Source organism: Sceloporus occidentalis, unplaced genomic scaffold, assembly GCF_023333645.1.
Source record: "Sceloporus occidentalis isolate IW3139 unplaced genomic scaffold, rSceOcc1.0.p SCAF_4, whole genome shotgun sequence".
NCBI classification, from domain to species: Eukaryota; Metazoa; Chordata; class Lepidosauria; order Squamata; family Phrynosomatidae; genus Sceloporus; species Sceloporus occidentalis.
This window is the reverse complement of record NW_028316984.1, coordinates 9,327,221-9,471,399: the sequence shown is the minus strand read 5'-3', so window position 1 is coordinate 9,471,399 and position 144,179 is coordinate 9,327,221. Positions and strand designations below refer to the sequence as shown.

The window sequence follows — 144,179 nt, the reverse complement described above, 5'->3', positions numbered from 1 at the left end:
CTCATATGGCTCAAATTGTCAACAGTCTCCTTTTAGTAATGTTACCTGTGAGGGTCAGAACCATCATTTCCAACCTGCCATCGAGCTCAGCATTGTGGAATTGCTCTCTACATTTTCTTTCTCTCCATCTCCAAAACCCCTGTCCTATGATCTTCACTTCTGACTCTCCAAGGTCAAATGCCGTCAAGAATCTGCCCAGCATTAAATGTGCTGTATCCAGCTCCAGCAACTTCGTGCTAATTACTGTGGTCACACTTCCTAGTCCAACAAGCACCAAACGACTTTGTAGCCTCTCAAGTGGAAGAGGTCATCTAGCTGTGTGATATAGGTCATCATGTTGGCAGTTGCTGCTTGACAGAAGACAGCTTTAGAAGGTAACTGTTTGAACATGAAGGGCAATCTATCATAATTAACTGATACACCCAGTATGATTCATGCGATAGCACTAAATGGGAGGGGGGAGCAAATAGAAGACATTAATCCAAGTTTATGATTTACCATTTTAACACTCATATTGTTTTCTGCTTAGTCTGTATGGAGTTTGCTGTTTTAAAATTTGCCTTGGGATAGCATAGTATATCAAAGTAAGTTATGCCACTAAATACTTAGCATGACTTTTATATAGCTAGTTATGAAGGTGCCTTGCCCCGTCCCTCCCTTTTGTTCACACCTAGTAAATTTTAAACCTTTTAGGTAGTGGGGACATTATTTTGGGGTTCCCCTACAGGCCCAAACTTACAACTATCCCAGGTTATTCAGAGTAGTGGAGAACTGTAAACTCTGACACAGTCAGTTACAGGACAAGTTAGGCAGAGTGAGACCAATGTCTCAAGCAGCAGATGAAGGGAGATGACTCCATATTGGGGGATAAAATTGTACATGTTGTGTGGCTTCTTCTGAACAGGCCTGCTGCGCTTAGGTACAATTGAAGTATGCTAAACCATCACCAGAACTGTCAAAAGGTTCGCCTGGCCATGCTTTTGTGCATGGAATGGTAAAACAGAACACCATCATGACTTTTGCTACAAGCAGGAAAAGATCCTGAAAAGGCCATCTTGCTGCTCAGTAATCTACCCTAGCCGTTCTTGTGAAAGAGTTTGTTTATCTATTATGGTTTATTCAATGATTTTCTAACAACTGGTCAAAATGGACAAATATAGCTGTCTAACACTGTGTGTGTAACTAGAACAGAAACATTGACTGGGAAATAACAAGAGAGAAATAATGTAATTGGCCTGAATCTGATTGCTGGTTGGCCTACATACCCTGAAGGCACCAGGTCCCATCTAATCTTGGAAGGTAAGCAGAGTCAGGCCTACTTGGATGAGGGTCCACCAAAGAATACCAGGTGCCATGGGCTATATTTCAGAGGAAGGCAATGTCAAATCTCTTCTGAGTATCACATACCTAAGAAATCATATATATACACACACAAATCTAATTGCTAGTCTTCCCTAGAGCTGTGTTGAATTCATTGCCAAACAGTAAGCCAACATCAAGCAGCCTCTACATCCAGAACAGGCCAAATCAATGGGTGAATTCTAAGGGGAAAAGAAAAGAAAAGAAGGAAGATATCTGGTATCAGCCTTGCCTGTAGTGATTGTTGTTTGGGCCAGCCCTTAGAGCAGTGATGGCGAACCTATGGCACGCGTGCCAGAGGTAGCACTCAGAGCCCTCTCTGTGGGCACATGTGCCATTGCCCCAACACAGAGTTTGCCTGAGTTTGTTACTAGAAAGCCAGAGGGACATGGCACTTTGCAATAAATAAGTGGGTTTTGGATTACACTTTGGGCACTCGGCCTCTAAACGCTTCACCATCACTGCCTTAGAGGCTTCTAAATCAAGAGGCTTTGAAAACTGAGTATATATTTAATAGAACTTTTTTGGATTGAAACTCCAGAATCCCCTGGCCAGGATGATGACCATGCTGCCTGGAGAATTCTAGGAGATATAATGCAAAAGCATACCATTTCCAAGATTTAAGCACTGCAATTATCCACATTGCTTCAGCAACTGGACAGTATTCCACTTATAGACTCCATCTGCAAAAAAAGAAACACCTTACTGCTCAATCACCTAACCTAGCTGTCCTTGTTGACTGACCTTATTCTGCCCTACCTAACACTTTTCTGGTTAATATTTACATCGTGTCTCCACTTCTAAGAGGAGGTGGGTTGAGTTACTCCACATAATGTGACATGGCAAAATGCCAAAATAGTAGAGTCTGGATAAACATTTTCAAAGGCACGTGCAAACGAATGGCTGTGCCAGTCCCTACAGCTTCACAGACACTTTGCCTATTCATCACAGGCTTTATCAGAGAGAAAGCAATCCCAGTGTTTCAGCAACAACTTTCAGATACATCCTGCTGCCTTCTAGGCATAAACTCAATGTATAATCCAGCCATCTCTCATCAGATTATTTAAAGCCAGTAAAAATATGAGGGAGAAAAAGCTGAAATTGTGGTTTGTAGAAGTCCCCTGACTAGAATGGTTCACTCTGGTTTCAGACCAAATGAACAAGATTATCAAAGGAAGAATGGGCTAAACTAAATTGTAGTAGGTTTTCTGTCACTGGACTCTGTGCAAACAACCAACTGATTCTTTTTGTCATATTGTTGTTGGTGGCTACTTTCTGAAAAGGGCTATGCACTCTCTCTTCTCTTCTGATCTTTATGGGAGGCTTGGGAATTCTGCCTTTTTGAAAGTCAAGTACTGCAGCAAATGAATATTTGTTCATAAGTGCAGAACAAATCTATATCATCCCTTGATTTTCTTTAGATTTAGAACTACCAAGGCTGGGGTAAACACCATTTTCAGCAAACATACTTTATGCCTGAAATCTCAATCATATAATTAATTTAATTCAGCTTCATTATAATGAGTATAATGTGGTAGGTAAATTAGCTTGAGGACTCTAAACAATGGATTATAAATAGAGCTGAAAGGAGCTTCAGGGTTTTTAACTAAGTCCTATCTTGTTCATTTTAAAAAAAGATATTGAGAAGTGTAATTATCCAAGCTTGATGAACTGGCAAAACAGGAATCCATGGCCCTTGTGCTTAGAAAATCATTAGAAAGTCTTTTACAGTAGGGGGGGGGGCATTCTTGTTAAGAAAGCTCCAAGACCAAGATACCATAATGGCCTGAAGGAGAACATGGCTTAGGTCTATGTACACACAGACAACATCTTTACCACTATTGTCCACATGCAGCAGCAGGAAACAGCAACCAACTGTAGCTCCCTGCACCAGGGCCAGCCAAGACATTTTGATACCCAAAGCAACAGACAAAATGGTGCCATCTCTCAGGTCCATATACAGAAGCCAAATGGACTGGCACCTTGAATTCTGCTTCAGTACTGAAACCAGTATAGGATCTCTCATCACCACACCTAAAAGCAGACTGCTCATTTAAGATGTGCAGAGCATTTGGGGTTGGGTGGCAAATGGTCAGGAAAATGGGTTGGAAGACTGCTGCCTGCTAGCATTTGCTGCCAGTTGGCTCACATTTATTTTCCCGAGTTCTGAATCAAGCTGAGAGCCTCTCGGCACAAAGCCTCTGTCCACATGAGGAAAACAATAGAAACCTATGAGGGCTGTGGCTAAAGAGATCTGACTCTTCCTATGTTTACTCAATAACATCTGGATAAGTTTGTGTTGCACAGAAGTATGTGGCTACTTCTAATGAAGTATTTCCTGGACCACTGGGCAGATTTGGATGTAGGATTTGCCTCTACAAAATAGGACATGGAAATTATGGACAACATAGCAAGTTTCCCTTCCTCATGTATTTATTCAGTAATGCCCAAAGAAGGCTATAGAAGCATCAAAATGGTCATTGGTCAATACTCATTATTAAGGGGCCATCTGTGGTTTAAGAGAATGATGTAGTGATGTGAGTGTTGGACTATGACTATGGAGACCAGGGATGGAATCCTTGCTTGGTCATGGAAACCCTACTTGGACAAAATCACATTCTCTCAGCCTCAGAAGAAGGTAAAGGCAAAACTCCTAAACAAATCTTTCCAAGAAAGCCCCATGATAGGGTCACCTTAGGGTTGCCATAAGTCAGAAAAAACTTGAGGGCACACAATAGCTATGGCTTTAACTATATTCTTACTACACATAAAATCCAATTATACTAATCAGAGACATGCTAAATTATATATAAAAATATGCACAAAATTTAAGACAACTGTTTTAGTTGAACCCTCCCAAGAATATAAAAGACTGTATGTGGTCCATCACATGTATATTTTCTTGGGAGTAAGCTCATGGAGAGGACTTCCAAGTACACATTTTGCTTGTAAGAATTTTGATATTGAAGGATGACTAAAGAGCAATGGATGGCAGAATTTGCCCTCCCGCTGACTGTACCCTCAAGCAGTATGGTTGCTGTTGTGATAGCCTGACTAAAGCATCCTGATCACAGCAGATGGTAGAACATCTTGCCCTCAATAGCCCAAGGAAGCAGTTTTTCTCTCTTTCATAGCTATTTCACTGAGTTTAAGATGGGCTTACCTCCTAGATTAAGAAAATGGGGCAGTGGAACATGGAGCAGGTGTTTTTACTTTCTGTGTTAGAGAAAATCTGAAATAAACAAGAACTCAGAAACATCCTTGGAGTGAGCAGCATCCACAGGGTTTATCCCCTTTTTATTTGTTTGTACAGTGATCCATCCACATTCACTGCAGGAAAATCCCAGATGACTTCTGGTGGCTGTCATGGAAGAACACCAGAATTACCAAGAGAACTGCTGTATGTTCATTCTCCATCTTTGGGCATTCTGTTATATTATTAATGCGTTTATTTTAATAAAAGGTATAGTATAATCCCATTAAGGATTGATGCCCAGTGAAACCATGTGCTTCAGAAGAGGTTTAAAGAGTAATGATAGAAAATTTTAAAAAGTAGTGTATAAAAGCAGAAACAAACAACTATTGGTTCATGAGAAAAGTTGTTCTAAAATATGGTGGGAGTGGCATGGTGTGTGTTCATCTTCCGGATCTGGTCAAGATTTGTGGGGTGGTTGCATAGTAGCATCACCACATATTTGCACACTAGAATTGTGTGATTGTACTTCATGGGTTTTATTTTAAAAAACAAAACAAAAAACACCAGTCATGGTGGAGCAAACAAAATGCTGCAAAAGGCATAGTTATATTTCAAGTGCAAGAAGGCAAATGTAGGAACTAAGTGAAAATGCAGTGATGATGTGAAGGAGTGTGCTTCCATTCAGCTACCTTTCCGAGTACAGAAAAAGAAGTTTTCAAAAAGAACAACCTAAATCAAATTATTTTTGTGATAAGCACCTAATTCACAGAGTTGGAAGGAATCCCCATTGTCATATTTTATACCAAGACAGGAATCCAAAGTTAGGCATGTATGAGAGGTGGCCATCCAGCCTCTGAACTTTCCCAGAAAGAAGAGCCCACCACTTTCCAAGGCAGTCTTCTGTCGGTGGCATCACTAGGGGGTGAAGGACTGTGGCCCACACTGGGTGACACTCCAGAAGAGACTGATACCCAATCAGGTCCTCCTCCTCCTGCTGAAGGGTGAGGGGGCAAGTGTACCCCTCCTGGTTTCACCATGGGAGTTGCAGCCTCCTCCACACTCAGCCAGTAGCAGCCAGCCAGTTCTCTATGGAAAACCTACTAGCAAAACTTGACAGCAACTGGACCCTCTATCTTGCACTCACCAGCAACTGCTACATAGACACATACTGCATCTGATATGGGAGGTGACATATATAACCATTCTGACTAATAGCCATTGATGGGTCTATCCACTCTGAATTTATTTTTAGTGCCCTTTCAAAGCCCTCCAAGGCTGCATCTGCACTGCAGAAATAATGCACTTTGACACTGTTTTAACTGCCATGATTCAATGGAGATTATCACACTGGCAAAAAAGATGGGAGCATAGCAGTATGTTCCTGCCAATATCATGTAATAATACGAAGATTATCACACAATGTCCAGTGATGCCGCAATTATCCCATGAACCTACTGCTTTTTAAGTAGAGAAGGTTCCTGGTTCAAGTCTCCCCAGTTTAAAAAAACAGATAATAAGAAAATCTTCTCCTTCTCTGTTCTCTCTCTCTCTCTCTCTCTCTCTCTCTCTCTCTCAGATCCTGAAAGGTTATTGCAAACCAAAGCAGACAATACTGGTGTAGATGGACAGATTGTCTATAATAAGGCACTTTACTATATTCCATGTATGCTTAACAATGTGCTAGTCTTTGTGGTATTCAGAATCTCTTGAAAGCCAAGATAACAAAGATGAGACTGTCATACTTTTGACATATCATGAGAAGACATGACTCACTAGAACGACAAAAGTGCTTGGTAAGGTTGAAAGCAGCAGGAAAAGAGAAAGGCTGCACTGCAGATGATAGACTCAATCAAGGAAGCCACAGTCATGAGTTTGCGAGACCTGAGCAGGGCTTTTGATGATAGGATGACCTTAGGATCTGTCATTCACAGGGTTGCCATAAGTCAAAGTTGACTTGATGGCAGTTAACAACAACAAAAATTAGAATCTCTTTCTGACATAGGGACTGGTCATCTTTGAGTTTTAGGGTGATAGACAGTACTAAATATTATTCAGATCTAGGCTGAGTAAATCCCACTACAACAAAGATCTTTGAGGAAACCAAGGTGAAGATGCATCTGAATTAATTATTGCTTCTAAAGTCACCTGCATCATGGGTGAGGAACATTTGGTCCTTCAAATGCCAATAAACAAGAACACACATAATCACTGATCTCTAATTTATTCTGCCTATGGATTATAGGAACCAGAGCCAAATAACATCTGGAGAGGGTCCCCCATTTCTTGCCTGTGTTTCCCCAAATAATTTTCTATAATGACTTGGATAATTAGAGTATTATCTATGCAGAAGAGTATCATTTTACCAGAAGACATTTTTCCACATTACCTCAGCATTTATTTTAAATGGCTATGGTCCTGAAGGTACATGAATTTCTGAATTGTTTTCTGTCATTTAATCCATACTTCATTTTGAATCTCCTTTTAAATAAAATATTCTCCTGTCAGTAATGCAGTCTTATAGTTTATCACCACATGGTAAGGATTAACATTCTTCTCAACCTGCAGTCAATATGATACAGAGGAAAGCAAGATAAATCTATTAGAATTCAGTGTAAAATAAATGATTTTTATGCTGAAATTTAATACATTTATCTCACTTTTGTATGTATCATGTCAAAATATGATGTTTCCTATCAAGCAACATGGTTATCGATCATGTTTAATAGCAGCCATCAATATTATCAAAACTTAGAATAAGCTTTTAACCTAAATCTTTTTGGAGATATCAAAATCAATTCTTATTTTAAAAAGTATATTTTATCCCACAAAATTTAAAGGATAATAGAAGTATCTGAGATGCACATAATTCATAATACACATATTCATATTTAATAGCTTCATAGCAGTTGACAATATTACAGTGAATTGTAACTCAAGAAATAATGCGATGTTTTCAACAATGAAAGTCACAAAAAGAAAGAGACTCACCAATAGATCTAGTTTCTCTGTTTGTTTTGCATCCATTTGTTGGCATCTATCATCATCAGGATAGAGGTTTGGAAAAGTTTGAACTTTCTTGGCAAGTTCTAGCTCTGGGTTGTATGACTTTGACACTGATAATTACAGCAGCGGAATATGCAGCCCTCCAAGTTTGAGAATATGACCCAGCAGCCCTAGCCATCACAGCCAATAGTGAGAAAGGCTGGAGGTAATCCAACAACATCTAGCAGGCCACAAGATTCCCATCCATGAAGCAATCTTTACATGCCACAGTAACCAATCTTCACATCAGTAGCAGATAGTATAGTATAGTACCGGACAATTACAGAAGTGATAATTAAACATGTAAATTGGCTTATTTTCGAATTGGGTCTACTTTCCCTTTCCTTTGGGATGGAGGTACATTTCCCTCGTGTGATTATGGCCATGGTCAAGGTAGCTTCCACTTTCCATCTCAAAAAAGCTAGTCAGTTCCCTCATCTGAGCAGCAAAATCTTCAGTCAAAGGGTCAATACCCCTCCCCCCATCCATGTTCTTTTGCACGTTCTTAACCCTGTGTTCAACCAGGCAGACTGCCAGAGGAAGCATGGCTGTGTGGCTGGGTTTGCCACTATCTGCCAAAGAAAGCATTGTGAGATGCAGGACCACACATAGCAATAAACCAAAAGCAAAGAAGTACATTGCTGGTGTAATATAGGGGAAACGTGGCAGGCTCTTGGGAAGGGGAGGATGGGGATTTGAAGGTGGTGTTCATGCCCAGGTGCTCCCCCACATGACCATGTACCCCCCGTGCAATGCAGCTTGGGAAGTATAGTGCAAAATTGGGAAGGATAAATTCCCAAAGGCCACCAGGGTGCTCTGAGGAGTCTAGGTCTAGTTCATGCACACAAAGAGAAATTTTTGAACCACACTATCCCTCCAAAGATGTAGCTGTTACTGAGCATTTCCTGCAAAGTTAAGTAGATGTGGAATCACAAGATCCAATCCAATCCCCTGCCATGCAGCTATGCAATATCAAATCAGATATGTATTGGATTAATGAACCAAAGCAAGCAGAAATATTTGAGTGAAAGAGAAAAACCTTTAGCATGCATAATAGAATTGTCCCAGTATTGTGTGAATTCTGACATTTGAAAGGAGAGGGGTCTTACTTAGCTCATTTTCTCTGATCTAGATGTCCCCACAAACACACTCCCAACATTAGAGGTTGCAGCCTCCCCATCAGTTGCTCCACCTGAAAAAGAGATCCCTGAGGGGAGGTTATGTGATGTGTAGTATCATGTAAGGAAGAGGAAGAGGAAGGGTCCAGCCCAGCACATAATGCTATATTAGGGTACTGAGCCACCCTAGTGATGAAAGTGGTATCAAGGTCCTAGGCATCATATAGTTCAGCATCACCTATAGATTGAAAACAAACAAAATAAGCACCCACCCAATGGCCATGATGGTTTGCTGGGTCCCAAGGAATGTGTTCCTAATTACTAAGAGGGTAACAGAAATACCTACCAGAGGCTCCATCATCCATTATTTCTTTCAACCCCCTCTCATGCACGCTATCAAGGGTGCCAGAGAAAAGTTCCTCAGAGCCTTCTGCTGGGGGTGGGGGAAGATGCATAAACTTGCTGCACACTAGGAGCCCCTAGGAATAAACAGTTGACCGTCTTAGAGCACATGGAGTTTGCCCACTTACTGAAGCTAGGACTAAAACAATTTCTAAGGTAAGTGAGATGGTTCAGATTGGTGTATATAGTTTCCCTCATTTAAGGGTCTTGGACCATAAATTTTTATAGAATGTGGAACTCAAGATCGGATGTATACCAATAATTAGAAAAGTGGGGAGAAGTTGTCCACCAAATATCACACTGCCAAAAATACTAGGCATAAATTACATCACAACATAATTATTTTGTACATCACTTTGAGACCTCACTCCCTCTAATTCTCTCATTGTTTCCAAACCCAATGCATACATATATATGTCAAACCACTGGCAGCCTGTCATGACCTAGTCCTTATATTCATGATAGTTTCAAAAGTCTGGATAGCATTTCTGGGACCCAGATTTTTCATTTTATGGATTAATCCCAAGAGAAGATTTCCTAAACAGTGTGTGGATTTTCTTTCCTTAGCTGCAATTAGATTTCTATACCCACTAAGTTCCCCTGTACTCATAACTGCTCTCCATGCTACACACTGCTAGCTCATAGCTGTAAGTGAGGAGTTACCAACTGCACAAAGAGAGCTTAAAGGTATTAATTATCTCATATGATTTATTAAGTATCTATTCAGAGTAGTGGCAGACCGCAATCAAGTTTTGTGAATCTTGAATATTGCTAATGATATTTCAAGTGTATTCAGGTAGACGGAAATCTGGAGTTTAACATTTATATTATGAACTGAAGTTCATATGGACATGCTAGGGCAAGCTACTTCTATAGTGAATCCTATAACCCCTGATTATATTGCCCCCAGATGCTTTCCTAAATCTATTCAGGCTTGCTAGACCCAGCCCTATATTAGGCAGAGCAAGGGCACAACCGCAGGCAGTAGATACTGAGGGCAGGCAATGAAAGTAGCATTCTGGCTGTTCCTTGCAAATGAATCAGTTGTTCTTCTATGTGCAAAGAAAGAGTTGTTCATGCAACACAACCTCCCAGAACTGGCCTAAATACCTGTTCCATCATATGGGTCAAAATATACTACCTGAAGACCAAAACTAAAGTCATCGTCCATACTTGAACTAAGAAGCAGAATGCATCTTGTTCTTTGCTTCAGGCACCAAAATCTCTTGGATCATCCTTGCGGCTTGCTCTCGTATTTTAGATTAACATGTCTTTTGCTAACAGGGATTTAGGGTACAATTCAGAAAAAGTGAACCCCTGTGGAAAGGAGCAAAAGTTGGATAAATTCGTGAGTCCCATTCATTTCAATGCAAGTCAACATTCTTAATTTTCTTCATTTGCACCCTACAGCTACAGCAAAATGTATTGTTTCATTTAAACAGATTCTGGATGCAGCTAAGAAACATTTCCATCTATTATTTGTAAACACATGCATAAAACATAAATGTCATTAAGGCTGCAGTTTTTAACACCCCAGAAGAGTCCCCTGGAAGCCAAGAGGGTTTATTTCTACGTAGATGTATATAGGATGACACTTCCAAGAACCTGCTTCGCAAAGATGCCCAAAGATGATGGGCTTCAGTCAAATTTCCACAATGTTAAATGTTCACAGTAAAATAGTTTACAGGCCTATGCGGTCAGTGTGAGGTACAAACCCTAGTAACTTGGGAGAAGTCAAACATAGGAATGTACAACACATACGAGCACTGCAAAGAGCATTCTAAGATGGGAAATCCAGAGCTTGGAAATGTTACTTTCTTGGCTAAACTTCCCAGAGTCTCCAAGCCATCATGTCCAAGTTCCAGAGAGATCACACTGATACCCTCTGAATGTCACTCATACACTCTGCAACATATGTAATCCCCTTCTCTACACGCAGCATAAACAAGATGCTGCCAAAATTTGCCCCCCAGACCAAATACTGGTGATCTTAGGGCCAGGATAGGGTGGGTGTTTATCACACAGCCCCCAGCTACCCATTCATAGCACATTTCTTGTGTTCCTGGTGCCATAGAGGCCTCCTTCACACCAGGGTGGTAAGCCAATGCCTGCACAATAAAACTTCAGGCTCCAGATGTGTATTCACATGACTGAGTGCTCTAGTATAAACTTGCCACCCACCAACATTTCTGCATGTAGAAAACTAGTATATTAATGAGGAGCCTAATTGTAAAACCTGCACCCTGGTGGCTATCCTTCCACATGGAGATGCTATTCTTGTCAGAGCATGAATATACAGTTTTTAATACATTTTAATATGTTTGACATGTAGTGTAATGTGTAGAGCTAGACTCAGAAAAAGGAGGAATGAAGAAAGGATATATAAATAAATAATGATAATGATGATAATAATAATAATAATAATAATAATAATAATAATAGGAAGGAACATCAGCAACCTAAGAAATGTGGATAACACAATAATATTGGCAGAAGACATCACAGACTTAAAGCAGTTATTGAAGAAGGTCAAAAGTGAAAGTACAAAGGCGGGATTAATGCAGCACATAAAGAAAACAAAAATAATGACCACAGGAGAAATACATAAATTCAATCTGGACATTGACGAAAATCAAACAGTCAAAGAATTCCTGTATTTTGGATCAAACATTGACCAGACTGGAGGCTGCAGTCAAGAAATAAGAAGAAGACTAGGAATGGATAGGGCAGCTATGAAAGAACTAGAAAAGATCATGAAGAGCAAAGATATACAACTGAGCACTAAAGTCAGAATCATCCAGGCAATTCTATTCCCCATTGCCATGTAAGGATGCTAGAGCTGGACAGTAAAGGAAGCAGAAAGAAAGAAAATCAGTTCATTTGAGATGTGGTGCAGGAGAAGAGTGCTTAGGATACTGCAAACAGCTGAAAAAAAATCAAACAAATGGGTCCATGAACAGATCATTGGAAGTCAAGATGATCAAATTAAGGCTGTCATACTTTGGCCACATAATGAGAAAGCATGGATCACTAGAAAAAACAATGATGCTAGGAAAGTTAGAGGGTAGAAGAAGGAGGGGAAGACAGCATGCCAGATGAATGGACTCATACCGCATTACACTCTTATAGCGCTGGTATTCCACTTTAACTGCCCTGGCTGCCTCCTGTTGCATTCTGAAGCTTGTAATCCAGTGAAGCCTAAGAGCTCTTGGGCAGAGAATTCTAAATGCCCCTCCTTAAATTGCAAATTCCAGAATGCAACAGGAGGCAGCCAGAGCAGTTAAAGTGGAATTGTAGCACTATAAGAGTGTAGTGCAGTAAACCACTCAATCAGGAGGGTCTCAGGCATGGGTTTGCAGGGATTGAGCAGAGCAGTGGAGGATGGGCAATCTTGGAGGTGTCTCATCCACAGGATTACCATGGGTGGGGGCCAACTTGAGGGCAGCTAACAACAGCAAAGTGTTTTTAACTTTTTAAATTGTTTGTTTTTTAAACTTTATATCTACATCTTAATGTTTTTGTATTATCTTTAACTTGTACTGTTTTAAATTTGCTGTTAGGTACCTTGAGTCCCTACATCGGGAGAAAGGCAGAATAATAATAACAACAACAACAACATTTATAAACTGGCTTGAAATTATGAGAGGGGGGAACCAGGGAATCAATCTCCAAATAAGAGTTCTGCTTCCCATACAATTTTCCACCTGTCCCATTACTAGCCATGCAGAGAATGAGACGTTAAAAGTGGTCAACACTTACAACTTTTAATATTTACTGCATTCACTTTCCCCTGGGGAACTTTGTCTGCCCCTTTTCTTTGGATGACGAAACTATATTTCTAAATGCTCAACAGAGGTTTTCAGTTCTTCCAATGCTAGAAATGTGGGAACTGAAGGAAAATTTCATTGTGGAAGGCAGAATTCTTTGAGACAGCAATGCTCTCTTACCCCACTAATAGGGGAAGAGGGACCCTCTTTAGTCTGAGATGGTACAAGTCCAGCCAGTTTTACCATTTGAAAGGGAGAAGAAGGCCCAGTTCCTTCTGTGGGAGAAAGCACGCTCTTTCTCCAGCTCTTTAGCTCTCTCTTGCAGTGTGCCCACGCCGCCTAGGGGACAAGGTGGTAAATACACTAGAACTACCAGATCAGAGGACAAAAGGCTATGAAAGAAGTGGCTGTGATGAGCAGGATAATAGTCTCTTTTATGAATGGAGTGTCTTAATGAATTGAACTTTACTTCTGAAAAAGCTTCCATCACAAAACCATTGTGGCAATAGGACACAAATAAATGTAGTCTTGCTTCCCAAGGATGTTTTGCGCTGCATTTAGTACTACATGAAATCAGCCTTCTGTTCAGCACTTTTCAGATGTGTTTGACTATATCTCCTATCATCCCTAATAATCTTGTGCTGGACTGCAACTTTCATCATTCCACAGTTCATGGTCAATGACCACACTGGAAGAGGGTGATGGGAATGGTGGCCCAATGCACCTGGAGGGCACAAGGCCATTGTAGAAGGTCGATTTGATCCATGGATCTGTACTCAGTAGTCCAAATCAATACTCACCTGATTTTATGCTAACAGTTGGGTCCTCACCACTTTTCCCATCAACAGTTTGTAAAATGGAAGATCTCCAGAAGTATAAACATATAAAATAGCCTGACCAATTCTCTTTCTCCTCTTTAACTGCCCTCGAGTCAGTGTCAACCCTGGGCAACTCTGTGAGTTAGAGATCTCGAAGATTCCCTATCCTTTACTGTGCTGCTCAATTCCTGCAATTTCACACCCATGACCTCTTTAACAGAGTCCATCCATCTAGCATGTGGCCTTCCTCTCCTTCTACTTCCCTCCACCTTTCCTAGCATTATTGTTTTATCCAATGAATTATGCTTTTTGATGATGTGTCCAAAACACGACAGCCTCAGTCGTGTCATCTTGGCTTCCAAGGAGATTTCTGGCTTGATCTGTTCAAAGTCCCATTTGTTTGTCTTTTTGGCTGTCCACAGAATCCTTAGCACTCTTATCCAGCACAACATTTCAAAGGAATTGATTTTCTTTCTGTCTGCTTTCTTTACTGTCCAGCTCTCACATTGATACATAGTGATGGGGAATACAATGGCTTCTATGATTCTAACTTTTGTACTCAGTTGTATATCTTTACATTGCCCTCCCCATTCTTAGTCTTCTTATGTTCTCTCGACTGCAGTCTCGCTCTGTTTAATGTTTGGTCCCAGATATGAGAAACTCTTTTACTATTCCTATTTCCTTATTGTCTTGGCTGAATTTGTATAGATTCTCCATGGTCATTATTTTTATTTTCTTTATGTTCTGTAATAAGCCTGCCTTTGCACTTTCTTCCTTGATCTTCCTTAGTAGTTGTTTTAGGTATGTGATGTTTTCTGCTAGTAGTTTGTTGTAGTTTTCTGCTAGTAGTTAGATTGTTAATTTTCCTTCCTCCTATTTTCACTCCTCCTTCTTCTGTGTCTGAGCCTGCTTTTCGTATAATATGTTGAACAGATAGGGTGAAAGGATGCAGCTTTTTTGCCTGACCTCTATGCCAACTAGGAACTATTCTCTTTCTCCATGCTCTGTTCTAACAGTAGCCTGATTTCTCATCAGGACTATTAGATGTGTTGGGACTCCCACGTCTTTAAGGACATTCTAAAGCCTTTCATGATCTATGCAAAAGCTTTGCTGTAGTCTATAAAGCATGTGCTAATTTTCTTTTGGAATTTCTTGGTGCGCTCCATTAGCCATTGTATGTTTGCAGTGTGATCCTGAACCCTGCTTGCACCTCTGGGATTTCTCTCTCCATGTATGGTTGGACTTTATGTTGCAGAATTTTAAGCATAATTTTGCTTGCATGAGGGAGTGGAGCATGGTCCTGTAGTTGCTGCAGTCTTTTGTGTCTCCTTTTTTGTGGCTAAGGATGTATATTGAGCATCTCCAATCTGTTGGCCATTGTTTTGTTTTCCATATCTGTTGGCTAATATTGGTTAGCACTGGAATTGATTCTGTCAATGTGTATTGAAGCAGTTCAATTGGAATGCCATCTGTTCCTGATTATTTATTTTTTCCCATTTCTCTTATTGCAGCTTCCACCTCACTTTTTAGAATGTGGGGTACATCTTCATATGGTTCTTCATTCCATGTGTCCTTTCTCCTCCAGCAGATATAATTTACAGCCTACAGTTAAATACAGATCAAAGACTGAGGTGGGTACATGGGACTCTCATCAGCCATAGCTTTCTAGCATTAAAAATTTTTCTCTCACACACATGTGAATGGTACCATTCCTCTAGGTCAGGGGTGCCGATGAGGCATCCTTCTAGATGTTATTGGTTTGCAGTTCCTAGCATTCCTTACCATTGACTGTGCTGACTAGAGCTGCTGGGAGGTGCAGCCTGACAACATCTGTAGGACTACATGGTTCCCATCCCTTCTATCAAAGAAACAAAAAGCAAGAAGTGACTGTCTTTTACTATAGCTAGTCTTCAGCCTAAATGATTTATTTATGGAGCAGATAAGTGTACATCTTCAGCAACTTCATAGTCAGATCCACCTACTTTAAGTTACAAATCATAGATGTGGAAATGTGAAAGCCATATAGTTCTAGATATATGAAAAGTCACCTTGGGTCCCTTGGCGCAGTAAATGTATCAATTAAATAAATAAATGGAATGGAGAAAAATAAGAAGTAACAAGGTTAAAATACATGCATCTCATAAATACCATCATAAATATTATGAAAAATCCTGAAAGTTTTAATCAAGACGAAGCATTTTATTGAGCATCTCTTGCACTGGCAATAATAATGATGGAATAACCAAATATCAGCCTGTGGTAAGAAGCATGGCAGTTGTTTTGCAAACCTTTCAGATGTTTGATATACAGAAGGATGTGAACATTCAGCAATCTTGTACTTGTTGCTTTTCTCAATATCCCACTGGAATCCTTGTTCCATCGTTGTTTATTTTGCAATAAAAAAGTCATGCACTTTTTCAAATGTATGGATAGTTTTGTGTGAACCCTTTGTGCAAAGTGCAGTGTATGTGTTTGTGCCTTCAAGTCACCCCTTGACTTGTGGCAACCCCGTCAATCTCATGAATATAGATCATTGAGGCAAGATGCTTGCAGTTCTGTAATTAGTCTTAGAAGGTGCAAAATGCAAATTTCCACAAGCAAATGTGAACCAAAGCAATTCCTTTCCCATCCTTAGAGTTTAAATGCTCAAGTAATATGGGTGTTTCTTTCCCTGCATAATCATTGTAAATGCAATGTCAAAGGCAAAACAGGGGGATCGTGCCTTTGTAAAATAACTAAGTATCAAACATTTCTGTCATGACTATACATAAAACAAAAAAGACAAGTTTTTGGAAAATAATATAAACACACTGTAGTGCCAAAAAAAACCCATAAAGGGGGTTGCATAACATACACACAAAGTTTATATTACATTATATCCTGATCATTTATAAATAAAAACTGGTAGTATATAAATATAAATAAGTATATGCTGATCATTTATATATAAAAAGTGGTGGTATATAAATGTAAATGAATAATAACTGCAATCTTTATTATTCATTTATATTTATATTGCAGTGTGTGTGTGTGTATTCACATTACATTATGTCCTTATCAATTATGCAATCTCCCTTTTTTCAGGAGGAGGATTGGCACTATAGATTTTTTTAGCATCACAGGAAAATCCTATGAAATTCATGGGGCTGCCATAAATTGACATGAAGGCACAAACATCCACATACACAGAGAGATAGTGTGTGTGTTTAGTGTGCTATTTGTATCATTATATAAGCCATTTTAAGTAATCATATGCAGCTAACAGAATGACCACAAGGTGTCATAATCATCCCAGTCTTGAATAGTGAGTTGACACCTTCTCTTCCTCCTCCTCCATTCAGCATTGAATAGGAAACTGGCACTATATTTTTATGAAAAGAAAATGAAAAAATACTATGTTATTTTGTGTTGACTTATATCAGGACTGGAGCAAGATTCTTGAGCATTCTTGTCTAACATGGAGTCCTCACTCTATATATTGCATTACAACATCCATCAATATGACCAATGGTTAGGGAAAATGGGAGTTGTGGTGCAACAAATTTGGCCAACTGTTAGTTGATGCACAAATCTCTGAGCAGAGCCACTTAAAACCAAGCTCCATATTGATGCATTTACTGTGCCAAGGGACCCAAGGTGACTTTTCATGTATCTATAACTATATGGCTTTCACATTTCCACACCTATGACTTGTCACTTAAAATATGTGGATCTGACTATGAAGTTGCTGAAGATGTAAAATTATCTGCTCCATAAATACATTATTTAGGCTGAAGACTAGCTATAGTAAAAGACAGTCACTTCTTGCTTTTTGTTCCTTTGATAGAAGGGATGGGAACCATGTAGTCCTACAGATGTTGTTGGACTGCTCCTCCCAACAGCTCTAGTCAGCACAGTCAGTGGTAAGGAATGCTGGGAACTGCAATCCACTAACATTACCGTGAGTGAAGTTAGATTTGCTGGTTTAATGTTTGTGTACCTCTTAGTTAAAGACTGGGCTGCATACAAAAAGCTAAATACTGCCTCATAGGTGTTGTAGACTATGTTCCAAGACACTCATCTGGGGCATCATGTGAAACAGAGGCATTTCAAAGCATGTACAAGAGTTGAATTTTTCCCTTCCAGCATAGGGTCACAGAATCAGAATTGTAGTGGATGCATTCCATGAAGGGCTTTATTCTCTGCTCTGTAGCATTTCCCCAGCTGACCTGGTTGGTTCTAATAGCTGAAGAGATAATGAAATCTTTATTCCTTGCCCAAACAACCCAGTCAACTTTTCCTCTGCTCTAAAACAAGTTGCAAGTAGGTTGGAGGAGTTTATTTACAATTTTTTTTCCTTATGGGGAGCTTTTTGTTTAAAAAAAATGGCTCTGTTCAGTCCACAGAGGAAAGACACTATAGGAGGGTGGCTTAAGAACTCATCTATGCCATCTCAACTCATCCCTCTCATAGTGCCTTAACTATGAGAACTGGCTAGAGCCAGGCAATTAAAAAACCAGGTAGCTCTTGATACAGCTGATCTCTGCTGGAAAGCATTTATTTCTCTGTTGCCAGCATGTAAGGGCAGCCAGTGGTTGAGACTGCCCATCTGCCACCATTCATAATTGCAGCAACCTTTGCTACTCACACCAGGAAGTTTTGGATACACCCCTGGTGAGCACTGAGAATGTCAGACACATAGAATGCCATAGGCTGTCAGACAAAAGTAATGTCAGAAGCAGGATCAATATAATTTGCAGGCTGCGGCCAGAAATGTTTTCAAATTACTTTTAAATGTTATAGCTTAAATTGCATTTGGAACAGAATGTTTCAAGACTGTTTATTTTTTTATTAAAATATTTATAACCCACCCTATATCAAAAGTTCTCAGGATGATTTACTTGTTTGTGTAGAGTATTTATACCTCCCTCTTCAACCACAAAGGCTCTTGGAGAGGCTAGTTGTTGCTGCTGTGTGCCTTCAAGTCATTTCCAACTTATGGCAACCCTAAGGCGAACCTCTCATGGGGTTTTCTTGGTCAGAGGAGGTTTGCCATGGCCTTCCCCTGAGACTAAAAGAGTGTGACTTACCTAAGGTCACCCAGGGGATTCTGTGACTGAGCTGGGAATTGAACCCTAGTCTCCAGAGTCATTGTCGAACACTTGAACCACTATGCCATGCTGATTCTCTTTCAGAGCACCTTACAAATTCTTAATTTGACGGTTCCCTGCCCTCACACTTACAGTTTAAATAAGACATAGTACACAAGGAAAAGGGAATGACAGTGGAGGAGAGAAGTAAGCCCAGAAGATACTGCCTCATCTTCTCTTCCTTCAGGGCCAGAGCAGTGGCTGTTGGGATAGAGGGAAGGGCTTTTATCTGCTGCTATGCCTTTGCAAGGTGGAACTGTGTTTACAAATAACATTAAAACAGTTTTAAACAGTAAAATAATTTAAATAAGCCAAAATATGTTAAACAAGATTTAAGAAAGTCAAAAGATTCTATGTATGACAGTATTTGGGTTGAATTAATGAGGTCCTTGTTGAATACGTGAATTCAGACTAGAAATGTACTAGCAGCCAATGCAATTCTTTTATGATAGTGGCATAACATGTTGTGTAAATTGTATTCAGTCAGCGGCTGAACCACTGCATTGTGCACTAGTTGTGGCTTCTAAGGAGTTTATCACATGGGAGGGAAGCACCTGCATCCCGTGAATAAATGGGGTTAAATGCCATGAATATCTACAAGAGGGAGATTGTTTTCAGACGATGTCACATGACATCACCATTATCCCAGCATTAATAAAGCGGCCAAATTACACTGCTTTTTATTTTGGGGGAAATCCCCAAAATAAAAAGCAGCATGATTTGGCTTCTTTATTCATGGGTTAATGCTAGGATTATGGCGAATTTGCGCAACGTTGTCTAAAAACAATCCCACTGTTGCAGGATATTCATGGATTTAATACCCATTTATTCATTGGATGAAGGAGTTTTCCCATGTCATAAACTCCTAAGTATTCTTCAAGGGCAGTTCCACATAGAGCACATTACAGTAGTCTATTACAGAAGGTTAATCTAAGCATGGACTACTGTGGATAGGTTATCTCTGTCCATGAAAGGCTGTATCTGGTGCACCTGTCAAAGCTGGCACCAAGTATTCCAAATCCACTTGGGCCCTTGGTAACAGGTATGGCTTCCCCAAGCTATATACCTGCTACTTCAGGGGGAATGGAACCCCATCCATGACAGGCTGTTTCCCTAATTCCTGGATCTAAAATCACAAATCCACAGAGCTTCCATTTTATCAGGATTCAGCTTCAGTTTATTGGCCCTCATCCATCCTATTACAGCATCCAGGTCCAGCACCTGCACAGCCTCAGCTGACTCCAATGACAAGGAGCAATAAAGCTATCATCAGCATACCGATAGCACTATACTACAAATTCTCTTATGACTTCTCCCCAGCAGCTTCATGTAGATATTGAACAGCATGAGGAATAAGATGGAACCCTGTAACACCCCACATGCCATGGGGCTGAACAGGAATCTCCCAGTGCTAATGTCAGGAACTGACCCTCCAAGTAAGAGTAGAATGACTGTAGAATGTTTCCTCCTACTCCCATATCACAGAGGTGGTCCAGTAAGATACCATGATGAATAGTATCAAAAACCTTTGAGAGATCCAGGAAGATCAACAAGGTAGCAACACACACACACACACACATCCCTACATCTTTCTCCTAGAATAGCTCATCAATCAAAGCAATTAAGTCATTTTTTAATATTCCATTTTACTTAAAAAATCATTTGGAACTTTCAGAGGGATTAAACAAGTTTGGGGAAAATATTTATAAATAAATATAGAAAATAATGTTTGGGCTTCCATGTGGACTAAATTCCATTCAAATTTGTATTTTCTATTCTTTGTCAACAATCATTTACAAACATTCACAGATGGCATCTGTGTGTCCTACGTATATGTACAGTGGGCCCTTGTTATACACTGGTGTTTGGTTCCAAGGTCCCCCACGTATAACAAAATCCATGGATGCTCAAGTCCCATTAAATATAATGACATAGCAAAATGGTGTCCCTTATAAAAAATGGAAAATCAAGGTTTGATATTTGAAATTTATACATTTTTTAAATATTTTCAAACCGTAGATGCTTGAGTCCATGTATAAAAAAATCAGTGTATAAGAAGGGCCAACTGTATATGGAATCTTACCCATATACATTTAAGGTACATTGATCCTAATTTGAAGGGCGCCTGTGGGCAAGGGTGCAGAGAGAGGTTGGTACATATATTCATTTTTGGTACAAATGCCTAACTATAGCAAAGTTTTGGTCAGATGTATTCTCTGAAATCAGTAAAATCATAGGCCAGACAATTCCAGTGTAACTATAAAGTGCTTTTTTATCTCTTTCCCAAACATCATAAACAACTATTACACAAAGATCTTACTATTTTCCTATGTCTAGCAGCACGTTTAAAAATCATCTCTGAATGGAATGATCTTAAATGACATATCTGGAATATTGCATTTATGGAAAAACTAACAACACAAGTAAAAGTTCTTTAAAATGTAAATTTATTATTTTCTATGCTATTTGGTTTCCATATTTTGACTTTGCTAGCAATAATCCTGATGTTGTTTGTTCTCCAAGCTCTCATGCAAACTTGTGGAGTGGTGTACTATCTATCTCCATATGCAAAAAGCAGGACATATTGTGACTTTTACCTTTGTTATAGTCGATTTTTAGAAAACTATTAATCTTAAGACTACGTGTATTTTGCTTCTCTTTTATTTAATTATATAATTGCTATTGTCAGATTTGTTTTAATAATATTTTTTTAAAAAATAAACCCACTTTAGTGCCTGAAACCAGACTGAAATGGGTCTAGATGATCTGTTTCCTCCAGTACCACACACACTCAAGCACTTATCTCCAAAAGGGGGTGTTTGCAATAGGTAGGTAGTAGTTCTCATATATTTCTGAGTTCAAGAGGTCCTCTTTAGGAAAGGACACACCTCTGCCTCCTTCAAGACAGCAGGCAGTGAGGCATTTACAACTACCTGGACAAACCTGATTTCATGACATTCTCTTATCAGTTTTAAGATTTGTACCATTGCATGTCAAACTACAGAGATTATTGCACCAGCAAATCAGCCAGCCTGAGCCCTGGATGAGGATGGGCTGAAATTTGTGAAAAATGTGCTATGATCGGGTGTTATTGTAGTACCTTGGAATCCATTCGATTTATCAATGTGTTGTCCCACCAAATGATGTAGCAGCTCCCATATGGTCCTTTTACCCCATGCCACGATGAAGCAGCACTACAAATCTAAAGACTTTGGAAATTATTCCATGGGGTAAAGGAGGGATCACTCCCATCTTACCCTGTCCTTATCGTGCCATGCTTATCCCATCCTTCTCCCATTAGTGGCCCTGTCATTGTATTAATGGAGTTTTCTGTTAATACACAGTGATGAGATCATTCCACTTCAGTGACAGGAGAAGATGGGATAAGCGTGATGTCATCTGATAATCTTATTATGATCATGAGATAAGAATAGCAGAAGGATGGGATAAGGATAGACGTCGTATGATAATCTTTCCACAATGGCGCCTTAAGGATGTTTTAAGGACAGGGTCCTTTACCCAATGTGATAATCTCCTATGTGCCCCTATTGGGGAGTTTCCATCTTAAGCTTTATCCCCTGTCCCATAAGAACAAAAAAGCAAGACAAAGTGGTAGCTTAACATGGAAGGGTTGCAAATGGAAGATAAAGCCAACTCAGTTGCATATCTGTGAAATTCCATGTTTGAGACTGGGCTACAATTGCAGGATAACAGCACACATTTAGGACACACAGTTAAATTCCAAACACACACTGTACCACACTAACATTCAACAACCTTCTGACAAAAACACAAGGAAGTAGGGGCCTTGTATTCTCTATTTTTTCTAGAGTTTGGAAAATTACTTTTTGGACTACAGCTCCCAGAATCCCCCAGAATGCAGGCCACTGACAATGCGGAGGAATCAGGGGTTGAAAAGCATATTTCCATGCTTGGTTTTTATATCAGTTTGAGCAGTCCACTCCCATTCCTTTTTCCTTGGTGAGTTGAGATTCCATTTGATTTAGTATTTAGATCCCATTAAAGAGGTGCAACTATCCCCCTTCTCTTTACATCATTTCCTGAGAGGGCAGAAGTGGCTGAGGTTATTTTCGAAGTAAAAGGCCCTGCAGCCCTTCCTGCAAGAAGCAGCTTGTTTCTTATTTAGTTACTGGTTTTATGGTGCTCTTAGAAGCCTAACAAAAGTTATGTAACTTAACTGAGGAGTAAAGAGAGATGGAAATAAGTGGTAACAATGAAACCAGGCTTCCCCCCCCCCCCTTCTCTTCATACTACTGGCTTCACTGCAAGTCCACTAAGTGACAGCTAACAACTCTGTTACTGTAATTACAAGTTTGGAGTAAGGCACTGATACCACTGGAGGACACAAAATGCATCATGTCAAGAGAAGCAATCTCTTTTCCATACAAAATGCTGAGATTTCTCAGAGGAGTGATATGATCTCTCCCTAGCATGTTGTTGTTGTCATTAGTTTTGTAGTGCTGCTCTTTTATAAATCACTAGGAATGCACAGTTTTCCTAACAGAGTTAGGAACCCTTTGTTTTCTCTCCAGATAACCTATCTTCTTTGTTTCTTTTTTATGTAACACTTCTACCATCTGTTATATATATTTCAGATTGCAATCAAGTTATTGTGACTTCTGAATCTTTCTGAGCTTTTGTCGCTTGCTCCTTATCTCTTTTCTTCCGTTCCCTTTTTCTCCAGTACACATAGTCATGCATGCACAAAACATCAATGACTAAAAAACGTCTTGACTACGATGATAAGTATTATCTCCATCTCCCACAACCTTATGCCTTCCTCAAATATCATTGGGGTACCATGAGAATCAGCCACAGAGGAGTAGTTCCAACATTAATGCAGCATTAGTGTATGACCCAAGTTTAAGGACATCTCATTGCAATCGCACTAGTTTAAAAAAAAAGCAGAAACATACTGGTTTGGGAGCCTTCAATTATCACACGTCTGTGAAATAGCATGAAGGTGCTGTTTCTGCCATCTATGGTCCCTCGCAACCTCTTCCACGTTCCTCCTTAATCCCGCCTGCCTGCCCTATGCCCTACCCAGCATGCTTTTGGGTTTTTATTTTTAACACAATTCCAGAGTTATGCTAATACAGGGGGTCTTTTTTGAAAAGAAAAGAAAATAAATGATGGGAGAGGAAAACAGCCTATTTGGGAAAAGCAATGGAGACAGAAGAACAGGAGAAGACATTGACACCATGTAACTGCCAATACAGTAGACCAGTGATGGAGAACCTTTTTAAGGTTGCGTGCCAGGGGCAGGGCTTCTACCCCCAGGATGGGGGCTGGGTGCTGGGGCGGGGCTCCTGCCCCCTTTTCAGAGGGAGGGAGCCTCTGGCTCCTCCCCCGGTGCTTGCCAGCCCCGCAGAGCCCTTTCCCGGCGAGCGAAGACAAGCCAGGAGGAGGAGGCGGCGGCTGGGCACGCGTCCCAGCCCCCTCCTCCTTGGCCTTGGCTCGCCAGGAAAGGGCCCCGCGGAGCCCTTTCCCGGCGAGCGAAGGCAAGCCGGGAGGAGGAGGAGGCGGCTGGGCACGCGTCCCAGCCCCCTCATCCTCAGCCTTGGCTCACCAGGAAAGGGCCCCACGGAGCCCTTTCCCGGAGAGCCAAGGCAAGCCGGGAGGAGGAGAAGGCGGTGGCTGGGCACGCGTCCCAGCCGCCTCCTCCTCGGCCTTCGCTTTGCACAAAAAGGCTCCATGGAGCCCTTTTGTGCGGAGTGAAAGGAAGCCGGGAGGCAAGAGGGCTGGGAGGAGGAGGCAGACGCGCACGCGCCTCTGTCTCCTCCTCCCAGGCGCCATTTTCTGGCTTCCCGCTGTCTCTCTGAGCAGGGAGGAGGCAGGGAGGAGGCAGAATGGGCACACGCCCTTTCCGCCTTCTCCCTTGCCCCCCATGCCTGGCGAAACCGCACCGCATGCCACACGTGGCATGCGTGCCACGGGTTCGCCATCACGGCAATAGACCCTTCTTATACACAGATTTTTTATACACGGATTCAAGCATCCACGGTTTGAAAATATTCAAAAACGATATAAATTTCAAATATCAAACCTTGATTTTCCATTTTTATAAGGGACACCATTTTGCTATGTCATTATATTTAATGGGACTTGAGCATCCATGGATTTTGTTATACACAGGGGATCTTGGAACCAAACCCCAGCGGATAACAAGGATCCACTGTACCATGAGTGCTGTGAAAACAACATCTCAAACCTGTGGAGTAATGGAGCAGCAGTGCAGTTGGGAGCTTATTGCTGTGTTTTCCCCATCAGTTAAAAGGGATGCTCTAACAACGCTTCACAAGCACAGCAGTGATGACATTGTGTAACAAGTATTTTCAAAGGGACTATTCTCCAATTTTAATTACAGTTTAAAAGCCTCATGTGATAATGTCATAAGAGTCCCTTTGGTGGAAAAAAAATCTCTCCTTTCTTAATAATCAGAGGGAAATTGCTTCCATTAGTACATACACAATTTCACAGTTGTTTCAAAACACAAGTTTACTTTCCAAAGCAGTAGGAAATTCAAAAGACAGGCATCATAGAACTCAATTCTTTGTGGTGAGAGAGCTGGAGCACTTTTATGACATGCATATATGTGAAGAAAGTAGTCAAGTCAAGTCTTTGAGATACTATCAGTATCCCAGAAGCAATCATATGCTCACAAGTATGTCAAACATACAAGACTTCTATTCCTACCACTGGGTGCATTCCAGCTGTGCCAAATTGTCTCTTGCGGCCCCATCCAAGCAAGCTAGAAAGAGAGGCAGAAAATGGAATGTTAGTAGTTAATGGCCACCAACTATCACTGCTCATTTAAGCAAGCATCCCTTGTTATTTCATTTTATTTAATCTATTTATTTATTTTATCTTTTGCCATAATATAGAAGAAGATTTCTTCTATATTAAAAAACTGAACCGATAGTAAAGGAGAGGAAAGGTATAGGGCGGAAAACAAACAAAAATATGCATAGAATTAACTAGAAGCAGACAGTCTAAAATATAAAACCAGTAGTGTATTGTCTCAATCACTCTCTAGCTAGTATAGTGATGCTGATTAACATTCTGTACTTTTTCCTCCTGTTAAATATGCCCACACATCCCCATGGCACAGGCAGGTGAGACATGTATGCAGCAATTCTGCTTACTGTCATATTAAATAAATAGTAGCCTTGAATGTAATGGGCCTTACTATTCATCTTGTCATTAATGTATGTCAGTTGTCCAGAAGCTGAAAAGCAGTTAACGCGCTTTCAACCAAGTCTAGAGAATGTTTCCCCCCTCTCTCTGATATGTTGTATTTTAATTCCCAGATGCCTAGTCAACAAAGGGATTATGGGAATCATAAGAGCTGAGCAGACCACCCCTAAGAGGTGGACTGCAGCTGCCTCTTTCTTTGCCAGATCGGGGCCACAGCAACTGCACATCGCAGCCCCAATCTGGCTTTTCCACGGCACAAAAAGGAGCCGCAAAAATCAGCTTCTTTTTGCACTGCAGAAAGGATGCAATAGATGCCGGTGTCATGGCTTTTCAGTGCTCCTTTGGCACTGCATCATCTGGATGCAGCACCAGAGCAGCGTTGTGACACCATCTGCCATGCGATGAATTGCACGGCATCACACCAGCATGGAGGCACATTCGGGGTATGCATTGTGTGAATGCCATGCCCCCACTCGGTCCCAATGCCAGCCTTTGATGCCGGTCTGTACAGTCTCATAATCTAAAACATCAGGAAGACCAAAGGTTTTCTCACTCCCATTGTAAATCTTCCATTTATATTCGGCTTTCTAAAACTTTCTGAAGTGTATTTCACTATTTTTACTTATCCTCCAGTCAACATCGGGAACTCTGATTTTGTGAGCATTATTTTAGATACAACCCTATAACCACTTGTTTGAAAATTAGGCCCATTGAATTCATTTAGGGTTTACTTCTGAACAGACATGCATGGGATTGCATTTTGTACCTTTAGATTTCCCAGCGTCCGTTGATTGAGAGCCAACACTATTTCAGAAGGTTTTTAACTAACTTAGATTTGTAGTGCAAACATGTCCAAACAGAGTTTCCCCTGACAGAAAAAGCTCCAGGGAATAAATGAATGTGAAGGGGCTTTTTTGTTTTGTTTTGTATTTTAAAGTGAAATAGCAGCAGCAGCAACAGTGTTCGGTGGAGAGGCCAAAATGTATTTACAATTGGCACACCAGTTCCCTTTTGCTGGCAGAGGTGCGGTGCGGGGTGGGGGGTGGGGGGGACAACATAGTGAAACAAACACTTTGTCATACATTCCTCAGCAACCAAGGAGATCACAACTGCACATTTATCCTGGTTGCAGCCCTTCAGCCAGCTGCAGAGTACAGTGGCAAGTGAACCTTTCAGGGGCAAACAGTAGTGCCCCTCTTCATATTGGTGAGCAAACCAACCTCAAACCTGTTCTGATTGGCATTCTTTGCGAGTATACTGTACTAGCAAGTAAAGCCTACACAGTACAGAGATAAAAACAGAACAAGAAGAAGAACAAAAAGATTAAATGCTGCTAGGAGATTGCTAATGACAATGAGAGGCTGGTTGCAGCCTGCACAAACCTGAAAGGAAAGTGGAGAGTTCCAAGAGTTGGGAGGCATTGCTATGGTAACAAGGCAAGCATCAACCAAAAAGAATTTTTTTAAAAGCAAGTCAGCTCTCCATATCCACAGATTATTTATCCACAGATTCAAGCATCCATGACTTGTAATGTGATACATACACACACACACACACACACTAACTAACTAAGGGGAGGGGGGACACATATTCTCTAAGTAACAAATAACACTTTATTTAGTTTGATTTAGGTTAGAAGCTCTAGCCTCACTATCATCAATTAGTTACAATACATTAACCATAACTGCAATTGCAAGATACAATACATGGCATCCCCCTTCTTTTCTTTAAAGTGACTAAGAGGCAAAGCAGATGGGGCAAAAGGAGAGATAAGAGGCTCCTACCCCAATTGCCGCAGAACCACCATGGGACCGCAGCAAGTACATACCGTGGTTCTGAGGACGGCTGCTGCCGTGGTACCAAATGGGTCATGAAAAGAGTGGTAAGAAACCACTCCTTTTGCTGCTGGGTTTGGGCCATGTTAGGCAGCCCCAGTGCAGCCACCGCACAATCCGGGGGAGTGTGTCATGTGCACATCCTGCCACCATATGTTTGAGGCCAAACTCTCAGATTTAAACTCGTTTAACTTGTTATACGATTATTCCAAATATTTGTTTTTAGGTTCCTCTCATGTAGAATATGTAACTTGCAAGTCTGCATCTGTTGTCTTGTTGACCTGTCATTGATGTTCAATAGATATTGCCTGCACATCTTTTCCTTTTGCTGTGAGCCACTTGTTCCATTCCTAGCTTCTCTAGGTGTGACAGAGTTGCAGAGTGGTGAAGGGTCTGGAAACTATGTCTTATGAGGAACGACTTAGGGAGCTGGGGATGTTTAGCCTGGAGAAAAGAAGGTTAAGAGGTGACATGATAGCCCTGTTTAAATATTTGAAGGGATGTCATATTGAGGAGGGAGCAAGCTTGTTTTCTGATACTCCAGAGAGCAGGACCCGCAATAATGGATGCAAGCTACAGGAAAAGAGATTCCACCTCATATTAGGAGGAACTTCCTGACAGTAAGGGCTGTTAGACAGTGGAACACACTCCCTCAGAGTGTGCTGGAGTCTTCTTCCTTAGAGGTCTTTAAGCAGAGGCTGGATGGTCATCTGTCCGGGATGCTTTGATTGAGATTTTCTGCATGGCAGGGGGTTGGACTGGGTGGCCCTTGTGGTCTCTTCCAACTCTATGATTCTATGATTTTATGATTCTATGATTTTGGAGGAAAAACATGCGATCAGGGCAAATGTAATGGGAACCATGCTCTGCTGTCGAATCAATCCACTGATTCAGATCACACATCGATTTATCTGTAAGTGGGAATGGGGCCAAGATTCTCTCTTTTGTTTTATAATCTGCATCATGAAACAAAGTCTATTGCTATTAGATGTAGCTATGTCGTCACCTGTTCAGCTTCTCTCTGCTATCTTTCATTTAAAAAAACCTTCCTTTGCATGGAGACACTTTTGTGTGGGATGCAATAATCCTCAAGCCCTGTAAACATATTTCTGGTTTCTTTTCATCCTCAGGGGATAGCTGGCCAATTTGCGGCCCATGATCTGCAATTATCCCTATCTTCTGGCAGATAAAGTTTAGGAATTACGAAGCTTTTTGTTCCTCAGTTCACCTGCCTATCTCATGGCCAGCAAAAACCAGTTCCTTAACTTCTCTTCCTTGTGACCAATTTTCTGCTGCATTCCCAGCATCAAAATCCAAGGCTTGCACATGCTGAGAGAACGAAGCTCTTCTTTCTTGTGGTTCTGTTAAGTGTTTATCTTTATTCTGATTCCACATAATATTTTGCTGTAAGCACTGGGTGACACAAAGTTCACACACACACATACAAATTACTAAATAAAGTTTACTGTAGATCACAGCTTCTTAAACTATCTGATGTGGTGGACTAGTATGTTTTTTCCTAATGTGCCAGGGACAGATAGCATATTTGTGCCATATTATTATCATATTCACATAGTTTACTAGAAATTTGTTGTGGTCTGGCAGCTAATTACTTGTGGCTCAACACAGACCGGCACTTTGAGTAGCACTGGTTTAGGTTATATGATTCTGGTTTCACTAACACCACGTTCAGTTATTTTGTTGTTGTTGTGTGCCTTCAAGTAGTTTCTGACATAGGGTGACCCTAAGGCAAACCAATCACAGAGTTTTCTTGGCAGGTTTCTTTATGGGGGTTTTTCATTGCCATCCTTCTGAGGCTGAGAGATTGTGACTTCCCCAGTGGGCTTACATGATTTAGCTGGGATTTGAACCCTGGTCTCCAGAGTCATAGTCCAACACTCAAACCACTACACCATTCTGACCTACCTAAGGACACCTAAACCACACTCAGATCATGGCCACTGACCACCCATTGACCAACCAAAATCAGCATTGAAGTGGAATTAAACTAGTACACTAGAAAGCATAACAAAACAATAGCGGGAAATGAGGCCATTAATGAATTTTTGTATTAATAAAAAGAAACATTTTCAAATGGTCTCCCATTAGGAGAACAACAACAGTGGAAGATGATACAATGTGGCTTTCAGCTACCAAATACTACACCTATGTTGAGTGTGTGCATACTATACACCCAACATAGGAGGTACAGTTACATCTCCGTTTGCACAGATTTCAGATCCACGATCCTCGCTTAATCACACGGAGCAAATGGAGAAGGTTAAAATGGGGCAAGTGCCCTCAGAACCTGCAATGTGTCTTTGCTCCAGTGCTCAGAGCTAGCTCTCTGGAAATGGAAACCAAACTCCTACAGCTCTCAGCTAGGCCATGTAGCTGCAGTCTTTCTCTGCAGGCTTCACAATCCTCATTTTAAAATGTGAGTGTGTTCTAAAAGCTACTATCCTCACATTGAGGGCATATGGGTTTATGCTGTGTTCATTTATTATATCCTGTTATTATAAACAAACAAGCTCTCTCTATACCAGCGTACCTTTCTGGCTCCTCTCCTACCTTTTGCTAACTGACTAGCTGGCTGTGGAGGCAACCTGCAAAGAATGCTTGCCTCCCCTTTCTCCTCATTGCCTTCTTGACCAGATAGGTGACCATTGGAGAAGTTGCAGCAAGAGCAGTCAGCAGAAAACTTTGAACCTTGCCTGCCCTTTCACTATGGAGGGAAATTGAATGCTTCTCTCTTCCCCTTCTAAAAGTATATATCTAGTCAGCTCTAATAAATTGCTTTTTTAAAATGTAAATCTGAAGCTTTTCTGCATTTGTATGCAGTTTCTAGAACAAGTAAGAAGCACATCATATATATATGATATCTTCTCCCTCTTTGTTCACTCCTCCCTCTCTGCTTCATTTTCCCTACCATCCTTTCCTCTATCCTTTATTACTGACCCTTTCTTCTATTTCTGCCCACCTCAATTGGGGTGATTTTTCCTGGATTGAATGTGTGATTTGCTTCTAAGTAGACATCCAGACAGCTGGTATGGAAAGATGCTTATGCAAAGGAGTGGGTTGTGAATACCAGTAGAATTTCCTGCTGGGTTCCAAAGACTGCTTTTCCTGAATGACTGAGATATTATTCTCTTTACCATTACTGCAGCTGATGTTGCTTCTGTTACTCCTCCTCCACAGAGGTAGGAAAATTAATGGGAAAGGGTTAACGCATTTAGCTAATAATTTATATACTTAAAAATCTAATTCATAGAATCATAGAGCTGGAAGAGACCACAAGGGCCATTCAGTCCAACCCCCTCTGCCAGGTAGAACTCCATTATCAAAGCACCCCCAACAGATACGTTGTATGCAGAAACTGTTGTTTTATGTCTTTATTAGACTGAACTCCTATACACACATACAGTAGGTGGGCATAGGGTCCATTTAACTTAAGCAAAATTACTTTGGAGTAGGGCTGCATAGAATCATAGAGTTGGAAGAGACCACACAGGCCATCTAGTCCAACTCCCTGTCATGCAAGAACTCACAAAGCATCCTCTACAGATGACCATCCAGCCTCTGCTTAAAGACCTCCAAAGAAGGAGACTCCACCACACTCTGAGGGAGTGCATTCCACTGTCAAACAGCCCTTACTATCAGGAAGTTCTTCCTAATGTTGAGGTGGAATCTCTTTTCCTGTAGCTTGCTAGCCTTGTTCCATATTCTAGTCTCTGGAGCAGCAGAAAACAAGCTTGCTCCATCCTCAATATGACATCCCTTCAAATATTAAACAGGGCTATCATATCACCTCTTAACCTTCTCTTCTCCAGGCTAAATATCCCCAACTCCATAAGTCATTCTTCATAGGGCATGGTTTACAGACCCTTCACCATTCTAGTTGCCCTCATTTGGACACAGTATTCCAGGTGAGGCCTAACCAAAGCAGAATAGAGTTGCACTATGACATCCCTTGATCTAGATACTATACCTCTCTTGAGGCAGCTTAAAATATCATTGGCCTGTTTAACTGCCACATCACACTGTTGACTCATGTTCAACTAGGTCTACTAGGACTTCTACATCCCTTCACATGTATTGTTGTCAAACCAAGTGTCCCCCATCCTATATCTATTCTTTTGATATATATTTTTCTGCCTAAGTGCAGTACCTTACATTATTCCCTGTTGAATTCAGTAATCTTTGCACTGGAAGAGGGAAATGTTAACTATTAAGTTTAAGTTAAACTGCCATCATTATCTAAATTAGTGCAATAAAGCTTTACTAGATATAAACTGGAAAATGCTGTCCATTATTTTTTACTCTGTCCTCCCCTTTCACTGTCTTGAACTTTAGAAAGATGGAAACAGCTGCATTAATTTTTTTAAAACCTCATTTCTCATTTAGTCTGCCTTCACTTTCCCTTTCTCCCTTGTTGTAACCTCATTGCCTGCCTTATCTTTTCTGCAGTCTTCTGGGTTATATAAAGAAATATCTGGGCTCAGTAATATGAATCCTTTATTTTTAGAACTGTGGTGGGGTTATGTTGGACAATATTGACATTCTGATTTAATCAAATTCTTTAAAATTTAATTAAACAAACCATTTCAGCTTTTTTTAAAAAAAAAAAAACTTCCCTCTTACTTGATAAGCAACTGATTTTAACTAGTTAGTTCTAATAACTGCTATTACTATTGTTGTAATTCTTACTGTAAGCATCGCCACCCTCCTCCTAAACCCTACATACACAAGGGAAAACAAACTCAGTTTGAATCCAGAGAAAACGGAAGTACTGGTGATAGGTTCCCCAGGCCCGGGGAAGGAAATTTGTCCACCGGTCCTGAATGGGGTCACACTTCCCCTGAAGGACGAAGTTCGCAGTTTAGGAGTACTTCTGGACTCGTCCCTGCAATTGACATCTCAAGTAGATGCAATGGTCAGAAGTGCTTGCTATCAACTTCGGTTGATATGCCAACTGCGACCCTACCTGGGCCAAAGGGACCTTGAAACAGTGGTACATGCTCTGGTAACTCTGGTACAAGCCCGGAAGCTTCAGTTAGTACAAAATATGGCGGCCAGATTGGTCACCAGTGCGTCCAGGTTTGACCATATAACACCTATTCTGAAAGATCTGCACTGGCTGCCTATTCGCTTCCGAGCACAATACAAGGTGTTGGTTATTACCTATAAAGCCCTACATGGCTTGGGCCCGAGTTACTTGAGGAACCGCATCTCCCTATATAATCCGCCCCACACACTCAGAACAACCGGGAAGAACTTGCTGGAAATTCCACCTTCTAAATATGTTATTACTTCCCAAATGGTCTTCTCAGTAGCGGCCCCACAAATCTGGAATAGTCTTCCCAATGAGCTCCATCTTATCACCCCCCTGGAAACATTTAAAAGAGGCTTAAAACCTTCCTCTTCTGTCAAGCCTTCCCCCCTGGAAAATGAAGTTGTGTACTCTGATCCCACTGACTCTCTACCTCACCCTATTGATTGATTGAATGGTTGTGTTTAGATTTGTATATTGTATTTAGTGCTCTTGGTTTTATCTATTTTATGATGTGTTTTGTAATTGGTTTTAAACTCTATGTAAACCGTTTTGATCTTTTGGAAAAGCGGTATATAAATAAAATTTATTATTATTATTATTATTATTATTATACACAGCTTTGCAGACATGTTGTTGCAAGCGAGGATCCCACATTGGAGCACAGCTCCACATGTGCAGTTCTGCATCCTCCCACTGCCTAGCAGCTGTCATGCCCCGTGAGGATGGAGAAAAGAAAGAGGCATTCACATAATGGAGAAGCAGCTAGTTTCAGCGCATTTTGGCACACAAGTGGACAGGTAGTGGAGGGGAGAGATAAGAGAAGCATTCTTTGATACTCAGTCCCTCTCTCCTTTGAACAGAAGTTCCAAAGCTATGCATAGGAAATTGCTTCTTTAGACTTCAGGGTGCTGGTGTGATCTTAATTACCCATCTCCATCTGATAATGGGCTCATGTCTATAAGCATCATTTTGGCAACAATAAAGTAAAGAGGTACTGCTATCACCCACTATCTAGATAAACATCAGTTCCTGTGTTTGCATTTGAACAGCAAAACCTGTGTATTGGGAAGACCAAAGAAACAAAGTCATCAAAGTTTCCACAATTATAGATTGCAGTTTATTCCCAGGATGGAATGTAAGGTATGGGGCTTCCCCCTTTTCCTTTTCTGTTCTCTTAAGAATCATAGGAGTGATTTAGTAGTATCTTTTGCTACTTTTATTAAAATGAGTGGCTTCTGATGACACATGAATGACTTTCATTTTGAGCAGAGTTTGGATATGATACATTTTGGGCTACAACTCCCAGAATCTCCCAACCACCATACAAGTACTTCTCTCCCACTATCAAATGTTGCAGTTCCAGAAAAATACCCCAAACAGCAGGTTAACACAGACCCTGCCAGTCTGAGACACATGGTTCACAGGCTGTGTTGATTTGTCAAACACTGTGTAGGCTTAACTTGCATGAATGATTGTGTCCTCAAGTAATTATTATGATCCATTTATGCATTGAATCAATCAGCTTATTGCATATGGACATCATTCCAGAAAATATTAATTAATCCTGAATGTAATAATAACAATAACAATAACAATAACAATAACACTAATATATATATTTTTATCTCGCCCCTCTGTGCAATGCAACTGGGGCGGCTTACAGCATTAAAATGTACCTTTTGTATCTCCCATCCCCTCCCGCTTAAAATACAATTAAACAATTAACAATTAAAAACATACTTAAAATGATAAATAACAACACAAACAGTGGATTGCAGCAGAAATCAGGGTCAATAAATTGGGCATTCCAATCAGTATTAGTAAGATGGGTAAGTATCTTATCGGTGGTGATTCCCACCTTACGGAATTTGCTCTGGAGAAAGACTTTTAAAATATATTTATTTATTTGCAGTATTTATACCCCACCTATATATATGTATATATAATATTCCTATAGTAGCGCTGGACAAAGTGCACAGGACACCATTTGACTTCTACATGATGAGATGGAAATGCCACTAACAGGGCAGTCATATGGCTGGTTACTTGGAAGCCAACTCCACTGAATTCAGTGGAGCTCACTTCCAAGTCAGCATGGCTCTGTGTGTGTGTGTGTGTGTGTACCTGCGCATGCATGTATACATCCTTAATCTTCCTGAATCTCCTTATATCATCTATGGCCAATACTAACATAAAACAATAGTTAATAGCAAAGTGAATGCTATGACTAAAGTAGAAAGATCTTAAACTTAAAAGAGCAGCTATAAAATAAAAGCTAACTGCTTTAGAAAGTTTACAAGGATAACTTCCTGATTTACTTTTAAGATGAATGAACAGAACAGTATGTTCTAATAATTTGTTGTGGGTTTTTCATGCTATGTGGCCATTGTCTAGAAGAGTTTATTCCTGACGTTTCACCAGCATCTGTGGCTGGCATCTTTAGAGATGCCAGCATTCTGTGAAGATGCCAGCCACAGATGCTGTCAAAACATCAGGAATAAACTCTTCTAGAACATGGCCACATAGCCCGAAAAACCCACAAAAAACTATGCATGCTGGCCATGAAAGCCTTCGACTGCACAGTATGTTCTAACTTGAGAAAGTTAGTGAAAAGCCCCCCACTCCCCAATAGGACAGCCTTGGACTAGTGTCTAAAAGGCATGAGTGATGGTATCAGGCAAACTTTTCTAGAGGTCCAAAAAAGCTAGGGTACAAGAGGAAAGGCTTTCCCCCCAATCAGCTGTACAGACACACGCACAAAGAATCACTTGCTTCATAAGTGTAAGGTTGTTGCTGTTATTATTCTGACATGTTTCATTTGTATGGTGAAAGTTATTAGCACTAATATACCCGTTTTCTGAACATCATGACTGAGGACTGACAGTTTTGAAATGCGAATGACTACATTACTTGAAAAATAATTTAAAATCTTTGTTGAGAACCCTACCAAATATCAACTACCTTGCTGTTTAAATAACAAAAGACAGATTGTTTCATAGCAAGGGAAAATTATGAAAACGTTCAGAATCTATCCTAACCATTTTAAGCATTTGTTCCTATTGAGCCTTTCCAACAGGAGCCAAGGGTGGGGGGAAAAACACAGTCCTAGGGACTGCTTATGTATAGCTCATGGGTTGCTGAAAGTCACTTATTTTTTTTCTGGTGACAGGGTCTCCCGCTGTATTATGTCAAATTAATTGTATACTCAGCAGCTCAATATGTAGCAAGGCCTAATTTGGGATCAACACATGAGCATTGGCGTCATAACATCTGTAGGTCATCCACTGCATCATTTATGCAGTGCATGAAAAGTCAGTTGTCATTTGTATTTAGGGTCTTTGCAGGCATAGAAAACAAAAATTGATTTTCCCACCACAATGCTGTATTTGCCACAGCCCTGCAATGGTTCCATATTCCATCTCCTGGAAGGGAAGCAACTTTGTTGCACTGTGCTAGTCCTGATCCTGTTATACAATTTAAAAAAGGGCACACACTGAGCTCAACAAGTGCAACAAACAAGTAACAGTTAATATAGTTATTGTTCTAAAAAGAAATTATTTTGGAGAGGCCCTTTGGCCATAAAACAGGTTTTGTTGCAGTTTTATGGTTGGCTTAGTGTCAAAGTGATAAAACTTGCCCAAGTTCTAGAGCCACGTTTGTCTGGTAAAAGTGGAATCTTCTTGCAGGACTAACACAGACATTGCAGGCATAGTCAGGGATGGGAGAGGGGGTCTGGGCTTTTTATTTGCTTCTACAAAACTCAAAAAGACAACAATATCTTGTGGGAGCTTCATAGAGAAAAAGACAGACAAAAACCTGGGTGCACAAGCATGACAGAACATATTCTGTGTTATTGTTGCGCTAGTATATTTTCCATCTCCTCCCCCTATCTAGGAAAGGTTCACATTTATCTGTAAATTATAGCCTCTAAATCAGAGGCTTTTTACACTAAGTGGCTGCTACCTGTGATCAGAAACAAAAGAAGTAAAAGGAAGAATTGCCAAGCACTAAGCACAGCAATACACATAAAAGAAATCTACTTCCTGCTCTTTTAAGCACAGCAGATGCCAGTGTTTAGTAACAGTATTTACAAAAAAAGGTATAAGTGGCAATGGGACACAGTAGCTCAGTGGTTAAGAATGCTGACTCTGGCAATTGCAAGATCAGCAAATCAACAGTTTGAGGCCCAAGTGCCACGTGACAGAGTGGGCTCCCGTCACTAGTCCCAGCTTCTGCCAACCTAGCCGTTCGGAAGCAGATAAAAAGTGCAAGTAGATAATAGGTACCGCTTCGGTGGGAAGGTAACAGCATTCTGTGCAGTCATGCTGGCCACATGATCACCGAGTCGTCTTTGACAAGGTTGGCTCTTCAGCTTTGTAACGGAGATTAGCACTGACCCTTATAGTCAGACATGGCTTGACAACCTTGTCAAATGAGAAACCTTTACCCTTTTACCTTTTATTGGTGGTAATTGGAGTTATCTTTCCAGTTGTAGTCTGCAAGCAAACTCTTTAGTGAATTGCACAAGGGCTGGAGAGCATACAGCCCTCCAAATGTTACGCTAGCATCAGCATAGCCAGCATAGCTAGTATGCTGAGAGCTGATGAGAGCTGAATGAGAACTACTTCATTGGTTGTGACTTAACTTCCTGAACCCAGAGATAAGATCTGAAGAAAAAGATCTGAAGCAAAGGCTTCCAGAATGTCAGTCACAGTGCTATTGTAATAGAACCATACTGGGAAATCAATTGTGCATGTCAAAGCAGTCACACTTCTTGGTTCAGAATGTCCGCTTCATCATATTCTATAAATGCATGCCATGTTTCCCATTCACACTAGTAGGCATTGCTACTAAATCCTATGGAGCTACTCACAGTTGGCACCACTGTACATCCATGTGAGGTTTTGCAGAATTGCCCATTAGGTATTATACGATAATTGGTATGCATGCTGTGCACTTAAAATACACAGCAATCATGACTTATTGCCCTGCATGGGATTCTGTTTACAGCATGCCTTTGGGGGTGGCACTTTATATAAGTGAGCCATAAAGTGACTTATGAAAACAAGCCACAGAACAAGAAATAAAGAGAGGCTGCAAACAGAAATGTCTCTGTCTTGTTGGAGATGGTAACAAAATCCTGGAGATGGTAACAAAATCCTGGAGATGGTAACAAATTTAAAAAATAGGTTATTGTGAAACATTCTTTAGCACTGTGCGCTAGGGGTTATACACTTTTCTTTTATTATGAAGGCACTTCTTTAGCCTCACTACCACACCAGTTGCAATCTGCATCCATTATCATCAATGGCAAAATTCCTGTAGACCTTAATGGACTAGAATGCACAAATTGCAAGGTGTATTGCTTTTAAAAAAAACTTGCTAATCTATGACAGAGCATGCTTTTGGTTTAGGCAGCTTCCAGTTGAGTGTTTTTAAAAATCATTCATTCATGCATCTTCATTCAATAAATTATGGGAGAGGAGGATTCCAGGTTTTGCTGTTTTCCTCTTGTAACCCTCCCATGTTTTCTGATTACTTCTGCTTTGGTGGAAAAAATGGAATACCTGCACCATGTTTTTGGATGGTTATACTTTTTAGCACCTTTAATTCATAGTGACAGCATAGACAGTGTGTTGTATTGCTTTAGAATTCAGACCTTCAGCTGGCCATTGTTGTTTTTCTCACCTCTAGCCCCAGATGTCTTCAGTATCTTGCCTTGTTCTGCCTTCAGTCCATGCAGCTGATGAAATAGACTCAAGAGCTCAACAGACCACCCCCTTTCACGCCAGATTGGGGCCATGACAACTGTACATTGCAGCCCTAATCTGGCCTTTCCAAGGCATGAAAAGCTGCAAAAAGTCTGGAAAGGGCACCACATCCGCATTGCTACAGCTTGACAGCGCTCCTTCGGCACTGTGTCTTATTGATGCAGCGCCAGAAGAGCGCCGTGACACCGCACGCCATGCAGAGTGGCACATGGCATCATGGTGCCCTGGGGGTGGAGTCAGGATGTGCATCATGTGGACATGACACACTGACTCTGCCCCCCCCCCCCCCGGCTAGCCTTTCAGGCTGGTCTGAACAGCCCCCAAGTCTACAAAAGCTTATGCTACAAACTTCTTTCTCTCAATTACCCTTAAAGATGATATAATATCCCTTTGCATTGCCTTCATCAACTCCTTCCAGAGTTAATACCAGTTCATTCCTATTATTTTATTTCCTCTTAGAGATACTTAGTTTACATGATTTCATGTTGAGACACATGAGAATATGAGGACGAAAAACTGGGAGTAAAAGGCATACTCCCAGCACAATTGCGTGATTGTGCTGAGTTGCCCTCATCTAGGACAGATGCCTATACAGACCGGCCATTAAGACCAGCCTGGGGGTGGAGTGGGGGTGTGGTGTCCATAAGATGCACACCCTGACTCTGCCCCAAGGCAGCTTGACACCGTGCACTGCTCCACACAGCCACAGCATCACAGAACTCCTCTGACACTGCATCCGCATAACACAGTGCCAAAGGAGCGCCTGAAAGCTTTTTGTGGCTTTTTTTGCCCAGGAAAGGTCAGACTGGGGCTGTGGCATGAAGTTGCCACGGCCCTGATCTGGCGCAGCTGGAGTTGGCTGCAGGCTGGGCGGTCTGCACAGCCTGTTATCCCATGAAGATCCAGGAATGCTCCAGCAACAAACCATTCATGGGGAAGTCCTGGGAATGGTTTAGTTGCAGGAGCATTCCTGGATCTTCACGGGATGTCCTGGATGAGCACAATGTGTCTAAAAATTTTCAGTGCAATCGAGCAATTACCTTCCCCCCATCTGATAATCTCCACAGTGTTTCACTAGGGTATCTTGGAGGGAGGGATCCCTCCACCATCAGAATTTCAGAAAGGTACAATCATATCCACATTGCATTCAGGAGATAACCACAACACATGTCTATTATCCAGAGCCATTAGAAGTGCTGGCTTGGAAGAAAATGACAATGGAGACAAGGCCAGGCATAGACAATGTGTGTAACTGCCTGTGGAACAGCAATACACAAGTTATTATGCTGTTTGGGTCAGGAAAGAAAAAGTCCAGCACTACACTTTGTTCTTGTCAATTGCTGTCAAGCCAGTTATGAGTTATGTTTCAGCCTCCAAGACACCTTGTTCTAAACAGTCCTGTTAAGATCTTACTAACTCACTGTCTTGACTTCCACCTGCAATAACACCTCCCTCTTTTCCTCCAGCCTTCCACTTTACCAAGGATTATAGTCTTTTCTAATGAATCACACCGTCCCATGATTTGTCCAAAGGATGACAGCTTCCATTTTGTCATTTTGGCTTCTAGTGAGAATTCAGGCTAGGGCCCATTCATTTGTCTTTTTGGCAGTCCAGGGTGCCTGTATAACTCTCCTCCAGCACCATGTTTCAAATGAGTTGATTCTCTTCCTTTAGCTGTGCAATTCTCATCATTCTCACTCAGTATGCTGGGAGCTTTAGCCCAACAAACCTGTAGAGTTAGGCGGGGTGGTCACTGATCTACTCCAGAGATGAACAACTGTGGTCCTTATTATTATTGTTGTACTGCAACTCCCATAATCCCTCTCCATGGGCTACAATGTTTAGAGATGATGAGAACTATAGGCCAAAAACATCCAGAGGGCCACAGTTGCCCACCCCATCTACTGGAACACAAGAAGCTGCCAGAAGTTGAGTCAATTAAACAGGCCTCCAAATAATGAGACCATCAGCAGACTATTGTCTGCTGCACTGACTAGGGCCAGCTCTCCATGGTCTAGAGCAGTTTGTCTTCCAGATGTTTTGGACTTCAGCTCCCAGAATTCCCAACTGTTGTCAAGCCAGCTGGGACTTCTGGGAAATGAAGTCCACAACAATTGGAGGATCAAAGTTTGGGAACCACTGGCCTGGAGGCAGGGGGCAAACATGAGTTTCAGGCTGGCTGCGGGTCCTGGGTGTGCTTGCCTATGTGCTTCTGTCCACCTGAGATCAAATCGAGTCATCTAAGCCAGTGTGGGGTAGTGGTTTCAGTGCTGGACTATGACTCTGGAGATCAGGGTTCAATCTTCAGCTCAGCCATAAAAGCCGCTGGGTGACCTTGGGCAAGTCATACATTCTCAGCCTCAGGGGAAGGCAAAGGCAATCCCCCTCTGAACAAATCTTGCCAAGAAAACCCCATGATAGGTTTGCCTTAGGGTTGCCTTAAGTTGGAGACTTGAAGACAACAACAAGTTGGCAGAGAGGAGGGAAGGAAGGCCTTTCCGGTTCTTAAGTGTCTTTGTCCTTCTGTCTGATAGTGTCTCCTGCCTCTTTGATTTATTTTTTTCCAGCACCTTCGGTTCAGGAAAGCGTGAGGAATTTCAGGGAGGAGGAGAGGGAAAGATCACTCTTGTGTTTAGCCTTTACTCTGCAAGGTTCATGCTCTGCTTGGCATCAGGCCTCCTTGGTTTCCTCAGGATGAACTCTACACATGCTCAGAAGCTGCCTTCTCCTCCTTCTCCTCCAGCCTGAAAGATAGTTGGGGCCTAAGTCTTACAAATGTAGTACACACCAATGCGGGGTGAGCAGATGTCCTTCTGCAAAGGAAGGCACCACAAAAAATGCAGGACAGATTAGAAAAAAAATAAAAGCTAAAAAATCATCCACATAAGTATCAGTGCATGCTTCTTAGTCCTGCTCAGAATGGAAGACCTTTTGGAATCCCTCCTAGACAGAAGGTTGAAATGGAGGATGTGTCCTGAAAAAGGAGGATGGCTGGTCACTCTGCTTGAAGGCCGGAGGGCAGGGCTTTCCCTTTTGCTTGCCTGCCTGGTAAAGGGAGGTCTTATAACCTCAGCAGGCACCCCAAAATGCAGCCCATTCCAGAAAAAGGGAGGACATTTCCAAACAAAAGCTCAAGACACTCATGCTTCCTAGCCATACTCAAAATGGAGAACCGTTTGGAATCCCTCCTGGAGAGAAGGCTGGAATGGAGGCCAGGTCCTTGAAAAGGAGGACACCCGGTCCCCCTGAGCTCAAAACACTGATATAAGTGTAAAGCCATGCTTCTGCATATTGCTCAAAATGGAGGGAGTTTTGAAATTCCTCCTGGGCAGAAGGTGGAAATGGAGGGCACAGGTCCTGGAAAAGGAAGATGCCTGGTCAACCTGAACTAAAAACACTCCTAAGAATGTTAATCCATGCTTCTTAGTGGTGTTCAAAATGGAGGACATTTTGGAATCCCTCCTGGAGAGAAGGCTGAAATGGAGGCGAGGTCGTAGAAAAGGAGGATGCCTGGCCACTCTGAGCTAAAAACACTGATATAAGTGTAAAGTCATACTTCTGCATATTGCTCAAAATGGAGGGAATCTTGAAATTCCTCCTGGGCAGAAGGTGGAAATGGAAGACAAGTCCAAGAAAAGGAGGATGCCTGGCCATCCTGAGTTAAAGACACTGTCAACCCATGCTCCTGCTCAAAATGGAGGGAGTGTTCAAGTTCCTCCTGGGCAGAAGGTGTAAATGGAGGGCCCAAGTCCTGCAAAAGGAGGACACCTGGTCATCCTGAGCTAAAGACACTGTCAATCTATGCTCCTGCTCAAAATGGAGGGAGTGTTGAAGTTCCTCCAGTGCAGAAGGTGGAAATGGAAGACCTTTTGGAATCCCTCCTGGAGAGAAGGCAAGATCATGGAACAGGAGGACACTCATGATGGAAAAGAAGGACACCCAGGTGTCAATCCATGCTTCTGCCTCCTGCTCAAAATGGAGGGAGTGTTGAAGTTCCTCCTGGGCAGAGGGCCCAGGTCCTGGGGAGAGGAGGAGGCCCGGTCATTCAGGAGGAGCAGGGCCAACAGGCAGCCCAGGGAGCTTGGGATCGTGTTCCCCAAAGGAAGCATTCCCTGGGGCCATGGAGATTGGGAAGAGGAGGAGGAGAAGGAGGAGGAGGAGGAGGGAAAGGAGACGCCTTTGCAAAACCAGACCTCCTCCTTCTCCTTCTTTTTCTCTTTCTGCTGCTGCTTGGCTGCCTGGCTCTCGACCATCTTGAGTCCCAGGCAGGGAGGGGAAGGAGACTGGCTGGCTCCTGGCCTGCCTCTCTCCCTCTCAGTCTCTCTCAATCCCCCCCCCCACACACACACACACTTTTGCCCAAAGCAGCTGGGCTGCTTGGATAACGTCATCGCTTCCGCCCAGCTTCCTCCTCCTCTGCTCCTCTTGGCTGCTGCAAGAATCCAACATGGAGTAAAGGCAGCGATGGGGCTCGGAAGGGGCCTCCAGCTGCTGCTGGCCAAAGCAGAGGCACCCCCCCAGGTGCCTTCCTGCCCGCTGAGCCCCCTCTGGGCAGCCTCCCCACTGCAAACCCCTTGATCCCCATCCCTCCCTCTTTCCTTCCTTCCCTATACAACTGCAGCCAAGGAGGCCTTAGCAGACCCCCAGCTCCAAGGCTTCCCTCCCCATCCCTTCCCAAGAAGGAGAAGCAGAAGGAGCAGCCCAAGGAGGCCTCCAGCCCAGCCACCCACTCCCCACTTTTCTTTAGGGGGTGGGCTTGGGGCTCTGGCTTTCTCCCCGCCATGTAAAGCTCCAGGGAAAAATGAAGAGGCGCAGGCCGGCTGCCCGCGGCGGGGGATGAGCTGCCAGGAGGAGAAAATGAGCGAAGAAAACCACCACCCAGACGAGTAAGTCCTCCTTGGCCAGGACGCTTGGCTTTGCAGCCTCTGGGAGAGCCCCCCAGCAGCACCTCCTCCATCGGGGAGCAGTGGCCCAGGAGCAGGAGGCTCCAGGAGGAGAGAGAGAGTGTTTGGCTTTTCTTTGGGGGGGGGGATTTCCTCCAATTTGATATTTTTATTTCCCTACTGGAGTGTCCTCCATTGTGGTTAGATGGTCCTCCTTTCTGGTGAAGGCTTTGAGAGGAAGGGAGGAAGGGAGGGAAAGAAAGTGGGAAGGAAGGAGGGAGGGAGGAAAGGAAGGAAGGAAAGGAAGGAAGGAAGGAAAGGAGAGAAGGAAGGAAAGGAGAAGGAAGGAAGGGAGAGAAGGAAGGAAGGAAAAAAGAGAAGGAAGAGAGAAAAGGAAGGAAGGAAAGGAGAAAAGGAAAAGAGGGAAGGAAGGAAGGAAGGAAGGAAGGAGTGAGGAGGGGGGGACTTGGAGGGAATGGATGCCAAACATCTGGTTGGGGGGAAACTCTGGAGAGGGAAAGATATGTGTTGTTGGTGTTTTTTTTTGGGGGGGGGTTGGCTCCCGATGCCCCCCAACCCAGGACTCGTGAGGGGTGCCAACCTTTGCAAGGCAGTGGCACTGCAACTCCCATCATCCCCCCTCCACACACGCTGGGTCTTGCCATTCTTATTTACAGTATTACATTGCAAAGCCCTCGCTTTTCCAGGCCGAGGAGGAGGGGGGGATATGTTTTAAATTATATAAAAAACAACTCTCTTCGGTTGGGGGGGGGACCCCTAAAAACCCCAACTCTTTGGGGCTCTTTCCTCCTCCTCCTCAACTCCACGACGCCTCCTTTTCCCCTCCTTTCTCTCTCTCTTTGCCTCTCTGTGTGTTTTCTTCGCCGCCTTTGCATCCGCCATTTCTATGCTGGCCCTCCTTTTTTTTTTGCTTCTCTTTCCCTCCCTCTCTCTTTCTCTCTCTCTCTCTTTTTTTCATGAATCGGTCTCATTTGCATACCACATTTCCATTCATAAAAAAAGAAAAAGAAAGAAAGACACAGAGAGAGAGAAGGAGGAGGAGGAGGAAGAAAAAAGACGCCCTCTCAGGCCAAGAGAGGCTGTTATGGCCGCAGGACTTGGTTCATGGTTGTGTGTGGAACAAGAAGAAGGCGAAGAAGAAGAAAGTTGGAGAGGAAGAAGGAGCCTTGGTTGTTGGGGGAGCCTTGGCTGAAGCAACTGGGGGGAAAGGCCCCAGGTCCATGCATAGGCTTTGCCATGGCTGAAATTGGCACTTAGGAGGAAAAAGGTGAGGTGAAATGCACCCCTGGGTTCTTCCTCCTCTTGCCATTCCCTTCCTCAGGCGCTGAACTTCTTCAAATGCCCGCGAAACGCCTGAGGAAGGGAATGGCAGGGGGAGGAAGAGCCCAGGGGTGCATTTCACCTCACCTTCTCCCCTCAAGAGTCCTCAAACATCTTTCTCGGGGTGCCCAAAAGTGGCCCCTTCAGTGTCATCTTTCTCGGGGTGCCCAACAGTGGCCCCTTCAGTGTCATCTTTCTCGGGGTGTCCAAAAGTGGCCCCTTCAGTGTCATCTTTCTCGGGGTGTCCAACAGTGGCCCCTTCAGTGTCATCTTTCTCGGGGTGCCCAAAAGTGGCCCCTTCAGTGTCATCTTTCTCGGGGTGTCCAAAAGTGGCCCCTTCAGTGTCATCTTTCTCGGAGTGTCCAACAGTGGCCCTTCAGTGTCATCTTTCTCGGGGTGTCCAAAAGTGGCCCCTTCAGTGTCATGTTTCTCGGGGTGCCCAAAAGTGGCCCCTTCAGTGTCATCTTTCTCGGGGTGCCCAAAAGTGGCCCCTTCAGTGTCATCTTTCTCGGGGTGCCCAAAAGTGGCCCCTTCAGTGTCATCTTTCTCGGGGTGTCCAACAGTGGCCCGTTCAGTGTCATCTTTCTCAGGGTGCCCAAAAGTGGCCCCTTCAGTGTCATCTTTCTTGGGGTGTCCAACAGTGGCCCCTTCAGTGTCATCTTTCTCGGGGTGTCCAACAGTGGCCCCTTCAGTGTCATCTTTCTCGGGGTGTCCAACAGTGGCCCCTTCAGTGTCATCTTTCTCGGGGTGTCCAAAAGTGGCCCCTTCAGTGTCATCTTTCTCGGGGTGTCCAACAGTGGCCCGTTCAGTGTCATCTTTCTCGGGGTGCCCAAAAGTGCCCCCATTCCTTGCCATGGCCCTTCCTCAGAAACCTCCCTTTGGGCTCCTCAGTATGTCCAAAGCCTCTTTTTTCAATTAATATTATTTTTCCTTCTTCACTTTGGAGCACTGCTCTTCATGCTTGACATTCATAAATCCAGTCACATTCAGGCTTGCTTCATTCACAGATTTGCTGGCCCTTCCTTCCCTCCTTCCTTCCACACTTTTTAAAGAGTTAAGGAAGTGCCTGTGTTGGGTCCAAAAGCACCATGCAGAAGCTGCTCTGAGGTCCAAAACACACTACAGAAATAATCCAGTTTGAGACCACTTTAACTGCCCCGGCTCAGTGCTAGGGACAGCTGGGGAATTTGTAGTTTGTTGTGGCTCCAGAGCTCTCTCTCAACAGAGAAGGCTCAATGTCTTACAATGGCATTGAGCCAAAGCATTGAATGCAGTCTCAAAATGGATTATTATGTGTTTTGGACCTGAGTCCCAGTTCTAGGGAAAGAGTGGGATACCAATAAATATAATAATAATAATCCAGTTTGAGACTGCTTTAACCGCCCTGGCTCAATTGTCATTTTGGTTGAGACGTGGAGTCTTCTCTGTTGTGGCCATAACAAACTACAATTCCCAGGATTTCCTAGCCAAGGCAGTTAAAGCGGTCTCAAACAAGGTTGCTTCAGGTCCAAACCATGCTGCAGAAACCATCGTTTCTGCAGCATGGTTTGGACCTGAAGCAACCTTGTCAAATTAGGAACGCGGGTTTTCTTTAAATAGTCTTTCTTGGGATAGCGTGGGTATGGGTCATGTAAATGGGTGAGGGTGAGGGCAGGAGATCAATTTTAAAAAACAAAGTATTTATGTATTAGCAGGTACTCTGTTTTCTTGTTTTCTGTGTATGCTTTTTTAAAAATTAATTTAAAAATAAATATATAGTCCTTGGCAAAAGGAAGGCCTCTCTTCCATGCTGGAAATTGGAAGTGAATCACTTTTTTTCCTCTTCTTTTTTTGGTCTTCCCTCCCTCTTTCCCTTTTTTCCCCCTTTTCATGCAACTGGGTGATTGTTGGAGGTCTGAAGCAGACATCTGTGGAGAGGATGTTGGCTGCTGTTCCTGCAGCTTTCTGGAAATGGGGGAGAGAAAAATAGAGCAGCAGGCCGTCCTTACAAAAGTGCCTGCCCTTGGCCATTTGTATCTGAACATGAGAGAGGTTCCAGAATATTTAAGATCTTTCCCTGCATGCACTGCTGCATGTTCATCAGTTGCTTGACTGTGACTCCCATCAGCCCCAGCCATCTGTTATTGTGGGTGTACTGTTGCCCAGCATGCTCTTGGAGGGCCATAGCTAGTTCACCTTCGATGAATCAGGATTTGTAAAAAATAAAAACAAGGCTACACAGTTGCCCCCTTGCAGCAAAAAATGAGATTTTGGCCACAAAAGATGGAAGGTGGCTGCTCCTGTCTTGCTTGCTTTGTGTTCAAGAGGTGATTTGGTGTGATTTGGATTTATCCCCAGTTCGATAATCAAAAGTCCTATGGAAAGTTGCTAACCCACCAGGGTAGCAGGTTAGTACCATAGAGATGGGAAAGGACTAGACTGAGTAACCACTTTCAGGCTGGGTTCAAGCGGCCATAAAAGCCTACTGGGTGACCTTGGGCAAGTCTCACTCTCTCAGCCTCAGAGGATGGCAAACCCCCTCAAATGAAACTTGCCAAGAAAACCCCATGAGAGGTCCACCTTAGGTTCGCCATAAGTTGGAAATTACCTGAGGGTACAGAATAACTGATTTGAATGTGTGACTATGACTCTGAAGACAACAAAAGATTTGGCAGTTGTCACAGGGGTACAGAATATCTAGAACACTTAGAAGCATCCTTTTGTGGGACCAACATCAGCTAGAAAGGTACTCTTTCCCTTTGGATACAAATGTATTTGAGATGGATACACTGTAGTGGATGTTATAAAAGGCAGCTCAGTTATTTTCACTTAGAATACTTATTGTTATAGTTTGGACAGCAGGAAGACTGAGGACAGCATTTGTCTGCTATAAGCAACATTTTTGTAGTAAATGTTTATAACCTAAAAGAGAAGTAGGAATTATGTGCCCCCCCTCAAATGTTGCTGGACAGCAGGTTCCAGCAGTCTTAGCATAGTAAAAATGCTTGGAGATACAGGAGCCAACATGGTGTAGTGGTTTGACCATTGTAAAAAGACTCTGCAGACCAGGATTTGAATTCTGGGTTGGCCATGAAACCTGCTGGTTGACCTTGGGCATGTCACATACTCACAGTCTCAGAGGATGACAATGACAACCGTCCACTGAAGACACTTGCAAAGAAAACCCCATGATAGGGTTATCATAAGTCAGAAATGACTTGAAGGCACATAACGAAAACAATCCAAAACATCTGGAGGGCCACATATTTCTCACACTTGCTGTAGTGAAAATAGTTCTTTCTACTCCTAGACATGGTAAACATTTATTAATTCTGAATCGGGATAGCCAGCCATTCAGTCCAGTATGTATGTGCCCTCAAGTCACCTATTGCCTTGTGGCAACTCTATGGATTTCATAGGCAAGGAATACTCAGAGGTGGTTTTGCCAGTTTCATTCTCTGAAATATAGCCTACAGGACATGGTATTCATTGGCAGTCTTTCATCCAAGTATTAAACAAAACCGACCTGCTTAGCTTCCAAGATCAGAGGGGATCTGATGTCTTTAGGGTGTTTAGGCCATAACTTCCCAGGACAGTATTATGTGAATATTATTTCTATAGTAAATGCCACACATCCCCGCCCCCTCCAATATTTGCATTTTAATATTAGTATCCACAAATTTAGTAATTTATGTTAGGTTCAAAATTTAAAAACAGTGGAGTTTAATATTCTTGCCTTTGTTTCTTGTCTTTAGCCCTTTTTTGGCATCACTTCTCAAACCTTAGCTATTGGGAGTCTGTGGCGACCTCCCAGCTCTGGGGATTTCTGGATGAGACGGATTATCTAGATCCATTTCAATCTGGCTTCCGGCCTGGTTATGGGACAGAAACAGCTTTGGTCACTATGCAGGGAACTACATGAGGGAGAGAGCCCCTATTGGTTCTTCTGGACCTCTGAGTGGCCTTCAATACCACTGATCATGGTATTCTTCTGGACCGCCTTACTGGATTCCAACTTGGAGACATAGTTTTACAATGGTTCTGTTTCTTCCTGCAGGGGTTGAACCTGAAAGGTAATGCTGGGGGACTCAGCAGGAGGCTGGATTGAGTAGCCTAATTCTGTGATTCTATTATTTTGTCCTGTTCAACCCCTGTGGCCGTTGGCCTATAGGAGTCGTCGTGGTTGTGGTTCTGTCGTGCCCCCAATATATACATGAAACTGCTGGGAGAGGTTGTCTGGGGTTTTGGGTGCAGTCATCAATATGTGGGTGACTCAACTCTATTACTCTTTTCCACTCCAATCCAAGGAGGATTTTCTGGTCCCAAACCAATGTCTATCATCAGTGGTGGATTGGATGAGGGAACACAAATTGAAACTTAATCCAGATAAGACTCAAGTGATCCCGGTCAGTTGGGAGGCAATTTAGAGAATAGGGACTCCTAGACTCAGCTTTGAACCTGTAGGCCCAGGTTTCTGCAGTGACCAGGAGTACTTTTGGACATACTGTGCCTGTTCCTTGAGACACTGGATCTGGCCACAGTGGTACATGCCTTAGTTACATCTTGTTTGGACTGCTGTAACATACAGTACTTGGGCCTAACTTTGAAGAGTGCTTGGAAACTTTAGTTCAGAGAGCTGCAGTCAACTGGGCCAGGTTAAAGAGCACACAATGCCCCTCTTGAAATAACTCTACTGGCTGCCAGTTTGTTTCTGGGCATAATTCAAAGTACTGGTTATAAAGCCGTATATGGCTCATGACCAAGCTATTTGACAGACCATATCGCCCTATATGAGCCCTATATGAGCTATTTAAATAGCCTTTTACCTTTGTAATTGTATTTTATTCTTTTAACTTAAGTATAGGTTGTTTTAATATCAGTCAGTCATAATTTATTTCGGCCCAGTTTTGTAAGAAGTTTAATTATATTTTAGTGCACTCTTTGTATGTTTCTAGTGGTATTGTCCTTTTAAGTTGTGAGCTGCTTTGAGTCCCAATTTTGGAAAAAAGCAGGATATAAATATCCTCACCATCATCTCTGGGAGATAGGTACTGGTTTCCAAAATGCTTTGGGATTTGTGTCTTCACCTGAGCTACAGTATAGATGAGTGGCTACTTCTTTGGCTTTTTAGAAGCCAAATGTTGACTATTCAGTACATCCCATTTTCATGTGACTTGTCACAATGAAATGAAAAATTTATTACCACAGCTGAAGACTCTTTTCTTAACAGTATTTGCACACTCAGTGTTACTCAGTATTATTGCTGCTAATAGTTTAAATACCGTTGCCCAATTGCACATCTCTGACTTCAATATTTGTTACTGGATTCCATGTGCTTAAATACTAACCTGTGTAACTTCCTGTATCCTGTTACATTAATCAACAATGAAGTAAGCAAGACAGTTCCCTTTGGAGGATTAAGTTAACCAAGGTTGAATGGGAATTGGAGCATTAAGTCTTCAGCACACAGCCTTCTGTTACCAATGCACCACTTAAATACTAGTAGAGTAGGAAAAAACTGAGGTTCTCAAATGATTTTAATGTACTTGCTTATAAGTACTGAATTAACTCATTGCTGCTGTGCACAGTAACATACAAAATCCACAACACAGCAATATCTTTACTGGGTCAACCAAAATGCACAAAATACGTGAAGCAAGCTTTCAAAGGTCCTCTGGATATGTTAACTCATTGCTGGTAGCATTACATTTTGTTTCCTCTTTAGAAACAGTTAGTGACAGTCTTCAAAAGTAAATTATGCCATGAAGATTACCAGCCTTAAGGGCTTTGCCAGATATGAAGATCTTTTGAATCATCATGTAAGTGCCTAGGAAAGAATATAACACTTGTGTCACTACTGTGTCACTGGTGACATAGTCAGTTAGGTTGGCTAACGTGTGTATGCAGGTCGGCTGTAAAATGTGTCAGAAGATTGTTTGATATTCTCAGAATAACTACAGATGGGTGAACATGACCTAAAAGATGAGTTATAGAAGTCCATGTAGGTAATACAGTAGAAGCAATTCTTGAGCTACACCATAATTAACAGTGCAGTCTCTATATATCTGCTTAGAAGTAAGGAGAAATAGGAACTAACTAGTTGAAATAAATCATGTTGGAAATTTTATAATGGAAGGCTCAACTTAATTAAACTTAATTTAATTACTTAACTTGGAATTATTTATTTGTTTGTTTTAATGAATTAATACAAATGACAACTTTTTTTTGTTAGTCCCCCCTGAAGAACTGATTGTGTTTAACTCACAAGATCGAAATCACTTATTTTAGTTTTATGGTTAGAATATGATTGTTTCGTTAAATTGAAGGTTAATAGATTCCAAGTCAAGACCTACTAAGGACAATTTAGTAGGCGGTGGTTTTGTTTGTATCCACATGATCTACCAAGCACCCCCCAGAATCACCTCATCTGTCACAGGAAATTGGAATTTCAAGAACTTATGTTTCAGGACTTTTTTCTGGGATTCATGCGGGACTCAATAAGATAAACTGGGAAGAAGGGGCACATGAGATTATAAGGAAGGAAGAAAACAAAAGCAAAAGGAGAGGTTATGGTGAACTAAATGAGGAATGGTTTTTTCAAAAATAATAATAATAATGAAGCTGTTTCCTTTACCCCAGACCAAAACAGGGATAAATGCGGTGAAGAGAGTGTAACCCAAATGGCTTCCCTTCCCCCCTCCTCAGTTTCACTCTGGTAAAGTTTTTAGTGTTGGCATTTAACTAAAATTTAAATGGCCTTTTAACATAAACTTAATAGTTAAGTGATTTGCCTTTTTTATGTAAATGCAATTAGGGGTTTTCTTAAGCTTAATGATTAACTGAATTTATTAACCCTTTTCTGTTGACTGGAAGTATATCCCATTGTATTCAGTAGGGCTTACTCTCTGTTAAGTGTGTATAAGGTTACATATTATCCTGAGTAAATAAAGACACCATGAATATGCCTGAGATGCATTCTTAGGTAGATGCTGGTCAATTGCATCTCTTAATATTTGGCTTCTTTATTTGTTGTTGTTGTCTGCTCCCACCTCATTTTTGACTTATGGCAACCCTAAAATGAACCTATCACAGGTTTTTCTTGGCAAGATTTGGTAAGGGGGTTTTGTCATTCCCTTTTTCTGAGGCTGAGAGTGTGTGACTTGTTCAAGGTCATCTATTGGGTTCCAACCCTCATATCAAATCCTGTTAAGGTGAATGGTTCAGTCCTGGTCAGCATGCATTTCTTACTAAACTTATTGGTTTGCAAGGATAAAAATCTTTATTTCTGTAAAGGATGTGCAGAGAAGAGGGAAACTCCTTTGAGAATTAAACATGCAGCTGTGATTTTTTAAAAAAATGCATTCAAAGAACAGTGGGGGTGATTGAAAACCTGTCATTGGGCCTTTAAGAAGATGATAGGTAATGGTAGGGAGCATCTTGAAAGAGGAACTTGATGCTCCTAGCACTGCTTACAGTAACACTGGTGGTTCATTTTTGATGGTGGCCTTGCCAGTTCCTTGCATAAATGGTGTGTAAACGGTAGAATACGCCTTGGAACCCTCTCTCTTTGGCCACCAAATTGATATGGAAAAAGAAAAATAGAAATGTTACATGCATAATGCTCTGAACTATAACTTTTTCCTTGGTGGTTCAGCCTTCTACCCTTTCCATCACTCTACTGTTACTCTTCAACAGATATGCACCCGTCCCTCCACATTTGCAGCTTTCACTTTTACGGATTTGATTATTCGCTGGTTTTATTAATATGTTCTCTCTAGGAATGTCTAGGCCCTCCAGCCAACCCTGTGGTCAACTTTAACCAAAAGTTGTACTGAAGGACCTAGTGATTCCTAGAGAGAACACTCCACTAGGCCTTTGTAGCTCCTCCAGCACAATTCTGTGGTCAATGTCTGGCAAATTTTGATCACAGAGTTGCATGGAAGGACCTAGAGATTCTTAGAGAGGTGTTCTCTCAGGTAAAAACATCATGTTTTTGTTATTTGTGGGTTTTCCACATTCATGAGGATCCTGTGTCCCAACCCAACGAATATGGAGGGACAGGTGTACATGCAGCAAATCTTTTCCACTTTTAAATAGTGCTAGTGGTTTTCATCTGGCCTCTAATTTTGTAGTTTCATTAATTTTGTTCACCATGCCTTTTCTGCACTCATCATTTCTATTTGCAAGATGAAGTGTCCAATTGTAGTCCCAATTCTGGGTATTTCACCACAGGTCATTGCCTCCCGGCAGAGCAGGTAATCTGAGTTCATAGGAAACATACCCCAGGAGTACCAGTGCTGGTCATATAACAAAATATAACAACATCCAAAATCCACAAAACAGTAAAATTGTGCTAACCAAAAATGCACAAAATACATCATGCAAGCTTTCAAAGCTCCACTGGCTTCTTTGTCAGACAAAGCTATTTAAAATCCTACAGTAGAAGGGGAGCAAATGACAATTTTGGAGTCACAGGCGTACATGTCAAGATGTTGCTTTTCTTGTTGCCCAGATGTTAAGATGGTCTAGATTAGAATGATATCAGCAGAGGTCACTCCTATATTTGGCCATGTGGGCTCTGGGAAACAAAGAGTCATAAAATCCAAGCAATAAAATTTCAACTCCAGTAGTAACAGAAGAAGTAACTTTCCTTGAGATCCCTGCTGTTTCTGTCCTGCGTGAGACTGCCTACCTCTTTCTTAGGCAGAAAACATTTAATTTCTCAAGTCTCTGTGTTACTACATCTGAAAAAACCTTCAGGTGCTGTATAGACAAATCCACCAAATATAGTCCCAATGAAAAAGTCTTACCTTTGCTGTGAAATGTAGGCCTGTGAACTGCTTTTTAAATCTTCGCCTCTATGATTTTAACACCTTTGCCTGATCAAGAATCCAGTGGAGCTTTGAAAGGTTGCATGATGTATTTTGTACATTTTGGTTGAAGTGAGTGTCAGTTTAGGTTTTGTGGAGTACAAAGTTCAATAGGAATATGATAAGGTTGTTAACTAATGTTTTAGTAATTTTTTTAAAATTTTTGGATTGTGGGCTTATGCTACAACTGATTTGTCTGATGGACACATTCTCACTTTTGTGGAAAGGAAGAATGCAAATATTAGTAATTAGTCAATGGTAAAAGGTTTTTTGAAGTAGCAATGTTGGATTATACATTGGCTGAGAACAGTGAATTGTGTTTGTGGCAAGTAGGTTATTGGCCAAGAGAATTTCCTGTCTGATGTGAAATAGGTATGGGAAGATTTACTACGTCTGCTTTGGTGGCTGAATTTTGTCACATTCCATCTTGAAACTGCCTGGATTCTCATCCAGGCAGTTTCAAGATGGACTATTTGAGAACCATCTCCACACACACACACACGCACACACACACTTATATGCATGCCTCTTGGAGCTTATTGAAAGAAGAGCAGGGTGTATTTGTGACAAAAAAAATGTCAGGGTGGGGGTAAAAATCCAAATCCTGACTTGGTGTTAAAGGATTTTTGCCACTCTCTCATCAATGCAAGATACCTTAAGACTTCTGTTGTTCTCTGAGAGAATTTGTCTTTTTTTTGGGGGGGGGGCAACATTTTGCACATTTCTGAGCAGCATAAGAAAATGTAATAAGTGTTGCTTTTTGCATGAACTACTAAAAGCATAGTATTTGGGTGGCTTTTGTGTCTTTTGAGCAGTCGGGTTGTTCTGTTGTCCTTAGTGTGTGTTTATGTGTATTTGGTGTCTCAAAGAGGAAAGTCACTGGTTTTGCATAGAGACAAGAGTTCTGTTTCTGTATTTTGTGCAAATTGTGAAAACCATGACAGAAAATAAACAGTCAATGCTTGTAATGCACTCGTGTCATTCCAAGGTAACAAGATGCGTGCAAATCCTAGCAGCAATGAGATCTTTTTCTTCCCATATATTTTGTGTATACATGCATCACGATGATGAGATAATGATGGCTGATGCCAATGGCTTATAGAAGAAGGGCTTCTGTTTACAGGGAAACTTGGATTTGAAGCCTGATGTCCTTCACTCTTTTTTTTGTGTGTGTGTTTTGTTTTAGTTTTGTATAGACCAACCTATTTGGTATTTTAAATTGTTAATTCTGAATGTAGATCTTTATTATGTGATACTTTTAGGTTAATATACATTTGATTCTGTTATGATCAAATGTATAAAGAAAATCATGAGTGCTTGTGTAAAGGAAACCTGTGCAGAGCTAGGAGATGGCAAGTATCAGGAACCCTTATTGCCAAATACTTACTGAGCTGGTTCCACGTCCTGTCTCTTATTCTGATCACATTGAGTATTTCAAGTATTCAAGACCACCATGTTGTGCTGATGCAGGTCCCTTTCAACACTACTGTTGCAAGACTGCTAATAATCATGAAATGTTTCTCAAGTAGCAACTGAAGAAATCTCGTAGTTTGCTTAAATGCCTGTTATAACCTTCCTCCATAATATTTTTAAGGTTCTTTTCTGAGTGGCTGCCTAAAGTTGCAATTATGGCTGATTCAATTTTCATTAGTGGAACAGCCTGAATTGCATTTGTTTGTCAAAAAAGCCTCTTTTGCTAAGACTTGTGTGTTCAAGCCTGTGGCATCATCATAAACCATTTATAATATATAAATGGGGATTGCTGCCTGTCAGAGCCATAGTTCCAAGAACACAAGACCTAATTCTCTGAAACTGGGTATGTATACTGAGAAAACCTCAGACTTGTGTGCCTAGGGTTTTTAATGCATTAATTTTAATGCTTCCATGTGTTTGGATCCTGCAGTACCATCTTCCCCAACAAGTGCATAGCCAGGGGGAAGCCAGAGATACAGGGCTGATTCTTCTCTCCTGCTGTTGGCAGCTTAGGTCATGAAGTTTCATACCCCTCCCTCAGCAATGTAGGGATGCACTGTGGTGACATGTATCCCTAGGGATTCCAGAAATGGTGACTTCATGTAGGCAGGATAGGTATAATTCTGACAGCTGCATAACTTCTCTTGAAACCCTTTGTATATTAAACTGTGCAAGGCTAGCTGCATTTACTAGTGAATATAGTGAAAGTGCTGGTGGTTTAAAATTGATACTGTCCCAGTGTAGACATAGTACTGATTACCAATGAACTGTGGTTTTCAGCTTGGGAGCAAGCCTCATAAATAAAAATTTCTGTCTCTTCCTTTGTCTCAGGTACATTTCCCACCTTCTGAATTACCTTCTTTGCCTTAGCTATGATTTAGCATTACCTATGCACAAATGTAAACCACAGCTAACACAATCAAGTTTCCTTTTAACCACAACTTGCCAACTCTGCCTTCAACCCAGGCTTAAGAGGAAATCTCTGGTTTGTATGCAATGGTTAATGCCAGGAAGGAAGTTACTTTGAAGAGATGAGAAGGGATCAGATAGTAACAAGGCTGGCTTCAGATTTGCAGCTTGTAGTGCCAAGGGAGGCCCATGCTGAATCAACAGAATCATATTATACAAATACTGGAACTATATTCTCCAATAGCTAGTCAATCTAGGTGAGCAAATTTGTCTTCAGAACTGAAGTAAATTCCTCACTGATTTTATGTTTATTTGAGGGGGGGTGCCATCTTTGACCACACAATTTTCAGGAAATAAATGAAGAGAAAAGGCTTTGGCAGGACAACGGGTGCAAGACACATATCATGATGCTGTCTGGCTGAAATGCAATTTCTCTACATTTGGTGAAGTTAACTTTTTTGAGCTAAAGTTCCCAGAATCTCGCAGACAGTATGGTGCCTTTTCCAAGACCTGCAGATGTTGAGCTCTGAGTGTAATACGATTCTTCTGGATCCAAATAGTCACCAAAAGTAGTCTGTTATTCTTGATCCTTGTGAGAGGTCTGTTCCATTTCAAATGCAAGTGTGCACTTAGTGTGCCAGTGTTATGGCTAGAGACATGTATCACACAGATGTACCTGCTAGAGCGTCTAAATCAGTCATTGGCCTGTTACAGACTGCCAAAATAAAGTTGCTTCAGGTCTCTTTGGAGGTATGCTGTTTAAATGATGCATGCATCCTAAGAATCCGGAAGCTGCACCAAAGCTGCACTCCAGTGCTTAGGAATGGAGAGTGGCTTTGGCGCGACCTCCGGACTCTTAGGACCCATGCATCATTTAAATAGCATACCTCCAAAGAGACCCCAAGCAGCTTTATTTTGGCAGTCTGTAACAGGCCATTGTTTCTTATAGACTGTACCAGAAAAGCAAGTGTAGGTTGTTTACTACTGCACAGTGTGTGAAAAGGTCTCATGTTTTTTTTTTATAGCTTTATGGATTCTGTCACTGCATTTTGTGTTGGTGGTTTTACTGCACTGCTTTTCATTATATGCGTGTTGGCTGCTTTGTTTTCTACTGAAAGAAAATGAAGCTAGACTTATTAGAATGAAATAAATAGAGCTGAAATGGTTATGTAATGCCAGTATGCTTGTCTGTTACGTAGAACCCTCCTATGATATGCTTAGGTGAAAGGGCATGATGAAACTTTGACTGTAGGCTCATCCATTCCATCTTGGTGTTTTCATTTTCCTGTAGGCTAGTTTGCAATAACCACCATTTGCTCTGATATGGAAAGTGTGTGTGTGTGTGTGTGTGTGTGTGTTGTGTATGGATTTCTTCATGAATACTATGCTGTTTATTAATCAGTAAAAACAACTACTTGCTTTTGTAATTTGTACATAAGTTACAAAAGCATTAAAGTATGTAGTTATGGTTTTTATGAGTGGTAGATATTCTGCTTGGTTAAGTCTAAAATAAATATGATGTTTTTCCTTGTTATAGTGGAGAAAAAGCTGTAGAATTGAATGTGTGTGTCTATATTTTAATTAAAAACTTTCTACTCAAGATCTGGTAGAGAAATTTACTTTGAATATTTTAGATTCTTATGGTGACTATAGAAATATAAAAAGCTACAAGTATTAATTAAACAGAAAGAAATAGGAAAAAAAAGAAGGGACCATAAAGTTCTGTGATCCTATAAACTCCCTACCCCATCCTGAGCTTGCATACTCCCCCATTACTGTGCCTAAAAGCTTTCATTTTCATTTCATTTTAACTGCAGTCTAGTGTATCACCTGAATACTGGTTAATTTTAACTGTGGTTAATGAATGTGAGCTAGCATAATAAACTGGTTTGTTCTAAATGAAGCAGCAAGGGGGGGGGGGAAGACTCCATCTAATTCCCTCCCAGCCACGTGAGTCCATCTCAGCCCTGGCACAGACCATCTCAGCTTACCCCGCCACCTTCCAGAGGGAGGAGAGGAAAAAATGGAAATGACAGACAAGGAAAATCAAACAAGAGCCAGAAGACAGATGACATACTAAAATAAAGAAGGACATGAGGGTGTAGGGAAAAGAAGTGAAAAGGGTAGGGAATGATCAATTCAACAATAATGGGGGGAGGGAGAATGACATAGGAAAACAATTACTGGGCAGCTGCAGTGTAGTGGTGGGTGTCTCTAAAGTAACGAACAGCAGTGACATCATAGCTAACACTTGTCAGCATTGTACACAGGGAGGTGTAGGTGGTTCTCCTTGTGTAACTCCCCACCACCACCACCACCTAGAAAACCCTATGAGGAGATGTCAAAAGTGTCACACAGGCAGGACATGAGCACTAACAGAGAGAGAGAGAGAGATAGAAACTAAAGGAAAACACATTTGCAAGTGCAACTAAGAACTGCAAAAAACAATACTCCAGGAACAGATGATAATCCAGTAGAACTGTTGCAAACTACATTCATAGAGTCAACTCTAGTGCTAACCAACATATGTCAACAGATATGGAAAACAAAATGATGGTCTACAGACTGGAAGCTATCAATATACATCCCAGTCCACACAAAAAAGGGACACAAGAGACTGCAGCAACTATAGAACCATAGTACTAATGCCCCATGCATGCAAAATCATGCTCAAAATTTTGCAACATAGGCTCCAACCATACATGGACAGAGAAATCCCAGAGGCCCAAGCAGGATTCAGGAAAGGAAGAGGCACCATGGATCACACTGCAAATAAACTATGGCTAATGGAGTGTAGCAATGAGTTTAAAAAGAAAATCAGCATGTGCTTTATAGACTATAGCAAAGCCTTTGAGTGCATAGATCATGAAAGTTATGGAACACCCTTAAAGACATGGGAGTACCAACACATCTGATAGTCTCCAATGAGGAATCTTTACTCAGGACAAAAGGCTACTTTCTCCAGAACATGGAGAAACAGAACGGTTCCCAATTGGCAAAGGAGTCAAACAAGGCTGCATCCTATTACCCTTCCTATTCAACTTATATGCAGAACATATTGTAAGGAAAGCAGGCTTGGACATGGAAGAGGCAGGAGTGAAAATAGGAGAAAGAAATATCAACAGTCTAAGATATGCTGATGACACCACAATACTAGCAGAGAACTTCACAGACCTGGAAGATCAAAGATGAAAGTGCAAAGGCAGGCTTACTGTTGAACATAAAGAAAGTAAAAAATAATGACCACAGAGAACTTACACACATTCAAACTAGACAATAAGGAAATAGAAATAGTAAAAGTGTTATCATATCTGGGATCAAACATTGATTGGAATGGGGACTGCAGCCAGGAAATCAAAAGAAGATTAAGAATTGGGAGGGCAGCTATGAAAGAACTAGAAAAGATCCTGAAATGCAAAGACATACAACTCAGCACAAAAGTCAGAATCATACAAGCCATTATATTTCCTGTTACTATGTGTGGATGTGAGAGCTGGGCAATCAAGAAAGAAGATGCATGAATTGTTAGAAAAGACAATAATGTTAGGAAAGGTGGAGGAAAGTAGAAAGAGAGGACGACCACAGGCTAGATGGATGGACATAATTAAAGACCATGAATATGAGTTTGCAGGAGCTGGACAGAGCAGTATAGGACCAGGGGGCCTGGAGATGTCTCATCCATAGGGTCGCCATGGGTCAAGATCGAGGCAAAGGCAGTTAACAACAAACATTATGCTTAGTCACAATTTATTCATATTTCAATGGGAGAGCAAGCTGCAGGTAATTAAAGAAATGGAAGAAAGCGCCTTCCAAGCGCCTCATGGCCATGGATGTGTAAAAGACAAGCATTCTCATTCCAGGAACCATGTGAGTTGTGGCTTCAGGACTCAGATGACTCCCAGTCTCAATAGTTCAGTGCTTCTTCCAGTTTCACTGATCTTCTCTATGTTGTTTGCTAATCAAATCTCAAAAAAAATGAGCTGTGGAAACTTCAGCTGAAATAATTTGATTAGCCATAAAGATACCATGAGATTGCTTTTTCCCTTCTTCCACCCTTCTTTTCTCAATGTGCTATCTCAGTAATCCTGAAACAGTCTAGGCCCATTATCATTATCATCTTGAGAACCTAAGGATTAACTCACTTGCTTAAAACCACCCAAGGGAGTTCTGGGCTGAAGTAAGATTTAAATGGGGGAATCCACTTTTTCTTTGGCCATTATGCTGTTATACCAGCTCTTCTGCAGTGCTTTAAAACCAAGCACTGATGTATCTTTGATGCACATGAATGTACTGTTAGGTGGGTGGAAGGACATGCGCTTTCGGAATTGCTTCTCAAAGAGTGTTTTTCTTAATATATATATTTTTTATTCCCTGAGCAAGAGAACATTTAATGAGCTGCTTTGTACTTTGGTTCCAGTGCTCATCCATGTATAGCAATGAGAACAAGCGCAACAAATCCAAATACATTATTTTGTGCCATATGGTTCTCAAAGATTGCTCTGCAACATCAGTTTTATCTCCTTTTCACAGACAGTTCTTTCTTATGAAATATTATCAATGACTTCAGAGTAGCAATAACTACCCGACTGTATTTGTCATCACTAGTGCTGGCTGTGCAGATGGACTCCTGCTGTGTTCTTCTGTCATGACACCAATTTGTGCTTTTAAGGCAGGAAATGTAGTCCTGGGAAACATAAGCATGGCAATTGATCTAGTGCCTTGTATGAAAAATAAAAAGTAAATCCAGCACAGTTCAGCTTAAACTGTGAGCAGTATGCAGTCACAGGATTCAGTTTCTGCATAGCACTGAACTTGATTTTTCTTTTGCTTCTGTTTAAATAATGGAATTCTTATTTGTAAGGCTAAAAGTGAGTTTTTTCATAAAGAACTTGTAATGTGTATTTCTGCCTATGTTGCTATTGCAGTATTGTAGTGATCCATAAGTCACTGCCCTGCCCTGCATGTTAATCGTGCTTGTATGTCTAATTTAAAGCTAGCCATGGTTAAAATTATTTTCAGCAAAAATGTGGTGTTATACTGTGCCTAATGCTGAAAAGGGAAGAAATCATATACTGACGAGAGAAGGAGAGTAATGCTTGTCCTGAATCATACTCCACTCTGATGAAAAACCTAAAGCTAGTTAAAAGTTTTGTTGAACCAGAATGATTGCATCTGGAAACATGAAGTACTAGAACAGAAGGGAAATATTGGAGCCCGCAGAAACAAAAACCTGATACAGTTGCATAAAAGTATTTTGATGTAAGCATGATTTTGGGAGACTCAACCATAGTAGTTCTATTTATTTAAATTAACTTGACTGTTAGGCCATATTTAGTGAATAAGCACAAGTTGTTAGGAATAGTCATAAAACTAAACTAAAATATTTATTGACATAGAACTACAGATTAATACATATGGAGGAAATCCTTGAATGCAAGCTAGATTTACAGAGTACACTGTATACAACAGTCTAGTACTGTTTTAAAATATTTATGAATATCTTTGTACTCATTTGTATGACAACCTTGATTTTCCATTAGTTCATTGATTTTGAAAATATTTTTGAATATGCTAAATAATCCTTTTCTTAACAATTAAGTCCAAGAACATAATTTTAAAGAGGTTGGCATTCTCATTGCCCAGTTTTGGGTTTGCTGGTTGATTAACTGAAGTAGTATATTTGAGATCATGTTTGCACCAAGTATATGAAATAGCATCATATGAAAGAGGAAGGTTTACATAACATTTGAAGATACAATGGGACCTTGCCATCCATGGATTTGAGCATCCATAGACAGTGAGCCATTATCCCAAATGGTGGCACATACACACGGTTGCACTAGTGGCCTTGGGAGGGTCGTGTCACCATTAGGGACAATTGTACTTGAGGTCCCACATTTTTTTTTTGTAATTATGGGAATGGGGTCCAAAATGGATCCCACGCAGATATGAAAGTCTGACTGTACTTGACATGTGACAGAAACTGGCTGTGCACTGATGTAACAAAAGGGTACTTCTCACTTCCATGAAGACAGCATCTTAGCTTGCAATTTCATCACTGATATTGCCAGCAAAGTCTACTTTGCTGCTTTAGACTTCAACTGCTACATGCTCAATGTGAGCTAAATAATGGAATATGCACTACCCAGATCTGGTCTGGTAGAGGAACATTGGGCTATTCAAACAATAAGGGAGACTTTTTCTGAGGAAAGGCGGTTCAGGGTAGCTTATCTATCAGTGGGAACTGAGCGAAGCCCAGGGTGTTTGTGGGGCTATTGCTAGTTTAGGGATGCACTCCTTATCTGCACTGGCAGATATGAGTATATAGTGAGGATCATATTTTCTGACCAAGGTTTTTGCAAATTCTCCCCTACCCCTCCAGATCTTGAGATGACCACTGTCAAGCATACCAGGATAGCCAATTCTGAGATCCTGACAGATTAGATGGACAAGGACGGTGGGTTAGTCTGAGACTAAAATAAAGATGGTTAGCAGGACATGTCAAATTAGCACTTTCAATTAAAGATTTTCAGACCAGGGGAATTCCTTTCTCTCCTTTCTTCCCTTCCAACCATCCTATTTTAGAATGTTCACAGGAATGTTCATCCCAAGGCAAGGCTATATAGTTAAACCCACTTTCAGCCTATTTTTCCCACAAACATGTATTAACAATGTAATTTTAGAGTTGTTAGGGAGGCCAGCAGTGGGGGATAGGGGAAGATTCACTGCTTATATTTTAACACTTAATAAAATAATCTGCTTGTTTATGTAGGCACTTTGAGTACAAAGTTATACCCCAGAGCTGATCTAGAGTTATTCAAGTTGGAACATAAAAAGGAATACTGTGCATATGAATATTAAGTTCAGTCAAAACACCTAAGGTATGAAAATATTAACATTCAACTACTAGATTGCAGGGTGGGCACCCAGCATGCCCTGACTCTTGACCTGATATTGGGTGTAGTAATGAAACAAGCCCCCAAATTCTGCCTTCAGTCCCCTGGCGACTTACAGTACTCGGAGGTGGTTTTGTCAGCTCCTTCCTCTGAAATACATATAGCCTACAGCGCCTGGCATTTGTTGGTAATCCCCATCCAGGTATTAATCAGGGCTGACCCTGCTTAGCTTCCAAGATCAGATGGTATCTGGTGCCTTTCAAAGCCAACGGAAGGTGAATCATAAAATTGAGAAATTGTGTCTTATCTTGCCTAACATTATTATTATTATTATTATTAACCTTTATTTATGAAGCGCTGTAAATTTACACAGCGCTGTACATACAATCTTTTAGTTAGACGATTCCCTGCCCTCGGGCTTACAATCTAAAAAGACATGACACAGAAGGAGAAGGGAGTGGTGGAGGGAAAGGGTAAGAGGTCCAGCAGTTCCTCTCTACCTCCAAGGCCTGGACCAAGGCAGATGGACTGAAGGGAGGGCGAGGCTTCATAATGGATGGTTAATCATAACATTGGAAGTCTAGATGGTATTTTAATGCAGTTTTTGGAATCCTTGCTTTAATTAGATGGGGTCTGAGAGGGGACAAAAACTGCATTGTCCTTCTCATTTAAAATCTATACAGTTGGCCCTTCCCATCCGTGAGGGAGCTGAATGAGTGCCATTGGGTGATGATATGCATGTGCCCTTGTCAGCTTTTCCATGGGTGCTCATTGCCATTAACTAATATGGGGCAGGGCGGTCTCCAGGGATACCACAACAAGGATGGTTAACTTGCCAATACAGTGTGCTCATTGTACAGTATATGCTTCTGCATTCATTTTCTCCAAGAGTGAGAGTTTCAGTCAACTACATCTTTAATCACAAGTGGTAACTTACCTCTCTTAATTATTCAGTGGAGCTAAAATTGAAAGCTATGCTGAGAGACAAGTGGGGTGCTGGCTATCTCAGCAATTAAAACTGAGAGTGGAGGATAGAGTTTAATGGCTTTCCTCTTGATTTGTAATCTCTTCTTAAAGCAGATATTGTGCATTTCAGAGTACACCCATTACAGTTCCCCTTCCAGCAACAGGAAGCACATGAATGTATGGAAATCAATGGCAGTACTTCCTTTTAAATGTGGGTATAGTGCAGTATTGATGGGGTTCTGATTTATTAAATATAAAAACCATTTTTATGTGTGTCTGGATATAATATCGGAACAAGCAGTATCCTCTCTACTAGATAGATAAAAAGGCCTCCCTAGTATTACCCACACTTTTCAAACACAACTATGTTTATCCCTTCCATTCTGTAGCACTACACTGTGGAGAGAAATACGTATCAGAGTGGCTTACATTGTTTTAAATTAGACATATCTCTGCCACCACCAAAATTTGGTGGCAAATGTTGGAATCCCTCTTTTCTGATGCAGAAAACAATTATTTCTGCTTGCTTGCTGCTGAAATTTGGCAACAAGTTTTTATGTAAGGGCAAGCATGCAGGAGGCTGCATAAATGGCCTCAAGGGGCCATGTGTTGCCTATCAGTGCTTTAACCCCCAGTATGGCTGCTTTGACTAGCAAGCATACAATGATACTAAAAAAAAAAACCCACTACCATGTGTGCACAGGTAGTAGCAAATAAAGCTGTGTTTCTGGACAAAGTACTGGTATCCTGTCTAGGCTATGCCAGTGCTCTTGCAGACCAATTGAGGCAATGCTTCATCTCCAGGATTCTGCACCAGGGGATATCTGAAACTGGGCCTTGGGTTGATATTCCCATGACTCTCCACTGCACTTCATAAGAGCAGAATATTTAAACAAGATGGACCTTGTGGTTATGTAGTAGAACCATGGTGTTTCTTCCTCAGCATTGGAAAAATAGCCTATATTTATATCTGTTAGGCCAATCCCAGGATTGTCACAAGGCTGGTGCAGTTAATGCTATGTGCAAAAAGGTAGAGTCTACTACATAACCCCTAACACCTTTAAAAAACAAAAATATACAAAGGGGCCCTCCTCTGTATTTCACTAGAGGGAACAATCCATTGTGTGCAGGCGTGGGAGAGGGTCTTTTTCACTGAGGCATTCCAGTCCTTCCCTTGGAGTCTTCATTTGTGCTGATATTGGTCTCATTCTGGGGCCAAGTTAAGTTTCATCCTTGTTTGTATGTGGACAAGGTTTTAGATGGTTTAACTTTTAAAAATTATTTACCTTTTAAATTATTCAACTGTTTAACGTGGTTGTTAGAATGTTTACCATATTAAATTGCTTAAACTGATTTTATTGTAAGCTGATGAGCAATCTTATTATATAAGGCAGGATAGAGGTGTATATGTGTGTGTGTTAAACACTTCTAAAAGTAGGAAATGTTGAAAGGGGGTTGGCTTGCCATTGAACTCACCTTAAAGAGAACTCAAATTTGAAAGGCTTCTTGAATATTCCAATGTAAACTTTGGAAACTAAACAACTGAATGTGAGATTTTGTATGTCACATTTGTATGTCTTAAAGAAGCAATATTTTAGTGCTGCCTGCTGTAGTATTTCTGTGTGGGAATTTACAGTGGAAATTTTATCTTATAGGATTTATAGTCTGGCCTATATAATTCAGTTTGAAGTTTGGTAAACGTAATCCCAGTGAAGCTGCAACCCCCACTTCACAATATTATTTACACATATAAAACACACATTTAAATTTCTTTTGGAATGAAGGAGGAGGAGGAAAGGATGTAAACCTAGTCATACACTAGAAGTATTACTATAAACATCCCTTTTGTGACTATGTTTTCACTGTTATTATTTTTCCCAAACTATTACTGAAAACTTAACACCTCCCTGTGTCTATCCCAGAACTAGCAAACCGAAAAGGTTAGGAAATTACCATATATACTTGTGTACAAGTTTTAAAAATGATTAAAAATTGACCCCCCAAAAACTGGGTCAATGATTCACAGGTCATTGTGGTACCTTCTGGCCTTTTGTCATGATTGCTCAAAAAAATGGTGGAGACATTTCTTTTGGGGCTTCCCTGTTATGGCAGGGATAGCAAATAGGATGGGTTGGGTATTTCTTTCAGGCTCTCTAGGGAAGAATTAAGCTATGAGAGTCTGAGAGCTTAGACCTGAAAGAAAAAACAACTACTCCCTTTTTGCTCTTCAGCATCTTTTTTGTGGCTTTACTCGCCGAGCAGAGCGACTAAATGAGGGGAGTGCTTTTTTCAGTGTCTCTTGACATGGACAAAGCTGCAAGAGTTTAGTCCTTGCTGGGTGAGCCAGAAAGAAACAACAACAGCACCTCTTCTCTCTTTTTTCTTTGGGATGGGTGGGCTGGTAGTGAAGAGGAGCTAGAGAAGGCATGTAAAAGCCAAGAAACCAACTGATCCTCCAAGACATAGTGGAAGGGGTGACTGAAGAAACAGCAGTGATGACAAGGAAGACTTGGTGTGTTCTTCACCTGCCCTCACTTGTCCACAGTTGACCTGCTTGTCTTCACAGAGAAGAAGGGAGGGAGGAAGAAGAGGAGACAACAAATGGGCTGGTTGCAGACACACCAAATCTTCCCCGTCACTGCTGATGTTTCATCATTCACTGCTTCTGCTGGATCTGTCCACCATGCCTGGAGCAGCGGCTGGGTTCTCATCTTTTGCCTGCCTTCTCTGAGCCAGTTGAAGGCAAAATGGAGCAAGTGGTTAGTACTGGGTCCTGTATTGCCAGGCAATGTCTGCCCCCCTCTCCGCGTCCCTTGGAAGCAGGGAGGGAGTGATGGTGACAAGGAAAATTTGTGGGTTTCCTCACCAGCCCATTTGTCTTTTCAAAGAAGGTGGATAGCAGGAGGATGAGACAAGCCGGCCAACTGTGAACAACTGAGGGTGGTCAGGCAGGCAGCAAAGAGTCCATCTGCGGAGGGCCTACTTTAAAAGAAACATCAATTACCTCTGCTGTCCCCACCAAGGCAGGCACATGCTAAAGAGCCGCCACTGCCATTTTCCTATCTGGGCATTCAAAAAGGCCAGAAGCAGCAGCACAGTGGTGGAAGTAGAGGGAGTTGGTGCTTCTTTAAGGTTCTCCTGGGACAGACTAAGCTTTCACCTTTCACCACTCTACTTAGAGACCGGGATGGATCCTTTTTTTGATAAAAGTTAATACTGTACCTTAACCTTTATCAGAAAAGGAATTACCCTCTTCTCTGAGTTGAATGGTGAAAGGCTTTTTGAATGTCAGGGTAGCTGGCCCTCTGAGGTGGCATTGGTGCTTTCACCTCTGCGGAAAGAATCCAAGGAGCCCTGTACTGAGCCCCAAAGTCAACTTATCCAGAAGTCAGATCAAAATTCATAATTTTGGCCCCAGGACCTGCCCTCGACTTACACATGAGGTTGATTTATACACAAGTATATACACCATCCATATATGCTTGTATATTATGTATAATACTTAAATATTGTATACTGAAGTAACAATAACTTAAAATTAATCAGTACAGATCCAAATAACAATAACTTTACAGTAGCCTAAGGGAACAAACAACCAGTTCACAACTGGGACGGTGTTCATTGCAATTTCATAAATCAGAAGCTTACAGGACTTTTTAAGGGCAGGTAGGTAAAAATTGCAATTCATATTGATAGATAAATATACAAAGATTTATTGATAGTTTCCTGACCTTTTTTGGTTTGCTGGTTATAATTTTTGAATCACTTTTTTTTGTCCTTTTATCTCTTTCCATCCCAGAACTAAGCTATCATAATTTGAAAACTTCTCAACAGATGTTAAAAGGGACACACACACACACAAGCTGAGATCATATAATAGGAATATTTTACTACAAATGCCTGTATGACTTTGAAAGCACATGCCTCCAGTCATAATGGCTGTGAGAGGCTAAGAAGAAAGGTGGCTCCAGTAGAAGTAGATGTATGTGCCTAGCAATGCCATTGGCCATTCTGTTTCATCACTGTTTCATCAAGATGATATGCTAGCCTTCCACATTTGGAGGGCCTTGGGTTATAGCAGGCTGTCCGGGTGGCTGCATGAGAAACACAAAGTCAAGATTCACGACAGCCATGATTTCACTTAGTAGTCTTAGGGCCAAAGCACACTGCAGAAATAATCCAGTTTGACACTGCTTTAACTGCCCAGGCTATGTGCTGGCTAATCCTGGGAACTGTAGTTTATTGTGGCATCATAGCTCTCTGACAGAGAAGGCTAAATGCCTCACAAAACCACAGTTCCCAGAATTACCTAGCATTTAGCCAGGGCAGTTAAAGTGGTGTGAAATTGGATTATTTCTGCAGTGTGTTTTGGCCCTTAGCTAAACTGATGTTACTTGAGGCTCAGTCTCTCATCTACGAAGCTAGGCAGGCATACTGGCCTGGTCACCAGGGCTTCTGGAATGATTACTGGAATAAAGTCTATGACGTTCTTTGATCAATTGAAAGGCAGTACATACATGTTTGGTACTTTAGGCTTGGGAACATCAAGGTTTAATTATCCAAAAATTTGGCCTTCATAAAAAGATTTGCAGAGAAAGGGATGCTTTATCATTTCCCCTTTTCCAAGGAGGCTGCATCGAGATAGGTAGAATGTAAATTGCGGTCTGTTGGTGGACTGCTGGACAGTTTCTGATGGACCGCCTACAACCGACAGTTTTGCAAGTCATACTGAACTAGGTTGACTTTGGTCTTGCAAATATGTACTTGAGATCAGTGCATGTGGTTTATTATACATCTAGATTGCTGTGCCTTCATTGTTGAGGACCAGAATATGTGCACTTGTCTGCACTTTTCCACAAGTAAAACACATGAATGAAAGGTTACCATGAGATTAGGTTTTTAATCAATGAGTAAACTATACAGTACTAAACATCTGGAACCAAAGTCCTTCAGAAGTATCTGACATAAACTTTCAAATTGTTTCATAGTTAGTGTAGAAAATTTAATTAGTTTAGAGATCGTGGAAAGGGATTTTTTTTCCACTTCAGTTGCTGCTATTGCATATAGACTTGACCATCCACAGTGTATGTTTCTTCTCACTCACCCACCCACCCACCCTTTGCAAGGAGATAGGGATTTTCTGTGTGAGCTGATATCTACCAGATCAGGAGATTCATTCATAGGATTGGAGATGGTAGTCAAGTGCCGTTGTGAATGGCACTCCAGTACGTTTTAGTGGCTGCAGAGCAGCAGAGCATTTCTCTGTAATTACCGAAGCTGTCCCTGCGAAACGCTTGGCAGTCAGAGAGCTATGTTTGCTGAGGACAATCTTAACATACAGCAGAGGCGTTGCACAAAAGGTCCCTGCGAAGGCTGTGTGCATGCTAATGACAGAGTTGTTCTGTGTTTCACTTATAAATCAAGGATGTGAGGTTTCAAGCGAAGTATTCCAAAAAGGTGAAGTCAGCTGTCACAACATACTGAAGGTTGGTTTGTCTGGAAATGAAACATCCATAGAATGCATTTCTTGTCTTGAGAAATCTCAGTGTGCCTTGAAATGGTATAGTTTGGTTGGTGCCTGAACCTGTGTTGCCTCTGCTTTTTCTGCACTATGAAACTCACAAATATTGGAGCCTAGTCTTTCATTCCTTATCTACAAAAGACTTTCTCTCTCTTTCTCTTTTTCTCTTCCCCCCTCCCCTCACCCAGCCTTTCCACCCACCAACCATGTGCCACTAGAGCGGGCAGTAACCATGGCAATGTATTGTTGCCATGGCACAGTGCTGCTAATGTGGCTGATTTTGTGGTTCATTTTATTAATTCTGTACTTAAATCCAGAAGCCAGAGCAGGAATGAAAACTGACATACCTCAAAGCTTTGATGGTCAGGAGAGACATAGCTTACTTGGTAGGCAGCCAGAGGCAGGCAAAGGGTTGGTTTTCTATTTTTCTGTGAGCCTCAAGCAGTTTATCAATCTGTATGGACAGACAGGTGAATCACAGGTTCTGTGGCTCTTGCAGCCTTTTCATGTGGAAGATTTGACAGACTTAAATTTGGGCTAGGATTAATCCCTGACACTCATTGTCAAGGCACAACTCTGTGGCCTGAGGTTGAAATGGAGATACCTAACCATATGTTGTGTGTGTTTCCTTCAAAATTAAAATAATCACAACCAGACTGCATGTTTTTGTTCTAGACTTGTCATATTTCCTTAACAGATCTCCCAGTCATGTGTCTCTAACATCATTTTGATCTGCAGATATTAGCAGATGATGCTATTTTACACTCCAGTCTATGCAACTCAGCGTGTTCCTGGTCAGCTGGCAAAGTGTCCACATCAGAAGTTTTGATCTGTACGTGGTAAATTGCTTAAGACCTCATTCCTCTCATCTTTAAGCACATAAGATCAAGTGAGCTTTTCTCAAGCGGGGGCTACACCTTCCTTCCCATCCCTCTAATGGATGAAGGAGCTAATTGCAGTGCCAATAATTACTGAAGGACAAGGCTTCAAGCTTCTCTCACAGATGTGTATATTTTCAGAATTGCTTTCCAAACACCTGTTGTGCCTAGACTTCCAACAGCTTCTTCAGAGCCATTAATCAAACTGATTCATGTTTTTGCAAGTTCTTGACATGCTTCTGTGCAATTTTCATCTTGCTGAATTTTCACCGAGGTTCCAAAGGTCAGCACTTTTCTATAGATACTCCCAACACTATTTAAATAACATTGTAATTCAGCTGAAGAACAGCTCCAGTAAATGAATGTTGACCTCTTTGTGCATGTGCAGTCGTGGGCAGAAGCATGTAGATAGAGTTGTTGTTGTTGTTGTGTGCCTTCAAATTGTTTCTGACTTATGACGACCCTAAGGTGAACCTAACCAAGGGTTTTCTTGGCACATTTCTTCAGAGAGGGTTTGTCATTACCATCCTCTGAGGCTGAGAGAGAGTAAGTTGGCCAAGGTCACCCAGCAGGTTTCATACTAATCTGAATTGTACATCCTTTTATGGAGTGTATTTCTGGATCCTTATGGTCTGGATCTTTAAAAAAATATATTTTAATGTGGTTTATGATTAAAAATATATTCTCACTGGGAATCTGAAATGAAGTTCAGTCCCATGCAAAGGTTGCATGAAGGAATTTTTGACATTTTCTTTTGCTTAGCTCTAGATAGCTTACTATCATATACTTTCTGTTGTTCTGGTGTGTGTGTGTGTAAATGTATTTTTTTAAAAAAATATTCATTTGAACAGTGCAGAAAAATATAAATACATTGAATGAACGGGGAGTGGAGTTTACCTAAGGTTACATTTACAGATAGGAAAGCATGTGGGTAACTTTAGACTAAGTGGTTGTATCCTAAGAATCTGACCTGCAGTCTAAGATGTCTTAGTGAGATGACATGACCAACAGGGGTTACAGACTGTTGTGATAACCCTGAAATCCAAAGGCAGTACTATATGTGATCAGGCTTTACACTTGTATCTGGACTAAGGTTGCCATGCTAAATATTTCTGTTGTTTTTCTCTCAAAACTGAATCAAGGCATGTGCATTTACATACTCACACCTATAGCAATAGCCAGTACATTTCTGTACCGTTTATCAGTGAACTTAAGAACTCCCTAAGCGGTTTACAATGTATTAATTGCCCCCAACAAGCTGGGTACACGTTTTAGTGACCTTGTAAAGATGCCAGACTGAATCAACCCTGGAGCCCCTGGCTGGTATTGAACTTGCAACCTTGTGACTGTGAGTGAGTGAGTGGCTGCAGTACTAGCATTTACTGCCAGATAACCCCCCAACACAAATAACTAGAAATTGTAGAGTCTACTTTGGTTTTGCAAAGCAGGCCTTTTAAATGATACTGTAAATTGCCTTTCTTATGATGAGGGGTTTTTATTTTTGTCCCAGAAAAGAAAAGGTGAGCCTGGGAGTCTGGAAAAGCTGAGAGCCATGATGATAATGATAAGATTTATTTATATGCCGCCCAATCACTGGGAATCCGGCGGCTTACAACAGAGGGGATAATAGACGGTTCCCTGCCCTCAGGCTTACAATCTAAAAAGACCAAGGCAGATGGACTGGAGGGAGGGCTCTTCTTCTTCAGCCATGCCACAATGGCATTTTATATGCTTGGTTTCCCCCTTTTACTGTGTACGTTAAAAGAGGAAGAGTTGATATGCTGCAAATACAGTGCTCCTGGAAACTGTGAGAAATCTGTTACCATACAAAATTATTTTGTTTCCAGGAGTGAGACATTTGTGCTGCAAGTGATAATTCGTATTGGAAACAGCTGGTTCTGGGATGGACCAGCCATGTATGTTTGAAACCAAAGATAAACACCTATCCCTAATTTTCAAAGGATAGCACTTGCATGTAAGACATTATCACAGGAGTTAATGCCAGATCTGGTCCAGAGTTTGCTTATAACTGTAGTTCTCTCCATTGTATATTAATGTCTTACTATGAATCACTTTATTGTGAGTCATTTGGGGTTATAATTTCTCTAATTTTATTCTTCCAGATGGATGTGCAGTCAGTGAAATAGTAATACTGATCATTTTTCATCATTCATGAACATGGAAATATACTGACATTTCCTGAATCTGTGGATTTCTTCTAAATACAAGTGTTTAAAATAAAAGTTAGAATATGTAATATGCCACTGATGTTTCAGAATAGATGTCATATTGATGAAATAGACAAAGAGGCATCAATCTGGGATACTGGCATATGTATGCAGAACATAGGCTTGCATAATATATGTCTTGCAACCTGTGCATTCTGCTACTGAATGATGTTGGTGCATATGATTAATTATTTATTATTCATTCATTTTATTTCCCAGTGAAACGAATATAAATCCACATGGCTGTGTGGCCTCAGTCTTTTAGTTTCAATTTTTATCCCACAATAAATATTAGGTTTGGCCCTCCACAAGCTGGTACAAATGGAGTAAGTCACACTGAACCATGGAGCACTTGGGTAGAGGTTGAAGGGGATAATCTCTCCTGTTCGTCACAATCATGAGGCTTAGGTTTGGATGCTCCATGTCATGTTGACAGTTTCAGAAGGGATCTCTTGCTAGTTGTACATGGTGTAAAATGGATAGCATCTACTTTTTTGGAATGGTTTAAATTTCTTTAAAGAAGATGGGACAAAAGTTGCACACATTTTGAAAAATCAGATTAAGTGGAACATGAATATTGGTTTTCTTTATCCCTTTATAACTATCAGAGTTGTCACTTTCTTAAGTCATTATATTGCTTTACTCTGCCTCATTCTGAATTGAGTGGGTGTGAGCCATTTCATGCTACTCTTAAAACACACATTTGGACAGTTCTAATCTGCAAATATCCATTATCAGGACCCAGAGATCCTTTTCCCTTTGATCTCTCTTTTTTCTTTTCGTTTTTTAAACTATGACCCTTGGTTCTGAATGTCCACACCAAAAACTACTGTTCGTATAACAAAGCACACAGACTTCAGTGTGAAGAGAGCTGGGGGCTGCGAAGTGAAGAGTTACAGTAGGCCTGGAAATGCCCTGAGGTGCCCTGGGCATAGGGTTGCCATAGCTGAGGACCTCCAAACCGGGACAAATGTAGGATAAGGTTAAAAAATGTAGGACTTTTTTTTTTTTTAATTTCCTGGCCAGGAAATTAAAAAAAAAGGTCCCACATTTTTGAACCTTGTCCTCCTTCTCCTTCCCGGCTTAGGAGGAAGCCTTGGACTGCTCCCAGGCCGGGAAGGAGCGTGGGCCTTGGAGGACCCCACAGCCGGAGCTCCAACCGCGGAGCCGCTTCCAGGGCCTCCAAAGGGGCCTGGGGAGAGCTTCTCCCAAGCCCCAGAGGCCTTGGAGGAGTGCTCCGCGATCGCGGAGCCGCTTCCAAGGCCTCCCTGGGGCCTGGGGACAGCTTCTCCCAAGCCCCAGCCTCCAGGCCCCCGCTGGGAGGGGGGTGTCCCGGGGGCGGGGCGGGACCGTGTGGACCCGCCCCAAACTGGGAAAGTCCCGCCCCCAGGCGGGATATGGCTAGCCTACCTGGGCAGGTGGTTGAGGTGGCACAGCAGCAGATGCAGACCTTTGGGGCTAAAAGGTAGTGGCAGCGGCATCCCCAAGAAGCTGTCCTGCCCCCCCCCCCGGTCCCCACCCTGCCTGGCCATGGGAGCCCAGCAGAGTGCGGATGCTGAGAACTGGTCTCAAGTGGGAAAGTGTTAAATGCCTCCGCTGCCATTCTCTGGCTACCTGTAAGCAAGTTGCCAGGGCAAAGGCTACTCGTGGCCACCTTTTTTGTTCCCGTGGCCGTCATCCCTTCCTCCTTCTTTTCAACTCTCCTCCTCCTCCTCTGCTGCTCCCCCCCCCCCCCCCACGGGCTTGCCATCCACAGAAGTTGAAATCTGCAGATGTCAAGGCCACAGATACAGAGGGCCTATTGTATGTTCCTCTTATATTATTAGTTCTAATACATAAATCTAAGACACCTATATATACACAGCCCTTTTAGAGTGTGGCTTATGGGAATAAGGGCATATATCTGTCAAAGAAGCGCCTTCTTACAAAGTCTTTTTACACATGCCAGACCTCTCCTTTTCATTCTCGTCTTCTGTTAGCTGGGTGTTTTAGCAGCATTGGCATTGGGAACACTGGTGAAGGTGGACTGTAGAAACACATTTTTTCCAGTGCTGAGTTGCAGCAGTGTATCTATCTGCAGTAAACAATGCAATAAAGCTTAAGGTAAGAAAGAATGAGAATCTACTTTAGCTGATCCTGCTGTAGCTGTATGAATCTGCCTACAGTGGGCAAAGTAAAGAGCAGTACCCCAGAACACCTTACATGAGCAGGAAAACAGAGAGAAGAGAGGAAAGCCGGTAAGCCTGCCACATCTATTCTGAGAGCCTTAGAAAAGCACAGGTTTATAAGTCTGGCCACCAAAATCAGAAGAAAATGAAACAAAATTATCCCTGGAAACATTTTGGAAGAAACATTCAGGCTGTTTCTAGAAGGTTCAAGATGTTTTTGTTTACCAACTTTTCTGTCAAAGAAGTAATACTCAGGAACACCTTTGCTCCATTAATTGAAGTATACATGTGTTGCTGAATGGTTTCAAGACTGTGCTTTGTTTCACCTAATGACTTTTCTTGGTTTTATTATCCAGCATTTTGCCTTGTTGTAACCTGATCTGATTGGATCCTATTTCATTGTAATGGCCTTTGGCTATGTAGTATAAAGAGGTCATGTCCTTCTGAAACTAGTATACTGCCAGTACACCAGGGTTTTCTCTGGGATTCCATTTCATTGGCAATATTATGGATTCTGTGCACAATTGGTGTTTTTATTTTTATAAAATGTGACTTCCAAAAGTTAGGCTACATATTATTGGATGGGTTGGGACTATTGGGTGCAGATTTAGTGGGGTTTAACCATGTTGGAGGCCTGGAACACAACCCCTTTTGACCCTGCTTTAGGAGATTGGGATGAATTGGTTTTTGTGAGGCAGCTCTGGGGAAGTGTGGGGAATCTGAGCAAGGAAAGAAACTGGGGAGACCAGAGGAGGGAAGAGTGAATAAAAACCACCAACTAAAGAAAACAGTGGGGAAGAGAAGAGCATCAAAATTTTCTGGCAGTGCCCTTGCTTGAGCTTGGTCCAAGCCTGGTCTCCAACCCAAATGCACCAGAGTACAGCACACGGTTGGCCAGGCCATGAATATTGCAGGCAATCTTTGGGGACAAAGCCAGCCTGAAGTGCAGAGGCTGAGATCAACCCAAAAAGGCAGCCCAACTGTTATGCCTGATCCAAAAGAAGATGTGATGTTGTGAAGCCAAGGGACTAGCATGGTATCAGGAAAAAAAGTTAGGTTGTAGTTAGGGAAATGGGGAATTAGCTGTAAGTAACTGCTTTAAATTGTATAAATTAATGTTTTAGTACACCACACTGAGATTCTTTTATATAAGTTGGGATAAAAATATTCTGGAAAAATTAAAATTGATTGTTATTATGTTTAATATGTTGCTTCCCAAATTTGTTAAACAGTGACAAATTGTCTCCTGTTCATGTGTAAAAAAGGGACAGAGGTGTACTTTCAGAAGTCGAAATTCTTCTTGAAAGAAGAATTCCCCAGTGTATTGTTTATGTTTAAAGAAGTGATAATTTAGCTGCCACTGTGAAATCAAACTCACAGAAAGCACGGTTTCATTTTAAAAATGTGGATGACTAGAATTTGACAGGTGGTAAGAAAGTGTTGTGGAATTTGAACCATAATGAGATAACCTTAACTTTGGTTATAAAAGCTCAGGGATTTCCCAGATTGTTATGCAGCAGCCAGAACAAAACTAGAATTATTATTTTGGGGGGGGGGGGGGTTGCAAGAAGTACAGCTTGCTTTCATAATAAAGGAGTGTTTTATTGTAGGTTGTGTTGGTACAGAGTAGCAGCTGTCAGAACATGATATTTTCTAGCATCCAAAGATCTGTGTATATATGCTTCATTTTAAACTGTGTTGAGGCATGTAATGCATTTCTGAATGACAATAACATCCCTCCAGGGCATGAATCAGAAATCCAAAGGATATAAACAGTGCCAAGAGTAAGAGTAGTCTGCAAGCTGTTTTGTTTTTGATTTTTTTTGTTGTTGATTCTGTGTCCTGTTGATACCCTTAGAAATTCTTGAAATACAATACATTTGATGGCTCCCTGAGCCTCTTGTCTAATTTCCTAGGTTTGACTCTGGCATTAACTTTGTTTCTAACACCCATGGTATGTTTGCATTTGCCTACGCACCTAACTTTTCAATGACCATCTAAGCCTCAGTTCCGTTCTTGATTGCATTTGGGTGGTACCTTACTGAGCAAATACTAACAAGCAAGTCACAGAATTCCTCACCTGCAAAGATACTACAGTAAGTAAAGATTGCAACATGTGAGTAACTGACTTCGTACTAGATCAAGCCCAAAGTCTCAGTGCTCTCATCTTTGCCAGCAGGTCTGGTATGGATAGCATTTTATTTGTTTTATTATTATTTCTTCTGGTTTATTCTCAGGGTACATAAGGTGACTTAGATATATGGAAAAAAGCATAACATTAAACAGTCTTAAAAAAAAGCTTCCAAAGCAATTAAAACAACAGGTGAAATCACTATAAAGTTAGGGTTCTTCTGAAATGGCCTGTCTTTTCCCAGTCTCCCCCACTCCCCTCAACTGCGGATAGATATGGAAGAAAGAGGACAAGAGGCACTTGACCCTTCAGCCCATCTCACACTTCCCGCAGGGAAGTTGGATTTTGTTGGTTAGGATTCAACAGGTACCTTCAAGAGATGGATGCCAGGCAGTGTAGATCAAGTGAAACTGTCCATACCAAACTATTTCCAGGGTCCCTGGTGCTGTATCAGTGCCAGTAAATTCAGAAAAATGCATGGAAGAACTTTTGTCTGAAAGGTATTAACAATAGTGGATGGCAAGTCTAATCCGCAAGCCAGCTGTTTTTAGAAAGAAGCACTGAACAATCGAGAGGCAGATGTTGAGCATTCAGCTTGTGGGCCAAGGAAAAAGGCCTTCATGCTTTAGTACATGAAAGCTGAAACAATGGAGCTGGCTATGTGTGAACAATAGCTCATCTTTTTTTCTTGGACATAGGCCATTGCCCCCCCCCCCCTCTCAATCTCTGCCCTATCTGTGAAGGAGTTTAGAAATAATTTGATCATTGGACTATGACTCTGGAGATCAGGGTGTCACACACTCTCAGCCCCAGAAAAACCCCATGATATATTCTCTTTAGGGTTGCCATACATTGGAAATGACTTGAAGGCACACAACAACAACTTCTTAAAAACTTTAACAGTGATTTAAACCACTAAATATCAGTTGTATGAATGAGTTGAAAAAATATAAACCTTTTCACATAGTTTTAATTTGTTGCTTTTGGGGTGGTAATTTTAGGGTTGGTTAGTTATTTTTAGTAATTTTAACCGATATCTTTAAAAAATAAAAATAAATAATGATTTGATCATTATCAGTTATCTGTTATAGAGTTAGTTTTTTAAAAAAAGATAATTAAAACAATTCATATTAAAGAGTTAGAATCATAGAGCTGGAAGAGACCACAAGGGCAATCCAGTCCACCACCACCCCTTCTGCAATGGTGGAATAGACAATCAAAGCACCCCCAATAAATGGCTGTCCAGCCTCCAAAGAAGAGGACTCCACCACTTTCCAAGGAAGCGTGTTCCACTGTTGAACAGCTGTTACTGTCAGGAAGTTTCTCCTAATGTTTAAGTGGAATTTCTTTTCCTGTAGCTTGCATTCATTGTTCTGTGTCCTATTCTCCAGAGCAGCAGAAAACAAGCTTGCTCCATCCTCAATATGACATCCCTTCAAATATTTAAACAAGACTATTATATCACCTCTTAACCTTCTCTTCTTCAGGCTAAACATGCCTAGCTCCCTAAGTATCTCTTAAATATGCTCTAAGTAGAACATGGTTTCCATTTGTTAATGTTAGCTTAGTGTTCCTTTTTTCTCTCTGCTATTTGCTGCTTTTTAAGGAGCTGGATTTTGGGATATTATCCTTGGGGCCAAGTGTGAAATGCTGTGTTCTTCCATTGAGTGCCATAAGCTAGGTAACAAAGGAGAAAAGGCTGAAATTCTTGAGAAATGAAGGGTGAAAATGCTTTAAATGAAATGAAGCACTGGAAGAGATTTGCAAGCCTTTTCTGTGAACTGAAATTTCAGAAAAGATTACCCAAATGCATAGAATCCTGAAGCAGTCATTTTAACAGACCCATGGTTAGCAGCTAAGGTCATTGGCCTGGGTGGAAAGAACTCCAAAGCCAATTCTGGATACCTAGTTGGGAATAAATTTGGATTAAGATTTCTTGAAAAGCAACCAACTTCCCATGTCACGCAGGGAAAGGAAGGATTTTTGAGAAGTGTTTTGTGATAAGGCATGGGTGCTTGTTTAAAGAAATCAACACCATCACACGCATGCACATACACACACACACACACTCAGACATGCCAAAGTCCTTGGGTACACTTAACTAAATTCTTTGATTCCTAGCTACTGGCAGGGAATTGGTTGATAAGTGTCTGGAGACTTCTATTTAAAAGACTTGTGTAGATTCTTAGATTCAGACAAATCTTCTTGATTTCATATTATATAAGCTTTTGATGAGTTTCACTGTAGGATCCAACTTTAATCCCTTAACTGACAATAACTGAAATTCATATGAGATCCTCAATCCTGATTTCTTCTTAGCTTTGAAACCAGGATACAAGTGCACCAATGTCCCTGACATCTGATGTTGCAAAAAGCCTTGGGAATCTGCACTTGAGGTTAAATCAGGGATCATGCTATATCTGTGTGTTGAAAATGAAGCATTCACTTGTGCAAATTGGGTTGCAAAACTCCCATCATCACTGGCCAGCATAGCCAATACATCTGGCAGATGCTGGGTTGTGTAAGTCTGAGTTAGACAAGGAGATCAGCAGTTGGGGAGCCCAGGCCAAACTGACCTCCTAAAATGGTGTGGGGATTGTGTGCCCATCTAGATGTTGCTGGACTGCAGCTCACATCATTCCTCACCACTGGCTGTGTGTTGAGAGCTGTAATCCAACAAATAATAACAGTAGTCATATGCTACTGGCCTTCTGCATCTTACTACCATCCATGTAGACCTTTATCTTCGATGGATCTCCTTAGTTAAGCTAAATTGATTGGTTGATAAGACTGTCGTATTTAGCAGGCCTGAGAAATAGGCAATCATAGCATTTGCCTTCATGATACTGCCTTCAGGGAGCTTTTTTCCTTGATAAGGAGTAGATTTTTGCAATTGAATATTTTTATTGTCTTGAGTATCTGCATATCCATTAATGACTGAGATAGAAGTAGAAAATCTCAGTCGTTAATTGATCCTCAGATACACAAGACAATAAAAAAATTCAATCGCAAAAATCAATTCTTTATCAAGGATTCTGAGAAGAGGTCAAAAATATGACCTCTTCTAGATTCCAGACTGTGACATTTATCATCTTCTTGCTGTTGAACCTTTTTTAATGGAATGTTTATTTTTAGCTTTGTTTTTGATATACTGTACTGTACTTGACATTATATTCTGACTCCCCAAAATCTTGCCAATTGCATATTCTGAAGTGAGCTCACACCTAACCTGTCTAAAACTGGTCTTGTCAGCCTCTCTGTCACATCACGGATCTTTGCCCCAGGGAGACAAAACACCTCCCAAGTCTTCTTGTCAAGCTCACAAACCACTGATTCAGTACTCCTCAGCAAGGAGTTCCCCCAGCATCAACACACACCTCCTCTGAGGCTTAGCAGTGGCTGTTCCTTGCAGAGGTATTCCCAGGGCCCCTTCCTGTGTGCGTTCCCATCCAGGACCGCCGGTTCCGTTCTTTTCAGGAGAACCTCTTGCTCCCTAATACGCTGAAGTGTCTTTACCCTGGCCTCCAGCTGCTGGACCGTCTCTTCCAACAGGGCTACCAACTTGCACTTGGCGCAGGTGAACTTACCTACATCCATAGGCAAAAAGATAAACACCCCACAACTGTTGCAGGTGACTGCAGCCGCTCCCTCGCTGTCCATATTGAGATGTCTAAAGTAGTCAGTGAAACAGGACTCTGGGCTTCCATCTCCAAAAGTCTCCTGATAAATACCCTCAAAAGACCCCTGTTTGCCTTGCCTTTTCACCAATTCACCAAGCTGAAGAGTCTGGAGCTATAGCTATATATAGTGCTATTGATTGCTAGCTCCTTCCCCAAGCAAGTCTCTGACTCACTTGCTCTGAGCAAAAGCCCTTCACTTAGCCCCGTAAAGAAAAACAGTTACCTTCTGCTCTGTGTTGTGAGTCTTACTCGTTAGTGAAAATTCACGTGCCGTTAGGAGCACGCCTCTGAAATCAGTTAAGATCAGCTAGGCTGCTAATTCCACCTCAATGCCTCACAAAAGCCCCACCATACAGAAGCATAAACACTCCAAGTTTGAAAAGAACTCGCCCAATGAAAATGGCTTCTCAGCCACTGGTTTTTCTCTGTCTCCTCCTCTGCAGGAAATGCCAGTCTTTATAAAAGTTTCTACCTCATCTTTCAATACAAATCCCCAGATTGGTTTACAATGAGTGTGTCTGCTTTAAAAAGGAATAACAGAAAGTGGTCAGTCCATCCAGTTAAATGTTTGTTGTCCAGAATATGTATGCCACTCCAGTAATTCACCCTGACCTAGGAACTGAGAAGGCAGTGGACCATTGAATGTCCAGAACCAGTGGAAGAGTGCAGCTTCTATGCCAGGTTTGGTCTTAGAAGGAAGACTTTACACAAGAAGAAGGAGAAGTCAGAACAGAGGGATCAATTATGCTTTTTAGCTCAGCTGATAACCAAGGGAGGGTGGCTTTGTCTGAAGTGGTATAAACATTCTGCCTCTTTGCTAGAAATTTGTCTCTATGTCTTGTATAGGGAATGAATGAGAGTTGCTGTGAACCTAGCACAGCAGCTCTTTTAGTCAGGTGTTGTGAAACATGGTGATGGCCAGGTTTCCCTGGCATCTCTAGCTAGGCTGATGTTTTCTCCCAGTGAGTAGCTGCAACATTCGGAAGGCAGTGAGAGTTACTCTACCCAGCTGTCCACCCCAACCCCAGCAAAACCCTGGTGCTGCAATTCCATCAGCTGGGCAAAGGCCTGTTTGGAGGCAGTTGCTCTTGTCCAAGCTTTGCAAAATGTATCAAAGTAATTCCTTTGGTATACTGTTTTTAATGGGAATTGTATTAAAGAATAAAAAGGGTTGGAAAAGTGTAGAGAACTATAAATAATTCAAAGTGCATAGCTGTAACATTTTATGTTGTATGGTTCTGAAACAGTTGGAATTATTTTAATAAATCAGAGATTAAGTTAAAAACATTCAAACCAATTATCATGCAGTTGATAAAGCAGCAGAGATTGGACTTTTTTGGACTGCATGCTGTCTGGGGGATTCAGGGAGTTGTATTCCAAAATGATAACTTTTCCAATCTCTAACTGTTGTTTCAGCTCATGTTCTTCTGCTTCCTATCCTGTTTTCCAGTTGCTTTTGCTTTTCTCCCAGTCCTTGCTACTTGCCTTTCGTCCTGGGAGACATAGGCCTGAAAGAGACAGGCAGATTGAGACAGCTTCCATCTGTTATGGGGGCATGGTGTTTGCATGACACATGCCCCTGGAGTGCCTGGAAGCCGCCCCAGGGCTAACCCAAGGCCACCTAAGCCAGCCCAAAAACGACCCCAGAAGGAGCTTGTTTTTTCTGCTCCTATTTGAGGCCACCGTGTGTGTTCGTCACGGCCCTAGGGTGATGAGGCTGGGAGCGGCTTCTAGCCACTCCTTCCTGCCCATTTGCTTCACCTTGTCATAATATGTTAGGCTGGGCCTGCCTTGGCTGCCACTTTCCTCTTGAACAGCTAGAAAATTAGACTGATTTTAAAGAATCGCAAGCAGGGGGAAATGCCACTTTCAATTATTGTATGGTACATAACCTATTTGTAGTATTTTGAGCATTAGACTATCACTCTGGAGACCAGGGCTTGAATCCTTGCTTTGCCATGGAAACCTACTGGGTGATCTTGGGCAAGTCACACTGTCACAGCCTCAGAGGAAGGCAAAGTTAAACCCTCCTCCAAACAAATCTTGCCAAGAAACCCCTGTGATAAGTTTGCCTTAGGGTCACTTTAAGTCCAAAATGACTTGAAGACACAACATATTTGTGTAACTTCTGTAGATCCCACACCAGCCTAGTATAATCATTTATCAGTAACTGTATTTGTCGGTAAAGTATAATAACATCCAAAATTCACAAAACTTTTACACCCTATGGGGCCAACCAAGAAGCACAAAGATACATGTTGTAAGCTTTCAAAGCTCCATTAGCTTCTTCATCAGAAACTGGACATTCCTCACAGCTATTTTTCCCATTACTAAATCATTTCAAAGCACGGTGGCAGCCTCTACCCAATCTTCCATCTGTGTGGTGTCAATTTACTACATCATCCCTAGATGGTTCCACATGGTCACCTTACTCACCATTCTCCCACTTATACAACTAGTTCGCCATCCTGGGCCTCAAGGATGCGTATTTTCATATTGCAATGCAGCCAATTCACAAGTGTTTCTTTACATTCACAATAGGGACCTAGACCTACCATTTCAGGGTATCCCTGTTCAGCCTTTCCATTGTATCCAAGGTGTTTACCAAATGTATGGCAGCTGTGACTGTCTATATGAGGCAACAAGGAGTCATTTTCTACCCCTGTATTGAGGACTGGCTTCAGGTAGCTCCCTCCACATCCTCTCTCCCCAGTATCAACCTCACCATCCATCTCCTTCCCTCTCTTGGACTTGCTGTAAACCATGAGAAATCTCGCCTCCTTCCACTGTTTTATCGGTGCCACAACTCACATATTTGCCACAACTTATCTTTCAGACAGCCAGTGTCGATCCTTTCTCAGGGCACTTCTTCAATTCCTCCAAATTCATCAGATAACCAGTACAGTTCAAGACATAGAGGTGCTCCTTGGTTTCACGACCTCCACAAGAGCCATCATCCCTCTGTCTCTCCTTCACATTTGATGACTACAGATTTGGTTTCTCTCCCACACAGACTTTCTCAACCTTGGCCTTATGGTACCAAGAGCAGTTTCTCAGTCCCTCCTCTGGCAGTTTCAGTTCAGCAGTGTTCAAGTGGAAATATATAACAACATATTAAAATACAAAACACAATTAAAAACACATAAATGTGCAGTTAAAATACGACATTATAAAATCATTAAAATACAGTCAGAGTACATACACAACTAAAAAGTCATAATTTGAAATTGATTGGGTAGGCCTGCCAGAAGAGATATGTCTTTAGTGCTGCTTTAAATGCAGTCAGTGTTTTCAGCTGTCATATCTTCTCTGGCAGGTCATTCAGCAGCCTGGGGGCAGCAGAGGAAACAGTCCTCTGGGAACCTGTTGCCTGTCTAGTCTTGGCCAGTTGGAGCAAACGTTTTCCAGAGGACCTGAGTGTACAGGGTGGATTGTATGGGAGAAGGTGATCCTGTAGGTAACCTGGCCCCAAACCATGTAGGTAACACCCAATACTTTGTACTTTGCCTGGAAACTAATTGGCAGCCAGCAGAGTGATTTTAAGATCTATGTAATGTGATCACTCCTAGATGTACCTGTAAGGAGTCTGGCTGCCATATTCTGAACCATTTGGAGTTTCTGGACTTGGTACAAAGGTATCCCAACATAGAGCAAATTGCAGAAGTCCAGGTAACTAGCGTGCACACTACCATCTTTAGTTCCTCTGATTCTAGGAAGTTGGCGTGTCAGACGAAGCTGATAACAGGCACCCCTGACTGTCGCATCTATATGAGCTGATATTTGGAGGGACATATCCAGGAGCACTCCCAAACTGCAAACACAGTGTTTCAGCAGGAGATTAACCCAATCCAGAACTGATTGACAAACCTCCAGCCCCAAATTAGGACCCTTGATTGTAAGCGCCTCTGTTTTGTCCAGACAGTTTCAGTTTGTTTTCATTCATCAAGCCCATTACTTCTTCCAAGCATTTGGAGGAGACACACTATATTTAGCTGAGACTACATTTGAAGGTATGAAGAAGTATATGCACAGCACTCTCTTCACCATTGGTGAATAACTTGCTAACCTCCCACTTGTGTGAGTTACAGAGACTACATAGAAGAAAGACAAGTTGCTGTAACTGATTCGTTGAGTGGTCATCTGTGAACTTGCACAACCACGCCAGTCCTCCCCTCAATGTGTCCTCCCTTTCCCATGTTTCATGGATGCCACATGCAGTGTCTACAAAACTGAGGTCTCTACGTGGGAATTGAAAATTAAGGCTGCCTGGAGTTGGGTGGGGCCAGGGCCAAAGTCCTTTATCTAGCTCTAAAAGTTTTGAATGAAACACTGCACAGGAGCAGATAAATTTATGTGAGTTCGCAGATGTCCACTTGAAGAAGCACAGTTAATAACCTGTCCTTATTGAGAGACAGCCATCCAGTCTCTGTTTAAAAGCCTTCAAAGAAGGAAACTCCACCACTGTACATGGTAGCATGTTCCACTGTCAAACAGCTCTTACTGTAAGGAAGTTCTTCCTAATGTTTAGGTGGAATCTCTTGTAGTTTTAATTTATTGCTCTGTGTCCTAGTCTCTGTAACAGCAGAAAACAAGTTTGCTCCATCCTCAGTATGGCATCCCTTCAAATATTTAAGCATAGCTATCATGTCACCATATAAAACCATTATTGGGGTTATATCTACTCAGTGATTTCAGGATGATGGGTCAATTCATGGACTTTTTGATACCTTGGGCACATTTGGGTTTGTATGCTCATCTAGCTCTGTAGTGTCATTCTTTCCTTTTGGTGTTTCCCATTCCCAAAGGACAGGTGTCTGAAAAGCTAAGCATTGGTTTGTTTTCAGCTACCTCTCCCCGGACATGTTTTGAGGAGGGTTTAATCTTTCAGGGAAGGAAGTAAGCCTTTAAATAAACATCAGACAGCTTTCAATTTCTGGTATCTTGAAAGAAAATGAAATCTTTCTAATACTTTGCTCATTTTTGCCCAACTGTGCTCTTGAAACTGCTTCAAAGGTACTTCATAATTTCCCTTTTTCTACCTTGAAAAATCAAAGTAAATTAAAAGCAATTAGAGCTTCAAAGTCAGCTGTATTTAAAAATAGTACAGTTTTTCCTTGTGCATCTTTTTCATTAGCATCCTGTGCTTTTGCAAACAGCAGCCTGGATCTTTTCCAGTCTTCTCCTTCTCTGTTAGTTGATAACTTAGTTGTGACCAAACCCTTTGAAATGATTATATAAATAAATTGCAGCTTTCTTTCTCTTTTATATCAGAGTTCTCTGTGCTCCTTTTGATCTGACTAACTTGTACTTTTCACCAACAACTGTCATCGTCTTCACCAACAACTTCTACTTGCCTGCTTTGTCCCCTGTAGGCTGAAGACATAGTACACAATTAGATGAACATTAGCACACAGCTAAATTTACATAAGTATGCAGCAATAATCTGCTGTGTTTGATACTCCTGAAATTCTTCACTCAGCTATCAAAAACCACCCTCTTCCAACTAAAATCTTGGTTATGCACATTTTGCAACATACCTCATATATATCCTTGTATCTAACTCTGGTGGCTGGTCCAAACATGTGAAGCTCAAAAGTCTTGCAGTTATTCATAGACTCATAGAATGGAACATACTGTGCAGTTGGAAGAGACCTCAAGGGCCATCCAGTCCAATCCCCTGCCATGCAGGAATACACAATTAAAGCACCCCTGAAAGGTGGCCATCCAGCCTCTGCTTAAAAACCTCCAAAGAAGGAGACTCCACCATCTCTGAGGGAGTGTGTTTCGCTGTCGAACAGCCCTTACTGTCAGAAAGTTCTTCCTAATGTTGAGGTGGAATCTCTTTCCCTGGAGTTTGCATCCATTGCTCTATGTCCTTGTCTCTGGAGTAGCAGGAAAGAAGCTTGCTCCATCCTCAATATGACATACCTTTAAATATTTAAGGGCTGTTCCCCTATTCTCTAAAGCAAGCCTGCACAACATACAGCCCAGGGGCTGCTTGCCACCTACCATGTGGAATGACTTCAAGACACTTTCACTGCCTGGTTTTCTCCCAAGGAGAGCCAGGTGGCAAGCAGAAGGACAGGTGAACATTTGCTCCTCAAAGCTCCTCCACTGCTTGGCCTTTTCTTGACGAGAGAGACCTGAGTGGTGGAGGAGAAGGAGGATGAGTGAGTTTGTTAAAATAGTTTAATCATTAATTATGCCTTTACTTCGAAAGAGAGCTGCTAGACACCTATCTGTGGCCTGGAGAAGTTTAGCCTATTTTAATTTTGGGCCCCCTTATTGCCAGGTTGTGCCGGCCTGCTCCAAAGTCTTTGCTTGTCCTATTCCTGGCATTTCCACTAACATGCCTATCCCCCTACTTTAAGAAGATAGTTACAGTCGGCCCTTCTTATACACTGATTTTTTATCCACGGATTCAAGCATACACAGTTTGAAAATGTTCCAAAAAAGTATAAATTTACCTTGATGTTCCATTTTTTATTAGGGACACCATTTTGCTATGTCATTATACTTAATGGGACTTGAGCATACACGGATTTTGTTATACACGGGGGATCTTGGAACCAAACCCCAGCGTATAACAAGGATCCACTGTACTAATCTCTCTCTCTCTCTCTCTCTCTCTCTCTCTCTCAACTTATTCGCGTATCCTGGCAACTTTGTTAGATAACTTATGCTCTTGGAGCCAAACTACACATTTGGAGAGAAATGCAGGAAGGTGAATCCATAGATAATTGATGGGCAAGATGAAGTGTTTTATTCTTTCCTGCAAAACCCCCATTCTGCAGTTTTTCATCTCTTGTTCTCAGCTGAGAACCAAGATCAGAAATAAGGCTAACCTAAGGGGGAAATGACATATTGTGGAGTGAGAACCAGGAGAGGATGCATTTGCAAGGGGAATTTGGAAGTGCTTAAGGGGTTACACATATCTTCCTGCCACATGCCTGCTCCCCAGTACAGATCCAACACTCGTACTCTGAACTCCATCAGGCAACAGTTTTCACCTTCATTAAGCCATAGTTTTATTGATCTGTGCATGAACCAAAGCTGAGCAATCCTCCTTTGCTATTTCCTACATTGTTTCCAAAAACGGTGGTCAAGGGATATGATAAAATGATTCTAATGTCTTTCAAGTACTCCTGTCCCTTGGCTGAGGAAACAAATTTAACTACCTGGGTGGCAAACTGAAATGTTGTAGACTCATTTACCCTTTTTTGGCCTTGGCAGGTCAGAGGTTGTACAGAGCTGGCCTGTTCCACTAGAATGTCATTGATAAATTACATGAAGATAGTAATGCTCTGGCTCTTTGCTGATTGGCTTCCTTTGCAGTCACCAAGTAAAATGCCAAAGCTACAGTTTTAGTCCCTATCTAAAAAACAGTGCAGAACTCTGTGTGTGTCTGTGCACGTGCATGTGCACATGTACCTGCATATAGACACACGTGTATTTCCTATTTATTCTAGAGTTTGTTACTAGACAGAGAACGGATTTTTTTAAAAAGGAGGAGCTGAAGAATGAAGTGGAGGTGTCGCTGGTCAGTTCTTCATGTAATTCATTGTGGGAATCAGGATACTGAAATATGAGGAACAACGTAACTGGCCTATAAAATGCAGAATAGTCCTCTGATGACTCATCTAGTACAATGCAGTATATTTGTCAAGGAGACTGAATCATGCATGGGGGAAGCCACTTTTCTACTAACCAGCTGGTGCTCGACTCAGCAAGGCAATCCATTTTATCGTATGGTTTATTGTGGCAGTAATGGCAAAACGGCAAACACTGGGGTATAAAATGTAAAGGAAATGGCATCTGATGGAAGGTAGGTGCATTTTCCTTTAGACTTTGCATGCATATTGGTGCTCACGTAGTTCATCTCTTCCCCCCCCCCCCCCCAAATTCATCTGTCCTAGTCTTTTTCAAAATAAATCTGCAAATCCTGTTGTTTTGGAAGGAATGGTGGATTTTCCCCCACTCTTTAACATTCAGATATATTAATGACAGTAACATATGTGTATGTAAGTTGTATTGTACAAATACTTTCTAATTGCAGTGAAGGGGAAGAGATCAGTGCTTACCTTGTCATGAACAGAGTGAATGGGAAAGAGGAAAATGGAGGTTGGAACAGTGATGCATACCACTTGGGATGGTAGTGCATTTCTTAAGCTGAATTATCCGGAAGGCAATTAAATTATCTTCAAGTTATCAATATCAGTCCGAATGTTTTAAGTGTCTTGTTGACACTTAATTTAAATGTATCCTGTAAAGATAGAATTTTACATTGTGTAATAGAAGGAAGAATCTCTTTTTAAGAAAATGGCTTGCATTTGACCAAATTTTCAATTGTTTTATATATTACCAAACAGTATGTTGCTATTCTTGCCTGTTTTCAAAGAAATAGTTGTGTCAGTCTATTTCAGCATCCTTTGCTCCTGCCAGAACTTTAACGAAATACATGAATACAAAAGATAATAAATTCATACTCAGGTGCAAGTCTGTTTATGGAAGTGTATCGTGACACTTGTATTTTGCTAAAGACCTGGTCATTTATTGGTCCTGCAGAGCCCGTAAGTTCACAGTAACTGCTTTGCCTGTAAAGCACAATAAAACATAGAGAGCCATCTCAGCCTAGATGGAAGATATGCCTAGAATGGCATCATGATCCAGCCATCTCAGAACCTCCTGAGACCTACAGAACCCTTATAATGTGCTAACACTTTCCTGCCATCTTTAATTCTCTTCTAGGTCTGTGTTGTTCCTTCTCATAGCTGTACTGGTAGTGAAGCTTGCTGATAGACCAAAGAGAGTTTTGGTGGGGAAAAATGTTGAATGGATGCTTTTTTCTTAGCTTCCTCTTGACTACTCTTCAGCAAACTGCCATAGCTTTCCCATCTAAGTACAGAATGACTAGAATTATTAGGCCATGTGGCCATACTAGCTATAACCTTGAGAGGTGTTTGGTTGTTAGGTTACATATATACTTCACTATAAGTTGACCTCATGTATAAGTCGAGGGTAGGTTTGGGGCCAAAATTATGGACTTTGATATGACCTGTGTATAAGTCGAGGATAAAACATGGGCGCATCTGACAAAGGATCTAAAGGATGAAGCAAGGAAAACAGTGCCAAACAACGTACAAAATTCCAGCACTAGGCACAACTGTTTGTGCTTATCCCAAAGGCTGGATGGATGAGAGAATAAAGGAGGGGGGTAATGCTTCCAGGACAGATTATGCTCTTGCTTTTCACCAGAGCATGGTTCCTTTTTTATTAAGAGTTAAAGTACAGTATTTACATTGACTCATAGATAAGTAAACTCATATTTTTGGGGTTAATTTTTTGACTAAAATTTCTAGACTTATACATGGTATATACAGTATATCTAGAGAAATTGACAAAATATTGTAGTGGGCTATCTTTGTGTTTTTATAGCATACCTGTGTAAATAAGATTTTAAACAGTAATTCGCCTAAAGTTTATTTTAAGTGATCATATGAGGATCTTGTAGTGAAACGTCAGAGGATTTACTGGTTTTAATGGCTTATCCTTTCAAACCTGTAGTTCTTTGCCCAAGAACTAGGAGCAATTTGCTTTAAAACAAATGGAGAAGACCTTGGAGACAGAAGATTCTGTGCCTTCTGACAGATTGCGCCCTGGCATGGATATGATTTTAACAGAGTTATCATAGGAAAAGTCCCTTCCCATTTACCCTCCCAACTAAAACCTAATTTAGTTTGAAGGTGCCTGGTTTTCATTATTTTCTTTGAGTCTCTTCTTGTTTGTTTTTTAAAAAATGAATTTATGAGAATCCATGAGACACAAAGGGGGGAAAATGAGGAAAATGTTCAGGTATAAACCTGTTATTGCACTTGGCAACCACTAAATATAGCTTGTTCCATTTTGAAATATCTTTCAGTGGAACTCCTTATAAAACAGTGCATCACTTCAGAACTTTACTCCTGTATTAAGTTCCTAGGTCAAAAAGAGCAAGCTTGTGTGATGGGTCGCCCTGCAGTTTTCATCTTCTTTTCATTGTATATAGTAGTGAACAAATGTTAGTTTTATGAGAAGTATCTTTCATTAAACTCTCCCTTCCCCAGTCATCACCATAAGGTGACAGAGTTATTTTTGTATGGCATTGCCTAATCTAGAAAAAAAACCTACCTAATTACTACAAAAAACAGCCCCTGTTCAAAAAATGAACCCAGGAAATGCATCCTAAGAGAGAATGTGAACCACTTAAATATCTGTGATACCAGTTGCAGTGGCCAGTACTTCACTTGGTATCCAGTTTTCTGCTGAACTGTCTCCCCATACTTGTTCCCAGATGTGAGTGGTTCCCAGATGGCTTACATGTCTGCCACTGGGACCACACTTGATACCAGCTTGATAGAACCTGGGGTATCACCTTTCTGAGCCCACGGACACTACCATGTCATGGTGAGGCATCATAGTAGGACTTTGTGGAGCAAAGAGCAGGAGAGGAGAGAAGTATATTTCTGTGAAGGAGGCTACTTCACCATCAAACTTTGCTAGAAGAAAGGGGTATGTTGAGCATGTTCAAGTGAACTAGAATCTTCATAGCCACAATAAGATTACTTCATGCTTAATTGCCTGAGTCTATCTTATGAGTATTAAGCTTCTTTCCATTTCTAATCTATCAGGATAGTTATAATTTGTGACCAAAAAATAACACCTAATAAAATTATACTGAACTATTATCCAAAGTCAGTAAAAGTCACCAAAATAGGCTTAATGATCCATTTGAATATGCTTTGGCAAGAGCAGGAGGTCTCTCAGGGGTCTTTTTTGGGAGGGGGTTACATAGCTTAGAAGTAGCCTGCACCTTTGGCAGTCTGAACCTTTGTAGAGAAAGTATTCAAAAAGAATTCTGTAACAATCACAAAATGGATCATAAGGAAGGAGGGAGTCTTTAAAAGTCTCTTGTGGCTCAAAATATAAAGTCAGATGAGATTAAAACAATCTTCTTGAGCTGCATGGGAGTGAGGGAGAAACAGACTGCACTAATACTCCAAAAACTGGAGATGCTGGAAGTAAATGTGCTTAACAGGATACAGAAGGACTTCATTCTGAACTGGTGCCTCCTGGTAAAATCTGCCTAGAGGTTAGTAGGCTAAGAGAGGGCAAGCACAGTGATATCTAAACAGAGTGGGCTTGGAGAAATAGCATCCTGAGGCCTCTGAAATGGGAAGAACTGAAACTGCCACTATTTGCCCTTCCACGGTCAGTGGGAATATGAGCCCATTTCTTTCTTTTTCCACAATGTTGGTAAAATATGTCTTCCATACGTGGAATGAAGCAGGTTTAGGAAAGCTGTTACAGTTCTGAGTGACTGCGCCCAAGCGCTAGAACTCCCTACTTAAGGGGGTCAGACTGGCTTCCCCCTTCTTGTCCTTCTGTTGGCAGGTGAAGATTTTTTTTCATACTTGCAGGCTCTGAGGAACTAACTGTGTACAAGGAAAGGGCTTTAAGTAGTGATATATTTTGAATCATTCTTAATTCTATAGATAATCTAACTGTATTTCAGCTACATGGTTTCATGCTCATATATATGTGGTTTTGTGTGTATCTTCCCTCCCCCTTTTTTATAAACATCCCAGGCCCTTGTTATTGTCATTAAAAACAGCTTTGATAAATAATATATATTTCAAAACCCATCTTGCTGTGGTTGAACTGTGGTCCATCAGTGAATCATTGGGCCATCTCTAGTCTAGCAGGACCACATTATCACTTGTCAGCTGCGAAGAATGGTGTGCAGTGGGACTTGTTCAGAGAACTTTATTTTCTTTATTCTTAGCAAAGCCTTTTAACTTTTGAAGTATGAGGCAAGATCACTTAACAAGCATTAGGGATTCCTTAATAATTAAGTGCTCTTAAGTTTGAAGTCCTTGTATATCAAAATGCTTAATCTAGATAGAGGGATCAAGTCATAGAATCATAGAGTTAGAAGAGACCGCAAGGGCCATCCAGTCCAACCCCCTGCCATGCAGAAAATCACAGTCAAAGCATCCCCGACAGATGGCCATACAGGCTCTGCTTAAAGACCTCCAAGGAAGGAGACTCCACTACACTCCGAGGGAGTTTGTTCCACTGTCGAACAGCCCTTACTGTCAGGAGGTTCCTCCTAATGTTTAGGTGGAATCTCTTTTGTTGTAGTTTGCATCCATTGTTCCGCATTCTAGTCTCTGGAGCAGCAGAAAACAAGCTTGCTCCCTCCTCAACATGACATCCCTTCAAATATTTAAACAGGGCTATCATATCACCTCTTAACCTTCTCTTCTCCAGGCCAAACATCCCCAGCTCCCTAGTTAAAATAAAATTTAAAAATAAGTAGACTATCAAAGACGGAAGTAAATCTATTCCTGCCTGATTGGACATTATTACACAAGAGACAGAGGGGCTAGGCATTCAGCTAGACTAACATGAACTTTAGTTCACTTATCTCTTCTCAGCCAGTGATAAAGAAAGAATTAATATCTTCCAACACTTCCTGCATCAGTGTTTCCTCCTGAGGTATGAGTGCTGGTTGCTGTTGGTTTTGATCCCAGATAGGAAACTAATCACTAGCTCATGGTCTCATGCTGGGACAAACATTGCATAATACTTTTTTCTTTTCTTTTTTTTTGCCATGAGCAGTGGAGAATTGTCTCCTTTCAACAAATGGTCACAGGGATGCTTGCTGGCTTTTCTTTCTTGACTTAGTGTCAGTAGTCTAGTGCTTCAAGTAATAAGTCCATTCTTCCATGGAAATGAAATTCCTAGCATTGCTCCATCTAGGGAAAACTCATTATACCACCCATTCCAGTTTCCTGTATCAGGTCTCCCCCTCTCTCTCTTTCTCTATCTCTCTATCTGAAAGGGGGGCTGTGTGTGTTTCTTTCCTCAGTCTCCATAGAGCAGATGTGACCAAAGCGATATCAGAGGGGGATGCTTTGCATAAAGCTTATCTCTAGACAACCAGCCATAATGAATTCTATATGAGGTTATCTGTTGATTGAAGTATTTTTAGTAAGGTATGTGATATTCTTATATTTTCATTTATGAGCCAGACTTCCTATCTGTTGTTATCAAAACAAAATGCTTTCACGCTTCAGCTAGGAATTCTGTTAAAATCATATATTCCATTTCACATTACCTAACATTTGTCAATATTAATTATTACTATATGTATATTTTATTTATTATCTAAGGAAACAACCAAGAATCTTTGGCACTGTTAGGACTAACAGATATATGTACTAACAGATATTCAATGTACTTCTCTCTATCTCATCACCTTCTCAGGCTCATTTGGAACAAGAGAGAGGGCCTTCTCAGTACTAGCTCCTAAGCTCTGGAATTCCCTCCCTAAAGAGATCAGGATGGCCTCATCCCTGCTCTCCTTTTGGTAACAAGTCAAAACATTCTTGTGCCATCAGTCTTCTTCACACTAACTAAGGTTGAGATTTTAATGTGCAGGTCTGTTTTTATTGTTGGTATATAGTCCTTTAATGCATTTTAATATTTTTAAGGTTTTGTGTTTGAATTCCATAAATTAAAAGTTTTTTAAATCTTATATTTATACTTTTATTAATGCCTTTGTATTGTTTTTAATTTTTACTGTTTTAAATATTTTGTTAGCTGTCCCACTATCATTAGAAAGGTGGGATGTAAATGAATATTAATAATGGTTGATAATGAGGTTTCTCAGACACATGGAGTGTAACACTGTATTTGAGCTTTGCCTGTATGCACAGAGCATACATATTTGAGAGTGTTTTCAGGGCAAAGCTGAATACAGAAAATGACTACTGTATTATTAAGACTGAGTGCTAGCATGGTATAGTGGTTTGAGTTTTGGACTTAGTTTACCTTGGGAGACCAGAGTTTGAATCCATGCTCAGGCATTGAAACCCGCTGGGTGACCTTGGGCAAGTCACACTCTCTCAGCCTCAGAGGAAAACAAATCCCCTTTGAACAAATTTTGCCAAGAAAGCCCCATAATGGTTTTGCTTTGGGGTAGCCATACGTCTACACATATTGCACAAATGAAATGGTAGCCTTGAATTGCACATAGTAAGTTTGAAACATCAGGATAAAAAGTGCACTAAACATTTCTGTCTGGTTTACTAATTTACTTCCATCCATTCTCTGCTGGTAATTTGCTTTATTACAGAGAAAATCCACCAAAATATGTCATACACCCTCTACCTGCAGTTCTGAAATAGTACAGTCTTTAGCAGTGTTAATTCCTTGGTCCGAATAATATTTTGCTATGGGTTGACGTATAAAGAACAGATGCCTTTTCATAAATTTCTGTACTTAGAAATGTAATAATGCTGTTAAGTGGAAAGAAGTGTTATGAAAAAGTTTGAACCCACCCATTTAAAAGGCAATTCTGTGGGTGAGTGTAGGCAAATATAAATGCTGCCAGGATAAATGCCATCCTGGACAAATTTTAAACTAATCTAAAGTTGGCAACTAAGGCCTGTGAGGTCCTTCTAACAGCATTAGGATATTGGAGGGGAGGACCTTCAACCCTAACCAGGGCTTTCTGGAACATCGTGATTTGGTATAATTGCAGCCAGTTGAGATGACAAGAGGCAAGAAATATTAATAATTCCTCCTGTGATTTAGGATTTCCATTCAAAAATAGATCTTGGACACATTAAGAAAACTGTTTATATTGAATCATTTTATCTGAATCCATAAAGAGGGGATGTATAAAGAAATGGCAAATAAGGGAGGGATTTGGAATTAATGGATGCTTCCGTTTCAGCCAAACATTTAATGATCTGCAGAGAAAAGGGTTTGTTATATAAAGGGACATAATTGGTTACTCTTATGTAAAAGAGCATGTTGTTGTGTGCCTTCAAGATGTTTCCAACATATGGCACCTCTAAGACAATCCTATCATAGGGTTTTCTTGGCAAGTTTCTTCAGAAGGGGTTTGCCATTGCTGTCCAACTCTAAATCCAGTTTATTTTTTTTAACTCATTGCACACCCAGCTATTATTATCATCGTCATATCAAATTAATTGAATAAGATGGATCATTTGAAAAGCAATAAAGTATTATTTTAAGTGTAGAATGGCTAAACTGCCATTGAAGGATCACACAAGTTTAGCTTGAGAAGCTGGGATATTTATTTGCAAAAGTAAAGTAATGCATCATGAATTGCAAGAGTTTAAATTAGGATTCTGGAGGGCATAATGATATGGCTTGAAACAGGAAAAACAGATTTGGGAGAAATTTTTTTTTTAAGAAGTGCAATTCTTCATAGCAATGATAACTTAAAGTTCCTCCAGGTAATTTTTTTTGTCCATAGCCACTTGGTATTCATCTTATAATTCCTAGGTATAACTTGAGGAATGTCTTTAAAGATCAACACACCAAGGTGTACAAAACCAGACACATTGCGTTGAAAGCCAGATCGTTTTTGTCATACGTTTTGAGACTATTTTTGAGACACTTCCAGTAGGACTTTTTCCATCGCCACCCCGGCCCTTTGGAACACGCTGCCCATAGAGCTCCGCTCAGCTACCTCCCTGGCCCAATTTAGACGGGACTTGAAGACCTACCTGTTTAGGATAGCATTCCCCGAATAAGGTCCCATATGCCCCCCCTGCCGCACTGGCAATGGGTTTGACTAACCTGGGGCTTCCTGTTTTTTGCTTTTATGGTTTATGTAATTTTTATATGATTTTAATGTCTACTGTTTATGTATTTTAATTGTTGTAAACCGCCCTGATCGGATGGAAGGGCGGTATATAAATAAAAATTTTATTATTATTATTTATTATTGGGGAATTTTAATGTAATAATTATACTTTGGAGGATTTATATGGACTTTGGCATACTGGACAAACTAGTGTAATATTTTTTTCAACTGCAGGAAGGAGGTGTCATGTAGATCAACACATCGTCAGCATATTATCCAATTTTATGAGTATCTTTGTTAATAATTGACCCTGTAATGATAGGGTTATCTCTACTACATTCTGCCAAAGGTTTAATTGCCAAGGCAAAAAGCAAAGGAGAGAGAGGACAACCTTGTTTCGTCCCACGTAGCATGTGGATGCGTAATGAATCCCTCCTATTAATATAAATAGTGGCAGAAGAGTTGAAATACAAGTCTTTAAGCAATGTTAAAGTTTTATCGCCAATACTCATCAATTGTAATAAATTAAACAAATATATCCATTCCAGATGATCAAAGGCTTTTAAAGCATCTACCGAAACTCTTCTAATAACATCTGAAATTCTTCTCCCAGGCTTAAAACCAATTTGATCATTGCTAATATACTCCATGACAAATTAATTGATTCTGTTAGCTAAAATAGATGGAAGCAGTTTAAAATCCTGATTAATAAGGACAATAGGACGGAATTTATTAACAGAAGGACACTGACTTAAGTATAGATACTATTTGGGAGATTTTCCAGGTATCAGGTGGAGGATTACCATTGAGAGATTTGTTAAATAGGTTCATTAAGTGTGGGATCAGTTCTTCTTACACGGATTTATAAAAACCCCTCAAGAAGCCATCTGATCCTGGACATTTTTCTGTTGACAACTTGCATATAATATAGCCTGTTTTATTTCTTCAGCAGAAATAGGTTTGTTAAGATGGTACTATATGTATCGCTACTTCTTTTCATTTGGAGCGTGTGAATAAAGTCTTTAACATCAAGATCTCTAGTTTGCTCCAACCTGTATATTTTGTGTAAAAGCTTTTAAATTCTGATAAAATGTCATTTGTTGTATGTTTAGTATTTCCTGATGAGTCTGATAGCTTAGAAACAATCCACTTTCTTTTGATGAGACTAGCTAAGAGTTTATAATTTATTATTATTATTATTATTATTATTATTATTATTATTAAGCATAAAGCTTAGACATAATGAATTTTTAAAGATTCAGCTCCTCCAAGGCTACTCTTTACCTATTAAGTTCAATTAATAGTTTTGGACTTTGAGAGATTCTGTGGGTTTTAGTGAGATCATTTCTTTCATCTAATAATTGAGCCCTTTTGGATTTTCTAAGGGGCAAAAGAGCCAGATAGAGCAGTGGCCCACCACCCCTCTCAGCACTGGATTGGGGCTGCAGCAACCGCACATTGTAGCCCCGATCAGATGTTTTGCTGGCTGGAAAAGGGCTGGCAAAATGCCGCTCCTAATTAAATCCATGAAAAGCGGCCCTTGCTATGGAGGCGGCGGTTTTAGGAGTTTGTTTGGTGCAGCGCATCTAAATGCTGCATCAAAAACACAGCCTTTTGTCGCCCCACCATGTGGTCAGCCAGGTGGTGTAATGCCAGTGTCAGGGCATGTGGCATGCCGACTACATATCCCCACTCTGCCCCAAGGCCGGCATTAAATGCCAGTCTGTTTAGCCCTTAAGTTTCTTTTGTTTAGCCCCTTCTTGTATACTGCCTTAAGTGTTTCCCAGAGGAGCACCTCACTTGTTTCAAGGGATTTATTCTCCTCATAAAAAAGGCCAGTAGTATCACGGGTGGTTTGCTTAAAGGATTCATTCACCAAAATATGAGCTAAAATACCAGATTCTGCTGAGGGGGCTTCAGTTGTTGGGGATCATACCAGAAGGAGGGAAGAATGGTCAAAATATAAAATGGGCTTTATTGAATCACAACCATTGGTATGGAATTCCTGCCACAGGGACATCACCTTTTTAAAAGACAATTCTGTGGGTGGGTACAGGCAAGTCAATTAGCTCTGTAACTTGTAGAGCAATATATGTGGGTACAGACAAGTGCCTAGATAATGCCAGCCTGGATACATTTTAAACTCATCTGAAGTTGGAAACGAATGCCTGAGAAGTACTTCAGTGGGAAGTAACTAGGGCTGTCCAGGCAGGACTAGGAAAGAACCTATCTCAAATCCCAGAGAACCAAAGACAGAACTTAGCTACATGGACCCTCAGCATAAGGCAGCTTCCTATTTTCCTGTGTGGCAAAGAAAACATGAAGGTGCTACACTCTGAATTTTTTTTTCCCCTAATGAAATAGGGCAAAAATAGTGAGTAAAAACTAAGAATTTGATGTACTGAAATGGTCATTTAGATTGTGTGCACTTTAGAGAATGTTGGTCTTCAAAGAAATCTAGGATTTAAGGAAGAAAACAACACCTACCAGTCATCCAATAAACTGTGCTCTTTCTAAATAATTGGATCAATCTGGTCCCCTCCTTTTAACCATTACATCATGTGAATGTAGATGCAGAATGTGGAGCTGAATGGAATTAATGCAGATTCTAAATGCAGTTTCAGCCATTAATTTGCCTCTTTATTGGATTCCGCCCTTGCCTTTTGTCTGTTCCTATTTAACAACCTCCACCTTTGACCTCTGACACTATAATGTTCTTTTGCTGAATGGGAGCTTTAGAGCCAGATGATTATTCTATTGTAAATTGTGAAGTCATTAAGACCACTCCTTTCTTACTGCTTATTGCTCTGCCAAATGATTTGTTCTGTGCTTGATGTTTCGGGAGATAAGTAAGGGTGCTTGTGCTCCATGAACTAAGTTTGATTATAAAGCACTGTGAAGGAATTTGTAGTTTCATGCATCCATGGATCCAGATGCAACCATATCAGTATACATAACTCAGAATATATAAAATTAGAATTAGGAATGTTTGTGCCTAGAAAATCATCCCCCTCCTCCCAGCTCATAAGTTCTGATATAATTTCAAAGAACACCATTTGTATAGGGTAGTGAAGAACCTCTTCATTAAGTCTTCTGCTATTTGGTCAGTGAGTGCACATTTCATTTGCTTATTGTTTGGGAAGGAAAATGTGGAACATATCAAGGCATGGATTTATTAAGTGAAGCCTGTAGATCTGTTAGAGAGAGGAAATAAAAAAGTGGGCTATTCTTCCATTTTATAGCAAAGAACCCAGTATGATATTGTTGCTGGGGACCAACCTTAGTACTTCCTCTAGTCTCTAAGCAACATTTATCCACTTATCACTATTCCCCCTGCCTAGACAAATAATATTTGCAGAGAATTTGGGGAAGGGGTTTTTTGTCCAAATACAAAATCCCTCTGTGTTTTATAGCAAAACAAAGGGATTAGATCCCTGCAGAGTCCTGCACATGGACCTTCCTAGCAACAGAAGTCAAATGGGCTTTGTGTTTCAGATTTATGTTTCCTTTTAAGAATATTCAACAACAGGATAAAACACTGTTAGTTTAACTGTGCCCTGGTGTGAAGAAATGTTTCATTTTGCCTGTCATTAATCATGACCATTCAACATTATTGGATGATCCCTGGTTGAATTTTGGAGAGGAAAAAAACCTTCAATTTCTCTTCCTGCTCCCTTGTATTTGCCTTTTCTGACTTAAATAGTTCTTTATATGAATCAGAGATCCCCAAAGTGGAGCAGTGGAAGGATCTAGGGAGACAGTGAAGGAAAAGGGAACAGCAGGAGGGACTTCAGTCAGACAACAAATACAAGGGCAAACAGTGACCTGTAAGACCATGGTGGGGATGAGAGTTGCATGAAATTTCTTTTCAGGGTCCCTTAGAACCACTGCATAGGGTGTCACCTGCTCTTTCCCTGCCCACATGAGCTCACTTCCTCAGCCGTGTCTTTTGCTAGTAGTGTTTGTGTCAGTTGGGAAACTCCCATATGGCTTGCATGCAGGGGCATCACTTCTATGGCTCAGAGCGGTGCCATTTGTGGACAGACTTGACTGACTGGAGCAAGGAGTTAGAGAACGTGGCAGTGGAGGAGTGGCAACAAAAAGGAGCTTTCAAATTTAGGACCCTGCTTAAGCTTTGTGAGCTTTGCCAGGACTTGGCTGGAAGGTTGAAGTTAGGCTGCTGCTCCTGCTTTCTTTCACGGGTCAGGCTGAGAGAAAAGGTAATAAAAGAAACAATGTGAAGTCGAAGGCTTTCATGGCTGGCATCCAAGAGTTTATTCCTGGCATTTTGCCGGCATCTGTGGTTGGCATCTTCTCTAGAATGAAAGGCTTCTTGATAACTGCTCTGCCAACTGCTTGGTTGCTGTTCCCTGGAAAACCAGGTGCAAAGAGAGCAGCAATCAAGCAGCTGGCTGAGTAGCAACCGAGAAGCCTCTCACTAGTGCCAGCCTTTGCCACAAGAGTTTTGCATTTTCCTCCTTCATATGTGCACATTTATGTGACCAAGCTTGAAATTTACACTCAGGTTGACATTGGTATCCCAATGGAGAAATAGACTTTAGGATGAAGAAAATGGGTTGTTAGTTTTGGTCTATTTGGCATGAAAGGTGCTGTGGAGAAAATTTTGAGCTTGTGAGTCCTATCAGTCAGACTTTTATTTCATTTGAATCATGAGTAAAATAATAAAGATCAAAGTACGTTTTCTAAAGCTATATAAAATCAGTATAATCTTGAGACATACTTGACAAATTATCTTATTTTAAAGAAATGAAACATGATAGGAAAAGCACTATAAGAACTTTAATGTAAACCTATGCGCACCTTGGTTATGTAGTGGGTAAGTGATTTTGGATGCTACAGTATTCCTCCTTGAATTCAGCCCTGAAAGGAAGTCCGTTTGATTACTTTTTTACTGGATATTCCACACACAGGATGGATATTTAATACCCAGTCAAACTGTTCTCATTAAAGCCTTCTTTATAGATAGTTGTTATACCTGGCCATACCATACCTTTGGAGTGTGCAGATACTGAAGGAAAATTGGATGGTAGTGGAAGAACTACAGACCTGGAAGTAATGATGTGGTTTTCACCTACTTAACAGTGATGTGGTATGTTTCCCTAAAAGAAAAAGGAGACTGTGGGGAGCCCTCTTTTGCTTTCCTGCTGGTCTACATGGGGCTATGCATTTTGCTGTTAGAAGAAAATGAGTACTCTTGTCCTGGAATGGATGGGCGCAAATGTGGAAAGATGGTGAAGGAAAGGGCTGGCACATTGCCAGATGGCTCAGCAGCCTGGAGATGTGCATTTTCCCAGCGCTCTTGCCACTGCCAATATAAATTGAGCTAAAGTAGCTAAATCGGCTAATTAGCACAAGAGTGAATTGCACAGATGAAACACTACCATAGGCATGAACTGAGTTATTGAGCTTACTGGTGAATGAATTGATACATTCAAGGACCTTTATTTCTGGCAGGTCTGTTAAGGAAAATGGGTACCTGAAACAATAAGGTGGTGGTGGTGAGGGTTATGGTGGTTTCATTGTAACAAGGAGTCCTGTTCTCTGTCAGTGCGCATCGGGCATATCATTTTATTTTAACAAATAATGCAATACAGAGGGCTGCCTCAATTATTGCTCGTTGTTTCTATTTAGCAGCATTGGGGAAACAATGCAACATTTCTCCAGGTAAGAAGAGTTGTGTCATAACATAGGCCTGTTACAGATTGCCAAAATAAAGCTGCTTCGGGTCTCTTTGGAAGTATGCTGTTTAAATGATGCATGCACCCTAAGAATCCGGAAGCTGCACCAAGCTGCACTCCAGTGCTTAGGAATGGAGTGTGGCTTTGGCGTGACCTCCGGACTCTTAGGACCCATGCATCATTTAAATAGCATACCTCCAAAGAGACCCGAAGCAGCTTTATTTTGGCAGTCTGTAACAGGCCATAGTGTCATTTCTCTGCTCTTGCTTTCACAAAATTTGCAGTGACCGGTGTAAATTAACTCTTGTGCCCACATTATTTTTCACCAGTAGTTAACTGCTTGTTTCAGATGTCTGAATTTAAGAAATACTTCCTCCTCTACATAGGAAGGGAAATGTTGGGAAAATATGTCTGTAGCCACTCTGTAACAAAATGTATATGTGTGCTGGTGAGCCCTGGCTTACATTTAAATTTTGGCTATCTGCTGAAATAGTATTGCTTTAGCTGTGTTAGCAGAAGCAGCTGAGGACTAAATGTAGCCCCTGTGGTGCCCAACAATATCTTTAAATGAGGGAAAGGCTAGTCCTGCTTACAGTTACAGAAGGCTCGTCATTGCATCATGGACTGATAGAACTGAAAGAGACCACAGTGGCCATTCGGTCCAACCCCCAATCAAAGCACTCCCAACAGATGACAAGCCTCTTTTTAAAAAACCCCAAAGAAGGTGATTCCACTACACTCCAAGGCGGCGTATTCCACTTTCAAACAGCTCTTATTGTCAAGAGGTTCTTCCTAATATTTAGGTGGAATCTCTTTTCCTGTAGTTTGAATCCATTGATCTGTGTCCTAGAACTTTATCGCATAGCGTTATGATAACGTTCCGGGAACCTAATGAGAACAGAATGCAGCAAACTACTGCACAGCATGGTTCTTGTCGAGTTCCCATCCTGTGCTCAAAGTGTTCCAACAGTGTTCCAGGGTGAGAACAGTAAGAAACAGTTCTTAGCCAGCTGGAACGTTTCCTTACCGGTCCAGGAGAAGTTAGTGTGGTAATCTTATCTGTTCTTCTATCCATTCCGTCAGTCCTCGTGTCCTGATTGGCTGAGACAATTTCCTCCTCTGCAGTCCTAGAGCTCCAAATGTTCTTCCGGGTATGATGTGGCGCAATTTTTTAAAAAGAAAACATCAGCATGTTAACATGGTGGATTTTTTTCTCTCAAAGCCAAAATGGTTTTCTTAAACATCATATTTAAGCAAATGTGTAAATTTGAATTCTTTTTTAGTTGTTATGGAGATACACACACACACACATGTTATGTTTGCAGGTGTGTGTGTGTGTGTGTTATGGAGATAGATATAAATATATGTGTACACACACACACACACACACACACAGAGGGGCGTGTGTAGTGTGTGTGTGTGTGTGTGTGTGTGTGTGTGTTATGGAGATACACATACAACTTTATTGCATAAGCCCTGGAACGGGCCTGTCGCATTCTCAAATGGAACATTAGGGGGACGGGAGGCGACAAAGAATGCATCTTACCGCACAGGTAGAACGGTGCCGCTGCCACCTATCTTTCCCATCATGTTCAGGATGCATCCCAGAGGGGATGATTTTCAGGAACGTTTGAGAAACATTCTTGAAAATTGCCCCCTGGGGAACACATCCGGAATACAATGGGAATGATTGGCGGGAGCGGCAGTGTTCTTCCTGTGTGGTAAGATGCGTTCTTTGCCATCTCCCATCCCCATAACGTTCCCTGACGAAAGCAGAATAGAGTGGTACTATTACTTCGCTTGATCTAGACGCTATACTCCTGTTGATGCATTTGCATTGGCCTTTTTAGCTCTTGTATCACACTGTTGGCACATCTTCATCTTGTGATCTACAAAGATTCCTAGATCCCTTTTGCATGTACTATTGTCAAGTCAAGTGTCACCCATTCTAATCTGTGCATTTCATTTTTTTCTGCTTAAGTGTACAGTCCACCATATTGGTGGACTTGCCATCTGTGGATTACAGCATTCGTGGACGGCAAGCACATGTGGGGGGAAGAGGAGGGGGAAGGGAAGAGGAGGTAGAGCAGAGGTAGCAGGGAAGAGGAGGAAGGAAGAGGAAGAGTGTTGGTGGGGCTGAGGAGAAGGAGGAAGAGGAAGAAGGAGGAAGCAAGGAAAGAAAGAAGGAAGAGGAGAAAGAGGAGGTGGCAATGGGGGCTAAGAGGAAGAGGGGAAGGAAGAGCAGTGGGGTGGAAGAGGAGAAGCAGAAAGAGGAGGAGGAGCAACGAAGAGAAGGAAGAGCAGCTGTGGCAAGGGGAGGGGAGGAGGAAGAGCCAGAGGAGGAGGAAGGAAGGCAGCCGCTCGCCATCTCAAGACAGGCTTTGGGGGGGGGGGGGGGACAGCAAAGTCCCTTTGTCCCCCAATAGTGGCTGCACCACCATTGAGGACAATCAGACTTGAGCATCTGTGGATTTTGGTATCCGTGGGGGAATCCAGAACTAATCCCCCTCAGATGAGGGCCCACTGTAGGATCTTCCATTTCTCTCTGATTAACTTAATTTTGTTAGTTTTGGACAAACTCTAATTATTAAGTTCATTTTGAATTTTGATTCTGTCTTTTGGGGCATTAGGTGTGTGCGTGTGTGTGTGTGCGTGTGTGTGTGTGGTAACTATCCTCAAATTGGCCCTAACTCATGGTGACATCTCCAAGCCCCTTGTCCTCCATCGCTCTGCTTAGATCCTGTAAACTCAAGCCCATGACTTCCCTGATAGAGTATATCCATGTAGCGTTCAGTTTTCCTTTCTTTCTTCTGCCCTCTACCTTCCCTAGCATTGTTGTCTTTCCTAGTGAGCCCTGCCTTCTCATGATGTGGCCAAAGTACAACAGCCTCAGTTTCATCATCTTGGCTTCCAGGGAGATTTCAGGTTTGATCTGTTGTAGGACCCATTTGTTTGCCTTTTTGGCTGTTACCCACAGCATTCTTCTCCAGCACCACATCTCAGATGATTTGATTTTCTTTTTATCCACTTTCTTCACTGTCTAGTTCACACACCATACATAGTGATGGGGAATATCATTACTTGGGTGATTCTGACTTTAGTACTCTGTTGTATATCTTTACACTTTAGGATCTTACGTACTTCTTTCATAGGTGCCCTTCCGATTCTTAGTCTTCTTCTGATTTCTTGAACTGCAGTCTCCGTTCTGATCAATGTTTGATCCAAGATACAGGAACTGTTTAACTATTTCAATATCAATAATAACTTTATTACGGCCATTTGGCCAGCACAATTACAAAATTCCAATTTAAAACACAACATAATATAATAATTTGTTTTATTTATATACCGCTATTCCAAAGATCATAGCGGTGAACAGCAAGTAAGCTAATTAGCAAGTAAGCTAATTTGCCCCCAACAATCTGGGTATTCATTTTAGCGACCTCGGAAGGATGCAAGCCTGAGTCAAGCTTGGGCCCTTTTGCTGGTCTTGAACTCGCAACCTTGTGGTTTCGAGTGAATTGCTGCAGTACAGGCATTTAACCACTGCGCCACCAGGGCTCCATAGGTTCCCTATTTTGATTTCTTCATTAACTATATTGAATATATGTGGGTCCTTCGTGGTCATTTTTTAAAAAATGTTCAGCAGTAATCCTCCCTTTGCACATTCTTCTTAAAACTTCTTCAGTCATTGTTCCAAATCTATGATGTTTTCCCCTAGTTAAATGGTGTCATCCTCATATCACAGGAGTTTATCGCATTGGCTTTGCTCCCATGATTGACACGGAATGGAACTTTAAGAAGGTGGATTTTATTGCATTTCCCCATCACCAGGGAGTACACAGCCCAGATGCAAGCTGGGCTTCAGATGCATCTTTTCAGGAATGGGTTCAGACAACTGTGATATTTGAATCTATAGCTCTAGCTCACTCTATATTTAGCACAGACTAATAATCATTAGAAATGACACAGTTCAGGGTTGATCAGAGGCTGTCAAGGAATTAGTAAAAAATCAGGGAAATTGTGATTAACACACATGTGTAATGGGTTATTTTTAGACATTGCTGCAAGAGGACTGTCTGTACATATGGTAGTTGGAATAAAGATGTAGTAGAATACAGATGCTGGCAAAACTTTTCTGTGTTGATTGGATTTGCATGTTCCAGTTACGTAGGATGCTTTGCTAATGGTAGCAGCGGTTCTAGTAGAATCTCCCATATCAGATAGGCTTTTGTTGAGGAGCCACACTTAATATGAAAAACAGCTACTGGGAAACAGCAGCAGTGAGGGGGGCATTGAGCAGGCATCTTTCAGAGACAACAGACGGCTCTGAAGGAATTAGTTCTGCTCAGGAGGAGGCAATGATAAACCACTCCTGATGCCTTTTACCTTGAAAATCATGTAATGGTACCATCCAAAATGAAACAGATAGTGCTGGAAGATATGACTCTCAGGTTGGAAGGCACTCAACCAGCTAACAGGGAAGAAGAGAAGACACAGTGGCTAATGATGGAGGTGGACTCAAGCCAAAAAGATGTTCACCTACCGACATGCATAGAGGTGAAAGAAAAGTCTGAAGGTGCAAAATGTATGCCATAGGAATACTGGAATTCATAAAACAAGAAATGGAATTCATAGATATAACCATACTTGGTTTGAGTGAGCAGAAATGAACATACATGAGACATTTTCAGTCAGATAATTACATAGTTAGCCACCCCAATTGTTCTCAGAGGGGCGGGATACAAATAAATTTATTATTATTATTATTATTATTATTATTAGTGTTTACTTTAGAAATAACAATAAAAAAGAAACAGAGTGGCATTAATAGTGAGATGAGATGTAGTAAAAGGGATACAATGTGAAGTCTGACCAAATAATGCCATGAGACTCCAGTCCCATTGCAAAATCAAATAAAGAAATAAAAAGAAATCAAATTTCCAGAAGGAAAATTGATCACACAACTAAACAGGACATGTTGATAATCATAGGTAAGAGGTAATTGGAAAGCAAAAGTAGAAGACATGGCTGAAGCAAACATTGTAGGAAAATTTGGCCTATGATCAAGAAATTAAGAAAGAGCTTATTCAGCTTACTGAATTTAGTGAGGCCAATAGTTTATTGATTGCAAAGATGTTCTTAGGGCAACCAGAGAAAGAGGAGGAAGAGTGGGGGCAGCAGTGGAGGAGAGAGGAGGAGGAGGGGGATGAAGAGGCTATATTTGCAGATCTCACCAAATGGCCCCTATAGAGGTCAGATAAACTGTTGGAAGCAGCAGACGGAGAAGCTACATTCTTTCTGCAAAAACAAGACCAGGAGCAGATTGTGATGCAGGTCCTGAATTGCTGGAATTAAATATTAGGGGAGTCCTAAAGAAGTCCACAAAATGCTACCTGGAGACCTCCTCTTGTATTTTATTTATTTGTTTCATTTATATATCACTTTTCTCTCAAAGTTCATAAAAAGAATAAATAAAAATAATAAAAATAAATTAAAACCTGACATTAAAAAAGTAAAATCATCACATTTAAACAGTATAAAATTAGGTAAAAAGCATACAAAAGTTTTTAAAAATAAAGCACAGACACCAATAAGAAACATCCGTACAAGCAATTGCATATTAAGCAATCCTATGAGGGTGGGCCTTCCTCTGTAGGTCTTAGAAGTCTGGCAGATTCGTGCAGGGAAATGTGGTCTTTCAGATAGTCTGATGTCCCAAAATAAAGAACAGACTTGCACTACTAAGCCTAATTGACAGGGAACTAAAACAGTACTGGACTGAAACCAGGGACATTGTCAGGGAAGAATGCAAAAAGACACTGTCTGTAGCCAAAAAGACAGCCAAAAAGAAAAAGAAGCCTCAATGGATGACAGATGAAACTCTTCAAGCAGTACAGATAAGAAGCAAAAGTAAAAGGAGACAGAAACAGAGTTGGAAACAGCACTGTTCAGCTACTTATGCATAAGGACATAGATAACTATTATAATAAACAATGCAAAGAAATAGAAGACAATAAAACGGTTGACTAGGAGACCTGTTCCACAGGATCTGAGAAATTACAGGGAAATTCAAAGTAAGAGTGGGGGTGCTATATGATCAACAGGGGAACATATTATATAATCAGAACAAAGTAAAGTGTCGGTGGAAACAATACATTGGAAAACTATATATAAAAGTGGAAAAATAATGATAGGTTCTTTAAGGAAGAAACACCTGAAGATGAATCCACAGTTTTAGAAGGTGAAGTGGAAAATGCTCTCAAAGCACTTGGGAGAAATAAATCACCAGGAACAGATGGCATACCAATAAAACTGTTCCAAGCTGTGAAGATGGAATCCATCCAAATATTTTAACAAAATCTGCTCAAAAATATGGAAAACAAAATAATGGCCCACAATATATATTCTAATCTCCAAGAAAGGGAGCATCAGGGGTTTTAGTAACCACCAGAGTATTTCACTGATCTCTCATGCAAGCAAAGTGATGCTCAGGACTTTGCGAGAAAGACTTTTACTATATATGGAATGAGATCCCAGGTGTCCATGCTGATCTCAGAAAAGAAAAAGGCACTAGGGATCATATTGGAAATATTCATTGGATGATGGAACATACCAAAGAATTTTAGAAGAAAAACAATCCTTTACAGATTACAGCAAAGTCTTTGACTATAGATCATGAGGAAAAATGGTTTGCTCTAAAAGAAATGAGAGTGACAAAACATCTGATTGTCCTGATAGACAGGAGGCTTCTGCCAGGATACAATATAGAGAAACAGTGTGGTTTCCCTTTGGCAATGCTGCATTTTATTGCCCTATCCGTTTATATATATTTATATAAATGGAAAACAAGATTAGACTCAGAGGAAGCAGGCATGAAAATTGGGGAGGGGGAACAGCAGTTTAAGAGATGCAGATAGCACCATATACTTGCAGAAAGCAGCAAAAATTATTGATGAGCGTTAATGAAGAAAGTGAAAAAGCAGGGTTACAGCTGACCATTAAGTAGACAAAAATAATAACCACAGATTATGTATATAAATTTAAAGTGGATAACAACACTGTAATTGTTTCAGTCATTAACCAAAATGAACCCTGTAGTCAAGAAATAAAAAGGCTATGATTTGGAAAGGCAACCATAAATAAACTAGATATATAAAGGCATATAATTAAATATCAAAGTCAGAATTATCCAGGCCGTAGTATTTCCAGTTTTATTTATTTTTGTTGTATTTCATTTGCATGCTGCCTTTCTTCCAGAGTTGGACACAAAGCAGCTTCCAAAGAGAATAAGTTAGATACACTTAACACTACATTTAAAAAATTAAAATCCTCCATATTAAACAATAAAAAACATTTAAAAGCCATACAGAAGTTTTAAAAAATAAAACAGAAGCTAAATAAGATGCAATTCTGTCTTATCTGGAGTAAGTTTCCATTTGTTTGTCCTCATCCAGTCCATTGCTGTGACAACAGGCATTGGTTTAGTACCAAGACATCAGATGGAAAGGAGAGGTAGAGAAGCATTCACCACTCCTCTTACAATTTAGCTACTCCCCTTCTAGCTGCTTTCAGAAGACAAGAAGGGCAAGAATCCAATGGCTCTTACCTCTCCAACAATCTTGCCCAAATCCTTAGGTTGCACAAATGGAAATATATCCAATAATACAGGAAAAGTAGGCACTGAAATTACATCAGATTACACGCCATGTCAGATCAGGTCCAAGCAATTTTGTCTACAAAGTGTTTTGCAAATTCATCACAGCAGGCTGTCGAGTGGTCTTTATCACCTCCTTGGGGACAGAGTGTAAGAGGCCCCTGACCACTTCAGACAGCACCATTGGATGACACTGTGAAGTCAGAACGCTGGCAGAGAAGTATAATTTTTTCACTGCCACCATTACCATGCCATAGTCCTTCCAATGAGCTCTACCCTGTGTTCAGTTGGACTTGCTCAGAATTTTCTGCCACCTAATCTCCATCCCACTTATTTTATCACCATTTGTTTTACACCCAAGTCCCAATGAGTCTATGTTTCCAAGTATGGTTGTAAAAGCTTGACATTGAGGAAAATCAACTCATTTGAGATGTGGTGCTGGAGAAGAGTGTTGAGGATACCTTGGACAGGGAAAAAAGACTTGTTGTGGGCCCTAGAGAAGACCAGGCCCAAACTCTAACGGAAGCAAAAGATGACTACACTGAGATTGTTGTACTTTAGACATATCATTTGGACAGCGTGAGCCATTGGAAACAACAGTAATACTTGGTGACGTAGAAGACAGTGGGATTTTTTTTTCAAATTGTTATTAATATTAGTAGCAGCAGCAGTAGTAGTAGTAGTATCCCGGTTTCCCCTCAAAACTGGGACTCAGAGTGGGTTTCGGTTTAAAACAACAGTACAATTAAACAGGATTTCACCTCGGTGTTATAAATAGCTTGAGAGCCATAAATAGCTTGAGAGCCAGTGTGGTGTAGTGGTTTGAGTGTTGAATTGCAACTCTGGGGACTCAGCCATGAAACCCACTGGATGATCTTGGGCAAGTCACACTCTCTCAGGCTCAGGGGAAGGCAATAGCAAACCTCCTCCGAACAAATCTTGCCAAGAAAACCCCATGATAAGTTCACCTTAGGGTAGACGTAAGTCAGAAAAAAACTTGAAGGCTCACAACATACATAGGTGGGTTACAGACCGCCCATTTGGGGCGGGCTGTACACGCCCCTTTCCCCGGTGTATCGGGGCCTCAGCGGCCAGAACGGCAGCCGCTGAGGCCCCGATCCGCCGCTTTCCGGGCAAAAGGCCACTTCCCTGCAGACTATAAAGGGGTGTCCCTGGGGCTTCAAGCCCCAAGGACACCCCACAGCAGCGGGGAGGAGGAGAAAGGGGCCACTTGGCCCCTTTCTCCTTTGGTCCGCTGAGCACAGCCGTCTGAAGGCTGCACCCAGCGGACCAAACCAGGAAGGAGCTCCGAAACGGAGCTCCTTCCTGCTCTGCGCTAAGGGCCTTGTAAGCGCCCTGGCATGAGCGAGGACATCACATCCGCGCCGCCCCGTATAGAGGCGGCGCGGTCGTGATGTCCTCATGGCAGTGGCCGGGTGGAACGGCCACCGCCATTTTGTGCGTGCAGAGCGCGCACTAGGGTTAGGGGGGTGCGGAAGCACCGCCCCTTTCTAACCCTAGTGCGCGCTCCGCACGCACAAAATGGCCCATTTGTAATGGGCCATAGTTTATCCATCCAGGCTTATCCATCCAACCTCTTATAGGAGATCTTTAAGATAAAATGCTTCACCTCTGGTTATAATCTATGTTTTCTAAGTGTTTTAGATCTTCTAGATGTTTTAGCTATTTTATTAAATTAATAATAATGTTAGTGTTTTACTGATTGTATTTTATATCTGTTCTATGTCAATTTGTTGATGTAATCCCGCCTCAATCCGCAGGGAGAGGTGGGAAAAATACATATTGTTGTTGTTGTTGTTGTTGTTGTTTAGCACCTAAATTTTTATTCTCTGGTCCAAACTACACTGCAGAAATAATCCAGTTAGAAACCACTTTAACTGTCCTGGCTCAGTGCTAGGGAATTTTGGGAACTGTAGTTTTGTGAGACATTTAGCCTTCTCTATCAGAGAACTCTATTGCCACAACAAACTAAAGTTTCCAGGATTCCCTAGAACTGAGCCAGCGCAGTTAAAGTGGTCTCAAATGGATTATTTCTGCAGTGTGTTTTGGACCTTAGTTTCTGTGAAACAGGAAAAGTGACACATGTTTACTAGGAAAGATCAGGAAGATAAATTTTGGATGACAGGATTGCATTCCATACATAGATGAGTTACAACATTTTGGATTTCTTGAAAGGTGTTGTTAATTAAGAAAAAAAAACATGTATGGCTTCCATTTGCTATACCTCTGTAATATATTAAGGACACTGGCCTGTTATAGACTGCCAAAATAAAGCTGCTTCGGGTCTCTTTGGAGGTATGCTGTTTAAATGATGCAATGCACCCTAGGAATCTGGAAGCTGCACCAAAGCTGCACTCCAGTGCTTAGGAATGGAGTGTGGCTTTGGCGCGACCTCCGGACTCTTAGGACCCATGCATCATTTAAATAGCATACCTCCAAAGAGACCCGAAGCAGCTTTATTTTGGCAGTCTGTAACAGGCCACTGTAAAGAGGACCAGAAATAAATTAATAATTTGCTTTTCACTGCTAAGGCAAGATTGCCTTCAGAGATGAATTTACCTGGTATTCAAGTTAAAACAACAAAGAGCTTTGTGGCACCTTAAGCTCAAAACAAACTTTGGCACCCCATTCCATCAAATGCATTCTGTTTAAATTAGACGCAGACATCAAGGCATGTGGAATATTTTGTGTCTGATAAGTAAAATCATACCATGCAATTAGATGAAGGGAAGGGAAAGAGAAAAACATCTGTAAAGAAAAAGACTTAAATTTCTGAAAATACCAGATGTATTCATTCTGTCTCTTATGAAGTATTGCGTCATTGCTGATGAGCTAACATAACTGATACGAATATTAGTGTTAGAACACTTTCTTCTTTCTCACTTAAACATCAGGTTCTAGGTGCAGCCGTTTCAGAATAACCAAGAACAGAATATTCATCAACATTGAGTGACATGGAGACTAACACTGTTGGGGGTGGGGGTTGTTGGAAAAAGGCAAGCATGATATTTGTTGGTTACTTCCTACTTAAAACATATAGTTCAATTAAAGAACATAATAAAGAAGGTACTGAATATGATTTTTTTTTGCAAAAGTTTGCCAAATTATGGTAATGTACCAGTCTTCACCATAGCTACAGGATTAATTTTGAATTATTCTGGATCCACTATAGGACAGGCTTTTTTGCTTTCCCTTTTTCTCCATTTGTTAAAAATGCTAAGACCCAGCCTACAGCAGGAATGTGTGCCAGAAAGCAGTGGATGGGAGGGTGGGTTGGTTTTGTTTTCCTGTCTCTTACCTGGAAATAAAGTGTTTGTGCCTCCTCTTCTATGCGTACATTGCTCACACTCCACATTATTGCAGATGTAAATATTTTTTATGATAGAAATAATATCTTATAGAGTTCTTCAATATATTTGGCCCGCCATATCTATGGATTCTTTATCCACGGATTCAGTCATCTACAGCTTGAAAAATATTTTTAAAATATGTAAATTCCAAAAAGCAAACCTTGATATTGCCATTTTATATACAAGGGGCATAATTTTACTACACCATTGTATTTAATGGGCCTTGAGCATCTTTGAATGTTGGTATCTGGCGGGTCCTGAACCCAAACCATAGCAAATATCAAGGGCTCGCTGTATCCTGTTCTTCCACAACAAATCCTTCTTTTCACTAAAATATATCCCCCTCCCAGCTGTAATTAAGAAGATATCATTTTCTTTAAATTTTTTGAAGGAACGCAGGTGCAAAAGATGCAGTTTAAAGGGCAGTTGGAAATAAATGCATACTTTTGGGCCTCAGAGTCTTTGATAGTGATGTTTTTAGTGCAAGTGGGTTTCATGCTTAACTTAGAGCTTTGAGGTAAATTAACTGTTCGGGAGAGCTAGTGTAGTGTAGTGGTTTGAGTTCTGGACTACAGCTCTAGAGACAATAATGATAAATAATAAAATATTTATTTATATCCCACTCTCCCTTCTAGGCGGGTAACAACAGTCCAATAAAACACATATACAGACAATAATAAAATTTCCCTAATCCCCTTAACCCTCCCTCTTACCGCTAAAATTACACATAAACCTCAAGATACAATACAATATCCCCAGAACAGTGTACAGTGCACCCGCGTCATACGCGGGCGCATTATACACTGCTTTCAGCATATGCTGAAAGCAGTGCCAGAAGAAGCGGCGCCACGCACCAGAAGAAACAATAACGCGTGTGCCCGTGGTGAGCGCACACCACCGCCACAAACACAAGCCCCATTACTTGTAATGGGGCTTGAGCATACGGGCTACTTCTTTTATGTGGGAGGGGGTCCGGAATGAATCCCCTGCATAAAAGAAGGGCGCACTGTACCTAGTTACAAGGGCTTGAGTTCATACTCGGCCATGTTAACCTTTAGGCAAATCACACTCTCTCAGCCTCGGAGGAAGACAAAGGCCCTCTGAACAAATCTTGCCATGAAAACCCCATGATAGGTTGCCATAAGTTGGCAACAATTTGAAGGCACACAACAACAATGGCACACCTTAGGGTTACCATAAGTTGGCAACAGTTTGAAGGCAACCAACAACAAACAGCTTGTTGCATACTGGAAATAGAAAAGGAAAGTCAATTGTGATACATGTCGGTATGCGTTATTTGTTATGCTTCCCTTAAGTCATGAAACTGTCTGTAGAGGAGTAATGTCAATAACTTGTACTTTGGATCTAGATTTGCTTCCATGGCTAATATGGATGATGTCATTCAGAGTTACTTACATTTGAACATGACTGAGAATTCAGTGGTTTCTAAATGTTCTTTGTTTTTAGTCTGTAGTGTTAAGCAGATGGAAGTCTGTGAGATACTTTGCACATGGAAGGCTGTGCAGAACTGGTGTAAATTATTTAGGATTTTACAATTAAAATCACAGTTCTTTGCACAAGACTGACCACAGGTCTAGAAGGAATTTGGAACAAGTCTATAAGTAGTTTCATGATCTTGTCCTGTTAAAAAGAGGGAGAAGGGGTGTAATGGGAAATGCTTCCTGCATGGTGCACAACACAACAGATAAGGATTGCTTTTTCTGTTAAGGCTATGGTGGCAAGCTGGTCTTTGGGATTCTAGACAGAGAAGAACATTAGGGAATGGAGACATTATCCATTGCTTATCCAGGTAGTTTTTAGGTACGTAGCCTTCAGTTGTATCGCTTTATCCTTCCTTCAACCATGTGTTACAATTCTTACTAACCAATTCCTAGCCCCCAAAGTTTGATATAAGAATAGTCATTTGACAGCCAAGCATAGGACTCATTTTGTGGCATGAGCCTTTGTGAGCAATTATTCCCTAAATTATGTGAACGGTAAAATACCTTCAGAGTGATACATGGAGATGGAGCGCTTCTACTGTAGATGTACATACACAAACCATAATTAGCATCTACATTTTAGCAAACTACAATATTTGGATTATTATTGAATTGTTTTGTGTGTTTGTTTTTCTGTTCAAAGCAGGAACAAGTATCTCTTCAAGTATCTCAAGCATTTCCTGATGTGGTTTTATGTCAAGTCCTTCAATTTTAGCTGGATATTAATTCCTAGCCTGAAATGTCTGATATATCTGCACTTAGGGCTGTGGCAGCAGAGAGCATTTGTTATGTTCATATCTTCTCACCTGTAGAAACTGGCTGATTTTTCTCTAGATCTAGATAAGCAAATGCTACAGTCTGTGAAACATGCTATTTGACCTGATGGTCTCTTCTTGTTGTTGTCTGTTTCAGTGACAGCTATATTGTGAGAGTCAAAGCTGTGGTTATGACCCGAGATGACTCCAGTGGAGGATGGTTGCCACAAGAAGGAGGCGGTCTTAGCAGAGTTGGTGTCTGCAAGGTCATGTGCCCAGAGGGCAACGGGAGAAATGGGTTTCTGATCCACGGAGAAAGGCAGAAAGACAAACTGGTAACTTAATCTAATTCAGTCTATGCTTTTCATTTATTCTACACACATGCAGCCAACCTATTACCAGCACAAAAACAGCTTTATTCACATTTCACAAGACCATGCATGGCACATGGCATGGCGGGGGAGGAGACATGCCTTCCTCCCCATTCAAAGGAACATTATCTGTTGACTCCCAGAAATAGTCACTGAATCGCCTGTTTTAACACGTTTTTACTTCAAGAAGTGAAATTGACACTTTTTCTAAAAATCCTGTAGCATAGCAGATTGAAGTATAAAGAACCCACAAATCCAGTCACGTTGTACTGAGTAATTCAAGCTTTTAAAATGGCAATGAATTATTTATGCCACCTTCTGTTGGAGGTATGGGCTGGTGGAACAAAAATGCAAGGGTAATTTGTCTTGCAGACTGACACTGTGCTCCTTACCATGGCTGTTTATAGAACCAAGAGTTCCTGCTTCTTTGCACAAAATAAAATAGAAGGAAAAGGATGCCTTTTAAATCATGAAGCTGGAAAGATCCCATTTAGCTACTAAAATTAAGCGCTATTAACAGATTTACTCCAGCAAAAATATCCACCTAAATCTAACTGAGGGTCCATGAGCTAGTTTCAATCAAGTTATGCTTAACAAAATATATGCAATGGTGTTAGGTCCTACTTCAAGCTTGCATCCTTGGGTTTTGTGTGTTATTGTTGGGGACTTGAACCAAATGTTCCAGCGCAGAGTGTGGGTGTCATTCAGCTCACTGTACCTTCTCCAATTATACTCCATTCCTTTCCCCTCACTGCCAGTTTTCAAGTCTTCTCCAACCATAGCAGACACTGAGCATCATGTGGCCGTGAAGTATTTCATTGTAGGACAGGTTTTGTTGCTTTCTTCTCTGTTAAGATTTTTGCTATTTATAAAGAAAGAAAGGCAGGCAAGACAGTATTCTTCTGCAAACTTTAAGTTTCTCCAAACCCTACTGAAACCTTTCTTCTTGTGAATGTATGTTATCTGTTTTAGGCACTCAAGACTCAAGAGAATGTGTTTGCTGTTAATATATGTATGATCTTGCCCCATCTAAACTTGTATAACAGAGAATTGCTTACTGATAGCATTGGGTTATGCATCAGATCAAATTTCCATTTCTTGGACTACTTTCTCAAATGCAAGGCTACTTACAAAAACAAACATTAGCCATTGCTGCAATGACCTATAAAATGTAAATTTTGTCATAAGCAGAAACAAAAAATTCCTTATACTGCTGAGATGTTTGCAGACAAAAAGTCTTCTTTATTTTATTGCCTTGGTACCTTGCAAGGCATTTGGGGAAGTATACATGTTGTTATCCCATTTAATCCTTATAACAGTCTTGTGAAGTAGATTAGAGTCTCTAGTTCAGACTCACCTGTGTTGAGCAGAGATTTGATCTCAGGTCTTCTGATCCAGTCTTAACATGTCCAGTAAAACTCTTTTAATATTCTTTTATTAAATGGAGAAAGTAAACCAAGCTTTGTACTAGGCACGTGTGTTTATTCACTTTGCCATTGGATTAATTCAACTATGGGACAAAATAGACTGTCTTGAAGCCACCACTTCGAAAGCTGGATTGAAGCTGCAGCAGCAGCATACCACAGCCCCAAACCATCTTGAAGCTGCCCGAAAAAAGAGCGTAAATGCTGCACTGGCAGAGTGTCATGAAGCTGCCCCCAAGTAAATGGCCAGACTGCATCTGGGCATCTTGGGAGCATGCAGCATGTAAATGCTGTGCACCCAAGCTGTCCGGAAGGTGGCACAAAGTAGCAGTCTGTTTTGCCCCTATGTCAGCATATATTTAATTTTACTATGCACAGCAAGGTAGTAAAATGCCATATTCTGATTAACTTTGCCCTATTTTTTCTACATTTGTGTAAACAAGCAGGTTGTTTTTATACTGAACAAGATAAGCATGCATATTTTGCAAGGGATTTTGGTACCCAAGAGAACTGACACTGATCTCCACAGATTCCAAATTGAATATATAATGTAAGAACGTTTTTCGTTCCCAGTCCAGCAGGAAGTGTTTTGAAGCATTTTCATTTCACTCACCAATTATTTTTGCTGACCTCTTACATGGAGCATTTGCAAAAAGCAGCTTGCAATTGCAAAGTGAAGGTTTCACAGAACAATTGCAAATAGGTCTTGTTTTTTGAGCATGGAAAAGAGGAAGTAGTGAATCATGTTAGCAATCCCATCACTTCACTTATAAACATCATTTTGCATCTTTGTATTTTTAACCCCAGGTGGTATTGGAATGCTATGTAAAGAAGGACCTGGTCTACACTAAAGCAAACCCTACATTTCATCACTGGAAAGTTGACAACAAAAAGTTTGGGCTGACTTTTCTAAGCCCTGCTGATGCACGTGCATTTGATAGAGGAGTGAGGAAAGCCATTGAAGATCTCATGGAAGGTACTGAAAAGCTTTTAAGAATTATTTTTAATTTTGAGTGAGGAGCAAAGTACTGATAACCTTTTTGCTATATGTGCTATATGCAGGACTGCCCTTGAAGATTACTTAGAAGCTGTGGGTAATGTAAAAGTTAGTATAGTGGACCCTTGATATCGGCTGGGGTTAGGTTCCAGGACCCTCCATGGATACCAAAATCTGTGGATGTTCAAGTCACATTAAATACAGAGGTGTAGTAAAATAATGTCCTTTTATATGTCGCTTATCATTCATATTTGATTGTATATGTTCTAATGTGCTACCCTTTGGGGGAAGGGCATTATAAATTATTATTATTATTATTATTCAGAATCAAGGTTTGGTGTGTGTGTGTGTGTGTGTGTGTGTGTGTGTGTAAAGAGAGAGAGAGAGAGAGACCTGTGGCTAATTGAATCTATGGATAAAGATACTGTGGATACGGGGAGAGAACTGTAGCTTGGTCGCTGATAGGACTACCATATACACTGGTGCCTCGGGATACGAAATGATCGGGTTACGAAATTTCCGGGATACGAAAAAGTTGGATTGGCAAAAACTGTTTCGGGTTACGAAATATTTTTCGGGTTACGAAATTCATTTCGGCGCGAAATTCAAATGCTGCAAAGTGCAGCTATAGGCTTTCCAGTGCTAACGGATTATTTTTCGGGTTACGAAATTTTCGGGTTACGAAAGGAATGGCGGAACGAATTAATTTCGTAACCCGAGGCACCAGTGTATAGACATCATGTATTGCTAGAATTACACTGGCTGCCAATATGCTGCCAGTCTGAATTCAGGGTGTTTTTGATAAAATGTAAAGCCCTAACTAGTTTACAACCTTGACTTGAGGGAGCACCTCTTATTATATGTTCCTGCCTGAAGATTAGGATCTTCTGGCAGAGGCCCTCATCTGATGTCCCACCAGTGAGGTCAGTACACAGTGTGAGGACACAGGAGAGGGCCTCCTCAGTTGTGGCCACATTTGTGGGAACACCTTTCCCCCTTGGCAGCCCAATGGGCACCAACACAGGTTTCATTTAAGCACCAAATAAAAACATGGCTATGTGTTAAAGCCTTTGGGCCTCACTGATTTATCTCAAAATGTTAATGGACATGGTTTTAAAACATTTTAAATACTTTTAATCCATTTTAACTTGTTAACATATATAATGTTTTAGCCTACTTAATATTTTTGTTGGTTTAACTTGTTGGTATTGATTTTAAATGTGTACCACAGTGACATATTTTGCCATAGGATGGCATAAAAGTATTTTAATAAATGAATAGATTTTTTTTAATTTCCTTCCACCACCCTTTAGGAAGGTTACAACCTGAATACTTTATTTCTCAAACCTTCCACTGAAATTTCTGTTTCTTAAATCAATATCTTGCTCTTTTTTAAAATCAAGTCACAGTTTTGTTAGGGAGATTTTGATTTAGGTCATTCAGCTTTCTGTCTTCTGAGGTATATAGGAATTTCCCTCTTAGACTCTGGTTGACAGTGAGAAAATACTTCTGCAACATTACTCAACTTGTACATTCTGATACTGAATTGTTTAAAAGAAATCTAATACATACATGGCTTTTCAATTTGCTTTCTGAGACTTGACTTGATTATCCTAGAGCATTAGAGATTTTATGCATTCAGATTAAATTACAATTCTGTTTTATTGAGAACTGTTTATTAATTTTCTTTTTTGTTTTTCTTTTTGAAATCATTCACACTGTTGGGACGAGGACCCGAAGTTCAAATTTGTTTAAGCAGCTGGTTTAGTCACTTTTTCTAACTTTCCCTAGCATGTCTATTCCTAATTTTGACACAACGTCCTTTAGCATTTTAAAAGATCGGTTTGGGAACTCACCAAGAATATTCAGATCAAATTAATTGCTCCTGAGGAAAAAAAAACACAAAACAGTATTGGCACAATCAGAAAGGACATACACAATAATTCTAAGCATGCAGCTGGGAGTTTATCTCCCCACACCCATCCAGCATTGACCCCCCCCCTCCTTGTCACTAGTTGGCTTTTGAAATGTGGGCAAGTTTAAAAGGGGGCTTGTGCCAAAAAAGAAAGTGAAATTGCAGATGTGCGTGCACACTCCTTTCACCTGTGTAATAAATAGGCTTGCTGGATTGTGGTAATTATGTATAGCAACAGCACATATTTTAAACTGTCTTTCCAGGATCTACAACTTCGTCCTCAACAATCCACAATGAGACTGAAGTTGGAGATGATGACGTCTTTACAGTAAGTATCTTTCACTTAGGAATTACTCCTTTGTGTCTTCTGAAATACTTTCTTATTTTCTGCAAAAGATTATACAGGCTAAAGAGCTATGGCAAAACTGTACATGAAAATACCAATGCTTATTTTTAACGTTACTGATTTCAACATGTATATCCTGCTTTTCAGAGATAAAAATTATATTCACTATAGCCTACAGGAATGCAAATATTAAAGTAAAATCCTAACAAAGAACAACTGAAAGAGCACCATAAAAACATAACAAACAACAAAGATTAGAGATGTTGTAAAGGCAACAAAATGTATCAACACAGACTCTGACATAAAAAGAAATCTTGCTTAAATGAATCGGTAGAACTGGATCCTAATGAACCTTCCTTTGTAAGTTATTCAGTAGTTCAAAATGTCATAGTGTCACAGCTAGAAAATACACTTGCCATATCTTATCTCCCCCCTCACCCAAACTACACTTTTGTTAGTGAAAGGACAACAAAGCAGAAAAGATCTATACCAGTGGTTCTCAAAAGATGGGGCAAGACCCCCAGAGGGGGTACGAGAAGGGTGGCACAAGACTTGGAGGCTCTGATCCCACCTCTTCCTCTTCCTTAAATTTTTAACATTAAAATGTACACATGTGTTGAGTTAAATATAGAATTAACTTAAATAAAACTTATAATTTGAACAAATATATTTCCTTATACAATGTTAAATTATGAAGAGACATGAATGTGCAAATGGAAATATGCTTACCAAATAAATAAAATAATTTTATTCATATATTGTATTGAGTAGGGGGGTGCCAAGTCAGCATGTAGATGTAAAGGGAGTTCCAAGGATAAAAAGTTTGAGTTCCACGGATCTACACAGTCTGTTTCAACTAAATTGTGAGATGATTGGCAGCCATGTGTTCAAAATGCTTGTCCTCCCCTTTGAAAAAAACAAACAAAACAAACATTTAAAAGAGTCACATTTCAGCTACTTGATGGTGAAAGTCCTTCCCTACAGACTCCCAGGAAGAGTCCAAACCTTAACCTCTTTTGTGGAGAAATTTTCCACTCTCTTGAACCTATCACTCCAAATGGCAGATTTAATCAGCCATGACAGACCTGGGTCCAAGGAGACTTGGAAGACTTCATCATTCCATATTCATGATTCGCAACTTGTAAAGTATCTATATAAATTGATCAGTGACTACCGGGACAGTTTGTGTTACAACATTTTAGATTGATTGATTGATTGATTGATTGATTGATTGATTGATTGATTGATTATGGTGCTGGATCTATACTTTGAAAACTGAGCTCACAAATGAATGGAGACCTACATTTGTTGTTCAATCTATACATTCAGAATTATGAAATAAAATTTGAACATGTACCTTCAGAAATCACATGGAATAATCTATGAACAAGAAACCTGATGTACCAGGTCACATACAGTATATGCTCAAAATATATTGTATAAAATAAGCATTGGACGAAGGAGAATACATAAAAGTATGCAACTTTTTTGGAGTCGGAAATTGCATACAGCCTTGATTTGTATGTTTAGGCAGAAACCTATAAGAATTTTGGGGATTTGGAGGGTGTATAACAATAAACTAGTGGGAAAGTTATGGGGAAATGCACACAAGTCAGATCTTTTGACCAAGAGGAATAAACATCCTCAACCTGAAAAGTACAATGTTGCTCTGGGTTTGTGATGTTTTTCCTGTAGCAACTGCGACCTGAGTCTCTGACAGTTGGCATGTTGTTTTCGTCTGTCCTCTTGTCATAGTTATAAGACAAACAACAGCAGGCAAGGTTAAAAGGTGACTTCCTTTCCTCCAGAGCAAAACTATCATTAGCAGCTGCTTCCCAGCTACCTGCCAGAAGTGATTTATAGACTCCATGATGGAGAGGGAAGTGGAGCAGGGGAGGGGGTGGTTGCTGTGCTGGAGCTGGAATGCTCTTCTACAGCAATAGCCCAATAGAGTGCTCTGGGAGTGTCACTGTTGTACATATGAGCACCCTGAGGACTGTTGCCTTGAACCATCAAACCATCACTAGGCATTTGAACACAAATGGCGATATGCATATTGTGATGGCCTTGCCGTAATAAAATCATAGAATCATAGAGTTGGAAGAGATCGCAAGGGCCATCCAGTCCAACCCCATCCTACCATGCAGGAAATCTCAATCAAAGCATCCCTGACAAATGGCCATCCAGCCTCTGTTTAATGACCTCTAAGGAAGGAGACTCCACTACACTCCCAGGGAATGTGTTCCACTGTAATCTAGACTGTTCTCTTTCTGGCTGTCCCAAATACAGAAAGTCCATATTGTCAGGAATGGCAGTCAGCTTTTTTTGTTTTGTTTTGTCTGACAACAAATTGAGTACATTTTGAGTCATACTGATTTCTGTGGGACAGTTAACTAAGGCCTAAATCCAGTTGTTAGTCTCAATTAGAGTAGACCCACTGAATTAATAGAACTTACATAAGTGTTGATTTAAAAGGTTCCCATTGGTTCAATAGCTTTACTTTGGTTGGGAATAACAGTTGGATTTAGGTCTGTGTGCTTAATGCTTTCCCTCCACACAACTCCTGTGAAATCTAAGGGACCTAAAAGCGCTCAGCTGTGGCTGAAATTGTGCCTTTGGATTCCCAAAGATGAAGCTTCCCATTAGGAGGTGTCTCTGCTATGTAATGTAATGTTACCTTAGCTCCAGGGCCTCATTACAACCCCAAAATGTTTTCCATATGTTTGGAAATAAATTACTCCACTCTCTGCATACTGAATGCTAGTTCTTCTCTAGAGAAAACCTGAGTAAAGCCAGTCATTCCAGGAGGCGGAGGAGGAGTTCTCTCCATTGAGAAAGAATTGCCTTGCCAGCAACCTGTAATTGTGTTGGCCTCAACTTAATTAATCCACTTTCTTCACAGTTTCTTTCCCCTTGGATAATTTGAAGTACTACTAAATCACAATGTAATGCATTCTTGTTGTCCATAGTATCTCACTCTATGCAACTGTTAAAGGAGGGCTCTGACACCAAATTGCAACTGTCATTGTATTGTTTCATGGTTTTGCAGTAGGACAACAGTAAACTTTCTTGTTGTTTAAGAAAATAATTCCTAATGCATGCGTATGTATGTGTTGACCAAGCATTTCTGGTAGCTGAAAAAACAGACAGGACGGAATGTCCTGCTGTCTGTGAATATACAGGTGCTAGTTTTGATAGGATGGGTTTATCTCATTTATGGCCTTTTGAAATGCTATGACTGTTCTTTCTCAAAGGGTAAAGTGTTAGCTCATGAAACAAACTCCATATCTGCTTGAGCTGTACCATTAGTACAAAGGATTGTTAAAATAGCTTCCTGTAAGTATATTTATCCCATGTCATACTACAAGCATTTAGCTGAAATTACTGGTCTCCTGCTCTCTTCAAAGCATTTCTTTGGTAACTTTGAACGTGCTTCAGTTTTGTCCAGTAAATTATCACCATGTTTTACCACAGCAGTCTGGGAAAAGTAATGAGAAAAGGTTATGGACAAAGAACATAACTTCCAAATCTCTGGACTATCTTATAAATCATGTAAAATGTCATTGCCTAGGAACTTCAAAAGCATGTGTAGTAGTAACTGTGTTTGTGCAATTCTTTGAAAACTACTCAGAATAAACCTTCCTTTTCCTGGGTGGCAAGCTGAAGAGTTGCAATCGCAGAAAGGGCATTTCAGTTTTGAGTGTTTCCATTTGGCCTCTCCACAGCTCCTTGCATCTTCATGAAGTGCATGGCCTTAGTTGCAGCTTGTCTATGACAGAAGGGAATCATGGTCTTCCCATACATTGGCAACTGGCTCTTCATAGCAGGCTCCGCACACACACTAACCAACCACATCAATTATTCTTTAATCGTATTAAACTCACTTGGTCTAATGGTCAATGAAAAGAAGTCTCATGTCAAACCGAGCCAAGAACTGAGATTCATTGGAACCATGCTGAATTTGAGGTTGGCGAAGGCATACCTGCCTTCAGACCACTTCCAAAACCTGGTCAATGCCATACTTTGGTGCTGATGCTCCAGGTGCATACAAACCTTTTCACCACCCACCTCAACACCCACTGCCCCTGCTTCTGCTCCAGGACAGTGGGGAAGGCTCTCTAGAAGACACCTTCCTCTTCCACCAGGGTCAATGACTGATGTTCACCTTCCCCTGTCCACCAGAGTTCTCACAAAGATACAGTGCACCCGCGTTATAGGTAGGCGCGCTTTACGTGGACTTGAGCATACGCGCTCAAGCTGCAGGAATGCGCGCGGCACAAGGGGCGGCGCATCCCATTCAAATCAATGGGGCGCGCGCCCATGGTGCCCCACGCACTGCCACGCCGTCACGTACGAGCCCCATTCAAATAAATGGGGCTCCAGCATAGGCGGAATTCGCCTTACACGAGGGGTCCGGAACGGATCCCTCGCGTAAGGCAAGGGCCCACTGTACAATAAAACCAGGCCAATGTCATTCTCATGACACTGTGGTGGCCAAGGCATCCTTGGTTCACCCCTCTGCTCCACTTTGCCAGGGATCCATGATCTGCCTCCCCCTCTGTTCCATTCATTATGGTCAGGTTCAGCACCCGGACCTCCAAATGCTCCGGCTGATAGCATGGAGGATTTTTTTCTTGCTGACTTTAATCCAATGAATCATCCTTGCATTCCACATGCTTTCCACACAGAAGTCATATGCTTACAAATGGAAGACAATTCAGCCATCCCTAAAGGCTACAGATTGTCCCCCTCCAGGGTTCAAACACATCATGTCCTCAAATTCCTCATCCCTACATACTGCGGATCTCTCCCTGTCCTCAGTTAAATGCTACCTTGTTACCATCTCTTCAGAACTGCAGCGAAGAAAACATCCCTCTTGTTTTTGGGATCCAGCCATCACAGCATTTCTTAAAGCAGAGGTTCCCAATCTCGGCTCCAAGGAGCCCTTAGGGCTCCGTGTGCACTTCCCAGGTGCTCTGCAGCCACTCCAGGAAAATAAAAGAAATTAAAACTTGTAAGATATAGGGTAGGCTTCTTAGGAGCTCTGCCATAGATATAATGGCTCTATGAGTCAAAAGGGTTGGGAAACCCTGCTTTAAAAGATACCTTCATTTACATCCACCTGTCTTCAGCCAATGCCAGCATGGAGCCTCAATCTGGTGCTTTATCGACTGTCAAAGAGACCATTCAAACTCTTTGTCACAGGCAGCCTTAGACTCTCTCATGGAAAATGGTTTTCCTAGTGGTGATTTCTTCAGCATGATGGGCAGGAGAACTCTCTGCCCTACATGTCAATCCCCCTTTATCTCCAGTTCCATCAGGACAAGGTGTTGGTGCTACAACCGGATATCTCCTTCCTCTTGAAGGTGGTTTTTGCCTTCCATCTGAACCAAGTCATTATACTCTCTGCCTTTGTGCAGAATCCTACCTCTGACTTTGAGAGTGTGTTCCATTCCCTCAATGTTCAAAGAGCCCTTGCCTTCTCCATTGACAGGAATTCTAATTCAACGAAAACCACTAGACTTTTTGCCCGCTATTCGAATTCGAAGCTGGGACTACCAGTGTCTCTCCCTGCCCCATTCATAATCTCTTCTGGCCATAAAATGTTAATGTACAATAAATATGAGATTGGGGAGGTTGCAAAACTTAACACTGGCTTTGCAATATGTGGCTTTTTTCAGCAAATTTTATATTTAGCTAGATTAACCATAGGTGCATCTAGAATGATGATTTACCAAGTTAAATTATGTATGTCTAATTGCTTAGACTATCTATAGTGAGTGCATAGCTAAAATTTATCATGACATATGGATCCTGCTAACAAAATCAAGCATCCTTTGTCTGCATAGTCAGCATAAATATTGTAAAATGCAAAAACATGTCCTGTCTTCTTTCTTCCCACATCATCCCCCTACAGACAAAATTGAGAAACCAGATCTCTTCCCACTGACTCCTTCATGAAACCTTTGGCCTACTTTTTCTCCCATATGTTATAGCCACACTGTAAAAATGTGCATAGGAGAGTGTGTGTGCCTGTACTTGATTTTTTTCTTTCTTTTTAGCAACCAGTTAGCATCTCATTCTCTAACAAGAGAGAGAGAGAGAGAGAGATTTATTTTTTGCATCATCTTAGTTCAGTTTATAGAACATATTTAATTAACACTGTTCTTGACTGTGGACTGCAGTAGAAGCACTGAAGTTAGTAAAATTTTGAAGTCTGATTGAGAAAGAAAATTCTGTGATATCTTAATGTTTAAGGCTGAACAACATATGATGGGAGGAAGAATAAGAAAATTATCCCTGCAGGTTTGTCATTGCTGGAGTAGGAGTGGTCCAGATAAGGATATAATAGGTAATGGAGGGGAGGGGGGGCCAAATGTTCACTTTTATCTTATTTTAGATGCATTTCAAATCTGGTGGAAATAATAATAATAATAACGTAATTATGGAAACAATGAGTGTGTGGCACTTCCAAGATTAGCAGCTTTCTATCTGTGTTAAGGATGTGAAAAACATGTTGCTGTGCCATGGATTTTTCTCAAATCTGGACATCTTCATATGTGAAATGGTGCTAAAAGTATTTATCAGTCACTTCAAGAAATCTCTGCTCTAGTGCAAAACTAAGATGTCAAAAGGCGGTGTGTGAGTGTGTGGGAAGGTGTTCATCATGTTTCGGAAATGTAATTTGCATAAATGTAAGTGCTGAAAGTAAGAATAGGTTTTACAAGTGTTTGTGTTTGTTTATTGAATGGCCCAACACTCATCATATTCAAAATACATCCAGTGTTACCTAGTTTGGAGCAGCCAACAATTGTCATGCACTGAGCATTTAACCAAATGCACACACATGCACATTCTGCTTCCCCTTCTCCCCAAAAAAGGCAACCATGAAATGTGCAAATTGTTCTCCAGACACTCATGATCGAGAAAAAAATCTCTAAATCTCACAGTGAGGAGGGGAAAAACATGTTTTTAATAAACAAATGTGAAAGTGAATGTAATGAGGATTTACATCCATAATGTGTATAAAAAACTTACTGGGATTTCTCTGGAAGTAGAAACAAGAGGGAGCCTTGTGGCTTATTAAACATTTATTAATTTGGCATACATTTTTGTAGACTGCCATCTATTCAGCCCCCTTCATCAGACACACCACAAAGGGTTATATAAAATAAAATATCCTTGTCATCAATGTGACATTAGACAGTTGTTTTTGCTGTAACAGACTAACTTGACTACCTACCTGGAAATGCCTAGAAGTAGAATGGTGTTGAAGTTGTCATTAACTTCCCCAACTATAGTCTAAACTGGACTGGTCTTTCCTCTCTGCTGTCTTTTCTCAAGACATCTTTTCTCAGGTTGTCTGTCACATGTTAGGTGCAATTTGTAAAGAGCAAGAATATGAAAAATGCCCACAGCAGGGAGGCAGATATTGTGCCTCAGAGTTTGAATAGCATGATTCTGGCAGTAAATCGTGTTGGATCCTTCCAGGATAATATTTAATTAGCAAATCTATGTTGACCATTAAGGCAAACCCCAGAGGCTATATTGCGGTAACACAGTTCAGTCTACTAGACAGGTGACGACACCATAGGTTTCTTTCATCAAGCAAAGATGGAGAGAGATAACTGAATTTTAAAGGAGGGTTGGGAGTTACATTCTTAAAGCCATGAGTTAGGGGGGGGCGGTGCCTCATGAGCTTAACTGGATATTCTCCATCTCATCTCAAGACATCATAACAGCCAGTATAACTAACATTGTCCCTTCTCCAACCCATTTTCCCATGTTTGGGTTTTGGGTTTTTATAAAATCATCTTTACCTTAGGAAGGAACCTGTATTTTCAAAAGCTTGCAAAGATAATGTTGTGCCTTTTTTGGACTACTTAGTAAAGGCACTACCACAATATAGACTCAATCAGCATTGTTTATTTTATCAAAAAGTTGCTAAAAGGGAGACTGCATTTGGTTTGTAAATGTCTTCCCCTAAAACACAGCAAGGCTATTCATATGGGAAGAAGTGGAGGAATACATGGTGCCTTCTTATATATTACAAAATTTACATCAGGTATAATCCTGATTCTTTTACTTTTCATCTCAAGGGAGCAGGAAGGGGGAATGTTGAGGTATACTGGTAGTGGATCATTTTTGTGGATATGTGCCCAGTGCACATGCAAGCCAATAAGCATGTGCAAATGTTTTGTGTTCAAACTTTATCATCCTCCAAATTTCAACATTTCTGACCCATGTGGATGAAGTCATGTAAGGATGTTGGAGTTCAGTCACTTTGTTTCCTGTTTATACTTTAAACTTGGCATGGGGAAAGAGATGCTTTAAAAAAAAACATCAGCATGCAATGATTAACTTTTCTAACAATCAAGATAGTGGACCGTACTTTGTCAGCTTTTTCTCTTAGCGAGGTACCATACAGGAGACATCTTTCCCCATTTCTGTGTGTTTCAAAGTTATAACCTGTGTGCAATTAAGCTTAGTATCCTTCGGTGGATTCTAACAAACAGAGGCTCAGTTATGCAGACATAACTCCGCCAATTTGAGAGTGGTGCTTGTATTCAAAAGCTGTGTTGCTAATGACAGAAATGACAAGACAGTGGAAATCTCAGCAAACATAGTAAACTTTGTCAGGAATGGAGGAGCACAGTTGCTGGGTTAGAATAGCTACAGACACAATTGGAATTGTTTAGATGCTTCTCTTCTTGGGCTCTAAGAATATCAAACCTAGGTCCTAGGAACATGGCACACTTTTTTTCTGAATACAAATGGGTTGCATATGCAAGCCATTTACTACTACTTCCCTGTATTTGTATCCCGTCATTCTCCCAGAACTAGGGCTCGAGTCTGTTCGCAGTGTCGTTAATAAACAGATACAACTAAAAGCACAATTTTATAGTCTTAAAAAGATATTCAGGAGTGGCTGTGCTACAACAAAGCAAAACAAAATCCATAAAAGTGTAATGACCTTTTTGGTCAGCCAAAATGTACAAAACAACCAGTGTGAGCTTTTGAGGCTCCTGAGGGCAAAAGATGTTTAAAACTCATACAGGAGGGAGAAACATTGACCTAGTCGCAGAGCTACATTTTCCGTAGATGTCTCTGCTATAGTTCAGTTGGTTTTGAGGAATCTCACTGTAGGCAGAAGTCACTCCCTTCTTGGCCATGTGGGGACTTCAGACAAATTACAGTAAAACCTAAACTCCATTAGCAGCAGCAAAGAAACCTCTTTTACTGCTGCTAACAGAGTTTAAATTTAATGGGAGAAAAGTGGTGTATAAATGAATATTGTTGTTGTTGTTCCCTTAGAATTACTCAAAAAACCCTTTCTGAGGTCCTCATCAGACATACCTGTGTGGGGCGGTGGGCTTCTATACACCTGAGTCAGAGGCTTGCATGACAAGTTGAATGTGTGCTTTTGTTTGGATCTCCTCTCAATATTATAGCTGAATGGCTATAGCAAAGCAGTGTTAAAACAAAATCACTGTATTATTTGAGAGAGAGAGAAAGAGAGAGATAAAATCAGTACAGGTAAGGAGAGTAAAATCTGCATATAGCATCTAGCATGCATGTTTGAAGCTATATTGCTTTGACTGTACAGTGAAAAGTAATGTATTGGGGCTTAATAGGGTTTCTCCTTTGCCTACAAGTTGGCACTTTCCTCCCCAATTAGTGACCTGGTGGTGAAGTGTTTCATTTTGGCATTGTTCAGAGTTAAATCATGTTGGGCCAGTGTGTCATTCGTGTGGAGTACCTGCGAAGAACCAGACTGTCCTGGAGTAAGCACTTATTCCAGAGTTGTGGTATTCATTTGCTGTTTAGTAAGACCTCCCAGTGCTGTTCTGTGGCCTGAAGGCTCTAGGTCTTTCACAGGGCTTCTCCCCCCCCCGCCTTCTCTTTCTGTGTCCTTCACCTCTTGAATACTTGCAGAAGATCCATCATTTTGACCAGTGGCATGGCAGCCCTTCTGGACAATGGCCATGATCTAGGGATTCACTTGTGCTTCTCAACTGTAATGCACACTGTGTCAGGGAAGCTTGCAGACCTCCATGTTCTGCTCCTAATTTGGGGAAATGGCAGTAATCACTGTGGCCATTCCAAAATTCATAAGTGTTTTGCAGGGATCTAACATGGTGGCCTAGTGTTCCCACTACAACCCCTTTTTGCAGCCAGAACATGGTCTTTCCATTTGGATCCTATGTTCATCAATCAGTAAATGTGATATCAGAAAGTGATTTGCATGTGCAAATCAGACTGATAGTAGTTGACTTGTGCCCTGTCTCAGTGCTAGGGAATCCTGGGAACTACAGTTTATTGTCGCACAAGAGCTGTTTGGCAGAGAAGGCTAAATGTCTCAAAACTATAGTTCCCAGAATTCCCTAGCATTAAGCGAGGACAGGTAAAGCAGTTTCAAACTGGATTATTTCTGCAGTGTGTTTTGGACCGCTGTTGTTGTTGTGTGCCTTCAAGTTGTTTCTGATTTATGGCGACCCTAAGGTGAACATATCATGGGGTTTTCTTGGCAAGTTTCTTCAGAGGGAGTTTGCCATTGCTTTTGTCTGTGGTTAGAAAGTGTGACTTGCCCAAGGTCACCCAGTGGGTTTCATGGCTGAGCCATGATTCAAGTCCTGGTCTCCAGAGTCATAGTCCAGTGCTCAAACCACTGTGCCATGCTGGTCCTCTTGCAAATGTGTAGCATTCCCCCATAATGTTCTTATTTGCTCTTTGGAGGGTTGTTTTATATACTGGTCCCTTCATTGTGTGTAGCACTATGCCAGCATCCAGTTAGGGTCCTTGCACTGATGGAAGTTTCCATGTATTGGGGGAAAAGTGGTCTCCTCCTCCCACATGCAGTCCATATGCTCTCTTCCTCTGCCCCAGCCCTCCACATTGGCTGAAAATGATCTGGCAGATTTTTGAGTACTCTGCTGAGGAAATACAGAGGATGTGTGAAAAGGGACATCTGCCTCTCCTGAGATGCTCCGACAGACTGTTTCCATTAGTGCAAAGACATAGCTGGATCCTGGCCTTGGTCTGTATAATGATTTAGATATGTCTCCATAGACTGTGGTAAACAATCGAATCTTATTTAAACACAATAAAAGTTGGTGCTGGTTTTGTAGTAGAGCAAGTATAGGATGGATTTTATTGTTCACAGAAAATACTTAAATGGATATAAATATTCATCAGAATATGACATGAACATACTTAGATTATTGTATGAACCTAAATGCTAATTCCTAGATCCTAGAAAGCTTAATCCTGGATTAGATTTAGACCACTGCTTAAAGAAATATTCTGTGCATACAAAGACATACTTTGTATTGCTCTTTGTATATTTGTAGAATGCCAGTCTACCTATCTGTGACCAGGAAGGAAAGAAGGTGTAGAGCACTTGGACAGAGCAAAGAAGGGGTTTCATTCAATAATGTGCATTTGGGGGGAATTTCTGAGAATATATGCAATCATGTTTACAGAACCAATATGGTGTAGTAGTCGAACACTCAAACTACTACACCACATTGGTTCTGTAAACATGATTGCATATATTCTCAGAAAGCTGAACAAAGTAGTGTTCGACTACTACTCTGTAGTGTTAGATCAGGGTTCCATTCCCTGCTCAGCCATGGAAACCCACTGGGTAACCTTGGCCAAGTCATACACCCTAGGCCCCAGAAAACGCCATGATAAATTTGCCTTAGGGTTGCCATAAATCGAAAATGACTTGAAGGCACATAACAACAACAAATCTCTGAGAAATGCTGCATGTTGCTGTGTTCTATCCCTGAAGGTGACATTCTGAGTGGCTTGTGCTTGACATGTAAACACAGTGGCCTCAGCAGACTGACAAGGAGATGATTGACAACTTCCTGTTCCCAAAGTAAAAAAGGATTAAGGAATCACCTTGTAAACTATAATGCGAAACATTAATAAGGCTTTGATGGAATCCATAGGGGAAAAAGGGATCTGGAGCTAGTCTTTAAAGTTGTTTCTGGCTTCTTGGTCCCTTTAAAAGGGGAGAGCCTCAATCTCACTTTGACCATTTATCTTAACTGAAGCAGAATGAAAGCTAATGCAAGACCACAAGGCAAACAATTGCAGATTATTACTCTATAACTTCCTTAAACCGTTTAGACGTATTCAGATCTGGCTTTGAGCTCTCCCCTGTCCTAATGCTTAGTAGGATATTCCTGAAGTTCCAGTAGTATGTGAAGTTTCATTAATGTGTTTTACTAAAGTTCGTTTTCTTTTTCCTCATTGCATCTGAAACAAAAAAGCAATTAGTCTGCTGGAGCCATGCAACAGGCAAATAGAACAGTTGGGGCTTACTGTTGGGGCTAACACTGCCTGATTTGTTGTAGAGGCAGTAACCAAAAAAGTACTGCTTTCCCTTAAACAAGGTCCATGTTTCCTACTTGCCATGTTTCCAAATAGAATTGAGTGCCCAAGAGCACTATTTCACATTTTAAAGGAAGAAAGTGAATTTTTCACCTTCATCACTGCATATTTCACCTTCATCGCTTCAGCACTAAATGAGGGAGTGGCATACACAATTGGGATCTGTCAAAATGAGGATGGGATACTTGTAGACCACCAGCCCACATCTCTGTTAGTAATTCCCAATAGGGTGGAAAGTGCAACAATTATTACAATTTTGGCCCAAATTGTGAGATGAGAGTCTTAAAACAAGATGGGAGAGCAGCCTTGAGAGAGAAGGAAAGGAAATGTGACTGCTTTCTGGAAGCAGACTCCATCCTCCTTTTCTCACTACTGCTTCCCTCACCCACACCACCCTGAATAAGATGACAGGTGAAACATTTGTATTTGCTTGACATTAGAAGCATTTGAGTTCAAAATTTGTGTTGAAATATATTGTGCTGATCTACATGCTCAGCATTCAGACTTAGCTATTTACAGCTTTTAAAAATTCCTCCCAACTTCAGCTGCGCATTCATGAGCTTATGCTTAACAGTTAAAAGGAAGAATACTGCAGGCAGAGATTTCTCAGAGCAGACAAATGATATTTTAAGAAGTCAGATGGGGTCACTTATTTGTAGTTATGACTGTCCACCCTTATTTTAGATGGAATCTGCCACCAAAATAGAACTCAACAGCTGATGCAACTAAAACTTCCAAAATAACCTTACAAAATATGTCAAGCTTTGTATAAAAGTGTTATAACATTTATCTATGACCAGTTTCTTCTTTTGCAGAAGACAGCAGAGTGAATATGAGCCTAGTGAATCTATATTTGAAGTACTAGACTGTCCTGTAGAAAATGGGTCCTTCCTAACGATAGCAGGGCCAGAAATGTGGGTTTTCAGAAATGTGGGCCATGCAACACTATGTAGTATTTGATGGGGTAGGGGAGTTTCTGATGTTTATCTAGATGACATCTGGATTGTGTCTCTGATCTTCAGAAACAGCATTTGTACCATTCATCTTCACCTTTCTCAATTATTCCTAACAGAATGCTACGGACAGCTCTTCTAATTCTTCTCAGAAGAGAGAACAGCCTTTGCGAACACTAGCCTCCCCTCCATCCTGTGAGCATCACAGAATTTGCACCCGCGGTCATATTCATGACCAGTTTAGCCCTGACCACTACCATCTAGATCAAGTGAGTCTTCTCCACCATTCTCACATTTTCAGAGGGGTGGTCCTGTTATTCTTGGGATGTCTTTCAGCCTTCAGAAAGTTAAGCATTTTCAACACAGGTATATATATTTCTAGCAGAAATGGTAATGGTGAGGGGTTACCTTGATAAGGACTTTCAACTATCACACTGTTCCAAGAAGGACATTGGTTTGTCTGATTTTCAAGAAACAAATCAGAACTGTTCTTGTTAGTTTGGTGTACACAAGTAACCTCAGTATTTGTGCAACCCTGTGATTTCATGTTAAGGAGAGGGTTTATACATGAAAGCCAGTACCTCCCCTACCCACCGCAATAAATTTCTTCCTGTATGTTTCTAGGATGTGAATTACATGAAAAAAACATATGCATTTATCTGCCTGTATCAGAATACAGCCAACAACTACTAAGAATTTCAGTGGCTCATCCTCCAGCTCAGCTGCTCCATTCATGGGAATGACTGCGAGTCATTCATGTACAAGCCAATTCCCATTGGTTTCTCTCTGGGTATAGCTGAAAGATGATGTGGAGGGAAATTGAGAAATGCAGGTTATATATATGAATCAGCCTTGCTTTTGATCTGCTGTTCTTTGCTGATTGAACTTGCAACTACGTGTGTCACACTAACTTGGCCCTTTGGTTATTTAAAGAAAATTTAGAGATAGGCAGTACCCTTTATTAGGGACACTAGAATGTTAACAAAAATGGCACATAGTGAGCATAAGGTTTCACATTCTCCAGAATTCTTCATCAGACAAAATACTAGAAAAATAAGAAAATAAGGTGAAGAACAAAGAATCTAAAAAACTGACTTAGTGGATTCGCTATTGCGTAAGTCTCTGCAACAGCAAGATTGTTACTGCAGGCTCAGTGCAGAGTTTAGGTAGTAAAAGTATCAGCTTTCTGCTTGCTGCGATAGACACTTCATGATGTCTCTCCATCCCCATTTAGCAGAAAGCTAGCTAGCAATTCAGAGTATTTTTTTATCTGAAAACAAATAAAGGGATTTCTTATTTACAGTACTTATAGAACAGTTTGACGAAGTGCAATACTTAGCCACTCATACTCCACAGTCTGGCCAAAAACAGTATGAATGGCCCCTCTTAGAAGCCTCCAGAAGCAACAATTCACCTCTTAAATATGTTGTAGAGCAGAAGTAGACAACTATGGAAGGATAGGGGGCTTCATTGCATTAGCCCCCTCTCAGGAGGCCTTGGAGGGCCAGCCCCCACATACTGAACCTGCTTCTGCAAAACAAAATTAAATGTTTAATAATAATAATAATAATAATAATAATAGGATTTATTTATATGCCGCCCAATCACTGAGAATCCGGGCAGCTTACAACAGAGGGGATAATAGACGGTTCCCTGCCCTCAAGCTTACAATCTAAAATGTTTACCCTCAAAGGCCTTCCAGGGGACAAGGGGGCATTTTCTTCATCCTTTGGAGCCTTCCTGGAGCAGTTGAGGCCCAGGAGAGGCCCTTTTTTTAACAACAGGAAAGTGGATGGAAGTCACTTCGTATTCACTTTATTTCAAAAAGGACTCTCTTAGACCTAATTTGGCCCATCGTGGATACAAAATGTGGTAGAAGTACTTCCCACATCTCCTAGAGTGCAGTTGGGGGCAAACAATTTGCAAAAAAATTAGTCCTGAGGGGCCCAAGGGGCCTTCAGACGTAGTAGAGATGCCCTCTACAACCACTAGATAAGTTTTCCGGCATTTGGAGGGTATTTTGGAGGATGCAGGCTGCAGGCCACACTTTACCCCTCTTCCCCCAACCTAATCACTACATTGTTGATCAAAAACAAAAGTGGACTTCTATCCACTTCTATTTTGATTTTCCTTTCTTTCCCGAGGGTTTCTGGGGCAAGAAATTGGCTCCCAGGCACTCTGCCTTTACCCACCCCTGACCTATAATGTCTTTCTTGGATTAGTCAGAAAACAAGTTCTAAAACATTGTATTGTGTTGTATTGTATTGTATTGTATATTATTATAATTATAGCAATACACTTGTTTTTAAAAATGTATTTTTTCTCATCCTCTTCCTATAGTCAATCCCGCGACCATATCGTCATGTCAGCTTCCCAGATGATGATGAAGAAATTGTTCGGATTAATCCCCGAGAAAAGATCTGGGTGACAGGTTATGAGGACTACCGCCATACCCCTATGCGAGGGAAGTACATTGATTCAGATGATGGGGACTCCTACGTGCGGTTTGCCAAAACTGAAGCCTCCAAACATGATTACAATTATCCTTATGTAGGCAACTCTGACTTTGATCCCAGTGAAGACATTAAGGGTGCAGTCATAAAGACTCAGCCTGTCAGGTGCAAATCACGGCGGCGGAAAGCAGATGGGGAGAGGTCGCGGTGTGTCTATTGCAGAGACATCTTCAATCATGAGGAGAACAGGAGGGGTCAGTGCCAGGATGCTCCAGACCGAGTGAGAAGCTGCATCCGCCGAGTCAGCTGTATGTGGTGTGCGGACAGTATGCTCTATCACTGTATGTCTGATCCAGAAGGAGACTATACAGACCCTTGTTCTTGCGATACCAGCGATGAAAAGTTTTGCCTCCGGTGGTTGGCCCTTATCGCCTTGTCTTTTATCGCTCCTTGTATGTGCTGTTACTTGCCACTCCGGGCTTGTTATCACTGTGGGGTTATGTGCAGGTGCTGTGGTGGGAAACACAAGGCGGCCGGATGACAACCCTCCAAGCTTGGTTGAAGAACTTGGCCTTTTCTCCTTTGACCTAAGGAGTGTCTTGGTCTGAAGCATTCTCAGATTTTACATGCGTCCTTGACACAGCTTGGGAGGGAGCCTGACAGGATCCAGAAACCAGTGGGGCGGCCATTACTTTAACCCTTCCCACTTGGCTGCTATGCATTGCTCACTGAGTTCTAACAGACTAATGTGCAGCATAGACTTTTGTATTATTGATCTTTAATCAAACAGAATGTCTTGTACATGTTTATATCTTCCTTCCCTCCCGCCCACCGAGACTGAGACATGAATGGTTTAGTATGGTGGAATTCAGGACATTTCAGTGATCCCTATATTTAGCAAGCTATTGGTGCATGTGAAAGTATGGTATAATGGAACAAAATCCCATTTTTGAGTGTGTCCAACTTGCAGCCAGTTATAGAGTGAGTGTGTGTGTGTGTGTGTGTGTGTGTGTGTGTGTGCAACCATAGCTGTGTGCATGTGGAGGAACCTGTGTGCATGTGTATCTGTATACAGAAGGTATGCTAATAAGAAATGTATATCCTGACACGATATTGCTGACAATCTCTATTGAAAGAATTCATGCAAACTGCAGTTTCTTAAGTGTCCACCAAGTAACTTGACAGTCACTTTGAATGATGTCTCTATTCTTCAGACATTTGAGTGGAATGTAGGAAACAAGCCTTAGTATCATTTATAATATCTGAGAATCTGAGAACTCTCATTTCAGACCAGTTTTACACAAGAAAGGGATTTTTTTCTTCTCAATAAAAATAGACTGTACCTACAGTCTTTCCATCTGAAATAAAGAGGAATTTAACATTTTACTAAATTAACATGCACACCCATATATTTAGGGGGTTACCTTAAAAAGTAAGAGGGAAGTTCTCTTTTTATATATTAAACCATGTCTACATTGTGTATACAAAGGATGGGGAAGAATTCTGTGTTGTTGTTATCCCCCCCCCTTCCCCCACATGGTGGGAGCATTTGCGGAATGGATCTAGAGACCTTCTGTTTTCCAGCAAGTTCCAGACCAATCCAGAAATACAGGGAATCCTCTGCTGCAAAGAGATTATATTTTGCTTTGCCTTTTGTTGTTGTTTGCTTGCCTCTCCCTTGCCTTGGAGGCCTTTGAACATGTGAGGGTGCTTTGAAACTTCCCCTTGCTGGGTTTGTCAGGTGTGAGTGTAGATCTGTCACACTCATCTGCCATCCCAGTTGGCACAGCATACAGCAGTCAACTGTAAGCAGGAGGTACATGGCCTTTTTTAAAAATCACTGCTCAGTTTCCCTCCATAGAAGTTGTAATAGTCACAGGGATATTATTATTCTCTTTTATGAAGGAGTGAACTTTAGAAATAGTTTTCAATAGCAGGTCCAAGGAGCCTGGTGCAGCTTGCATTAAGCTGGTTCATTGCAGTGGTCCTCTCCAGGCAGGCAGCAGGAGGGAGAATGAGTGAAAAGACAACAATTTCACCAGTGCTTTAAAAAAATAATTAAAACTTTGGGGCGGGAGGGTGGATATAGAAAATTTCCTTATCTGGGTAGCAGAAAGTCCCTCACATTCCTCAAGCCTTTGGACCTGCAAAGTAGATGCATTTGCACTGTGAAGTAGGAAGAAGTCCTAGTGGGGCCACATCCAAGCTACAGCTCCTGTGTTTCCAGTTCGGTGATGTTTAATGTCCAGATAAGAAGCAGCGAGTATGGTAGTGGCTGTTGTGTTACAGGGTTTTCCATTGTGTTGCCTGAACTGACACCCCACAGTTCTGTCTGCTGTGCAGACTACTACAGGATCAATCGGGGTCAGAATAGAACCATGCGGTTTTCTACTCAGATGCACTGAACCAGCAAATTTGGGATCTGCAGAAAGTGCAGAGCAGATATGGCTTGGGTCAAAGCTACGTGAATCCCATGTGTCTAGTCAGCTTGCTGCCTTGAAAGAAGACAGTCAGAACATTGAAGTATTTTTTCCAGCCCTATGGAGAGAAAGAGAAAGAGCCCTATTGAAATCAGTGGACATTCTAACATATTGGTTTCAGTAGAACTTGGTAGTGCATAAAGCATGCCTGCTTTGCAGGATCTGTGTCTAACAGGCTTCTTTATTTTGCTGTGGCAGAATGAAAAATAATTTTTGTGTGGGTTTGATTTTTTTTGTTTTTGTTCAAAGCCATGTCTTGTGTACAAGGCCTGTAATTAGCTGGGGAAATAATATTTTTCTAATATATGAAGTGGAATAGCAAAAGGATTTTTTTATTCAGAGGAATAATGTAAAGCAGTTTAGCTATAATATAGCATAGTACAATCTGAATATTCCAAGGCAGCTAGGCACTGGCTTGTGAGAACTGGCACTGCTGATCCTGCCATAGTTTCTTTCTGCAGCCGACTGCCAGTGAGTGCATGCCCTTGCCCCTTTCCCTCCTTATTGCACATTGATATGAGTCTTAAAGGAAAAGGAATTGAATTTTATTTTTGCCAAATAGATACAAATAGTGACATATTTGCCACCCTTTCCCACATGGATTGAGCCAGCAAGCTCCTTCTGGGGGTCTCATAGCTTTTATCAGATTTAACTACATATGCAACACTGACTGTGTGCGCAAGTGTGTGAGAGAGTGTGTATATGTGATGTTATAGTCAAATCCTGGAGCTCCAACACATCTGGTTATACTCAGGCACTGACTTCATGACTGGATGGAGGACATTTTTCTCTTCATAACTACCCACTTGGGCCCATTGCAATATGCACTGAACCAGTCCAGAAATATGTGGACCTGGCGGTGAGCAGCATTTGAGACCTACTTCTAAAACCAGAGCTTCCTCTCCCCATCCTCCCCACTTGTCACCTGACAAGTTTCTCTGGAAATGTGGAGGAACTTCAGGAGTAGTAGGAAAAGAAAGAAAACTTTGCTTTCATGTCTGTTGTGGAAATATTTGCACCATACCTAAGGAAGTATTTAGCAGTCTTCTCCTTGCACTGCCTTTGCCACATGGCAGCTGCCTAAGTGAGGCTGGAACTGAGGTCCTGATGTAGATGACTGTGCTCTAGCTCCTTTGCCATGCTAAAACTATTCTGTTTCCTTGGAGAGGCTGCATTACGCCTCCTTCCAGATGAACTTGGAGCCTAGAAAAGAGCACTTTGCACTAACTCCCATACCACCCACAGTAAAGCAAGAAAGACACAAAATCTGCCCATTTGTGCTGCAGGTGAGCAAACGGTAGGTAGATTGGGATACCCAGGCAGATCTCTGAGTGAGTTACAGTGCATCTACAAAAGTGTCCGACTCCCAATTTTATGACTGTATAATAAACTGTCTCCCTCCCTCCTAAAAGATGTTGCAAAAATTAAATGTTTGGAGGAAAACTTAAAGAGCCAGCATGTTTTAGTGGCTAAGTGTTAGTCTAGGACTTGGGAAACAAGGGTTCAACTTCCACTCAGCCATGGAAACCCCTTGGGTGATCTTGGGCAAGTCGCACTCTCTCAACCTCAGAGGAAGGCAAGCCCACTCTGAACAAATCTTGCCAAGAAAAGGAGCCCTGCTAGCGCAGTAGTTAAATGTTGGTACTGCAGCCACAGCATTGTAACTTTGATCCTAGAGGAGGGCTCCAAGGTTGACAGCCTTCCATCCTTTCATAGGTCAGTAAAGTGAGTACCCAGCTTGTTGGGGGCAATTGGCTTACACATTGTAAACAAGGGGTAGGCAACATTTTTGAGCTGGGGGCCAGGTTGCTGTCCGTCAGACAACTGGGGGGCCGAAGCCAAAAAATAAATAATTAAATAATTTGTTAAAAATTTAAATAAATAAATAAACCAGGACAAATGTAGGACAAAATTTTAAAATGGTGGACACTTTTTTTTAAAAAAAGTGGAGGACACGTGAAAAAAATTGCTGATTTTTTTTAAAAAATGTTAATATAAATGCATGTTTCTGAGGCTTCTATAGGCAACTGCTCCTGCGTGCGAGATGCCAAAGGCCCCAGCGGCAATCGGTGGCAGGACCGGGCTGGGGCCGGTCCCAAGGCCTCGCCGGGCCGCATCCAGCCCGCAGGCCACAGGTTGCCTACCCCTGTTGTAAACCACTTCAGGAGTGCTAGTTCACTGATAAGTGGTATAGAAATGTACTTGCTATAAGAAAACCCTGATGACACGATCACTTTAGGGTTGCCATAAGTTAGAAGATACACAACAAAGAAAACCCAAAGTTAAGTTTGTGAGCTCAGTTCTGATAGCTCCTGGGCTGAGCATATGCTCAGAAACAACCTGTTCCTTAATTTTTAGTATGTGTCCAGTCACCCAAATAACAAGTCTATTCCTGCCTTCAGTTGTTAGAAACTCAGGGTTCTAGAAAGAAACCAGGTAGATCCTCCAAGCCTAAACTCTGCCCACTTTTGTATTCATTGTGCAGAATAAGGTGTGGAGTGCAGATAAGAGAGTCATAATTTCACTTTATTTTTTTAACTTCAACCTTTTGTTTGTAGCAAGCTGGCAGATCAGAGAGATCGAACATAAGCTTCTCTTTGATGTGCTAGTTTATATAATTAAGCCTTTTAAAAGAAATGCCATTCCTCCAACCACAGATTGCAATGATACAATCCAGAATTGTTCGTGATGTCTAGATTTGTCCTATGATACTCCATTGTTCATATTCGGTATTCAAGAGTTGGGATTTGTCTGTAACATATATACACATATGTAATGTAGACTTCAAGTGTTATAGCAATTGTTAGATAATTGCATTTGTGAAAACAATACTAAATGGTAAGGGAAATTGTTCATTTTGTTTTAGATCTTATTTTCAATTTAAGGAAAACTCATGGGAAAATTACACATTTTTGTGCCTGGTAGCAAATGACAAATCTCTAAAGGGTGACTAGCAACCATCAAGCCAGCCTCAAAACAAAAAGTGGTGGAACATTTTTTTGTGTGTGTGTAAGTTGTCCCACTTTTTACTTTTTTAATTTGTGTAAGATCTTTCCCCTCTACAAAGCACAACACTACAGAAGAGATGGTAAGGATTGCCAAGCCTCTCCACTCAAGTGCCCCTATTTATTTTGCTAATCGGAAGCCCTGCTGTATTTCCTTTTCTGTGAATTCCCTCCTTTCTTCCCCTCCCTGGCTTTATTTTAAATGACATTTCAGTTGTTCCGTATTCTTCCTTCTCTCGCTGCACATGTGAGTGTTTGGGTTTTGGTTTTGGCTTCTTCATGAAGGGAAGCAGCAAAATGGGCACAAGGGTAGAAATGGGAGGCTGGGGGGAAGACGTTTTTGTAAATATTTCTCATTGATCCCCGCACTGCAGCTAAACAGTGTGTGAAGTTTTCTTCCTGTCAGCTTTTCAGTACTGACATTAATCATCCGAGAAATTATTCAGATTTTTATTTTTGTATCTGTGGTAACAATCCATTAACCAAAAGGTGTGTCCCCCCCCCTCCAGTCATTACATTTTTTTCAAGCTATTACTCACATTAACAAATTTAAGTGCCTGAAGCAAACTTCCATTATGTATCTGTATACTAAAAGTTAAAAACTCTGTTGTATTGATTTTTATAAGCCTTTTTACCTCTGTGTAAAGAATATATATACAAGTGTATGATGTACATTTTAGTTCTTAACTTCTTTTTTATTGTTTCTAATATGTATGATCATTGTAGCTACTGCTTTAAAATGTACCATGTAAATATAAATACATATCAAAACAAAAGATGCTTTGACAGTCTTAAACTGGAAGATCTGGGTAACAAAAAAATACATACTGTATGAGTCTAGAAATTTAGGTTTAAAAATTGACTCAAAAATCTAAGTTGACTTATCCATGGGTCAATGTAAGTACTGTATCTTAACTCTTATTTAAAAGAAGGAACCATCCCCTGCTGAAAAGCAAGAGTATAAACTGTCCTGGAAGCGTTGACCCCCTCTACTCCTTCATCCATCCAGCCTCAAGCGTAAGCACAAAGAGTTATGTCTGTTGGAATATGGTTAATTTCTTTGACATTATTTTGCTTTGCTTCATCCTTTAGATTCTTTGCTATATGCCCTTAATATGCTCGACTTATCCATGGGTCATTGCAAAATCCATAATTTTGGTCACAAAACTTCCCCTCAACTTATACATGACGTCGACTTACAGTTGAGTATATAGAGTAGTTACAAGGTAAGCATCTGTGTGATGTTAGTGTGAAGCAGGTGGATGACATAACCATGATCCATCTTGAGGGAAGGAAATCTAGGTAAAATGTCACTGAGACAATAGTGTCCCTTCCCTATATATTCATGGGTAGCCATGTTGGCCATATGGCAGAATACAATAACATCCAAAATCCACAAAATAGCGATATCCTTTATGTGGCCAACTAAAATGCACAAAATACTTGATTCAAGCTTTCGAAGCTCCACAGGCCTCTTCATCAGGCAAAGGTGTTTAAAAATACCAGATTTTTTAAAAAAATAAAATCACCATGTTAGTTAAAGGCCTGCATTTTCTCTAGATGTTGTGTTGTTTGGTGGAGGGGTATCTATGTAAGCAGGCCCCTTCACTTTCTGGCCATGTGGCACTGGGAACAAAGCATTCCAAGGTCCAAGAGATAAAATTTGAATTCCATTAGCAATACAAAAAGGTAGCTCTGAGATCCAAGACGTCTCCATTCTTTGTGAGGTCACACAGCCCCCTTTGTACACATAGTTTATAAATGTGCCTTACTGTGAGCTCACATTGAGAAATATTGATGCTTAAACTCATCTGTGGTTGAAAGCTGTGAGGAAATCACAGTTTCCCAGCCTTTAAAGAACAGTGTTTTGTCTCTGCAGATATTTCTGCAAGATACAACATTCAGTTGCTGTTGAGTTTATGAAGTCATGAAAGTCACATAAGTTTTAGGGGTGCCTACTGACTTTTTAAATCACGTTTTTCTCATGTTATCAACACTTGCTTGGGAGGCTCCACTGAATCAAGCTGGCTCATGTCCAAATAAACTATATAGGATCAAGGAATTAGTGTACTAATCTTGAAATATCATTTCTCCAGTACTGGCATTTTCTTTCTGATGGGTATGGGGGGAGGTCTCCAGTCAAAGCATTCCCAAAAAGGTATTAAAATTTCATTACAGAATTTGAAGTACTGAAACCTATTTTATACTTAGTTTTTTGTGGGTTTTTTGAGCTACGTGGCCATGTTCTAGAAGAGTTTCTTCCTGACGTTTCGCCAGCATCTGTGGCTGGCATCTTCAGAGAATGCTTGCCTGGAAAAAGTGGGTGTATATATATATATACACACACACACTGTGCGAGTATATATATATATATATATATATATATATATATATATATAAGATGCCAGCCACAGATGCTGGCGAAACGTCAGGAAGAAACTCTTCTAGAACATGGCCACATAGCCCGAAAAACCCACAAAAAACTATGGATGCCGGCCATGAAAGCCTTCGACTATTTTATACTGTGCCCTGCTTCTTTTTTTCCAGTGGT

At 41.0% G+C, this 144,179-nt stretch overlaps 1 protein-coding gene across 2 annotated transcripts; it reads left to right on the top strand.

The window, feature by feature from the left end:
• The first annotated feature begins 43,133 nt into the window (after window positions 1–43,133).
• SPRED2 (sprouty related EVH1 domain containing 2) lies at window positions 43,134–142,300 on the top strand. 2 transcript variants are annotated; one of them, XM_089519205.1, is made up of 6 exons: window positions 43,134–43,594; window positions 115,437–115,614; window positions 117,882–118,050; window positions 120,250–120,314; window positions 133,810–133,959; window positions 136,031–142,300. In XM_089519205.1, exons 1-6 carry the CDS (start codon window positions 43,545–43,547, stop codon window positions 136,682–136,684), a joined length of 1,266 nt encoding a protein of 421 aa, XP_089375331.1. In that variant the 5' UTR covers window positions 43,134–43,544; the 3' UTR covers window positions 136,685–142,300. The 2 variants fall into 2 exon arrangements, with proteins under 2 accessions (XP_089375331.1, XP_089375332.1); XM_089519206.1 differs by lacking the exon at window positions 43,134–43,594 and adding an exon at window positions 88,236–88,456.
• Window positions 142,301–144,179: the final 1,879 nt, after the last annotated feature.

What these genes read in the sequence shown, in the direction of transcription:
- SPRED2 (XM_089519205.1), top strand. Translation starts at nt 43,545, where the DNA reads ATGAGCTGCCAGGAGGAGAAAATGAGCGAAGAAAACCACCACCCAGAC. An exon ending in AAAGGCAGAAAGACAAACTG is followed by an intron (nt 115,615 to 117,881) that starts GTAACTTAATCT and finishes TTTTAACCCCAG; the next exon opens with GTGGTATTGGAATGCTATGT. An exon ending in CATTGAAGATCTCATGGAAG is followed by an intron (nt 118,051 to 120,249) that starts GTACTGAAAAGC and finishes CTGTCTTTCCAG; the next exon opens with GATCTACAACTTCGTCCTCA.